General features: G+C 37.9%; 10 protein-coding genes across 22 annotated transcripts; 5 read left to right on the forward strand and 5 right to left on the reverse strand.

Annotated features, from left to right (window-relative positions):
- The first annotated feature begins 1691 nt into the window (after positions 1-1691).
- LOC116250122 (fanconi-associated nuclease 1 homolog) lies at positions 1692-34452 on the forward strand. 7 transcript variants are annotated; one of them, XR_007572711.1, is made up of 16 exons: positions 1693-1912; positions 3588-3765; positions 4487-4998; positions 5104-5196; positions 7312-7573; positions 7655-7717; positions 10775-10861; positions 10947-11068; positions 23624-23694; positions 23799-23886; positions 23995-24135; positions 24217-24443; positions 25701-25974; positions 27097-27327; positions 27552-27730; positions 33272-33411. XR_007572711.1 is itself a non-coding variant. In XM_050076544.1 (15 exons), the coding sequence occupies exons 1-15, from the start codon at positions 1802-1804 to the stop codon at positions 27884-27886; spliced, it is 2496 nt and encodes an 831-aa protein (XP_049932501.1). In that variant the 5' UTR covers positions 1692-1801; the 3' UTR covers positions 27887-33265. The 7 variants fall into 7 exon arrangements, 6 of the variants coding, with proteins under 6 accessions (XP_049932501.1, XP_031479400.1, XP_049932499.1 ...); XM_050076544.1 differs by lacking the exons at positions 27552-27730; positions 33272-33411 and adding an exon at positions 27851-33265 and having other exon boundaries at positions 1692-1912; XM_031623540.2 differs by lacking the exon at positions 27552-27730 and having other exon boundaries at positions 1715-1912; positions 33272-34452.
- A 1349-nt stretch (positions 34453-35801) lies between these two features.
- Positions 35802-40915, forward strand: LOC116249816 (uncharacterized). The gene is made up of 6 exons (XM_031623099.2): positions 35802-36168; positions 37410-37578; positions 38009-38082; positions 38171-38274; positions 38524-38592; positions 40291-40915. The coding sequence occupies exons 2-6, from the start codon at positions 37511-37513 to the stop codon at positions 40558-40560; spliced, it is 585 nt and encodes a 194-aa protein (XP_031478959.1). The 5' UTR covers positions 35802-36168; positions 37410-37510; the 3' UTR covers positions 40561-40915.
- A 4732-nt stretch (positions 40916-45647) lies between these two features.
- On the forward strand, positions 45648-50407 carry LOC116251406 (uncharacterized). 7 transcript variants are annotated; one of them, XM_050077141.1, is made up of 6 exons: positions 45652-45815; positions 45903-46002; positions 46097-46443; positions 46847-47403; positions 47495-47988; positions 48828-50407. In XM_050077141.1, exons 3-6 carry the CDS (start codon positions 46187-46189, stop codon positions 49836-49838), a joined length of 2319 nt encoding a protein of 772 aa, XP_049933098.1. In that variant the 5' UTR covers positions 45652-45815; positions 45903-46002; positions 46097-46186; the 3' UTR covers positions 49839-50407. The 7 variants fall into 7 exon arrangements, with proteins under 7 accessions (XP_031481523.1, XP_049933098.1, XP_031481520.1 ...); XM_031625660.2 differs by having other exon boundaries at positions 46123-46443; XM_050077142.1 differs by having other exon boundaries at positions 45653-46002; positions 46123-46246; positions 46321-46443.
- Positions 50408-51081: 674 nt separating this feature from the next.
- LOC116249737 (protein WHAT'S THIS FACTOR 1, chloroplastic) lies at positions 51082-52961 on the reverse strand. The gene has a single exon (XM_031622969.2). The coding sequence runs from the start codon at positions 52864-52866 to the stop codon at positions 51433-51435; it is 1434 nt and encodes a 477-aa protein (XP_031478829.1). The 5' UTR covers positions 52867-52961; the 3' UTR covers positions 51082-51432.
- Positions 52962-54255: 1294 nt separating this feature from the next.
- Positions 54256-59798, reverse strand: LOC116249688 (probable WRKY transcription factor 2). The gene is made up of 5 exons (XM_031622888.2): positions 58760-59798; positions 57798-57965; positions 55986-56866; positions 55748-55906; positions 54256-55193 (listed from the first exon to the last, which is right to left on the reverse strand). The coding sequence occupies exons 1-5, from the start codon at positions 59288-59290 to the stop codon at positions 54482-54484; spliced, it is 2451 nt and encodes an 816-aa protein (XP_031478748.1). The 5' UTR covers positions 59291-59798; the 3' UTR covers positions 54256-54481.
- Positions 59799-65997: 6199 nt separating this feature from the next.
- LOC116249540 (serine carboxypeptidase-like 18) lies at positions 65998-76024 on the forward strand. Its single transcript, XM_031622656.2, has 14 exons — positions 65998-66447; positions 67246-67391; positions 67854-67930; positions 68058-68180; positions 69214-69316; positions 69476-69513; positions 70127-70225; positions 71116-71196; positions 71294-71449; positions 71725-71796; positions 73074-73192; positions 73389-73502; positions 74441-74486; positions 75565-76024. Exons 1-14 carry the CDS (start codon positions 66158-66160, stop codon positions 75646-75648), a joined length of 1548 nt encoding a protein of 515 aa, XP_031478516.1. The 5' UTR covers positions 65998-66157; the 3' UTR covers positions 75649-76024.
- Positions 76025-77928: 1904 nt separating this feature from the next.
- Positions 77929-88281, reverse strand: LOC116250858 (chloroplast sensor kinase, chloroplastic). The gene is made up of 10 exons (XM_031624826.2): positions 88261-88281; positions 86963-87571; positions 86461-86631; positions 86062-86361; positions 84516-84581; positions 84364-84432; positions 82929-83021; positions 81921-82144; positions 79075-79348; positions 77929-78413 (listed from the first exon to the last, which is right to left on the reverse strand). The coding sequence occupies exons 1-10, from the start codon at positions 88279-88281 to the stop codon at positions 78153-78155; spliced, it is 2088 nt and encodes a 695-aa protein (XP_031480686.2). The 3' UTR covers positions 77929-78152.
- A 4660-nt stretch (positions 88282-92941) lies between these two features.
- LOC116251454 (probably inactive leucine-rich repeat receptor-like protein kinase At3g28040) lies at positions 92942-96349 on the reverse strand. Its single transcript, XM_031625742.2, has 2 exons — positions 94643-96349; positions 92942-94533 (listed from the first exon to the last, which is right to left on the reverse strand). The coding sequence occupies exons 1-2, from the start codon at positions 96187-96189 to the stop codon at positions 93060-93062; spliced, it is 3021 nt and encodes a 1006-aa protein (XP_031481602.1). The 5' UTR covers positions 96190-96349; the 3' UTR covers positions 92942-93059.
- Positions 96350-122345: 25996 nt separating this feature from the next.
- On the reverse strand, positions 122346-127308 carry LOC116251494 (40S ribosomal protein S7). Its single transcript, XM_031625803.2, has 6 exons — positions 127212-127308; positions 126374-126453; positions 126218-126291; positions 125954-126077; positions 122834-123016; positions 122346-122690 (listed from the first exon to the last, which is right to left on the reverse strand). The coding sequence occupies exons 2-6, from the start codon at positions 126446-126448 to the stop codon at positions 122568-122570; spliced, it is 579 nt and encodes a 192-aa protein (XP_031481663.1). The 5' UTR covers positions 126449-126453; positions 127212-127308; the 3' UTR covers positions 122346-122567.
- A 5725-nt stretch (positions 127309-133033) lies between these two features.
- On the forward strand, positions 133034-134335 carry LOC116250811 (uncharacterized). Its single transcript, XM_050076494.1, has 4 exons — positions 133034-133116; positions 133285-133329; positions 133597-133697; positions 134004-134335. Exons 2-4 carry the CDS (start codon positions 133324-133326, stop codon positions 134104-134106), a joined length of 210 nt encoding a protein of 69 aa, XP_049932451.1. The 5' UTR covers positions 133034-133116; positions 133285-133323; the 3' UTR covers positions 134107-134335.
- The last annotated feature ends 9844 nt before the right edge of the window (positions 134336-144179 follow it).

Here is a 144179-nt window from a genome sequence, read left to right on the forward strand (position 1 = left end):
GATTACACCAGAAATTATATATATATATATATATATATATATATATATATATTTTACTGTTTACGTAAGGGAAACCACGTTGGATGTAAAAACCCCAAGGTCATACCCTGTGCCTTTAAGGTTTTGACTTGCTTGGAAGTATTGATGAACCTATGATACATCCTTCAAATGGATACTGCGTTTGCTACTGCAGCCCAGAAGAGTAGCACACCGAAGAGAAGTAAAAGCTGCATTGAACTAGGACGTTTCCAAATCAGTTTTTAAGGCCTTTTACAAACATTTACAATTTACAGAAAAATCAGGTCTGCAGAGCGTTTAAAGTTATGCATGACGGCGAACGACGGACAAGTTACCTCCGACCATCCGGAAATCTTTCTTTGTCAACCTTTTCCTGAATATATCAGCCGCTTGATTCTATGTGGGAATGAGAAGTGGCTGAATTTCTTTATCTTCAACATTCTGCCCAATAAAGTTCTGATTTATTTCAATGTGCTCGGTAAGGATAAGCTGAATGATGTTAAAGAATATTTTGATGGACAAGCGTCTAACTGTAATCTCGGGTATTGCAACAACTATAAACGTATATTTTTTGTGTGTGCTAGATTCGGCCTCCACCTTTTATATTTTTCTGCTGCTCTAAGAAACTAGTTCAACTCTCTCTCAAAACTGAACCCTGGCTTTGGGAGACATCAAACCTAAACCGTCCATCTCTTTTGATGGACGGTAGGTAAATCTTTTTTAAAATTTTTTATTTCCATTGTGTGGAACGATGGGTGATGGAGAGGAAGTGGGGAGGAGGAGCCTCTCCCCTACTTCCTCCACCATTGTGAGGAAAGTGGGGCTAATGTCCCCTTCCCCTTTCCTGGGTAGAGGAGTGGGAAGCCACTGGCCAGACGACGCCCAGCATGAGGAGCCGCCCGGCGGCGCTGTTCTTCCAAGAGGAGACACAAAGAAAGAGAGAGAGAGAGAGAATGGAGGGGAGGGAGGGAGAAAGAGACTTGAAATTTGGCCGTTTGATTTAGATCGAATCCAAATTTGATGAAGTTGAGTGGTTTTGAGTCACTAACCTGCATGGCCTCATATAAACATAACAAAATCAAGCAACAATGATCATTAAATTTAACAACTATTACGCCTCACGCATATATGTAACAGATTTTGTTACAGGTTGAGCATGAATTTGTGTAAGAAAGACCTTCCTCTGTAAGAGAATTGTAAATGATCTGCAATTTTTTGGCAGCAACTCAAACCTTCATTGCAATCAAATTGTACTGTCTTCGTGGCTAGTACTAGCACAATAAAGTCATTAGTACTTGTGATTTATTGTTTAAATGACCCCCTTCATAAAATTTTACACATTTCATCTAAGTACGTACTCATTAAACAATTTTATTCTCTAGGGAGTGTTTGTTTGTTGTAGTTTGAATTTAGATTTACTTGTGCTAATCCCATTGGGAAGTTAACGTAATGGCTATTCTCCTGTTTGAAGCTATTGCTAGATAACATGAATTTTCTTAGATTTCGATTTAGCGTCAATTCATATTGACTTATATATATATATATATATATATATATATATATATATATATATATATATATATATAGAGAGAGAGAGAGAGAGAGAGAGAGAGAGAGAGAGAGAGAACCCATTGCCCACTCTAATCCCCGGTATCCGCCCCGCTTTTGTCGGGTCGACAAATCGACCCCGTTACGGCCCCGTGCCCGTCATTAATCAAAAGCGTTTTAGAGGGGGAAGAAAAATTGGCGGGCAAACGGCAAACGCCGCCTTGCCGAATCGCCGATGTTGAGAGGGAGGGCGAGCCTTGTCCGCCTCATCGGAAGACGGAGACGGCTCTCCGACTCATCGTTCAGTCCTCCCGCTGATGACGCCTCTGATCGCCGGAAAATTCAGGTGGGTAGACGACAGCTTCCTTCACCTTCCTGTTCTTTCACTCCATGTCTCTCCGTTTACATCACTAGTATTATATTTCTTTTCGTTTCCAATCATCGGTTTTATAGGCGTTTTTGCCTTTTCTCGTCCTATTCTTCGTCTGATAGGACGTGATGGCACAGCAGTAGTGAATTCCTAGTCCCTGTTCGTTTTAGTTGTCTATTGGAGGAGTCAATGACGAGGGGCGTAATGAGATTGTAGGTCGAAAGCGCGAAGATTTTGCTTGTTTACGTGGGAAGTGGGGAGCTCCAATGGTCTCGTTTGGTTTTTGAAATCGAGGATTTTGTTTCTTATCCCTCGATCTTTCTCTCACCCGGCTCTGGCACAAGCGGGTTCAGTCATCGCACCGAAAACTTGTTTCGGTATGGCAACTGGATGTCCGAAGTTTGAATGCAAGACTGGAAGGCATGAATTGAGGAGAAAAGACATCAGGATTTTAGTTGCATTTTTTGTTTTTTCGTAACCATGTGCGTAAAGGTTCCGCCATCACCTGATGGGTGGTTCCGCTTATCATCTTCAAGTAAAGGAGATCGAGAGTTCGAGATGGATGGTGGCATGATGAAACACGTATCTGCGTAACCGCAGCTTGCGTATAGATGCTTAATGAGGATGAAACCTGGAGGCATATGTTCTTAAGGTATAGTAGTAAGACATGTATTTTGAAGTCTGAAGATATAGTAAAGATATAGGTTTTTTGATGTAGCTCCTTGCCTTTGCTAGGAATTAAGAATGTCGAAACTTGTTCAACAGCTAGCACCTTGTAATTATGTAAGAAAATATAGCCTTTTATTTCCTGAGGTAACTGTGCAGTGTTACAGAAAGCCTCAAACCTGAGACTTCGACATTTTTAGGATGATAGAGATCAGAAGTAAACAGAACGAAATCAGGAATCTCTTGTTCTCTCTCAGGAACCTCCATAATTTCGCCTGCTCAAGTGATTGATGTCCGATAGAGTCATAGAGATGTTGCCCCTGGAAGTTCTATTCTTGTATTCATGTTTAAATCAACTGTAACCAGTTATCCGTAAAATAAATATCAGTCATAAATGCTACCCACTGTCTTCCTTGTTACTTTTGTTTTTCATTTTTTTGGAGTTTTGTCAGAGGTCATATCTAAACGAAAGCCTTTGACTTTGAAAGTGGAAAGCACAGGTTCCATTCTGCCTCTGCAAGGCCCACATGGACTTTGATTCTTATTATTCTTACCATGTACTATATATCCAAACCATATCTCAGGATTGTTTCCAGCCGTCTCACATGATATAAGTGCTCTTGAGTGGGTGGGCCATCATTCACCAGGTCTTGGAGTGCCCGTTGTACCACCTGGTTGGGGCAAGACTCGGCTTTTTGGATCTGGCACCTGCGTCCAGCCTGGTCTGTCAGCTCTTACTGGTTCTATGTCCGATTGTGCATGGTATGTTGGTGATTTATACAAGTGGAACAGATCGCTCCTATGACCTTGACGGGTGGATATTAATCATGCAGATGCAGTTTTTCTTTTTGAAGCTAATACAGGCTATCCTATTATTAGAAGTGCTCTTTTATATTTTTTGAACTTTAAGTGCCTTTTTTGCTCCATGCCATGTGCTTTAAACTTTAAAATAATTCTTGCATTATGAGATGTTTGTTTTCTTCAGACAAAGAGTAATGGTGAATCCTCCTCATTTGTTAACGAGCTGTCTTCAGCACATACGGTGGACCATTCCAAACTTGAGGATGATGAAAATGTTGACGAACAAGATTTGGATTGGGTTACTTGTCCAGTCTGTGGGAAGAGCATACGTTGCATTCATGATATTGTAAACTCTCATCTCGGTATGAAAGCTAGACTTCCTTGTTTGTACTTCAACTACATTGACGCTTCCGATCTAGACATATAGGTGATATGTGTGTGGGTTGGAACTTCAGGATAAAAATGTGAGAAGCAAGATGTTGTTTCATCATCAAAGAAAAGTGAGTCTGGCCTTTAACATTAAAGAACACACATTAAAATGTGTCCATCAAAAACTTTCCCTTTGATTCACAAATAGAAACATAAAGCTAAAAATGTAGACAAAAATATCCTGTTTTTGCTAAAGCAAAAGGTTTTGTTTTTGTGGGCGATGGTGGTGCACACACGAAGATTTGAAAACTGAGATCCTCTTTTAGAATCACAGGTTGATAACCAGGGTTTGCTGGAATATTTAAACCATAAAGGTATCATTATGATGGATTTACTGTGAAAAAACCAATGGCTTCCATCATATATACTGTTGACTAGATGCATGCATGTATGGATTGCTGCTTTAGATTTTTCTAGTGGTTGGTACTCGATTTGATAATGAGGAGTACATTAAATGAAGGGGGACTTCTTCTTTTCCTTTCTCTTTTTTTTTGGGGTGGGGGGGAGGGGAATGTTCTCATGTGTGTCGTGTCGATATGCATTCATGACTGAGTATTGTGCTTTGGTTTATTTCTATGCTAAGGACGGTTACATCTAATTCAGGTGATTCTTTCCTTTGTTATAACTTCTTATACAGTTCAGAATAAGTTGCAGATTCTTGTCTTACTAGAAGAACTCCAAGAAAGTTGTCTCAAAGCACCCTGTTTCAGTATAGCTTTAATCGTAAATCTGACAGGAAGCGTTGCTGCCAAGATTTTAGTCAGTCAGAGAATGATGACATGCTAAAAAAATCTTGCAAAAAAAACAAACCAACCAGAATTTATCCATCGCCAAGCTCTGTAGAAAGCAGCAATTTTGAGACTGCAGCGTACCTGGATATTTGCTTGTATAGAAGTTCTGACAGTTGTGGTGTCTCTTCAGCTGAAGATGTCGAGACAAAGTGTTCCGTTACTGATGATAATGTGGATAAATCGACTTCTTTGAATTACCAGGACATCTATATTTCCAAGCACAACCAAGTTAGTGAAGATGATGATGTACCGTTGGAAAGTTTAGAAACTTATATTGTTGGCCGCACATTTTATGATGATGTAGACCTGAAAGAAGGAGCAAATATTGTCTTTGTAAGAGACCCTGCAAATGTTAAGGATCAATTTGCCATCAAGGTTTGTAAAGTTCTAACTTTATCCCCTCTTTTGAGTTTTCTTCTGCCAGCTTCTTAGCATGTATAGTTTGAATGGATCTCATTATGGCTGCCTTGCTTACTACAGATTTTTCACTCCGATCACATGCTTGGCTTCCTTCCACGGGCACTGGCTCAATACTTGTCTCCTCTTATTGATAATTCTTACTTGAAACTTGAGGTTAGAAATTCAAATCTAATTCTACAAATTTATTTCCATTTTGAGAGGACTAACCAGATACTTGATAACTGTTTCTTAATGTTCTACCATAGGTTTTGACTTGAGAGAGGGTTTTATTTTTCTTGACATTATGATTACAAGTTTATCTAAAGATGTGAGTGATGATATGAAGGAATAAAAATGACTTGCTTGCTGTTAGATGCGATGAAGAGTACTTCTTTTACATAATATGCATGTAATATAGATTGCTGATGCTGTTTCAATTTCGGGGTAAGGTATCTTGACAATGGTGTTGTTGACCATTGTCTGAACAGTGATCATATCCTGGAGGGATTGCAGTAGATCCATCCACGTGCCCAGAGAGACCCTGACTTTTTTGGGGGAACATCCGTTTTTTTCGAGCAAGGAAATTTTAATTGATCATTTTTTCAGAAATGAGCTGACCCAGAAAGTTGGATGAGATAACAGATTGAGAATATGAATCCATAAGACAAAACAGGAGACTGAAAGGACTGAAGAAATGTGAAGCTGGAATAGGAATGGAAAATAAATGATGCCTATGTGAAAGGAATTAATAAATATCATAGTCACAAAAATGCGTTAAAAAAAAACGTTATAAATGCAAGAAATAAATCAGCCAAAAAAGCAAATAAATGCTATTTTTTTTGAAAAAAACCGTTTTTTGAAAAAAATGCTGTTTCTAAAAAAATGCGAATGCTTCATTTTTGTTCATTCTGGTGTATTTTTGATGTTTTTATTTATTGCCAAACTGCTTGTTTCCATTTTCTAATTTCTATTTGTTGCTTATTTACTTATTTTTTGATGTTGTCTTATTAGTTTCTCATTTATTTTATTTTCCCCTCATTTTTAAATTTTAAGGTTTTTTAAATTTTTTGAAAATTTACTGTATTTTCCGTTTTTTTAGGGTTCCTGTATTATATCCGAAAAAAACCTCACCTTTTAAAACAAACATGATATTTGTGACTAATTAAATATGTATATGTGAAGTAAAACAGAATCGAATGTTCAATCAATTCAGAGAAAAGCATAACGTTACCCTCTTGTGGGGGGAGAGGGTGAGGGGGGTGGGAAGGAGGTTTATTCCGAAATATGTCCGAGTGGGCAGGCAGTATTTTGTTTGCCTTTCACAATCAAAGTGCAACCTGAGTTTAATTCTGTGCAATCTAAATCCTTCTTAAGTCCATGACAATTAAGATTAGGGCAAAATATAATCTTACCCTAAACACATGGGCTGAACATAGAGAAGCAGGCCGATTGTATGAGAGAAAGGAAAGTATATGAAGTCTGAAGATGGATATAGATTAAACAGTCAGCTGAAAAGAAGAGTTAAATTTTTGTGAGCTTCAGGTGAGATAAGATTTAATGCAGTTGATGATCACAAAGACATCAAGGGGTTTAGACGTTTAAGACAGGTAATTGCCAGAATAACCAGGAAATAAAGGAAGAAAGGATAGGCTGCAGGAAGAAGAGGACAGTGAGGAACAAAACCAGATAAGGGACACAGAACAGATAGCGCATGACAAGAACATGTCAACATAATAAAGAAGATCTCTAGGGATATACCTTTTGGAAATTTCACTGTCGAAGGATCAAAGCTCTGATACCATATTAGGATTCTGTAAAACTGTTCAGCAGAAAGTAAGAGAAGAAGGGAACTCATCCACAACTGCACGTCCGATAATGGGGATGACAGCAAAAACTTGTATTAAATATTTGGTCTTTGCCCTGATTACAAAAATACCCCCATCCTTATTGGATATTGACCATAATGTATAAAATGTGTACAAACATCAGAAATATAAACAAACTGGATCTGAATCCAGTTGCAACCAGTGTACAAATTATCTATGACTCTTAACAGTGAATTGGGTGCATATCCATACTAGTATCAAAATGTAGTGGTACAGCTGCTTGCACCTGACGGACACAGACCGTGTCACATGTAGCGCCTGTGCCACACCCGCAACTGCGTATATGGACCACAATCAATAAATGTCCTTTGTCTACATTTGTTTTCTATCATCTTTCCAAGTTACTCTTTAAGAGATTACTCAATTGATCTTTGCAATAGTATCATTGAGTGTTCTTTTGCAGGGGTTTATTTCTTCTCTTCCAAAATATTCTACTGATGATGTTCCTATTAGAGTGCTCTGTCAGAAAGTTTCTCAATTCACTAGTGGAGCTTATTCTCACCAGTATTTTAAGTCCTTATGGACTAATGCTATTCGTGCTGCTGAATCAACAAGAACCTTCCACCCAGACATGAAAAGATATCAGATGAACTTCCATATTTTGATGCAAGAGGTTATGAACCACCATAGTTATCTATTCACTGATGAGGAAAGATCTTTTTTAGGTGCTAATTGCATCTTTTATGTCAATTCATATTAGTTTTTAATTGCAGCTTATTTACATTTATTTTTTTATGCATTGGCAGCACGTTTTGAGGCTTTATCTAGTGAAAGTCAAAGGCTCTTCATTCGACTTTATACACGTAAAGGTAGCTTCATATTTCATTTTTTTTTATTATTAGCTAATTGAAATGATTCCATCGATAGAGACGTCATGTTGCTTTCTTTGAAGAAATGAATGGAGATTCTCTAATAAGGTTCATGGTGCTTTACAAATTACAATTTACGTATGTAGCTCCTCAGTACCATCAATTACAAGGATTGTGACTTCTTGGTCTTTCTCTCTCCTTATTAAATATGTTCTAAAAGGGGGAGGTCAGGAGAGAGATAGACACAATAGCGTGTGTGTATGTATGTACGTAATATATATATATATAAATATATATATAATGAAAATGAAGTTAGTTACGTTGATACATGGTCTTGATGACCTCATTACTCTATCTGTTGGTTGCATTAAACTGCTTGTTATTTATTCTAGTAATTTAAGTAAATTACTACAAGCAGAGTCATTCTTTAGTGGGGAACTATCTAACAGCATTTACATGGAAGGCACGTCTTCCTGATTTAGTTTATTGTTGAGAAAATTTTTCCCTCTTGAACCAGCCACTATTTTGATAAACCAAGTCCTTTATCTGAAGTTGGAGATCCATCTAATGAATAGTTTTAATTTTGATTCTTATCTATCATATCGCCTTTCTGTAATGCTTACAATTGTGAAGGAGCATTGCTTTTCTTGTGTAGCTTGCATTGTTGGGTTTCTTGCAGGTCCTCATAGGTTGTGAGTCTGTAAGGATCACACTTTGATTGAAATTAAAAGAAAAAACATTTTCTTGGTGCTTAAGTGATTCTCCTTTCTATGATTGGTTTCTTGCACATAGTAAAATGATTGTCCAAATTTTTGGGCTGTTGAGCTTTTGGAATGGCAAGGGAGAGGCACAAAACTTGTCATAAAGGAAAGCAACGGAACAAAGTTTAATGGCCTGAATGTTCAGAAAGGAGATGGATGGTGAAATTTTAATACTCTTTTGATTCTTACTTTGTCAAAATGTCTTCAGCTAGTAAACTCTTCATATGGTCTATGTGGAAGGAGGCTATTTACACTTAATTCAATGTTGTAAAGTGGATATTGTAACTGTATTAGTTTTTCCAATATATATGCTGTATCATAATGTATCATAAAAATATCGTAAATTTATTTTTATTTTTAAATTTAAAAAAAGGAAAAAGGGAAAAATCAATAAAAATTTGTTCTCTATAAAAACATGTCACACATAAATATAGAGTTATGGCAAAGAACATTAATCAATTTAATAAAACATAATCATAACATCGTAAGGCATAACACATCAAGAAATAAGTTTAAAATTTTAAACTAAAGTGTTACATATCACAAGATAAAATTTTACATTCTCATTCTCATTTTCATTTTCATTTTTATCTTTTTCTCATTGTCATTTGCAATTACATCATCTTCTTCAAATACAATATCAATGTATACAAACTCTTCTTTGAGTTGTTTTTCTTGGGAAAGTTTCGAGAAAATCTTGACAAATTTTAAAAAATTTAAAAAGGAAAGATCCTAAGAATTTAAAAATATGAAAATAAAAATCTAGTACCTGAAAAATTATAAAAAGTGTGAAAAAGTAAAAAAACATAGAAAATGCATAAAACGGAAAAAAACACGTTTTATCGCTTATTTTCATTTCAGCGTTTTTATTTTTTTGGCTGACTTGTTTTTAATTTTTTTTTTGCATTTTTTTTGAAATAGCATGTTTTCTGCATAGAATATCTCCAGGTAAAATTTAGATATTAGGCTTTTGCATGAAGTAGTTGATGAAGTTTTCAGTCCACCTTTGAATCATGATGTTCTACATAGGTGTGTATAATCTCTTTTATCTTTCAAGTTCCCTTTGATGGCCTCTTATGCTTTATTTGGAGCTAAGTCATATGGGTACTGGTTCAAGTATGGGTACGGCAAAGCATATACATAAAAAATATGGATATGGGGCTATTACAAGGGTGTGTGTGTGTGTGTATGAATTTGAAATCAATTTTTTATTTTGTGTTGCTAAAAAGCGCTGCAAAAGGTGCATCCTGTTGCTAAAAACCGTGACTAAATATGTCGTCGATGCACCTTTTGCAATGGTTTTTAATGACACTAAAAAAATAACCATCCCTCAATTCCTCTCCCCCAAACCACCCTCTCTTTCTCTCTCTCTCTCTCTCTCTATATATATATATATATATATATATATATATATATATATATATATATATATATATATATATATATACATAGATATGTATTATATTCCACAATAGTTCAAAAGTAAGGCAAAATTCATACATAATAACTCATTTAATAGTCCATGCATGTAGGCCAATGAAAACCAAATTAAGAACATTGTTCGTCATTGAAGTGTGCAGCTGCAATTGTTGAACATTGAATGTGGTTATGTATTTTGAAATCTCTGTTTTCTATTTAGAAGTGAGGGAGAGGGGGCCTTTTCAAAGCGAAATAAAAAAGGGCATCAAGACCCTTTTCTGTCTGCCGACGACATATTGCAAGATGCGGAGTATGTATCACTTGGTACCTATGATATGGGTGCTGGACACACTAGATGTGGAGGCGTATTGTAACGTTTTTTAAAACGTTTACAGTATCTCAATACATACAAATACATCACTAACTTAATTTCTAGTTGGCAAGGTCACTGTTGGAAAAGCTGTTTGTTCAGGTCCAGCATTAGGATTAAATTCTCTATGCTGATTTTGTTACACCCCTAGACCACAAGTTTTTTCAAAGGATGCTTATCTTCACTAAGTGACTCTATATCCTTGTTTGTGAGGTCAAGCTGCCTATGAGTTTGGTCCTGCTTTTCTTCTTTTCGTCCTCTTCAGGATTCACATGCTTATTCTTCTATTGCGGGTAGATCCAATTTTTCGTTCAAGCTTGGGCAAATTGATTATCCTACAGGTGTTTATATATATTGCAAAGTTGATGTGGGCATCCTCTTCTAAACTTTAAATTCATTTTTAACTGCATCTGCTTTACAATTTGGGGCCTTAAGTATTTGTTATTATAACGCCAGTCTTTGAAGATTATGTTGTTGACTGGTATTTATGGGAACATGTCTTTTCAGGGCCATGGTTTCGGGTGTCCAATGTGTCATATCCTGAAGTTCTGAATGTGGAGCTAGCAGTTGAGGAATTATGTGGTATTTGTAAATGTTAGACTATTTGGAAATTTTTGTTTTAAAATTCCATATGAGAGTTTATTTATTGAGGAGTTTTAACCTTTTTTTTTCTTTCCAGTGAATGATTATATGTGTCGTTGGGATCCTCTGAAACCGACCTCGACATCCATGTTTAGAGAGGTGCTAAGTGTGCTCACTGTCCAGGAACTGCGGGAGTTTTCACGCATTGTGCATGTGAAGGTTTATGTTTTAATTCATTATCATATCATGCAATAAAATCTGTTTATACTATGGCTGCAAACCAATCAGACCTTCTCAGGTTTCCATTCAACTCTGTCAGTTGTTCTTGGATTCAAAATGTTAAATAAGAAATGACATACGTTTGGATTTCTTAATTTGGATTTGTGTTCAAACTAGGATCATGTTCAAATCAAATTGGTTCTGGAGCCCAATTCTGTGAAGTTTCTGCATGTTAAAGACATGGTTTTAACTAGAGTCACGGGAAGAATGCTTTTCAAGGAATATGCTTCAGAAGCAATGAATGCCAACCTTCCTATATGCCCCACGAAGAACAACTTGGAAAACAGAAGCTTGCCTCCCCTACAAAGGAAGCAAAATTCCTCAAATTGAGAAGCAAGCTTTCCATTGATTAGGATACAAGCTTCCTTATTCATGGATTGGGAATTTTCTTATTTTTGACAATTTTTTATAAAGTTGTTTTGCTTCAAATTCAGTTCTCCTTCACTTCGTAATTTGCTTTCTACTTTGATTTGTGATCCGTTTCTGGTTCAATTATTGGTTCCTTTTTAGTTTGTTTCTGTTCTTCCTTCATGTAACTTTCATGGATCTCCTTCTCGCTTTCACCTGTCACTTCTGGTTCTGCAATTGGCAGCTCTGGTTATGTCAGTGAATATGGGTGTAGACACCGGTTTGGAGTCCGTGTGTTGTGCATCTTTCTTTTTCTCTCTCATCTTTTCTACCCTAGGCTTGGTGGATCCTAAGGAGGGAAAGGGGAGATGAAAAACTGGTCCCAAAAAGAGACTGGTTTTATTCATTCCTCATATATATAGTATGTGTGTGTGTGTGTGTATTAAATTTTATGTGTTCATAAGTAAATAACATGAAGGCTTTCACAAGTAAAAGATTTTTTGAAGAAAAAAGAATAATATAATTGATCAAATATTTCTTTCTTAATATTTTAAAGTTAAGAAACAATATCCTACTCACATCAAAGTTAACCAAGTCCTGAACTGGGGAAAAATAGCATAGAGTGTTGACCCTATCTGGTGCAGCTTCAACCATGTCCAAGTTGTATCTTAATCTAGAGATGCATCCATGTCCTGAAGTTTGACAAAAATGTGACTGACTCTTATTTGTGTTCATACGACATAGATTTTGAGCAATTTCTTGTTGGATCCAACAATAGGTTTTGACCATTTCCTTGGATCCAACAATTAGGATTCCAGTAAAGGTTTTGGTCTAGAGTGTATTGTACATCGTTGGGCCTTGTCTGGCTCAGGGTTCAACCAGGTCTTGTTCATGTCTGATTGGACATTGTTGCTTTAGATTAAGATTTGGATTTTGCATTATAGAGGCTATATCCAATTCCATTCACCCGTAAAAAAGATAATTAAGGTAGTTCAGTGAGTTTCCAGTGATAGGGGGCAGAAGAACTATAATTTGCATGAAAAGTAACAAAATGCAGAACAGAAACATAAAAGTAGGGTGAGATTTGAAGTTCATGTGAGCTAGTGCTCATCTTAGAAGATGCATAGCTTTGAGAGTTACATATTTCAAGGAAACTTTTGTTTTCAGTCTCTCTTTTCTACAGGTGACTGGACATATTCTTTAGATGTGTCTAACCTTCTCAAATATCACATGGCCATAAATTTAATCTTTTAGACATGCTATGAGTAAATGGTTTTACAAACTGAACCACAAAGGTGGATCATGGATAATTGATTTGACTTTCCTTTTAGGACTTTATGAATCTGTTTTGAACACACTTGCCAGTTCATAATGTGGAATGTGCAATTTTTTGTGGACCTTAAATTTTTTTTTTTACTGGTTAGTTCTTGGAGGAGCAGGATATCAGTGAGTATAATTTTTTTTCCATCTTATCAGTGGATATCATTTAATATGCTTCAATAGTTCTGTTCTTCTCTAATTGCCACATTTCCTTGGAGCACCATGGATGACACTTCCTAAGTTTGGATTTGTCATAGTTGTGCTCCCATATTAATGCATTGACTTCTGATGACTGCACTGTACAAGTGATACTGTGTGGACAGATACGGGTCAGACATAATTAAACGAAGTATTCAATAACTATATGTCATGCAAGAAGTATATAATAAACAACTTGATAATTTTACAATAATTATGTAAAGTTCACATAACCTGTAACTGTTGTATTTCTTAGCAATTGTATAACATGTAAAAAAGAAAAAAAACTTCCAACATAAACGGGTAATATTTATGCCTCACTGTAAGTAATTAAGTTGAAGTCTGAACGAGATCATGATCCTCAGCAAAATTACCTATAGAAATCAAAGCTGCACATATATGTGAGTCCAATAAAAACTCTCTCTCTCTCTCTCTTTCTTCTGCATCCAAAAAACTCATATTTTATTTGTTTGTCGCAATCTTGAAGTTGTGTATCAAACCAAACATGCAATTACTTAATTATAAGAAAGGCAAAGAAAAGAACAGCAAACATGAAGAGCTGTGGCAGCATAAACTAGGTTTTCTAATAGTAAATTCTGCAGATATTATTCTTCCAAAATGAAGAATGTGAGCAATAGGCAAAGTGGTCCATATAGGCCATGGTTCAAAAAGTTTAATGTGTAAGAGTAAAAATTTCTCAAATGCTTGAAATAACAATTCAATATGTTACACAGGTTACCAATCCCAACAATTCACCACATTAAGGATAGAAGCTCGCCAAGGTTATGCTTTCAATAATTCTTAAAAGCCAAAAGCATAAGCTACGTAACACAGATGTGTCACTTCTGCACCTAGATCGCATTGGGTGTGGATGCAACACCGGTGCAGCACACGACATGGTCAGAACTTATCTGGTCCAGTCTGCGGCACCAGGCCACCTTCTTTCTAAATCCAATTTGCGTCCAACTCATGTCAGTTGTGTGGCATGTGCTGTTCTCTTTCTAGTTTATAAAAAGTTCGAAACTTCAAAAACAATTTGCTCATTTAAATCGAGCTCCTGTTCCCATTGCCGCCCTCCTCTTGAGCTCCTTTCTTTGGTGGTTGTCTCTCTCCAGCGGTTGGCAACGTCTAGTCTCTCAATTCAGCTACATCTCTCTCTCTCTCTCTCTCTTCCCCTTCTTCTTTTCTCTTGTTTCTCATCTTTAAACTTTAAAGGATTGACATCCTCAAACTCTCTCTCATTTTTCTTCTTCAAAGATCTTTAAAGGGGCCTCAGCCCTTAAGTGACACAACAGTTTAGACTAAAATTACCTGAACAAAAAAGTTTATTTACAGTAGCAATACATGGCTAAAGTCAAAAGAGAAGAAAGACTATGAAATAGCTGGGTAACAGACCATATAAATGGCATGGCTGAAAGTTATATATATCATGGTCACAAATATCGTTACCAGCGCCTTTTTTTTTGGGTATTTTTCGGCGAAGTTCTTTTTTTACTGAAACTTCTCAGAGTTTTTCTTTTCAAAAATGAAAAATCAAAATGTTAGGTAAAAATACAAGAAATGAAAATCTAATAGAAAGTCATAAAAAGCATCTAGTTGAAATGATAAAATTGATAAAGTAATAAGTATTGTATTGCATCTAGGAGGTCAGGTCAGGTTACATACCTAAAACAAGGAAAAATAAAACAAATGAAACAGAAGTTGCAAAAAATGAAAACGGAAAATGAAATAAGAAATAAATGAAAAATCATGATAAAATCGCGATAGATGCATTTTTAATGGTTTTCAAAACATCATGATATTTTCATTTTTTTGCTTTCTTCATATTTTTTGTTAATATCACAATATTTTTGAAAATATCGCGATATTTGTGGCTATGATGCACACACACACACATATGTATGTACGTGTGTGTCTATGTCACATAGGTACGGGTTCATGTTAAAATATAAATCCTTCACCAGCACGTTGAAGAGGAGTCTCTTAGGATTCCACCTCCTTGTAGAATGTGTTAAAATATTTAATGTCCTTGTAACATGTGAAGAGTCTCCTAGGATTCTATGTTGTAGTTAATATCCTTGTTATATGGGAAGTCTCCTAGGATTCTATGTTGTAGTTAATATCCTTGTAATATGTGAAGTCTCTTAGGTTTCTATGATGTAATTAATGTCCTTGGAGCTTGTAAAATCTCCTAGGATTCTACGATTGGAGACTCTTAGAATTCTGAAAATGAGATTATAAATAGAGGCCGTGCAAACCATTTTGGCTACGGCTTCTTCTCCTCAGTTTCTTTTTGTTTTCATTCTCTCTCTCCCTCTCTCTCTCTCTCTCTCTCTCTATCTCTATCTTCCTGCGTGAGTGCTGTTTTCGGGTTACAGATATTGGTGCTACATTTCTATCATGGTATCAGAGCGCCAGGTTACGTTATCTCTACCAAACGAAATGCCCAAACAGGTCTGATCTGGTTAGAACTCTTTTCTCATCTTGTCTCTATCCTGAATTTACTTTTCTCTTGCGCAATTCTTGTTCCTTTTTCTTCTTGCGTACCCAAGGACACATCTTGTTATATCCTGTCTTCTTTCCCTCTCATCTTCTACCTATATACCATTCCTTTCTGCTGTCATGGAAAACCTTTCGCATTCTGGCATGTCCTCAAGTTTTCTTCCTCACCTTATTACCGAAAAACTCAACCATGAGAATTATTTGATCTGGAAAAGGCAAATCATGCCTTTCATAAGAAGTCAAGGCCTCTTTGGACATCTCGATGGTTCAACAAAGGCTCCACCAATATCCGTCTTACAGGAAATAAAAAATGAGGCAGGAGAAGTTATTGCTGTTCATGAAGACAACAATCCTGAACATGCTATGTGGATGAGACGTGATCAAAGTCTGGTTGCGTATATTTTGTCCACTTTATCTCAACAAGTGTTACTTTCAGTTTCCGATGATTGTACTGCAGAAGAATTATGGGAAACCCTTGCTGATACCTTTTCCCAAATATCAGAAGCTCGAATTATGTACTTAAAGAAAGAATTTCAGAATTTGAGCAAAGGTTCAACGTTTATCATGGATTATTTGGGGCGTATTAAGGCCGTCGCAGACCAACTTGCTGCCTCAGGGAATAACATTTCTGATAAGGAAAAGGTGCAGCAAACCTTGAATGGACTTGGGCATGATTATCATGCTTTTATTACAGCTCTTGAGGTCCTTCCTGTTCTGCCTTTCTTCAACGAACTACAAGGTAAACTTCTCCAACATGAAATGAATATGAAAAGAGTCATTGAAAGGACTGATCAAGGGAACTCCTAAAATGTGTTGGCTATGAATGTAAAGTTTGGTAAGAGCCATGGGAACTCCAACCATGGTGGTCGTGGCATTCTACCAACACCACATAACCAAGGTATGTCTCCTTTGGATACTTCAAGAAAAATACCAATTTGTTTTCAGTGCAACAAGAAAGGACACATGAAGGCACAATGTTGGTTTAATCCTCAAAATAAAAACAAAGGGGTAAGACATGATTATAAACAAGGAGGACAAAGTTCTAAATCCACCGCTAAAGATATGCAACAGCTATTGATGGCCGCATTCTCAAAGATGACTATAAAGCAAAATGAGCAGGGAGAATGGTTCTTGGATTCAGGTGCAGCTACCCATGTGATAGGAAATGCAGGTAAATTGACTAACTTATCCCCTCATTACGATAGAAGTTGCATTATAACAGGTGATGAAAAATCTCATCCTATTACACATATTGGAAATGCACATATTCCATTGTCATCCTCGTCTCTATCACTGTCTAATGTTGTTCTTGCTCCCAATATCAAAAAGAACATCATATCCATTTCTAAACTCATTGATGATACAAGCTCTTCTGTTGAATTCACACCTTCTTCTGTCTATGTCAAGGACCTCCAAACGAAGAAAATGTTCGCTAGAGGGGAGCGTCAAGGGAATATGTACGTCCTCAAGGAATGTCTACCCAAGGATTCATCCACTTTTGATATAGGATTGAAGACATTTTCTCTTTCTCATAATGCGTCATCAGTGCCAAGTTCTTGCCATTTTCAATCAAAAGTAAGGGGCCCTAACCAATTTTTGGAGTCTGATTTGTGGCATAGTCGGCTAGGACACTGTGGTCGACATTTCATTGAAAAACTTGTCACAAATATTCTCATTCCAAGATCAAGTTTACCTCTTACTTCAAGTGTCAAAAAATGTTCAAGTTGTGGACTTTGTAAGAGTCATGTTTTACCTTTCCATAATATAAATCAAAGGGCTTCCAAACCTTTTGAAACTATTTTTTCTGATGTATGGGGGCCAGCTCCTATTGATTCCATGTCTGGGTCAAGATATTATGTCTTATTCATTGACTCTTACTCACGTTTCACCTGGATTTACTTCATGAAACACAAATCAGAAGTACCTCACATATTTCGAAACTTCTATGCCATGATTCAAACTAAATTTTCATCCAATGTGGTGCATTTTCAATGTGATGGAGGGGGAGAATATTCCTCGCTTGATTTTATTGAATTTCTACGTGAAAAAGGGATAACTAGACAAATTTCCTGCCCTTACACACCACAACAAAATGGTGTAGTTGAGCGGAAACATCGACATATAGTTGAAAGCGCCATGAGCATGATGCATGATACTAATGTGCCCATTTCCTTGTGGACTGAAGCCTTCCATACTGCTGTATACATAATAAATTGTTTGCCTATGACACTCTTGATGTCTAAATCGCCATATTTTACACTCTTAGGCAAACAACCTGATTACAAGAACTTGAAGGTTTTTGGTTGTGTATGCTATGTTCACGTTGATGCTGCCTTGAGGAACAAATTTGAAGACAAAGCTATTCAATGTAGATTCGTTGGATATGCTGATGAATATAAAGGTTTTCGATGCTATGATCCAACAACTAAACGTATCAAAACTTCAAGAAATGTCATTTTTGATGAAGATAGTTTTGATAATACAAATGAAATGTCTATGACCATTGAATCTTATGATCCCTGGACCACCAGTACACAGTTATACAATGCAGATCCTGTTATAGAAAATGATGTGCCTCAAAGTGAAGATTCAGAGAGAGCAATACAACCGTCGGATATGGCTCAAAGTGAAAATCAAGAAGATCCAACACAGTCATCAAGTCATCACGAAAACAATAATGAACAGAGCAACGATGCACATCGGTATTCGGGTCTTATCTACAGTCGACGACTAAGGGACAGAGATGCTCACAGTGAAGAAGACAACATGCCCCACCTTAGAAGATCCCAACGCATTCGTCATCCCATTCACAGGTGGGTTAACTATGATTCTTTATCACTTGATTTTCAGTTATTCATGGCAAAAGTTGGCAAGGAGGAAGAACCTACTTCATTTGATCAAGCATCAAAATCACATCATTGGAGAAAGGCTATGAAAGAAGAAATGGATGCCTTGCATGAATGTGGAACATGGGAGATCGTTCCGAGGCCACACGAAAAGAACGTAGTGGGCTCCAAATGGGTATACAAAATTAAATACAAACCTGACGACAGCATAGAAAGACACAAAGCAAGGTTAGTAGCAAAAGGGTTTACACAACAATATGGAGAAGATTATGATGAGACATTCAGCCCTGTGATCAAAATGAGAACAATTCGCGTGATTATATCATTGGCAGTTGAATATGGATGGAGACTACATCAAATGGACGTGAAGAATGCTTTTCTTCACCTCCAGGATACACGAAAGGAGACTCTCATGCATGGGTTTGCAAACTAAGAAAATCTATTTATGGACTTAAACAGGCCTCACGTTCGTGGTTTGACAGTTTCTCTTGCAAGATTCAAGAATGTGGTTTTCGGAGATGTCCTCTAGATCACTCTCTTTTCATTTATCGAAATGAAAACATATTTACTTTACTTCTTATATATGTTGATGATATTGTTATCACAGGCAATTCAGAAAAACACATAGAAGAAGCTAAAGTTTTGATGATGCAAAACTTCAAAATGAAAGAGCTTGGTGATTTACGATTCTTTCTTGGAGTGGAGATTGATAGGCACAATAATCGCCTCACATTGACACAACAGAAATACACGTTGGATCTGTTGAAAAAGTCAGGTATGTCTGATTGTAAGTCTGTTGGAACTCCTAGTGTTCTAAATCAAAGACTAAGTGCTCAAGATGGGGAGTTATATGAAGATCCTACGCAATATCGAAGTATTGTTGGGGCACTTCAATATCTTACATTTACTAGACCAGATGTGAATCAAGTATCCCAATTTATGCATGCACCTAGAGATACTCACATGGATGCTGTCAAAAGAATATTAAGATATCTTAAAGGGACAACAGGAGATGGCTTAGTTTATGGTAAGAGTGAAAATATAACTACTGGACATCAACTTATGACATTCACAGATGCAGATTGGGCTGGAGATCCCGATCAAAGAAAGTCCATTTCTGGTTTTTGTATTTTCATTAGACGTAATCTTGTGTCTTGGAGTTGTCGAAAGCAAAAGGCAGTAGCAAGATCCAGCACTGAAGCTGAATACAGATGCATGGCTGCAGGTACTGCTGAAGTTACATGGGTTAGACATTTGCTAGAAGACATTGGAGAAAAGATTAAAACATCAATGTTAATGTGCGATAATCAAAGCGCTATTAACATTGCCTTTAATCCCGTACAACATGGTCGAACAAAGCACATTGAGATTGATCAACACTTTGTTAGACAAAAGGTGGAAGACAAGGAGATTCAGCCTATTTATGTTCGTACAGATGAACAAGTTGCAGACTTATTTACAAAAGGATTAACAAAGGAACGATTCTGATTTCTAAAAGGCAAGTTGTATATGGTGCAAAACCATGCACAACTTGAGGGAGGGTGTTAAAATATAAATCCTTCACCAGCACGTTGAAGAGGAGTCTCTTAGGATTCCACCTCCTTGTAGAATGTGTTAAAATATTTAATGTCCTTGTAACATGTGAAGAGTCTCCTAAGATTCTATGTTGTAGTTAATATCCTTGTTATATGGGAAGTCTCCTAGGATTCTATGTTGTAGTTAATATCCTTGTAATATGTGAAGTCTCTTAGGTTTCTATGATGTAATTAATGTCCTTGGAGCTTGTGAAATCTCCTAGGATTCTACGATTGGAGACTTTTAGAATTCTGAAAATGAGATTATAAATAGAGGCCGTGCAAACCATTTTGGCTACGGCTTCTTCTCCTCAGTTTCTTCTTGTTTTCATTCTCTCTCTCCCTCTCTCTCTCTCTCTCTCTCTCTCTCTCTCTCTTCCTGCGTGAGTGTTGTTTTCGGGTTACAGATATTGGTGCTACATTTCTATCAGTTCAGACTATTTTAAAAAAACTTGGGTACGGGGTGCGGCAATATATATAACATACAATAAGAATTCAAACAAAATAACACATTCATGATTCAAAATTTATAGATTCTAAAGAAGAAACTATTGAGAAAAATATGAAAATGCAGCTCTGTCTGAGTGTAAATGGTGTAAAGAACAAAATTGAAATCCTAAATTTTGGATAGGAAAGGACTTGGTCAACTTTGACTGAGTCCTACATCAAACGAATATGGTTCCGGGTACGTTGACCGTATCCGGTACTGTTTGACCAGTACCCAAGATGTAGCCGGGACCAATATTGTAAAAATCGTATCGTAAGCCGTATCGGTCAGGCCAATAAATACGCCGTATCGTAAACTTATTTTTTAATTCAAAAAATAAAAAATAGAAAAAATAGAGAAAAATCAGATAAATCAAGGAAAATGAAATTTATGTTTTTTTTAATGAAAAAACATGTTATACATAATGGCACACTTATTATAGGTATGAAGTTACTTCACAAACATTAATAAGTGGTCGTAATATCATATAGCAACACAACATGAACTAAGACATCGAGAAACATAATTTATAAGATGATCTACATAATAACTCATAAGTAGTAAGATCCATAATACATCAAAAACCAAGTTTTACGTACACTAAACATCATATCACAAGACAAAATTGTTCAATGTTAATGCAAATAACAAATGAAAAACAACTTCATTCATAATCTGTAACATCTCATTCTCATTTTCATCTTTCATAGAAGATATAAACTCTCTTTATCTAATCAAGAATCAATCATCCATGCATAAAACTGCCCTCAAATTGACGATTTCATGGTGAAACTGATTATTCCTTTTGAAAATTGCCACAATCTCCCCCTTATGTTCAGGAATGAAGAGGGAGTCAAGTTTTAAAAATTAGTTTGAAAAAGAGTGGTTTTAACCCCATATTTTTCAAAATAGACATGTATCGTGCGATATGAGGTGTCAGGGCCTATTGTTTTTATACATCTTGCACCAAGAACTACATACCTGTCTTTAACAGCCTTGTAAATATATTGATGATGCAAGGAAATACATGGGATTGATGGCATTTCATATTGCTAAGTAAAGCATTATCTGATCTGCATTTGGGGAAATGTTGGTGGAAGGTGTGATGCTTTTCCTCCTTGCTTGGTTTATCAGGGAGGAGTTCAGCCCATTCCCCTCTTCATCTCCTCATGACTAGCCACAATGATGAGGTTTATCTTGTACTTTGGCCATTTTTTAACAAACGGCTGGTTGAACTAATTAGAGAAATCTTTCTTTTTGTTTTTGGTTATTTATTTATTAATATTCTGGGCTGTTTCCTTAGCAACCATTAGCTGGGAACAAGCTGCAGGTAGATTTTTGCCTGTACACCTATCGGAGGTCTGACGGATGTATTTTTTTTCTTGCCTTTTAAAATTCTTACCCATATTCTGGTAACCACAGGACAGTTGGGGTCATTGTTAGACTTGCCGAAAAATTGGCAAAATAATCTTTTCCCTGTTTTTAAAATTTTTCTGTAGTGGTTGATGGGTGGTTAGGACATGACCCTGGACTTTTCTTGTTTTTAATTCTTTTTTAACCATAAAACATGACAAAGCATGTTTTGGCATCCAAATGGTGAAACAGACTAGGCTTTTGCAAGTTTGCATTTCCGAACCTAGTTTTAGAGGAATCTAGTTTTTCCAAAAGGCAGAACAGGCCATTCACGTTGTGTGACCAAGCTTCTTAAATTCAACTAATCAATACAAGGATAATATTCATTTACAGGATGATCACCTTATCTTCTTTTTTCATCCCGTCAGTTCTCTTTATGCTTGATATGTTCTCCACATATTTATGTTTTTTTTTTTCTACCAAAGCTCTTCCATTCCAACTGGTTAATTCCATGTTTTATTCATCTACCATGATAAATTCTTTTCCTTCTGTTACCTACTATATAATCATACTTTAATCTAATGGTCACATTCTCTTTTTTTTTATATTAATAAACTTTTCAGCTATCTGAAAGACCATTTTTAGTGTCAAACTTCTTGATTACTACCTTGTGGACTTTAGGGGCCGTTTGCTGGATTGGAAATCTGGAATTAGAAAAATATTCCTGGAAATAAGTTTCTTGGAATAAAGGAATGAGAAAAATCTTACCGATTCTCATTTTGATGTGTGTGTGATGAATAGAAATCCACCAAAAGGCCACTAAAAGCCGAAATGGTCGAAACCCATTTGCAGAAGGAGAAAAACATGTTGGTCATATACAGATTTCTAGTCAGAAAACTAGAAAGAGGCAAGAGAAGAGCAAGCTAGGAGGTTAACCAGGGAAGGCGAGTGGTGGATACCTCAGAGAGAGGATGGATGGAAGCGGACTTTCGAGTGGATAGAGTGGCCAGAGCAGGAGAGTGAGAGGGTGAGATAGATGACGAGGATGATGTGGCAGTGGCAGGTTGAGGACGATGCGGCAGCAGGAAGAAGCTCACGACGAAAATGAGAAAAGAGAAGACGCGAGCGTGCCCTAACGGGCAAAAAAAAAACCGGAAACATATTTCCACCCCTCGTGGTGGAAATATGTTTCCGGAAAAAAATTTCCGGAATCGGTCTCAACGCTCATAAAATTTTTTCCACGTTTGCTGGGCATGAAAAATTTTAAAAATTTGAAATTTTTTTCCTGTTCAACTGTAGATTTCCAGCCCAGCAAACGGGCCCTTAGAGATATCAGTTTTTCTTTTCGTTATTGTGTTGATGCTCAATTTAATCTTTTGGGTTCATCTGGTTCGACATGGAATCCAATCAAAGATGATTTGGGAAATGTTGATTTTGCATTTCTTCAGAAAAGTGTTCTCCATGAATAGACTTTTGATATGCTTGCACCATGTCTAAGTGCGTCCTGTATTATTTGTGCTTTATTTCCATTTCAACTTGAATGAAGAAACTTGAAAGGATCTTTTGTTTTCATTTCAGTAGAAAAGTGTGAGTGTTATAGAGTCAATTTACCATGATAAATTGATATAAGGATGCTTGGTTATATTATGTGCAACTTTTTATGTTTTTCTAATTGATGGCTTGACAGATCGTCACCTCAGTGTTGGTGACAGATTTTCCTCTCCTATTCCTGATAACTCTGAAAAATAAAATGCTCACATTTCACTTGTTACTGCCATAATTTTTCTTTTTTCATTACTTTGCAGTTGTTATCAACATTTTACTGTTCTCTCTCTTATTCTTTTTTCCTTTTTCATGATTTATACAGAAAAACAGAAGTGGTTTAAGACGTGAACAAATTTGTGACAGCCTAATGGCATCATATGCAGACAGAACTTGGTATTGCATTTTCTACTTCCTCAGAACTTATTGTGGTGTATATGGTGGGAGCTTGCTTTGTGCTGATAGTTGTTCAATTTTTTCATTTATCTGTGGATTCTCAGTTTGCAACTGCCAAAATTGATTTTTGAAAAGATAGGATCGTGTATCTCTGTTTCTTATTTAGCAGATTCTCTCCTTTGGCTTATGCAGGTAACTATTCTGCTGTTTCTTTCCAATATGAAATGTTATAGTTGATCTGACCTGAGGCTAACTTTAGATAATGAAAGTTAATTTTTAATAATTTTTTTTTTCCTATAGAGATTGTTTTTCCTCAATGGTGAACATGACTTATCAGCCTTTCTCTTAGTAGATCTGGGGTTGGTCAGGTATCCACCATATGTCATCAGCATATCACAAAATCTTTTCCCCAGTCGAGATGATCTTCTTGCATATGAGGAGGTATTACTTTTGTCAGTTTATGAGCATGTGTGGCTTTTTGTGTATGCTATTTCTTGTTTTTTTCTGACTATGGTTCTGCAGGCTATAAAAGTGGCACAAATACTGGATGAATCCTTGGACAAAAACAATATGGAGATGGTCTTGCATTGTATAGAAGCATCTGATAGATATCTTTCCAGCCAACCGCAGGAGGTGTCACAGTTTTCTTGTCATCAACCTATAGGAGCATTTCTTTTTCATTTTTCAGCAGCATGGGTTTACTCGAAGGTGGTAACTTTAGGCATTTCTGTCCTTGAGCATGAACGCAGGTAACTGCATTCTTTTCATTTATAGTGGAAGGGATCAAATGCATGGCACTTTCTTCTATAAGCTGTTTCTTGAGCCTTTAATTCTCTCTCAAATTCATTGATCAACTAGTTGACAGTACGCATGCACATTTTCGTTAGTAATCACAGAAGGATCAAGCTAAAAGACTAAACACAGAAGGTATCGGCCTGCTCTTTCTAAGATGAAAATTGAGTCCACTGATAAAATCATAAAAGGAATATTTGATCGATTTATTTTTTACGGCTGCCTCTTTCTCTCCATAACACTTCTAAGAGCTCTGGGACGGATAGTTTTTGCTGGTTTTGGAGAGAAATTGCCAATTAAATCAACGATTTGAGGGAGAAATTGCTGGTTTGAAGGGAAATTTGCTCGTAGAAAACCCATTAGTGTTTAAAAAAAAGGCTTCTATGTTTCTTCTTTTATAAAAGGTATACAATGTCTCAATTTCAAGTTTTATGTATATTTGTATTGTTTTCTAAAGTTTACCATAGGTTTCTATTTATTTTATGAAGATATTTGTTTTATTTTCTTAATGTGCTGTTAACATATTATCTATGTCACATGAGTGCGAGGTGCGGGTGGCGGTGTGGGTGCCGGCGTGGCATATCCCAAAAAATTTGGGTGTGAGGGTGTACATATATAATATATTTATTATATATATATATATGTATGTATTCATAATATATATAGTTTTAGCTTGTTTCTTAGCTTAATCTGTTCTTTTTTTTTTTTACTTTTATTACTGTACATTAAGAAAGAAAGGAACGGAGAGAAGAAAAAAAATAGAAAATATTTTGAACATTCATAGGAAAGGATGCGGTTGGGATGCGTGTCGGAGCCACGCCTGTATCAGCACCAGCACTAGCGTCGTGTCGACACGGGTGCGGCCCCTTTTTTGAAGAGTCCGTGTGACATAGCATATTATGGCTTTGAAATGATGAATGATGAAAGTTCACTGTGTGATGAGTTTTTCTATCTAGAACACATTTTGGCATGTTTTTTTATAATTTTTCTTATTTTTATGAATAAGAAAAATAATTTCATGATAGGTTTACGATGCATTACAATACAGCATACAGGTTGGCTCGACTGATACGCGTCAGGAATGCCTTTTACAACATTGTGTGGCAGGCTTTTTCGTGTCAAATTTTTTTGGAAAGAAATGTATGCTGTGCTGGTTCAACATTTCATACCAATATTCTGGTGTTTGCTAGTTTCATCGGTCCCTTACATTTCAGGTATGAAGATGCAATAAAGCTTCTTAAACAGCTGCTAAATATTATTCTTTGTGATGGAAAACGGGGTTATTGGGCTCTTAGATTGTCTGTGGATTTAGAGCATCTGGGTCGTCTGGATGAGAGTCTTACTGTTGCAGAAGAGAGTTTAGCTGATCCATGGGTTCGTGCTGGATTACGGATTGCTCTACAAAGGCGTGTTTTACGTTTGGGGAAGCCACCAAGACGCTGGAAGGTGCCCGATTTTGCCAAATTATTGAAGCGCAAGATCAATGAAGTATGTGGTTCCTTTTTATCTATTACCAGTTGTAGGTGCTCTAGTTGCTTGTCTGAGCTCCCATGTTTGTAAAAATCCTAGCCTATGTTACACGGGTACTCCTCTTAAGGAGGAGTACCCGTATGGTACGGGTACGGGTACGGCCCTGGTGCGGTCAACGCAGTATCGGGTACGGTCAACGTACCCGGGATCATTTTTGTCCATTTTCGGACTCGGACAACTTTGACCAAGTCCAAAGTTGTCTAGTTTTTGAGTTGAAAATTAAAAATCCCCCTCTTTTCTTGTTTCCTTTTTCACTCTAAACCTTTCTTGTACATAGTTCCTCACAAGTTTTCATTTAAAATCTTCCATACAATGTTTCGAAAATCCATTCGTTGTCTATAACTTGACTCTTCGATAATAGTGTAAGCCATAACCATAGCGATGTCAATATATCTTAAAAGTGTGACCTGTTGCTCCTGCTAATCTTGATGATGCGATGGAGAATCAAGAAAGATGATAAATTTCTATGTTAATTACTTCCATACTGTGTTTTGTGAATATGTTATTCATTTTGAAATTTTTTGACACACACACACACACACACACACACACACACACACATATATATATATATATATATATATATATATATATATATATATATATATGTCCGCGTGTGTGTACAGCCGTACCCCCGCACCCAAATTTTTTGAAAATGGTCCGTACTCGCGCAGTTTATAAGCCAAATAGAAGGGCTACAGTCTCTCAACAGAAACACACAACAATCAACCATGAAGGCCTCTTACACAAGGTGCCAAGGGACACAAACAGAACAAGAAAAATAAGCTAGTTATTGTTACCAATGACTACCAAAATCATGAAAACACAAAAGGGAGAAATCCCCTCAATGGATATGCTCAAGAATGCAATGAGCTAGCTGTTGGTCTAATTTTGACAGCTAGAGAACTAGCTACTATATATATATATATTCTAGATTTACAAATATGGATCCCCGTACATATTCTATTTGCTTGCATGAGACAATTAATGCAAATTTCACAGCGCTTTTTTATAGTTTTTTCATGACATTTGTTTATTTAGGCAGCCTTTCTGTTAGTGATTGTGGCAATTCATTTTCAGGTCCATGTGCGAGGAATACCATTGGCCAGTAAAACAGGAATCAAGAGCAGGTTTTATGGTTATAATGGTGAGCAGTGTGGTGTGGAAGAATTGGCTCTACAACACTATGCAGGAGTACATGGTTGGCAGGGTCTCCATTCAGAAAGTGGCATTTGGATGACATTGTTTGCGCTTCTTATGTGGGATGTTATCTTTGCTGACATACCAGATGTCTTCAGGACTAGGTTTCAGGTATGGTGTTTTCAGTATGGTAGTAGTTTTTTTATTTGACTTTGTTGAGAATATTGTTGTGAGGGGTTTACTGAAAATTAGAAAAGTTCAAAGGGAGTTCTTTAGTTTTAAATTTTGGAGGACCATTTTTGTAATTTTCTTATTGGCCCTAATTACCATTTAAAGTTTGTTAATGTTAATCTAATGATAATCTTTCTTCTTCCTCCAATCTGTTTGTGACACAGTATGAGAGCCTTCTGTGCTTGGCAGTCTGATCCCATCTCTTCCCTCTTCTTCCTTCTCTTCTCTCTCCCTCTTTCTCTTTCTCTCTCTCTCTCAAACTGGTCGAACCCTGCTGATCGTCCATCTCGAGAAGTTGTGGTTGCAAAATCAGGGTCTCATCATGGCTGTTCATCGTGCAGCAGTAAGTAGTTTCCCTAGATCACATTGCTGATGTTGCTGTTCATGGATTGTGGTTGATGGAATCAATTTTTGCTGTTGCTTCGGTTTGTGTTTCAATCGGAAAATATTTATTTATCAACAGGAACGAGTTATTGGAAGTCATTCATATCAGTTCTGAAAGTTGTGCTCTAGTCGTATTCAGATCTGAGTCGTGTTGATGTGGTAGGCATTAGTTCTGAAATATAAGTTGTAGTCGATGGAATCAGATCTGTGAGTTGGTGGTGCTGTTGAGATCAGATCTGATTATTGCTGTTATGCTTATCAGATCTGCTATATTAGATCTGATGTTGGTGAAATATTTGTTTCAGATATGAAGTCTTATTTTGTTAGGAGCAGATTGCTTATTTTTATTTGCTATTCACCATATTTATGCTGCTCATCAGTTGGTAACTGTCAAAGTTGACTCATTGGCTCAAGTGAAATCCAATGACAGTGAACAAAAATTTGAAGTGTCTGCAGACTACAAGGCTTTTGCTAATCCCTTCTCTTATGGGTTGTCTATAAAGCTGGATGGCAAGCTATGAAAGGTGATCGATGACGTTTATGATGACTGTGTTTTGACATTGTCAAAAACATATTCTGTTAGAAAAGGCGCTACTGGAGAAAAGTGGAAAATATGTAATGTGGCAAGAAGATAATGATGTTATATTGTTTTGGATTACGGACAATGTTCAGCTGCATATGTAGCTGATGGTCTGATTTACTATACTACTACAAAGGAGATGCAGGATTCTGTACATGACACATATATCAGGACAAGAATGTTAGTAGAATTTTACAAGCTTGACAAAAGACATTTCAGTCACAGCTTCTCGACACTTGTGGGGGATTCATGTAGTTTCTAGACCATGCATCATTCTCCTTTCTCTCGTCCTATTAAATTGGCTGATGGAAGACTGTCCCAAATTGTGGTGCAAGGTGAAATGCATCTTACCCCTACTTTATACATTCAACATGTTTTACATGCTCCACAGTTCTCTAAAAACTTGCTATATGTGATCAAGCTTACTACGGAGATAAAACTATCAAGTTATATTTGACCTTGGTTTTTGAACATTTCAGGAGTAATTGATAGGAAAAAAAAAATGGTGGAGGCTATGATAAAGGTGGCTTTTACTATTCTGTACAACCAGTTGGAGTAGCAACCGCTTGTATGCAATTAAGCTCTAATTTTTTATAGTGGCATCTCAGACTGGGTCATCCTTGTATTTCCAAACTTAGAGTCATCCGATAGATCTATCCTACAACATCCTTTCAGTTTGAAGCATGTCATGCATGTGCTCACATGCAAATAAAAAGAGGATGACCGTTTGAGCAAACCCCTGAGCAAGAATAAGCTGTACAAATACCTTAAAGCCTACTAAACTGTGCCTCAATATAAATAAATCACTCTCTAGTCCAAGTGTGTGGGTGCTTCTGCTTGCAAGGGTTTGTACTTCTAGACGTGGCCAAACCAAGTGAGGGAAGAGGAAGATAAATATTGAGGAATACACAAAGGGCTCTCGGCTAGGTTGAGAATTGTCACAACCAATTAGAGGAAGTTGGCTTGGTGGCTGCATCCCACAATTGAGAGGCGGTGCTTAGGGAGGTTAATCCCTTAACTACCTCTCAATCATCTAGGCAGTGGGGCTGTTAGGGCGCTGTCCCTGTAGGGCTTGCTACTACTAGGCTAGCCAGGATGGTTTTCATGGGCCAACTTGCCAGTGTGGCTGAGCGTCTGCCTACAAGTCTTGGCCAAATAGCACCAGAGGGCTAGGGGCAATATGCCGCTGGGTTGAGGGAGCCCTACATAGCCACTCTTATGCTACCGAAGTTGAGGGGGAGGCAAAGATTGACAAGGGGGTTAGGTGAAGCCGGGTCAGCAATGAGTTCCTGACCAAGTTCGAGGGATAACCACTATTGGTTGAGGTGGCCTGGTGCACCACACATGACTGCAAGCTTGCAACCAAGACAGGGGGCAGGTGGTCGAGCACGACCGACATTGACTGGCAGGCTTGTTGAGGCCGTGCCTATGTGATAGGGCTGTCAAGAGCCTATGGTCAATGCTCGACCATGCAACGCTTTGTTGAAGGCCGGGTCATGGGTGCACAAGGACCCATCGATGATGCTCACATGAGGCTTTAGGGCCTAGGCAGCGATAGTGTTGCTGTCGATCAAGCCAGAGGGTCTTGCACTAGCTAAGTAGGGCTTGTATTGGCACCAAGAGGCTTGCATATCGAGTGATGACAAAGGGCTGTAATGTGCATGAAGAGTTGAGTTGGATCGAGAGGCAAGGGTCTCCACTTAAGCATGGCCAGACCTCAAGAAGGAGACAAGATCATTCACCATAGTGGGGGACTAGAGCACCGATGACTGATGTAGAGGGTCTATGGGTGCTGCTGACCACACCTCCTCCCCTTTTACAAATAAGAAAAAAAAGAAAAAATCTCTCTCATTCTTTTCTTTAGTTCTTCTTTTTGCTTCCAATCTCCTTCTCTTTTGTTTGTCCACTCTTTCTTTCTCTCTCTCATATTTCACTGTCACCTTGTTGTCCTTTTAAAAAGGATGACATGTCTCTTATTCTGGATAGCATGTCTCTTTTTTAAGAAAGACTTGATCTCTTTTAAAGTTAAAGGACAACAAGTCCTTCTTAAAAGAGACTTGACCTGTTGTCCTTTTTTAAAAGTACAACCTACATATGTGTCATCCTTTTAAAAAAGACAAGGGTAAAAAATGACACCTTCTAATTTTTTTAAGATTTTATTCAGCATAAATTTTTACACTAAAATAGTTTTTTCAGTATAAAATTCATTTATAATGATAATATTGGCCAAAAATTTAAAAGAAATATACAAATGAAATTACAAAATAATTGATTATTATATATATATATATATATATACACACACACACATAGATATCTCACTGCACCCACACCCAAAAGTTTTTGAAATTGCTGCACCTGCACCTACACCTGTGTGACTTAGTCGTTAGGCACAAAGCATGAATGTGGCCTCATCATTCTTCTTCTTCTTCGCCAGATTCTACATCATCCTTAACATATGGGCGTTTCATCATTGTCTTCTTATGCTCCTTCGATGTTGACCTATTCTAATCTTCCTCTTGAGATGTATCAACAAGTTCTTCATTTATGCATCCGTGACATTTCAGCTTACAGGATCAGCTTGCTCTTTATGCTTTCTTGTTGTCCTCTCTAGTTTCCTGCTCCTTATGCTTTCTTATAAATGTTTTCTAGTTACCTAAACAAGTGTAAAATATTAACACATATCATAAAACAAATATATGTTAATGTATTAACTAATAAAGCAAGTGTACATTAGTTTATTGCCTTCTGTTAAACCTGGGCTATATTGAACACAAACAGGGGCAGTCAACCTTTTATTTTTTAATATCTTCCTTTTGGTGTGAATTTTGTTAAATGACACTCCAATTCCTTTCATGACTATTTCTACTGCATGTCTAACTGAGCATTTTTGTTTAAAACATTCTAATATTTGGGAAATCACTTTGATTGCATCTACCATAGCTTGAAAGTTGAAAATAGAATGAATTTCCCACATTAAAAGAAATACGTAGTTCATAAAGGCATCTTCAATTGCATTAGTTGCATGCTCTATCAATTTTTGGGGCTCATAGCAGTCTTAATATGTGCCTGGGAATTTTGGTGCAGTATGGAGTGGGGAAAAGTTCCTAATAGTTATAGAAGCACTGGACGTGCCACTAGGTGCATTGTTAGAAAACTTGCCGCTGCCACCCTTTGTTTTCTACTGGAACTGCTTCCTTCAAGATATGAGTTTGATGTGTCTGGATCTGGATCCAGATCGAGGCACATCTGATCCAAGAGGTGTATTCTTTATTTTAATATGTGCCAATATCCTTCATTAATGGATCGTTGTATTTTATTTATATACTGAAAGGCATACTTGTCCACACCTCGAACCTTCATGGCTCCTATCCCTTTGCTGTATAACTAGCTAGTTTTGATCCTATGCTAGGATCAAAAGTGAAAAGTTCATCATCCCTAAATTTTCAAAAGCACACCATACCCATTTCTGCATCTTTCACTTTTTTCTTATTTCAAATTCTAAATAATTTTTTGGCACTGGATTTTGCAGTCTCTGTCACGTCGCTGAAGGTGCATGTGGCGACAGTTTTTTGTGCATCTCAGGTAGATGTTGCAATCTAGAGATCCACGTTATTTTTTAAAGGAAAGTTTACACATGATTTTTTTAAAAAAAGTTTACACGTGATTTTTTCAAAAGAAAGTTTACACATGATTTTCAAACAATTGTCATCTCGAAAAGGGGCGAGGTTGGAAGCCTTGTCTCTTTAAAATATTAGAAGCCTGTGGTTAAAAAACATGATTACATACCTTTCATGGGGAATGGAAAATTATCTCACATACAAAATAAGTAGAACCCCCTTTCTAAATGCTAGAATGAACTCCCAGCCATGAATAAGGCCTCGTTGAAGTTTTTCCCCCTCAAAATGGAAACAGTTCCCCTCCATGTTTACTCATGAAAGAGCATATGCTACTTGGCGCTGAATTTGGGTACGAGTCTTCTTTATGTTCCACTGGGGCTGTACTATGTATTATGTAATATAGACTATATTTCACTGTGTCGCAGGCCACTTTCCTTTTTTTCCAAAAATCCATCATGGCTGAGCTGTGGAATCCAGTTCCCAAGGTTTGATGAGGGAGGCGGTTGACTTCTTTGATGAGATTTGTTCCAATGCAACACCTTATCGGTTGATATTTTGTGATACAGACACATTATGTTTCTTAACTAGTGAAAGGATTGTACCCCTAACATACTCATTGTTACATCACACATGGCAACATATCATATAATACAGTGTGATACATGTAACACTAGTTTGATTGCCTCATCTTGGCTGGGTCTCAAGATCTCTGATTTTGAGAGCCATGGGTTTAAGGTTGGATCTCTGTGCTTAGGCCAATTGACAATGTAAATGTTAAAGTTTGCATCTCTGGTTTTACTTAGATTCTTAGTTTGATAAATCGTGGATTTTGGTCAAAGTTCCTTTTATTGCCACATCCATGTATGTATTCAAGGTCCATGGCATTCAAACAGACCCTAGTATGAGGTTATGTCTCCTGAAGTGTTGAGTTGACGTTATGCAGCTGGAACTTTGAAAGTTTGAAATGTCAATATGAGGGCATCCTTGTTTCTCTGAGCTCTTTATTGGAAGTTTCACTCCAAAATTGAGTTTGGTAGGAAGTATATGTCGAGCTGATATCATTTGTCATTTTGTTTTCCATGGAGCAGAACACTTGGATGATTTCAGCCTGTCCAAATTGACCTCCTTTTATGTTTAGTACTAAAGAGTAACTTCTCTTGATCTTGTGAGAATATCACACATCTTTAAGATTGCTTCCCTGTCCGTTGCAAGTTATTGTTTTCCCAACTTCTGGATGCAAGTGTGGCTTGGATGCAGAGCCCGACCTATTGCATTTCATTAACCAATTTTTTGGATGCAGACATCTCCACTAGACTTGGAGTGTGATAGTTTTTATCCGGCAAGGGAGAGCCTCATCGAATCCCAGCTACAAAAAATTGAGGAAGGAGTGGCTGGTTCAATCCTCACGGCCTCATGGAATGCTCATGTGGGAACTTGTTGCAAGGGTGTGAGATGGGATCAACTACCCTTGAGTGACCTCCAGTTGGTCGTTTCCTGTATTAAAGGTCCAACCTTGGCTTCACTCTGCCGCATGCTGGCTCAGGATTACAGGAGCTGGTCAAGTGGCATGCCTGACCTGCTTCTTTGGCGCCTTTGTGATGATAAGGACCCTTCTGATGGGTGCAGTTCTGGAAGCTTCTGCAATTCAGCAAAAGTGAAACTTGTGGAAGTTAAAGGGCCAAACGATCGTCTGTCAGAGCAGCAGCATGCATGGCTATTGGCTTTAATGGACTGTGGCTTTGAGGTGGAGGTCTGCAAAATCAGGCCAATGGCGATAGATGAGTGACCTTTGGTTTTCTCTTTGTTTTGAATTCTATGGTCCCTTGACTTGACCATGCTGCAGTTGAAGCAATACGGCACTTGAAGTTACTTGGCTTGAGGAGAAGCGCAGGAAACATGAGTTGCAGACCACGGTACAGAACGGCCTTGCTGCCAAGGCTGAAGGCAGTTTTTCTTATCTAAAGCTTTGTGACCTGATTGTTCGTTCACTTGTTATAAGAAAAACCTTTCTAGAAGGCTCCGGCTTCCTGGCTTAAGACTGACCATGGTTTCATCTGGAGTTCTCGATCAGGATTAGGACCCATGGAAGCATCTCTTGTACAAGATTGAAGCTGAGGAATACGCTCTTGTGGTGGAGAATTGAAGAGGTTTATTCCTACAGGAGGCCTGCAATTTATAGCTATTATGGAGGTTTCCTTATCTGGAAAAGAATGCAAGAGATTTTTTTTAGTAATGATTTCTTATTGAATTCTTGAATGTATTTATTATTTTTTAAATTTATTATTATGCTGGTTATTTTTTGTTGTATTTTTTTTTAGCTGCTGACAAGGTGAGATGAGGTAGATCCTTGCCACATTATTTTCCTCGATAATGGAGGAACCACTCGTGCGGATGAGAGTCACCCATTGTGGGCTTGTTTGCGACATTACAATTGCCTGTAAAAGTTTTTGAAGTGAAAGGCCTCTGTGTTAACAATCTCAACCCGTACAAGCCCAACACTGAGAGACTAGAATAGGAATTGAAGACATGGGACTTGCTGTTCGCGCTATTGAGTTCTTAATTTTTAACTCAACCAGCAATTGGTGCGCCTCGGTTTTACCTGTCATTGCCCCATGCGCAGAGGCAAGCATTTGGTTCATGTCTGGTTGATGACTGATCTAACCTCTGTGTGTGTGTGTGTGAGAGAGAGAGAGAGAGAGAGAGAGAGAGAGAGATGCATGGGTTAAGTTTTTGAATTGAAGATCTTTTTGGAACTCTACCGTAACTAGTCTTACAAGATTCGTTCGGTGCTGTGAAGTTTCATCTGCTTGTGTGATGTGCTTAACAGCATTTGCTTATATACTTAAAAAGTTTCTTCGCTTTTGTAGAGGGAAAACAAATGTTTCTTTCAGTTCAACGAAGTAAAAGTCAAAGTTCTGATAAATTAACTAATTTAACTTTGTATCCAGATTTTACATGGATCCTACTACCGTTCATGATTGGAAAACGTTGATTGAATTTAGGCCGTTTTTCTCTTTTCTAATGTAAGACTGCAAAGGTAAGCATATATTCGAGGGCTGACCAACGAACTGGAGGGACCGACAAGGCGTGTAATTTTCTGTTGACTGCGTAATTTGTTGTTTAAAATGATGCGCCTACTGGCTAAACCTGTTCCTCCGAACATCAAGGAAAACCCACCACTAGAATAGCAGGGTTGAGACTTGATCTTAAGTTTTCAATTTCATTGGATAAATCTTTGGATGAGGCATGCAGTTTTGCTAGTGACGAACAACTCAAAGTTTCCTTGAAGTTGTTTTTCTTAAATTTTAAGAAATTTTTTTAAGCACGTCAAGGAGTTGGCAATAATAAAAAAGCACCTAAGATTTCCGTGCTATTAAAAGTAACACTTAAGTTTTGCACCATTGATGAAAAATGATTATTTGCCTATTAACCTTAGTTATTTACCAACTTAAGCTCAAGTTGATATGATAACAATATTAAAGTACTTCTAAAACAGACAATTTGTAACTTCATTAGTTATATTATTTTTTTAACTATATCCAATAATATTAATGCATGATTAATTATATTTAAGTAACTTATTTTTCTATTATTTTTTGATATTCTTTATTGGTATTGGGAAGTTCTTTAAAGAAAACCTAATTGTATTAACCAGTCAGCCCATACATTTAGAGGGTAAATTTCAACAACTAAGTAAAATAGTGTTGAAGATTTTTTATGGACCATAAAAGAACTTCTGGGTGAGCGAGAGGGTTATCTCGAGTAGAGCCGAAGCCTCTCGCTTCCTTTTGTCCTCAGCTGTGGTCCATTTTGAAAAGGATCTTAGGTTCAAATCTTATGATCATTGTCACGTCTCAGAATAGACACAGTCGAGAGTCGGCCCTTCGGACAGTGGAGAGGACCTTCAAACCCACCAGATCCACCCGTTTGAGCAATGTCCGTCAGGGCGAACTATATGAGAACTTGAACGCGACGGACGTGGCAAGGGTGATTGCTTCTGGAACCAAAATTCAAAACCCCACACCGAGGGGTGGAATTTTGATCCCCAAATCGCGGTTCCTCTTTCAAGGGCTCTCCTGCCAACACCTCATCTCCTTCCTCTCTTGCACGAATAGCCAGGCACGCCCGCTGCGCTCCCTTCACCGCTTCTGCAGTGTGCGTGAGGTGAGGTCATTCCTGCTGCGTGGTGCCACTCAGGTATACACACACTCTCTCTTTCTCGTGCATTCATCTTCTATTGGCCCAACGTTGCTTATGTTCATCATTTTCCTGGTTTCATGCGTTTAAGTTGTTGGGACTTTTGATTTAATGAAATGAGGAGCCATGGAGGGACCTCGCGTTGGGTCAACTTAAAATTTTGTTGATGCAAGAAATAGGAGTTGATATCAGGCGGTATACAACAAATTTACTGTGTTTGACTTGAAGAGGGACGGTTTTGAGCTGCCATGTACAGGCAAAGCGCAATATGTTCACATGGTTGCCAGATATTTTACATGGAGCCAGGGCAGTTCCTGAATAGGAGAAAAATTTCTTCAGATGAAGTCCCATTGTCCCAAGTGTGAAAAGCGAACAACAGCGAAACTAATAGCTCTTTTCTTCTATGAACTCTTTTTGCTCTGATTTTTTGCTAGAATTTTAAGAAAAAAAAGCGAAATGGTTCACACACAAATCAAGAGTTCGTGCGTGCTGAAATTCTTGTTCAGAAAGGTGTTTGAGAAAAATCCTTGTGCAGAAAAATTCTTGCCAATCGTGCCTATGGAGAACGGTTGTATAGAACAATTTTTGCGCAACAAGTGTCTGAGGAATTGTCTCAACCAACTATAGCATTTGATTCATCTTTTAAATGCGATCCTTTCTTTATTATTTTCTAATGTAAGTTCATAAGCTTGCTCGCTGTTGCTGAAGAACAAATCACCAAACTCGTTCAGTTAAAAGTACTTGAAACAATATTTATTTAGGAAAAGAACTAAATTTCTAGGTCACAAGCCTATGTTTGATTCTATGGTAGATTATGAGAGTGAACCAACTAGGAAGTGAATCGTGAGCAGCTAATACACTGGTCACTTTGTCTGTCATTTACCTACCTAAAGGCGTGGTCTTTGAACTCTTAAAGAATTTCATCGTATTTTTTATTGAAGTTAGAGGGTTTTGAGCATTGATTTTCAGCTTAAATTTGTATTGTCAAGACGGCTACCAAAAAAAAAATCCAGAATTTTAGTGCCTATTTCATCAAACAGCACAATTTTAGTTCCGGAATGAAAATTCCAGGCCATCAACGCACCAGGAAATGGAACCTGGAATTTTTATTCCATTCCAGTTTCAGCTGGAATTATGATTCTAGAATGAAAAGAGGCAAATGTTCAAAATTTTCATTAAGCAAACCCCTAAACAACTATCTGGTCGATTTTCTTAATTGGAGTTGTTTCTCTATCTACCAGTCAAGCAGTGGTGGAGTCGAAGCTTCAAACTCAGAGACAGAGAACAAGAGAGCTCGGGCTCTTGGATTGCTTTTTTTGGTTTCCAGTGCTTGGAACGAAAAATGGTAGCGGCTTCAGGAACCAATCCTTTCAACAAAGAGATGGCCATCCGAAAGAGAATTGCCAATATGTATCTATCTATCTCTCTCTCTCTCTCCCTCTCTCTCTTGCTGTGCATGTGTGTATGTATGTGTGGGTCTCTTTGTCTAGTTTGTGAAGGTTTTCTGATCATTGCTTGATAAATGGAGTTATCTTAAGCGGGCAGTTATCACAATATACTGCTCCTGTTTCTCTGGTGTGATACTTTTGGAAGTTGGAACTCTCTTTGGTTGAGATAACTCTCGCAATGATGGTCAGTTTTAGTAAGCATGTGGTGCTCGAGATGAAATTTATTATTTGTTTTCTTTTGTCAAAATAAGGATGGGCTTGCCTACATGCTTCGCCATTGGTTTGTTCCAGTAATTATCTATGTCATTAGTTCTCAGTAACTTTGATGACGTTGTGACGTGGATGGTTGAGCTTCATCGTGTTTTTCTTTATGTGTTTCATGCATATTTCAGATTCAATAAGAGAGAAGAGGACTTTCCATCATTGAAAGAGTATAATGATTACTTGGAAGAAGTGGAAGATATGAGTAAGTCTCAGTGGCCTGCAGTCAAACATTGATATATCGTGCAGGTTATGCTGATCAATTCTAACTGAAAATGGTTCCTTGCCTACAGTTTTTGATCTGATAGAAGGAAACAACATCCCTGCCATCGAAGCAAAAATTGCAAGATATCAAGAAGAAAACAAGGATCAGATAATTAATGCCCAAGCTCGAAAGGTATTTCCTATTTGTCATAATTCATTTTATCAAATTGTTGGTACTGAGGTACTTTTTGTGGCGATGTCTATATCCCATGCTTCATCCTTTTTGGCTTAACTCTTTCCTGTGTTGCATCAAATTTTGCATGATATATTCTGTTTGGAAAACATCAGTTTGTAGGTAGGACTATAGAAGTCTATAGTTTTGAGTTGTGCATGAAGTATATTCAATAAAAGATGCTCAAAATGACGAGTTTTTGCTGAATAGGCTGAAGAGCTTGCGGCAGCCATGAAAGCAAGCAAAGGACCTCCTGTGCAGAACGATCCAAGTGATATGGTGAGTTGATCAATGGTGCCATATTTGAGCACGTACATGTGCTTCTTTTTTGCTCATTGATTATGTATCCATTGACTTGTAATTTTGAATTGGTCGAGTCCATCGCTTCTACTATTAAGATGTCTCTATGCTTGAAAACTTTCTTAATATTTGTAAAAGAAGCCTTCCAAAAACTGCTCTGAACGAATTAACATGAGTTTAGATACACCGCAAGTTCATTTATATATTGCCCAATTTTAATGCTTGAAAATATGTGTCTGTATATCTGTGCACTACTGTGCCTTTAAAATTGAAATTATTTTATGTTTGCTTGTAGCTAGATTTTTGTTGAGTTAATTTCTCTCTTCTTGTTAAGTTTGTTGGTAAGTTTATTGTACTTTCTATATCTGCATCATTAAATGCTGGAAATGGTAGTGCAGCATGGACTATAGTTTAAAGCATGGACATGAGTTCTGTTTTTAGGATACGTTCTTCCTATTACATTATAATAAATGCATGTTTTTCCATGACAAAGAACATACCCCTGTACAGGCTCCACTAGATGATTCGTAGACTTCATTACGTCAATTTCTGCTCCCCGCCAACCTTTCCTTTCATGTTGCTTCTTAGTTCTGATGTTTTTAGCATTTTCGTTTGTTTGTGTCTTTGTAGGGGCTGCTTTCTGTAGTCTGTTGGTTTATCTGCTTGATGCTTTAGGAATCTTAGCAATTCTAATACGTGCACTTCATATATATCAATAAAGATCTGGGATGCTTGTTTTAAAAGTTAAAACTGAATTTCATGCATGCATCTCATCTCAGTGCTAATACACTAAGCTATAAACTGTTTGGCTTTGCCTACTCATGAGACCAGAACACACTGAGGGTACCATATTATACCCGTCAATTCAACATGTATTGTGGGGTTCATTCTTGATTTGTGGATCCCATTAACAGCCTTTTTCCGGTTGGTGGTCATCAAGTGTCCAGTGTTCTCCCTAACCTTGTCCACTTTCATAGTTGATTTTGTTGGGATCACCATTCATCTTGGTCCCACTGGTTATGAGAAAGAAACTGTGCTGGCAGCTGGATTCAAGCTGATAAAGAGTAACCAAAATAATTGCCTACAAGAGTCCTTAACTTGCAGGAATTCACTTTAGTCACATAATGAGTGCACCTCTTGGTGCAAGCTTGAGGCTGGGTTACTTCCTTTTAGACGCATTGACCTGAAATCCTTATCCTACTGGAGTCTTGCTAATGTAAAGTGTAAACCAGGCAATTTCTTCAGACTGGCCAAAAGATAAACGAAATGATGAAGTTTGGTTCTACATCTCAGCTTCCAAAATTGTTCAACTGAGCTGCCAAATTTGTCACGTTGAAGTTTTGAACTACAGAAGGGATTTCTTAATCTAAGTAACCATGATCCTGTTATGTTGGTTAATGCTATATAATGCCTTGCATCAGTGATCATTCTGGTAGTCAGATCAGGTTCTAAACTGTTTCTTAGTGTTGGCCGAATGAAGATGTTATACCATTTGTGTGGCTCACTAGTCCGCTCATTAGATGTGTTATCTGCTATTAGATATTCTCCTGCTGTTAATCATGTAATGTGGAATGCAATTCCTGAAGCACAAGCTTTGCTTTGCTCTTTAAATTAGCCTTTTATCCTAGAAAGAATTTTGAATGTTTCTCAAAACGTTTGATTTATGTTTTGGTGCAGGCTTTAGGACAAAATGCACAAGTAGGAATAAGTGGGGTTGCGCAGGGACAATATGCTCCTGCTGTGCCAGGAGCTGCATTTGGACAACCAAGACCTACAGGTGTAGTACCTCAGCCGGTATCGTTAGGTGGTCTCGATGGTACCATGGGCATTGAAGATGAAGCGACAATGAAACTTCGAGCAGAAAGAAGTGCTAGAGCGGGAGGGTGGACTGTGGAAATAAGCAAGAAAAGGGCAATGGAAGAAGCCTTCAGTAGTCTGTGGGTTTGAATTGCCGAAATGAACATAAGCCATGTTCTCGTTAAGTGTAAATAGCACAAGTGCCGAAACAATGTTATTCCAATCCATTCTTACGTTGCCAAGTTTCCTGTCTGAAAGAGCACCGTTGCTGTCGCCATATTATCGGAGAGAACAATGCCCGTACACAAGAATTATTAAATCGATCATGCATGGGATTGCAGGTTTTGGTGCTTCATTGATGGTTTTGTAGCAATATTTCTGGTCTTCAAACAAAAAATCACATTGAGAAGAGGCCCCTGATTTGTGGTAAAGAAACAGTTAGTAGATTGATGTGTCCTTTTACAGCAGGATAAATTGAAAACAGATTGGTAGGATTTCTCTTGTCCATGGTTTGCATCTTGCACAGGCTTGCAGGTCTTATCACCCCATCGCGCCCATGAAGAAAATATCTCCATTTCTTTTTGGTTCTTTATTCAATACAGATCCATAGGTGTTTTGATAGTTCCTTGCACTAAAAAACATGCGTTAAGATAAAATGGTATTGCATGCTTAAGTGCTGTAGGGATGTCACAGGGCCGCAGCCCCTGCTGAATTGCAGCTTTCCAAACACTTACCTGATTCGAAGCTGCCAGTACCTAGGTTGTTACTGAATCTTTTGTAAGCAAATATTGTGCATATCCAGCAGAATAGTGCCTGTTTATGACATTCCGATGCAAAGTACCCGTTTATGGCATTAAAATTGCAGATGTTAATGAGAAGTAGGGGCTGATCAGGTTTAAAGTACGAAACCTCCCAAACCATACTCCATCTCTCTACTAAACTACGACCACAATATCGATCTGAATGCTTCATCATACATCTTTTTCCAAACCAAACTCAGAACTCTTGACTGCCCCTAAAATTTGTGCTCTTTAGAGGAATGAAAAGTCTTCAAACTGATGGTATGTGGATACATGCAGTAGAAGATCTGATGGACAGTGGACACTTTCAAGGATGCAATATGGTATGTGGATACAGGGTGGTTGTGGAGTCTTCTTGGAAGCGAAGGTAGAGATTTCTAGATCTATTGAGTACCAAAGTCTTCAAACTGAAGTCTAAAACACAAAAATGTATGTTCCTTAGAATGAGACATTTTTTTTTTCGAATCTTAGAATGTCTTAAAACATGTCTAAGAACATTCCGACAAGAAAATGCTATATATGAGACAATGAGTTTAACTAGGAAACGAGACTGGCTTTTGCGCCTTTTCTTTCTTTCTTTCCTTTCTTTTTTCTCACACTGTTGCTTTTCCTACCTTATAAATGGTACATTCCAAGAGGGGCAAGAAACATAAAAAAAACAATCAACTTCAAAATGGGATTTGCTTTGCTCACTTTTTCTTTTTCTTTCTTTCTTTTTTCTTTTTCCCCTTTGTGCGTGTGTGTATTTAAATATATTATATATATACAAAGAAATTGGTAAAAACCATACACTTAGGTTAGGGATAAAAACCAAACCTTTTAATTTTTTGCTAAAAAGTTATTTTACATAAAAAATAAGCATCCCAATATTTTTATAAAGAACTATTTTGATATAAAACATGCTTTGAATCAAGTTGTTTTTATGAAAAACTTTGAATTTTCTATTATCAAAATGTCGATATAAAAAAAACTGATCTTAAACCATGCAGCCAACTTCTTTGGGCACAATGTGGCATAAGGGTATGTAGAAGAGTCCAAGTTTTCATAAGATTAAGAGGCACTTGTCAATAAGATTGAAGAACACAGAGCCGTCTTATAATTATTATTAAAATGCTAGCACTTTCAGGTGTGCATAAGGTTAACAATCCACTAAAACATTATTTTATTATATACATTATTGAAAAAGGCCAACCCTCAAGGGAAACTTTAAAGTGGCCCTTGAATGAGTGGCGCAGAAATTAACGCACAGAGTGAGTGCTATTGGTTTCTTATTTATTTAACTAATAAAATAGCGAAGGGAAAGAAAAAAGGGATGGAAAGTGGGTTTTACACCCAATGCGTCGGTTACTCAACATTTCCCATTTTCTGGGGGGATTGAAAACCGGTTTGGAAGTCGGATCGGATCAGAGTCTTGGAAGACCGAACCCAGGTCAAAGGGCCGGGTCGGTCTGACTCGGAAATGAATTGGGACGAAGGTTGGTTGCTTGGTGAGAACTGAGAGGGAAGGAAGGAGTCGGAGGGTTAGACAGCGACGGCGTTGTCTGTGAGACCGGCGAGGCCTGTTTGCCGGCCGGCGGGGAGTCCTTGACCATGACCATTGCCATCCAGAGGGCCGAAACGATCACTTTTAGATCTCCTCTACAAGGTCGAACGAGAAGGATGGTGGTCGATATATTGTTGGTCCACAACGACAAGTCCAGCCAGCTCAAACTCGCTTGTCTAAACTCTATTTAAGTTTGAAATATTAAATGAGTTGAGTTCGAGTTATAAGTAAACTTGCATGAATGTTGAATTATACTAAGATAGGACTAAGCAAATTAAAATGAACGAGACATGTTTAACATAAACTATTAAACATCTCAAGTCTGAGCTACCATTGTACAGTCGAGCCAAGCTTGAGTTTGTAAACGAGTCGAATTTGAGTTTTCTTGACTCGTCTCACATGCAACCCTACCATAAACTTAGGAAAAGTGCTGGCTAATCCCAAGGGCTTCCACTCAACAATATATGTATAAAAACTTGTCCATTAAGTCTTGCATTATCTTAATTGGAGTGCATATCAACGGATAGCCTGATAGATTCAGAAGTGTTTGAGCACAAAAGGAAAAAAAAAGAAAGAAAAAGTGGTTGTTCACGCATAGTAGGTCAGGCTCAGCTTGTTGAGGTCAGGGGGCAACGGTCTGTTATCCTTCCACTGCCAAGAGAGAGAGGTACTCGCTGCTCTGTGAAACCAGCCTCACGCGTTGCCCTCCACTCTAAGGCAACAGCCCTCTCGGACCTTCGATCGAGAGAGATGAGCCAACTCCTGGCTTGGAGCAGGGCAGTCCGTCAAATGCACCCCGAACCTCGCCGAGACTGACCAGCATGCGGTCCGACCACCTTGTATGCCCTCACTCGAGTAACAACCGCGCGTGACCACGGTCGGCGGGTTTGATAAGCTTGCCGCAAACCTATATGTAGATTGAATTTTGAAGAAACTTTCGATACAGGACTAAATAACCTCTCTCTCTCTCTCCCCTTCCTGCTCTCTCTCTAGCGACGTATCTCCCATCAAGGATTTTCCTGGTACGTTGTAAACTACCCACCGATCAAATACAGGCGCCGGTGCTTCCTCATCATCTTTTCAACTTGTCCAGGAGTGAGGCGAACGATGGGCTTCAGCATGGTCGATCGATTCCAAAAGGGAGACATAAGAGAAACTGTTCAGATTGTATCAGATTTTTCATTTCTGAAGAGAAAGTGGGTCCTCGAACCATCCGCGTAGAAGTATCAAGTTAGATTGGCATGGATCATGGTATGATACAGAAGATTAAGATCAAGCGTTGAATGACACGAGTCTCTCCTCAAATTCACTCCCGGTATGATGCCAATGCTTAATTTCGTTCTCTTTTTTTGGTTTGATTGCATGGTGAACCTGTTTTTTAGGTTGAAGTAATGGAATCCATCGACAAAACATAACTTGTTCTTGGCCGTTGGTGCCATCGACATCGCTCTGCTCCATGTGCTGTAATTGTCGCCCCCTAGATGATGAGTGAGTAATAAATCTCCGGGATTATCACCATGGTGGAGGCAAAATGGATTGATGAACTCAGCTGCAACCTTTCCAGTGTTTTCAAAACCAGATGAAGGAATGGAACCAACATTGGGAATTGGACCATCATTAGGAGGATCAACAGTTGCCATCTCTATTAATTTGGCTTCGATACCATGCAGACTTGAGAGCTGAATGAAGTAAAACTGGTGTGCAGGTAGTAACAGAGCAGAAGAGTGTGTATAACAGAGGAAAGAATGAGAAGTCTCTGTCATTGATGTTTGGCCAAATGATACAATGGTCTGTTTAGATGTTATATACCAAAAAATTTCTTTACAATCAAGAAAACTACACGCAGAATCACGTTTTGTAAGCCTCGTTTCTCAAAGCATGCAATTGACTGGAACGTTTATCAAAACATGCAATTAGACTCAGCTGTAGATTTCCATGTCCGAATCTGATCAGTGAACGTAAGAAAGCTTCAACTCCGGGAGGCATGGGGGACATGTAAAAGTGTAAAACGTTCAGAGGTCTACTCTTTTATTGAAATGGACTTAATCCGATCCTATGTAATCAGATTTAGATTTCAACTTGAATTTAAGTCTCATTTCTCAAAACTGAACTTGAATCTGGCCAGAGTAATATCTAAGAACTAATAATTGTATGTAATTGACTGGAACGCCGCTTATCAATCTCAGTGGAATATTGGACTCAGATTTAGATTTCCATATCCTAATCTGATTAGTGAATGGATCTGGTTTTCCTTAGCAAATCTGACTAAATGGTTTTTGCATTGGAAAAAAAAACCAAATGTATCAAAGAACGGGCCCATGTAAGTTTTGAACATCCAGCAAGCAGCTTAAGAACAACTAGTACAGCAGCCAGAATCACCTGTTTGATTCCTGTATGTGCTATTTTTTTAGACTCTTAAGAAGTGGGATTACAACATCCTAAATTAAGGTGTCCAGAGCAGTGCAAAACTTTGGAGGCAGAAAGAATGAGAGGATCTTCGGGTAGTGGGTTGTTATCATCCTACTCACCCATGGTGAAAAAAGGCATGTGAGACGAATGCATTCAAGTCAAACGGAAACAGAAGAAAAACACGTTATATTTTTCTCCAACGCCAATTCACAGTTCAACACGGACTCAAGCGGGTAGGATACGCCGTTGACTGCACGCTCATTCAGTTTCTATAGGTGTCATTTCATGTGCGAGTCAGCTTTATACTTATACGACTTGAGGGGCAAGCTGTTGAGGAACTGAACTTGAGCTCTGGCAGACTATGGAAGCCGCTTGAATTTGAATCGTCCGAGTTGAATCGGACTTTTGACAGCAGCAGAAACGACACACACACACACACTCTCTCTCTCTCCCTTATAGACACTGTAGCGTAGCGAGGCTTTGAGTGCTGGTCGTCATAAAAAGGAGGAGAAAAATGACCCGTTCATTTTTGTTTACCACCCCGAAAGCTTGGTGGAAGGTCTGCCCATGGCCGCCTCCTGCCTCCCTGAGTCTATTGATGGACTCTCGTTTCCTCTGTCCCCCTTCCTTTGATGGGCAGTCGATTCTCCACAGTACACTCTCTACCTCTGTTGTCCTCTATTCTTCGAATATGTCTGCATGCGTCATTTGCTGTCTCGTCTTACATTTCATCCCTGTAGAGAGCCAGAGCCCACGCTTCAACGAAACCGGATCTTTCTACCATCTTGACGTTCTTCAATCTGCTCTTCACTTTAGAAGGCGTTGAGACGATAAATCGCCGTTAGGTTTCTTTCCTTTACTTGTGATTAACTGGCTTTCACCCAAAACCCAGTTGGTTTTTTGATAAAAAAGAATGGGTTTTTGAGGGTTTCAGGGTCGGATTTTTTTTGGGTGTTCCAGTTGTTGGTGGGAGAGGAAATTGGCTGAAGAATCGTCGTGATTTTATGGGTTCATTTTGTTGCACATGTGTGGGCGCCTGTCATTCTTCCCTTCATTGCTAGCTCTTGGCTCCATCGATATTCCGGTGAGCTTTCATTTGTTATCTTCCCGGTGGTTTCTGTGGATTCTAGAAGGTTTTGATGCGGTGTTCTGCTCTAGGATGTCGTCTTCGCAGGATGCTCATGATCGGCCGAGATCTTCTCAGATTCAGAGGGATCCTGTAATGTGGGAGCTTGACGATGTTGATACAGAGGTTCCTTCCTGCAAGCCGTTCTCAATCAGGTATACAGATTTGCCATTTCTCATTAACGTGCGTTGTGCATGTGGCCATTGGAACATCTACACGTGCCAGGAGCTTGGGGGTCCTTCAGCGGGAGGATGGTCCACGTGCAAGAATGCCATTGCCCTCTCGACGAGATCCTATGATGATTTTTCAAGCTGTTAGAGATGGAGAAGTTTGTTTATGGGAAGTCGGGTTTCTTTGAAAGTCTTCTGTTTTCACTTTGAACATGTACTTGATTTTGATGTTATCAGAGACTTCAGTCCATACCCTCTTTTCTACTCCTTTATTAGAGAAGCAGATACCCAGTAGGCTAATGTATGATGAACAGTGATTGGCTGGTAGCGTAGGCACTGAAACATTTTTCTTGCATATGATAATGGTGCATTTCTCTTTGGGTTGCAGAGAATACGTTTTCTCAGCTCGTGGCAAGCACTTAAGCAAGAATTGGCCGTTTCATCAGAGGTATATCCAAGTATGCAGGAAACATGGGGTTAAGGACATTCTGCCACCCTTTGAGTCGCCTGCATTGGTGAGAGAGAGAGAGGATAAGTACTTGGGGCCTCATGATGCAGTAAATGTTCGCGTCTGTTCACGTGATGCAGTTGATGACCAACATGAATTGTTGATGGAAGATATGGATCGGGTAGTTGCAGGAATATCTTGGAAGCTTGGCTTGTTATCTCTCACTTGCAGGGATGAAGTTAATGATGATAAAGTCATGGAGGAACATGTGTTGAGGGTAGACAAAATGGCAGGTGACTACAAACTTGAAGCAATAGCGTCATCCAGGTATTCGGCAGCGGCGGAACTTTGGTTCCCTTCACTTGATTTTGCGTCAGAGGATCGAAGGCATCTGCTAGCCGAGGAGGGCGATTTGTTGTTTGGTGCAAGTGATATGGTTGGCAATGTTAGGATTTCTGTCACAGAAAATCTCATCTTAGAAAATGTTCCCAAGTCAGGTGAAGCAAGAAAATAGTTATAGCATTCCTGTGTTGTGCTTATTTCTCATCATCCCTGTTTGTAAAGATTTTCTCATGATCTCAAATGCAGGAGTGGGTTCTGACGTAGGTTGCGCTGCCGAAGAATCAAAAAGGTTGACACAGAAGCGGCACAAGTCTCAGAGATGTAAGTTGAAGAGCAGGAAGAAGAGATGCATGGTGGATATCTGCGCTAAGGCACTGCCTTGCACATTAGAAGACTTGGACAAGAAGAACGGGACCAACTGGGCCTTGGACCCAAGCGTAATGCCATATAGCATTCCTGATTCCGACAAAGTCAAGAAGTACCTAGTGAAGCGAGATGGAAGAAATAAACCTTCCAACCTGCCAGGAACCAAGCTATTGAATAATCCTGAATCCACAAATTGCAAAGATAATTCTTTGCCCGAAGGCGATGTCTCGCAGACGAAGCAAGTAGGGAGCAATAATACTAACCGGACTTGTGATGCATCAAGTGAAAAGCAGTGCCTTCAGATGTCTGTGTTGAGAGATTGCAGTCAGAGGTCCGCCGTAAAGTTGAGCTGCCAGCGAACTAAACAAGATAAGGTACGTTTCTGCTTGTTACACAGGATTAACATTGCATGTGCGCTACCAAATTTCAACTTGAATTCCCTTCGTAAAATTTTTTCTTGTTAGTTTTCTTCCTATACCAACTTACTGTCTTTCATAAGCATAGACTATCGCTGCTTGTGTTCCCGCTACTGGTTGACTGCATAGCTTGATAAATTTGAGGTAATAAAGATAATGAACTTGGGTATTCCTGCCAGATACATTTTGATCTTTTCCAGATTTTTTGGTCAGAAGACTTAAAACTCCTTTTTAACCTTTTTCTTCCATGAAATTAGATGGATTTTCACAAATCCAGTAATATGTTCCTGCCAAGTGTTGGAAATATGTCAACTTTAAGAGCTCCACTATGTATAGGTTGAACTGAATCAGCTGGTTAATTGTTCACGTGGGTAAGATGACAGACCTCACTCCTTGGTAACCAAAATAAAAGCAGTATCAGACGTTAAAGTTCAGGAAAACTACATCTGCTTATCTGAGTAACGTCGTTTAGGAAGAACAGTGGAAAAGATAGGTCTTGGTTTCTATTGAGAAAAAGATTGTTAGGAGCATCGAAGAGTTGTTGATGGTAAAGAATCTGAATGATCATCTCTTGTGAAAAATGCATTGGCAGTTGTCATGTAATGAATCAATTAGAATCTTCGAAGAATTAGATATGTTACAGCTTCAAATAAAAAGGCTATTGTAACTGCCTAAGATTAAAATGTTTTCTGTTTATGTTATTATTTGAATTAACTTTTCTCACCAGCTAGAGAGTTTGTTTGTTCGCCATGCTGTTGTCAAGTCATTGACCATTTTTATGCATTTGCCATCATCAGATTATTGGTGCTTCAGCATGTGGACATCAAAATGAACTTGTGAGACTGAAGGTCGAAGAGTTAACTGGAGGACAAAGTCAAGATCGTGGAGTCTGTGCATCAGAAATGCTAAGACCAAATAAACGTTGGTTACAGAAAGGATGCGCCACTGATCAGCATATGCCTTCTAGTTGTGTTGAAAGTAGACAGAAGTCTCCAATAGTGCGTACTGTTAAAGCAAGGCCGCTCACAAATACAACCAATACAGGTTCTCCTCTGGAGAATTTTGCAAGAAGTGTTGCACAATACAAAAGAAAGCCTCGCACTGTAAAAAGGATGAGGAAGGTGGATTCTATAACATCCTGCGTAGCGGTAGTCAAGCAGACTCAGGATAGATCAGAATCAGAACTGTTTCAAAGTGAGGTAACTGACCTCTGTCACTGTTCTCCTCGTGCCAGCGTACACTCTTCAAACTCCTATACCCAAGAAGGCATTGATTCTGTAAATTTGAAAGAAAAGAAAAATCTGTTTCCATCCATTTCTATATTTGAAAACGGGGGCAACTTATCGATTGAACCAAGCATAGATGTGCTGGCTATGACTTGTTCACCAAATAATACATTTTATGACCCTTTTCAGCCTTATTTGCGCTCTGAAATGCATCATGCATCAGACTATCACTGTACACATGAGATTCATGGTGGAGGGGGCAAATCTTATGGGCTAGAAGGAGCATTTTTTGATGAAATCTCTACGAACAGAATGACAGGCAGCCAGTTGGTAGTGGAAGACAAGGCAAAAGATTGCCAAGGCATAGTACAAGAAGATCAATGTGAGCTGAAGCCTAAAGATTCAGTTTCTTCAGTTGTCACAACTAGCTCAAGCAACTCCTTAAACGGTTCTGTAAGATCAGATAATCAGCCTGCACGATCGTTGTCCTTGAAGTGGCTAGAAATGGATGGTAAATGCTGCACATGCTGTTCTGATGAGGACTATTTGTTGAAAATTCCATCGCACCACATCAATTTATGAGCCAGAAATGGAAATATGCATCGCATATTGAAGTGGTGAGATGGGTTCGAAAAGTGGTAGGATCCTGTCCAGTAATGGTTCTATATCTTGCAAGTTTTAACTTTATTTTTCTGCATGTCGTTTATCACATGTTCAAGTCTTCTGGTTGTCACCAAATCAGTGGTCAATCAAAGTGTGAACAAGCAAAGCCTCGGCCGTCGACTTCCCTGGTCATCTTGACAGCTTAACGAGAAGCTATTGCAATGGGGCTACAAAATTATGGGCGATTCCGATTCAGTTTTGGGAAGCTCTTGACAGAACATATGAGAAAGGTTTCTGGAGAAGGAAAATCTTCGCAACAAATTATTAAATGGTGCCAAGGGCCTAAGGCAAGCCTTTAAGTTGAATGTAAGGATTACCCGAAGGTTCCCTTGTCAGTTGGTAGGCAGGAAACGATAGCAAAATCCTGATTTTCGTAATGCGAGAAGCCTGCAGTGACCACGCAAGAGTACAAATGTATGTCAATTTCTGTTGTAAATAGTGACATGCTAATTCGCTTTCATCGCAGTACCAATTTTACTTCATCTGCATTTAAGTTGTCCTTATTTTCTTTTTCTTCCCAAACCAAAGGAAAACACGCACTAGAATACTTGTCACCAAAGGGTATCTCGTGCCACCTCGTTGCACAAGCCAAAGGTTGGTATACCTTTTGTGGTCGAGGAGGTAGTTTGTCCTGAGGGACTTCAGGATTGGCTTTCCCTTCGACAGCATCCAAGAAAAAGTATCACCTGAACCCCGTAGAGAGTGGCGGTAGTATTCTTTGGCCATACTACTCGGAACCAGGCAGATACATACATCTCATTGCTTTTCCAAAAAGAGAAGCCTAAGTGGTTCAGTGCTTTTCCAAAAAGAGAAGCCTAAGTGGTTCATGAGTGCTCAGAACAGCCATAAAGCACTCTACAGAGCTGGCATTCTATAATTTATCGTTCTTAGATATCATCGCCAACGATCACAAATTTTCTTGCTGGATTACATGAGTGACTGATGGGTGGGTCTGACCTTGTATGAATTTATGGGAAAGGTTCAAGTGAAACTCTAGCAACAGTAGGAGATGTAATCAGTGCTGTCTGTGATCAACTATTTTGAATACAAACCAACTGGAAACCGTCAGCCTCTTCTTCAAGACGATCTCACGTAATCGTCTCTGTGAATAACAACAGTAATCATCAAATGCTCTCCTTGTTCAAAAGAAAACCAAATTTGATACTCCCCCAAATATCCACATTCGTCCAAGCAGGCAAGATAGATATGTATAAGATTGTTATCGTTAGAATATCCATAATGGTCTGCCGAGACATATGATGACTGTCGTTATAATTTTTTGAAATGGTGCTGCATCTTTAAGGGCCCGTTGGGCATTGAAATGTGTAAATAGAATAGATAATCATCCCTTGTAGATATAGCAACGTTAAAGAACTTAATTTTGCCCAAGTAAACTATGCACAGAAGATTTTGCTTACAATGGAGAGGAAGAAAACCATACAACTGAATTTGTTTGCCTCAACAAGCCCATTCTCAAGGCTTGAGAACATGTATGAAAGAGGATGAAGATCGGTCACCACGATTCCATCAAACCACCATCCCCATTATCTACTGCTCTCACACTCCAAAACTCTCCCACCTCCCCATCACCCATCTCTTCTTCCTCATCATCATCTTTACTGACCTCTTCCCAATCTGGTCCTATCACCCCAATTCTCACCAATTCTTCCAAACCATCATCATCATCAACAATAACTTCATCTTCACTATCATCACTATTGTCATCGTCGTCATCTTCATGCACGCAACTATCCAGACCTTGTCTTCTCAACTTCCTCATCCTCTTCCCTTCTCTAACCAGCTCCACGAGCCTCTCCTTAGCAACCAGTAGTTCATCCTTCTCTACCAAGTTCCCATCATCATAGCCCTCTACAAGGAAAACAGAGTCCCTAACCCCCTTGAGGGAGACATAGAACAGCTCAGGGTGCCTCACCAGCATTCCTCTCACCTTGTTCGACAGCCCAAAATCTCGCCGAAAGTGCGTCAGGTGATCCACCAACGTCCGCTTCTCCACCATCATGGCCAGCACCTCCCTCACCACCGCGCAAGCCCTCTTTTCTTCTCGCATCCCCAACTTGTTGAATTCACCGGCGTCCGAATACGGCGAAACTGCCGGAAGCTCCTCCAACTTCAGCAGGTAATCCCGGTGCTTCCGCTTCAAATTCACTCCCTTGGGCAATCGAAGCCGTTTGAATCTCGGTGGCCGGTTGAAGATGAGCTTCGTATCCTTTGGCGCCGGAGGCGGGAAGGGGACCGCCAGGTCCGGGTCCCATGCGACGAGCTCGAGAGCGCGGCCGTAGCTGGTGTCGACAATGCGGAAGCGGGAGGGATGTTCGTTGCAGAGGCGGGAACGGAAATTCGGGGGGAGGCCGAGGTCGGGGGCCAGGTGGACGAGCTTGTCGAGGAGGAGGCGGCGGTGCTTGGACAGCATGAGGAGCTTCTGGAGCTTGATGGCGAGCCGGTCGCTGATGTGGGAGCGGAGAGCGGACTCCTCAGCAGCGAGGGCGAGGGCGGCGGGGGTGAGACGGACGGAAGGGAGGTCGTTGGTAGGATGGCGATAGAGCTCAAAGATGGATGGGTAGCGGGCAATCATGGAAGGGAGGGGACGAGAGGGAGGGAAACACAGGTACGAGCGGCACTTGGAAAGGATGGAGATGGGGAGGTGGTGGTGAGGCTTGGAGAGGAGAAGAGTCTTGAGCTTGGTGACAAAGCGGAGACGGTTATGCTTCTCCACCACCTTGTCTAGAGGGCGGTTCCTGATTATCTTCACGGCGGCCGTGACGGTGAACTTTAGTCTCCTTCTGACACTGAGTTGGCGCTGGCAAGAAGAACAAGACGACGAAGAAGAAGAAGAAGAAAGCTGGGGCGGAACGAAGGAGGAGGAGAGGGACGCAGGAGAGGTGAGCTTTTGATGGAAGAGGAGCGATGGATTCTGGAGTGCCACCATCTCCTTTTCTCTCTCTCTCTCTCTCTGCAAAGGGAATGGAATATCTAATCTGGTTTAGCACAGGGAAGCGAGTCATACTGTAATATGAGACAGTATCCTTTTGAGTGTTGAAAACTTCAACGCCGACTTTTGAAGGGCTTGGTGAACTTACGACTTATTAGGGAAGGGTTGGGAACTTAGTTGAAGGAAGAGTCTTGTCGACAACTCTTTCATTTGAATGGGGGTTAAAATCAGAGTGAGGTGAAATGAAATTATGAAATAGTGAAATTTCTCTGGTACGCTTTCAAGAGATTATTGTTTTTTAAAGAAGATAAAAAATTTTAACCTTGCATTTTTAAGAAACCTTTTTTTTTTTTTTTTTTTTTTACAAAAGTTGTTTTTGACAGCCTCAGATTTAAATGATGTGCTTTAAAAAGAACTTCAATTATTCAATAACATAGATTTAAGATCTATATTCCATATAAAAAACTATAAGTTTAAAATCAGATGAGAGGAGAGGAAGACCGACCTCTTTTTTTCTTTTTTTCTTAAAAATAACAAGCAATCTAAGGGTTAGGCACCAAATATGTAATGCAACAGGGACGTAAAAAATAACAACTCTTTAATTTCCTGGACTTGAAGACCGTATTTGTAACTCCTTAGATAAATGAGGGTCTGTTTGTTAGCAAGGTTATTTTTCTTTGTGAACAAACTGATTGTGCTTTCCATTTGATTCCAAAATATAGAAAGGCAGACAAAAAAAAAAAAATCAGGTTTGTTCTGAGTTCAAGGTTCAAGAGAAGAAGCTGGCCATATACGTTAGTTCTCTTGCTATATTACACCTTCTTTAGGGGTCTTGGTTTAGCTAACACGAACTGTTCTCTTCACCTGACACAACTTGGTCGGCTTGGGTTGTTGAATGACTCAACAGATGTGAGCAAAGGAACCCTACAGTCTGCTATTGCTTTTTTATAAACAGGGGTGCACACACACACGCAGAGAAAGCAGTTTTTGCAATTGTTTGCCTCTTGGTCTCTAACATCTCCAGTCATCTTTATAAGATCCAGAACTAGCCCTTATGAATGGTTAGTCAAAAAAATCAGCATAATTGTTCAAGAAATCTTCCAAGTCTCATCTTTTCTGCCACTGAGATCAGCAGCTCTGGTTAGCAGCATTATTCACATTGCCCCAAAGGGCCAACTTGGTGTAAAAAATCCACAAGAAAATTTAAAGGACCAAACCATTTAAAAGAGCTGTTGCTTCAGAAGAAAACACAGACAAGGACCGTGATTCCTTGTGAGGATAATGCCGTGGAAAAGCGTGATCATGTAAATGTAACGTTGGCACAAGTAAACAATTAGTTATACTAGAAGGCAATCAAACATAAGACTTCACAAGTCCAGGTCTGAGAAAAAACCATAACGGTATAATAAATAAAGTAAAATGTAACAAATTAAACTGTTTGACTCACATTACATAGGGATTGATGAAAGCTTTCCTGTAAAAACTGACGCAAAATGCAAACAGTAATTGAAAATATGTATGTGAAGCAGCTCTGTCAAAATAAGCTGAAACTGTGTATGATGATAGAGATGACATGCTGGAGACGATGATCTCTCCAGTAGAGTAGTAGTATCTACAACGGAAACCTTCCCATTATCTGATTATATACCGATGGTGGATTCGGTGGATGACTCGTGTCAAATCTATTGTCATAAAACGTTTCGTCCTTCTGCTCTTCCTTTGGCCTAAGGAGCCTCAGATCACCCTCTCTACTCTGCTGCTGCCCAAGGTATGGCTGGATTGGACCCATGACCTTAGCAGGGTTGAAACCCAAGGCATTAGGTAGTGATAAGCTAGCAGACCTCTGCATCCCCATTTGAAGTGGCCCTGGGAAGTTTGATGCCGCCTGAGCCAAGGGAACAAGTGGGTGCAACTGAATGTTACCAGCATTCAATCCAAATGAAGTGCAAGGCATGGATTGAAGGGAAGGCAGCTTCATGTCAAAGCTGGGCGAAACTCCCAGCTTAATATCCCCAGTAAGGTTCCTGAGGTAGCTTGCTGCTTTCAGGTACTCATTGGGCTCAAATTGAGGGGCAAAGCCATCCATTCTTGGTTCAGGCTTGGTGAGACCAGAAACCATAGGTAATGCCAGTGACTGGTGAGCAGCAACACCAGAAGCACCCATACTTGCAGATCCAGAGCTTCCACTGCTGCTGCTTCGAGCAGCAGGAACCTCGTGGTTGTGTTTGCCTTCATATGTGGTAATTACAGATTTGATGTCATGTGATGCCCTCTCTACATGCTTCCGAACAGAGCATCCAGGATTTGTGCACTTGTAGTAGCTCCTGCATTGACATCAATATGGACAGAGTTAAAACAGTTTTCTTTAATCCATGTATCCTGCTTCCCACCTTTTCCTATCTAAACAATTGATCAATCAACCTGGATCACTTCTCAAAGATGCAGCTTAGTGTCAAGTCAGAAAGCTTATTTTTCCAAGTTTATCCACTCATGACAGTATGAACCCCCCAATGTACAATCCTAGAGATCACAATAACATGTCAATACACATGTTATTTTTATACCTAAATTTTGGGTTCTTTTTTTCTCTAAAGCTCCTCCATGATGTTTCATGTTGTGTTGAATCAGCTCCAGTTTCAATTTTCACTCTTCCAACTACGGGTTGCTATATGTCAAGTTGTAATATGATACATTGGTTCTCTGACATAAGAAGCAACTAACCAAAATAAATATAATAAAAGCAGGATACCGTGAGGTAGAAAACCAGATTTTATAGCAATGTATTTGCTTTTGACAGCAAAAACTAACAAACTCAAATTCTGCAAAAATGGTGACATGGAGAAACAAAACAGGGAAATCTCACATAAAAGGTTAATACCGTGGATTAGGGTTTCCCTTGACCACTTTCTGGCCATACTTCCTCCAACGATATCCATCATCTAGAATGTCAATATCACTGGTTGTTTGAACAACCACTCTCGGCTCGCGAACTGCTCTAGATGTCAAGTTTGCTTCAATAATTGGACCCTCCTTCTTCCTGAGGATCATGAACATCAAACGTTGTAGTACAATAACATGGAAACAGCAATTAGATACAATTCATAAAAAGAAAATACCTCCGTTTTGACTCGGATTCTTCATTATCGTCATCATCTCCAAGTGATATGCTCCCTTGTGTAGCCCTATCTTCTTCATCCTCATCTTCATTATCACTAGCCAGTGTAGATGAAAGCTCTGGAGCGTCAGACAACTCAAGTTGATTCAACTGTTTACCTTGGGCAGTTGAAGATGGATCTGAAATATCAGTAACCCCAGATGTAGAAGAGGTTCTTTCAATACCATCACACCTCCAGTCTCCATCAAATACATCCTTAAGAGTTCCTTGCTGCTGAAGACCTCTCCACATTGAGCACCCTTCAACTTTGACAAGTGGGACAGCACTTTCTGGCCTCTCTGTCATATCATTAAGTGCAAAGGCAGATCCAATTGCAGAACGACGACTAGGCTGAGGCTTTGGATGGTTGTGAGTGCCCTTGTAAATAATTTCTGTAATTTGACCGTCATGAGAGCGCTCAACCTTCTTCTTTACTTGACAATTTGGATGGGTACACTTGTAATAGCTGCGAGGATACTCACTCCCTTTTACCTGCTTTTGCCCATATTTACGCCAATTGTATCCATCTTCTGACAGCCTTCCCAACCCTGCGGGGGGAAATGATCCTTTTAGATCCGCATCTGGAAGTGATTGGGGACCTGAATCCTCCAGATGGACCTGCTCTTCGTGTTGAGAAGCTTCTTCATGTCCACTTTTTACAGGCAGACTTTGGAAAGAAATGGAACTATTTTTCTCAATACCAGTGGAAGAAGTTTCCATGCTTGCTAGAGAATCATTGGTGCGTTCCTTCTCTGCACATGCAGCTTGACTGTCAACTTCAAGTTGAGGTTGCATCTGCACCTGAGCTTCAGACTGGACATCTAAAATGATCTCCATATTTTGCTGAATTCCAGTAAAAATTGCATGAGAAAAGGAAACAGAGCAAACTAGTCAATTTACAAAAGCAAAAGCCAAAAGAAAGACCAAGATAATAGTTCATTTACATGGGACAGACTTAGCAGGAGTAGTCTTCAGCTTACTGAAAGCAATATGGAACAATAAAGCATGAAAATTTAAAACAGTAAACGTTCTTTAAGATGTTGCTAATAACAACAGAATTCTGCACAAGGATCCTATAAAACTAGCTTGTATAGTCTTAGGCGATAAAATCCATAAACCGAAAAAAGGCACTTGCATGAGTAATTACATTTATATTGGTGCAGACGAACATATCGCCTAGCAAATAACAGAAAGGCCCTCATCCAGAACTTTGAGGTACTGAAATCTGTGGTGAAAGAAATATGAAAGCAATCACACACTAGTTATGTGCCTGCCATAACAAGGGAAAAAAGTAGCATCAACCTAGTCATAGTAGGTCACAATGTGGTAGGCTACAAAACTCAAATATTTCAGTCAGTTGAACTGTAAAATTAGTTTAAAAAGTCCAAGAGGCTAAAGCAATGATCAAGTGATCTGCAGATGTATTCATTTCTAGTACATAAGGCAACTTAAAGCTTGAACCATCGTCTGCACACCATCCAACAGGCACACCTTTCATAGCATGTAATGGAACTGGTAATTTGAATTTTGTTAGGAATTAAAAAATAGATCTCGTGAACTAGATAGTCCATTAATTCCTAGAGACAGAAGCATTTATAAAGGGCAGCAAAACGTAGCCCCTAAAAATCAAAATGTGAAAGCTGCAAAGAACTTCAAAATACAGCATATCTGGTAAGGGAACAAAATATTCCTGTAGCACAAAAAAGAATCATGATAATTATGAAACGGAGATTTTATTCCTTCTGCACATCAAAATGACTAAAACCCAATGTACCTGATTCCCAAAGCTACTGGGGCATGAATTACTCAGCTTGAAAGCAAATGATGATAGCTCAATATCATCAAGTTGTTCATCTTTACTTGCATCAGAAGCCAGAACTGAAATGGGACTCTGATCGATTGATGCACCGGGAAACGTTCCAGTTGTTGGTGACAGTTGTGCCTGAAACACGGAACCAAGAGTCCCATTATAAACCACATGTACAATGAAGACAAACAAAATCAGTTCAGGAAAAACATAATGCATGATTCAGTTGGTGTCAACATTGTATGTTCGGAATATCCTCTATCAGTTATTGCAAGCATCAAAAGACACATTTAAAACACGCTGCAGGCCATGCAAAATACAATGTTTGCTGATGGAATACAATGTTTGCTGAAGTCCATCTTTTATCTTCTTAAGATTAGAAAGTTAGCTAAGAATCAGAAACACTTACGCCGAAATACACAGGCAGATACTGGAGTTATTTTATTATGGGTTTGAGCTGTTTGCCATTTTTGACAGTAAAAGAAAAGAGGAACTCGATTAGACCAACCTAAACTGCGATGTTCTCAACTATCTTAACGAGTCCAAAGCCTACGGTAGTAAAGACCCGACCAGCTCTCACATCACCAAATCATATGATCAAGTGCCACATACGAATTTAAACCCAAAAAACTCACCTACACTTAGCTACCAAATTAGAAGGAATTACAAACTTGTCACAGGCAATCGGTTATTAGAGAGGAGCGAAAAAACACCACCCTGAAATGGGAAAAGAAATGGGGGGAGGGGGAGAGAGAGGGAGAGGGGGTGGGTGGAGAATGGGGGAGAGAGAGGGAGGGAGAGTGCAAGAAGATTCGATAAACAGATAGCATCTACAGGTAACATCGGACGCTGTTATGAACGAAACTGCAACAAACGTATGAAGCCAACGGGCATGAAGGAAGATGAGAGAGTTCGGAGGAGGAAACTACGTGAGAATTGGGAAGCATAACAGGGGAGTCGAGCAATGTGGTCGGGCTAAGTCCCGGCGGGATCGTGAGGTAAGGCGAACGAATAGCTGGCGACGACAGGGGGCTTGCCGTCCGGAACCTCGCCGTGTTCAGCCGGGCCGCGTTGAATCCGCTCCTCGCGGCTCTCCTCTCCGCTATGCTCCCAGCGCTCCTCCCCGCTACAGGCGCCTTCCACTCAGAAAATCCACCGCCAACGACCATTTCATCAATACCACTTAGGCCACCTTTCTCTTGACGGCAACCACTCTCCTCTCCGCCAACCGCCGGCTCTCCTGCGGCCTGCCCGTCCGCGACAGAGCTCAACGGGTGTGACAAGGACAGCGGCTCGATCTCGCCGGACGCGGATGGCGAAAAGAAATTGCAGGGGCTCGTTGAAGAGGGGGAGAAGACGATGGGAGGTGGCATTGGCGATGATCGTCCCCAGTCCCCGAGTCCTCCGAGGCCGTCGCTTCCTCCTCCTTCGGCCATGATTTCTGAAGACGTTTCCGGCATACCCAAATCATCAATTCACCCCCCCACTGTCTCCCATTTCGTTGTCACCACCTCCCATGCACACCTTTACTTCCCAACGTTCAAATTTCATTTCTGTGCATTAACTCTACATTATGTCTTTCTTATCCATCATGCACTGTGTGTGTGTGAAAGAGAGAGAGAGAAGAAGACGAAGAAGAAGAAGAAGGTTCGGAGAGGTATAGAGAAACACAATCAGTCAGTTTTTGAACTCTGCAGCCCTGAACGAATGGGTTCGCGTCAAGTTTGTTGTTCAACCATGGCTGTGAGAGAGAAGGGGAGCTTTCTTTTATCTTCTTTTTGGCATGGTGTCAGAGTGGGAAGTTTGACGGATAGGTTCGTTTGACCGGTCTTTCTCAAAAAATGGAGAGGCAGAGCGATCTCCGAACAATGCACAGCCAAAACAAAAACAACGTCTAATAATTAAAGGAAGAAATCAGCCATCGGGATGAGTAGAAACCGAGGAGAGTAGGCAAGGGAAACAAAAGAAAGCAAAAGGCAAAAAAATTAAAGGGAACGGCTCTGTTTATAGAGAGAGAGAGAGAGAGAGAGAGACAAAAAAAAGAAAAAAAGAAAAATCTAACTGAGGAAAAACAGCCAGAGGGAGAAAGAAAAGAAAAAAAAAACATGAACAAAAGCGAAAAAGAAAGAAACGGTTCAGTTCCAGAGATGGAGAAAAGAGCTCCTCTAAAAAAGAAGGTGTGTTAAGTCGGTTAGAAAAGAGCGGGCGCCGAGGGAGGGGTGGATCGGCGGTTATTGCAGTCATAGGCAGCCCAGCGAATCCCAAACAAACACCCTCTCTATAAATGACGTGTTTGAAAGCCGGGGACATACTTTCACCACCATCTTTAGAGCTGCGCAATCACCAGAATTAGTTCCAACTCGACTCAAACTCATTTGACATCAAGTTCAAATGTATGCTCAAAATGTTAAATGAGTCCAGTTTAAATGAGTCGAGTTTAAGCTCGACTACATAATGAATGCTCAATTATAATGAAAAAATAGTTAAATGAATAGTCACTCAACGAGTTAAGTTAAAGAAAATAAGACATGCTTAACATAAACAAGTTAAACAAGTTGAACTCATGCTCGATGTTGACTCAAATTCGAGTTTAAGTTTTTTGAGTAGAGTCGAAAGGAAATCGACTCGGCTCATGTGCGCCTTAGATATGCATGTAGTTTAGGGATAATAGTAAAAAAGGATGCAAACACTAACATCTAAGCATAAAATTTAGTGTGCTTTCATCGAGTTCACTCACCATTGTAAGTTGAAAGTGCTCATTCTAGCAAATAAATTAGATTTTATTTGGTGCAGGACAACTTAGAACGTACATGACATTTTTTTTCCAAGCATAGAAGTTCAGATATTGAACTTTGTTGTGTATCATGTAAGAGCTTAATTTTTTTTATTAAATTTTATTATTGGAACAATGCATCAAAACACTCAATGGTTTAAGGTTGGGATCACATAACTGCCTTCACACTCCTCTGTGTTACTTCTCTGGACTTCAAACTGGTCTCTCTGGACTTCAAACGTGGCAAGTGTAATACCTGAGTTGAATGATGCATTATATGCACGGTTCAAATAAAGATTCATGTCTAAATGAGGTGTCACTATAATATAATATTTGGTGGTTCCGCTCAGCAACCACCGCTAAGCCCAGATGTGTGTAGCACAGCCAGCTAGGTCGGTGGCAGTAGACAGTTGTTTTCTTGTTCGAGAGGCATGGATGTTCTTCTCTTGTATTATGAGTGGAGAAGAAAAGATGCACTAGTTAAAGACACCAACGTAGTCGAGGACCTTAGTGATAAGGGGAAGGGAAAGGACCTTGGCTTTGAATCGAGCGGTGGGATTACCCTCTTGCTCATTGACAATCAACCACCGAATAAAAATTAGTAAAGCACAGAGCAAATTTCATGTCGAATGCCATCAGAGGGGGGGCGTAAGTTTCGTTGAGGCTACCAGAAACCTGTATCCGCATTCAAGTGGAAGAAAGCAAAACTAGCATTTGGCTATATGATGAATCGAAAACTTCGACCCGAGTTCATGCATGTTAATGAACCCCTTGTATTTAGAGAAAGGAATGTAAGAACGAGCCGATTAACAGGGGAGCAGGGTTAACAATCCACTACACAAAAGAAATCGAAAACCCGAAGACCTTCCACTTCCTCTTTGCATCCAGGGTCTTGAGTTGCATTGAGACTTGGATGAAGATTTAATTCAACACAGTACCCGTTCTTTTTTATGGTTTAGAAAAGTAACATCCATGAAAATCGAAACCGGGATACATGATTTGATTCATATTTTGCTAAATTAATCCAAGCAGTAGAGTAAGTGAACCACCAATTTTTTTTTCAAAAAAAGAAATATTTAAGAAAAAATCCTGCATGTGCCCTGACATTAAACCGATAAAGTAAATTTTAATCTCTATATTTTGTTAAAAAAAAATTAGTTTTATATTATGCACAACGGCATATTTCTGGGCTAGCTTCTCTCCTTTTTGTTCTTATTTAAAGTTTTGCAACGGCATGTGAGGGACGCATTAAAGATTAAAACGGGAGCTCCTACACGAAACGGTCGCTAATAACTGCACCAGCTTTTCTCTTTCTTTTTATAGAAGCTTGCATTGTATGGAAAACTTCAATTCTTTACGCGGTCATTTGCAAATATTTTATGCTCATGTGGGCTGCGGTCAAATATAGTAAATTGACAACGGTACATAAACCCATGAATCAAAGTGAGCCCCTACACCAATTTAATCCCAGTTGACTAATGGTTAGTTTATATTTATACGGAGCATTTATGAGAGTATTATTCTGTTGGGCACGTGCATGATGCCATCCATAATCATTTTATTTTATTTTATTTTATTTAGTAAATGAGGTCATGCAAGGTGATACGGACGGGCAATTAAATTATTAAATGTGGTCATGACTTAACGGCTGTTTGAGATATTTCTGCATTTGCATTTTTTTATTTTTGAAATTAGAATTTTTTCTCCGTTCATGGTGGGTCGGAAATGAACGGAATATCGATGCCCCGTTGGCCAATCAAAACCTTATGATCAGCATTTTTAGAGTAAAATATACCTGTTACGTTTAAATATTATGATTGTTTTAAGATGCTTTTAAAGTTAAACCCCGTTAAAATTTCAAGTTAGGAAAAGCCTTAGATACTTGTTTTTAGAGGCATAGCGATCGAGTTAACGGTGTGTAAAGAGGCACATCTCTATTTCGATTCCTACTTGGTAACCACCTGCGACACGTGTTGATGCCGTGTCAGGTTGGTTATTGGGCCGAGCCAGAGGTCTGACTTGAGTCGACCAAATTAGTCAGACTTTATTTTTTTTATTTAAATAAATAATTATATATATATATTGTTGTAATAAATTAATATTTATATTAAATTATATTAAAAAACATATGTTTTATTCTAATCGAGCTAAGCCAAGAGACTAAGTTGTGGGCAGTTGGGTCACATCTGGGCAGCGGTCATGGGCTGCAGCTGGCCCGAGCCTGACTTCTTATCTAAAATTGATCCTCATCCCTTCCTTCTTAATCAAAAATAAAGAATACACACAAATCAATCAAACAAACAGGCGACGAGGAGAAACACTGAGATCTAGACTATAGATTAGAACTCAGGAACAGAATCTCAAGGAATAGAAAATTGTAACAATTTGACATTATTTACATCAGGATTGCGCCTTAAATGTTTAAAAATCTGAAAACTTCGATGGTGGTGACTGTAATGCCAAAACCATCATGCAGGGACTTTCTTGGTCGATTCCTCCGCTTAGAGAGGAATTCCTTCGCATCTATTCCTTCAACCAGGCTCAGGTAATAAACGCCAGAGAATCTGCAACAATGATCTGCTGAACAGACACTAACTGATAGCTTCTGCCTTCCTGCAGTCACCACATTCATTGTCTCCACAACCACCAAAAAACTCATGGAAGGATGGCCTGGGATGAGGTCTAACCCCAGCAATCATCCACATAGAAATCTCTTCTCTTACATTCCTTCCCCATGCAGAATTACAGATCAAATTTTTCATGTCATCCCATAATCTGCTACAAATACCTGCTGCACCCATCCCTTTACCATTATGATGTTCCTCATTAGTCATTACTATTCTTCCATAAAACCCAAATAGCCATAGGACAAGACATTTTCCAGCAGCTTCTTCTCAACCATTAGTTTTTATCTCCCTCTTCCACCACCAATTCCACATGTCTGCAACTGAATTTCCCATCATAATTTCACAATCAAACCTTGCAGTTAAAGAATTCAAGGCAGTCTTTGCAGTTCTGCACTGTAAGGAAATATCTGTACTGGACTCAGCTTCTTGCTTACAGACTGTGCACCTACTAGCAAGTGAGACCATATTTTATGGAGTCTGTCAAGGGTGAGTGGCTTCCTCCCACTGCTACAATCTCTATTTGGCTCGCGGGTTGCTGTCATTCAACCAGATGTTTCTATAATCTTGATTAACCACACTGCATCCACGCAAACGACGACAAATGTCAGGCCTTTTCATTCCTGAAAAACTGATGTTTCCCCACCACAGAGGATCCTGACCAGCATTATGCTCCGTACTGAAACCAGGACATGTCTGATCCTTGGAGAGGATGAAACTGATTCAGCAGATTGATGAAACTTGATCACCATTTGTTTCACTGATAGCCCAAACAATACCTCTGCATCTATCATAATCTTCTGCAGGAAGAAGATAAGAAACAATGTCCCAACCCCAAATTTCAGTGCAAAATCTTACTTTTTCACTGTTACCCAATCTCCAGTGACAAGATGACTAACTTCTTTCCAGCCCCAGAAGATTCCTTTCCAAGACCAGGAAGATTCAGGCTTCACCTTGTGATACCAGACTACTTTTACTAAGATATTTATTTCTAGTAAAAGTGGCCCAAACTGAATCTGATAGTCTCACCTGAAATGCTAAATATATAAGGTGGGGTCTATTGAAATCATTCAAGTTGATGAGGCCCTCACCACTTGCATTAGTAGGGCTACACAACAATTGCCAGTGAATTAAGTGATTTTTCCTGCAATTATCATCTTCTTCCCATGCAAAATTGCCATAATCTCTTGGTAATCTTCTAATCACATTACTTGGCAATTTCATTGACATCATCCAGTAGCCAATCACATGACTCACTACATATGAACAGTTGCCTTCAGTCAACATCTAGCTCATCAGGTATATTCTTGATACACCTTACTGAATTTAATTCAGCCTAACAAATCACTAACATGTCATCAGCATAAAAGAACCAAAGAAGCCATACAGGAAGTCATTAGCTTGGTGGGTTTTTTTTTTTTCAATGTTCTACTACCTCATGAGCAAAAATTTCTGAAATTCCCCTTCCATTTTTGTTTTCATGAGGGGTGTATATTTGTTGCGTGCACGCAACTCGATTTGTCTTGAAATAATGTCTGTGTTGGAATCGATTTTGGCCTGTGTAAGCAAGCCTTTTCCTAAACTTTCAATATTTTTGAACTGAAAAGCCGTTTGTTTTCCTAATAATTTGATGTTTCCATGTAGATCCGGATACACTGTTGTCTTTGTATCTGTTCTCACTTTATTTTTGTTTAAATTTTGGATTTTGATTGCGAATCTGCTGATGTTGTATTCTGAGCTTTCATGTCATGCAACTCAAGAAGATATTATAGATTATATATCCTCGGGTTGGTTCCCCCTTTGTGTTCTAGAACCCACACTTGGGTAATTCTTCAATCATGTAGATTAATTCGTTACGATCCGTTTCAGTTGGGATTAATGTCCATATCGCTTAATTGTGAATGTCCATTGCAATACTGAGCTTGCAGTCAGATTTTTAGTTTTCACATGTTCCAAAACGATGGTGGCCTCAAATGAGGTTCCTATTAGAAAATCATTGCAAAAACTGGGCAACTCCTAGTAGGAAATTGCAAAATACAAACTGCTCATCATTAGAATTACAAGCAAAATAGCTGCGCTAGATGGGAAATTTTCAAGATATCGCGTTTTACATGTGGCATTTTAAGAAGATGTATTGAAGAAGTGTATTTGAATTGCTGGTTGAGATGGGTTTGAATGTTTCAACTGCAAGCGTTAGGTGAAGCTATACCGGTTGATGGGTATTAGTGATGAAATTTTAAAATTTTAAAGGGTGCCAAATTGTTAATGAAAACATTTTTCTCAAATATCAACATGAACATAGCAAACTTTGTTTTGGACTGTGTGGGCAATTGTCCACACATGCTTTCGCCCCTGTCGGAAATTGCAATGCTTTATATAAAAAAAGCATGCATGAGGTCCCTCCCAAAGAATTTTGGAGAAAATGAGGATATGCAGAGCAAAGGCAAGGGGATCTGGCAGGCTTCGGCCATCCTTTGGATTTAAAAAATATAAAAAAAAATTATATGTACATTTAAAAATTTTAATTTAACGAATACGAAACATTTGAAAATTTCTATTTTGGTCCATGTTAAAATTAGATAATCATGGAAGAATAATAAGAAAATATGAAAAAATGATTCTAAAAACTAAAATAATGGTAACTACCTGAATCTACTGGTCAATTCGATCCTTTTAGTCCGACGCGAACGAATTTTCCTACACTTCGAAACACGTAGATCGTAGAGGGAACGGGTCAGGCAACAAAATTAAGCTGGAGAGGTGGAATTGAAGGGGAAGAAGAGGAAGAAAGGTAGCTGCAGCCTGCAGGAAATGAAGGGCGGAGGAACTGGTAAGAAAGTTGGGTGGCGTTTGCAGGAGAGAGGAGTAGATGCCTACCCAAACCTTTGCGAGGCGGAAGACGAGGATGGGAAGAAGGGACAGTAAAGTGCATGTATATATGCTTGGTGGGGAGGACAAAGAGCTCCACTGTCGCAGAAGAAATTAGCCAACGCCTTTACAGACAGAATGAGATCTATGTAATCTCCTGTTTCTCAGATCTCTCTCTCTCTCTCTCTCTGATCTCTCTCTTGAAGCCATTAATGGCGGCAGTAGTGGGTCTGGTTCTTCTGGTGGGTTCTCTCTTGTGGCTTCATGGCTGCAGTCAGTATGCCTTGGGAGAGCAGAGAGTGACGACCTTGCCTGGCTACGACGGCGAACTTCCCTTCGAATTATACACAGGGTAAGAATCGCAATACTCTACATTTCTGCTTTAGATCACCACAGTGTCTATTAAGTCATCTTTTCTTCTCTTCGTGTGAGAACACCATCTTTTAATCAAGCTTTAACTCCAAACACGCACTGTCTCTTAATGCAGGTGTAGGCACTGTGTGGGCAATTGCCCACACAGGTTTAAAGAAAAATGTTTTTTTGCGATATAAAGATATTTCAGGGTATTTCTTTAAAATTTTATAGCTAAGTACCCCTTAGCTACAATTTTCTGATTCTGCCCGGGACTGGTAGGTGCACCTTACCAAACTTATTTATGAAAAAAGAAGTAACATATCACATAATATGTCCAATATTTCGACGACTAAAGGGAAAGAAAGGCGGTTGGCAGGGACCATAGCCTTTCCTCAGGTTTTAAAATATTCAAAATGTTATATGAATTTTGAAAATTTTAGTGTAGTTTATACAAAAAAAATTTGAAAATTAGATTTCTACCTTTATTAAAATTTTGAAACTATATTTCGAACCCTCCAATAAAAAAAATTCAACAAAAAAAATTCTTAGCTTCGCGACGTAGTGGCATATACAAGGGGGGGGGGGGGGGGGCGCCATGGCCCCACCCCAGCCAATGAATTTTTTTTTACATTGAAAAAAATAATATTTTTTAATTACATAATGTATTTTTTGTATTAGAATTTAGTTTGGCCCTACTACTCGAATCCAGAGGTCAAACTGTTGGCCCCTCTTGAAGAAAATCCTGACTCTGCCCTGGCCATATACAATATATAAACTTGTTTATGATGATATATAGGTACATAACAGTGAACGAGACAACTTCCAACAACTTGTTTTATTACTTCATCAAGTCTGAAAGGAACGCAACGGAGGATCCACTAATTTTCTGGCTAACCGGAGGACCTGGCTGCTCTGGCCTCAGTGCCATAGCCTTTGAGATAGGTCAGTGCCCTCTCTCTCTCTCTCTCTCTAAAATTGCACTGAATATGTTAATGACATAAAGTGTGCCCCTGGGCATGTGGGACATGGTATATCTGGGACTACTTAGCTCAGACATAAAAACTAGACAACTTCAATTCTTGTTAAAATATATCTTAAATAAAATATGAATATCCTAGAATGTCTACAAAAACTAATTTAACATAAAATAAGCCTTAATTTAAGTTATCTTTATTAAAAAGATTACGCTTTCTACCAGTAATATTTTGATGTCATAATACCTGTTCGTTTTTCCATTATTGTAAAAACATTATTTGACTCAAAAAAAGGTTTAATGAACTTAACATATGTGTCCTACCAAAAGCATTCTCAAGATTATATCTGTATGTTTGAATTGTCCAAAAAAATTGTCTACGACAATACTCTTTAACTAATTTATTAAATATTCACTTGGTTTTCTTAAAGGTCCCATGCGGTTTAAATGGGAAGAATACACTGGAGGCGTGCCGTCTTTGATGTACCATCCCTATGGATATACAAGGGTATGCGAGCCCCTCTTGTTGCATTTGTTAATATTACAAAGTATATACATATATATATATATATATATATATATATAGAATTTGATTTCTGTCCTCTAATTATGCCAACCAACTTTCAAAAATGCAGATTGCCAATGTTATTTTCGTGGACTCGCCGACGTTCACCGGCTATTCATATTCAAATTCCAGTTCTGATTATGAGACCAGCAATTCCGCAAACGTAGAAGAAGATTATGTGTTCCTAAAGAAGGTTTGTTGCACAAGACCTAGTAGCTAGAACCAACAATCCATTGTGCATCTAGAAATTTTCACAGCAACCAGTCAAAAAATTTCCATGAGTTGTTGCTTGACTGGATGGTGTTGATGAGGCCGAAGCCCCTCTCTCCTTTTTCTTGTTCTTTGGGTTCAAGGCTGTTTCGGGACTTGTGTAAACTTATGCTTACTCATTTCAACTTGAGAGAAACTTCTATCATAAAAAGTGCATGTGAATTTTATGAAAATAAATTATCTTGGTAGCAAACCTTATATTTTATATATATATTTTTTCTCTTAGGGGGCGTTTGATATACCCAGAGTAATGGAATTTCAGAATCAAAATGCTCTCTTTTGGAGAAAGTAGAATTATTTAATAAGCATGATCTTTTGTTTCCTGAATTCGGAAAATAAAACATGCATTCCAATTTGAAGATGGATTATGATTCTGAAATTTTCACTCTTGAATTAAAATTCTAAGCCATCAAAAGCCCCTTTAATGAAGAAAAAATTTACTATTTTCTTGCCAAACAATGGGAAACGTTTTTCTATGCAATGGAACTTTGGTGCCAAAAAACAATAGAACGAAGGGAGAATACAAGACTGACATTAGCTGAGAATTTCTCCTTCATTACTGTCAGGTTCCCACCCGACGTGTTTGTTTCCTGCCTGCTTGCTACATTCCCAGGTTTTTGGTTGGTTACTTCTATTTAGTGGATTTTCTTTAGAACAAAGAATTTCATTTCCATTAGCGGGGACATAATCAAGATGTTACCACTAATTAAATAATATCTACGAACTAAATGAAAGAGTAGTTCTAACTGCATGTCTTTGCATAATATTCTTGTTGAGATCTGCCTAAAACCCCCGCTTTGACAATTAAACAGAAAAGTAAAATCACAAAAAAAAGGAAGAAAAACATACATTAAGCAAAGTTTTTCCTAAGTTATAATTAGATATTTCCAAACTAAACATCAGGGAGATATGCCGTTTGAAGACTCATATTCTCTGTTGGGCTTTATTGGATGCAGTGGCTTGAAATGCACCCAGAGTTCCAATCCAACCCATTGTACATTGCTGGGGACTCCTACTCTGGCATGATCATTCCGGCTGTTACTTATAAAGTTGTGCAAGGTCTCTCTCTCTCTCTCTCTCTCTCTATCTTTCTCTTTGCATGTATGTGTATATATAAATAAATTACATATATAGATATATATATGTGTGTGTGTGAAGAAGAGCATGGGCAAAAAGGAGACAGCTCCGTTGATATGTCTTTGCTATTTGTTGTCGCAGATATTGAAAACGGGACAGGTGACATTTTTAATCTAAAGGTTTGTGCGCCCTTTTGCCTCGACTTCCAGTGCATGCCTAAGTGTATTAATATTGGTCCCTTCTCGTATTGGAAATCATGAAATTTTTGGTGACATGCATCCCTCGTATCTGCTATAAAAGGTTGCATAAAAACATTTAACTTAACTTTTAGTTATTGTTTATTAGTATATTGATTGGCCGGTAAGAAACTATATGGCCGGATTTGAGCCAATCTCAGCCTCATGCATTTAGATTTTTTTTTTTTTTTAATAGGGAGTCGAGTTGGACATCATCTAGCATAAGGAACCTACTAATTCAATGACTTTTGGCATATACTTGCAGATATAACTTAGACGCTGTTTGCAACAACAATATAATGTTTCTATCGTTTTATGAATCTGCCTCAAAAATTGAGCTAGATTCATATAACACTTTAACAAGTGTTGCTTGAATCTTTTATTTTTTTGCAGCAGTCTGTATATTTTTTGGAGCATATTCATGAGACAGGATCTGTTGCCAAACAACCTCTTATATATGTACATGAGCACTTGCGCGTGAAAACACATACGTACGCATGCAGACAAAGTAGTTGTTTTTCCTGACAATTGCATCTGTCGTTAAATTGATGTTTAGGGCTATTTTGGTGGCAACCCAACTACAGACGACTACTTTGATGCATGCCAAGTACCACAGGCTCGCGGAATGGCCCTCATTCCAGAAGACTTATATAAGGTACCAAAATACTCACTCCCTCATTAGTTTTTTTTTTATGATCTTGAACATAGATTATAGAAGTTGTGTTTTGACATCCTTTTCGGCATTACGAAGACTGCATACAATCTGCTCTAAAAATTGAGGTAGGTTCATGGAAGCTCGAAAAATTACGGTAGATTCATGGTTAAAGTGTTTCACGACTTCGCCCCAATCTTTGGAACAAATTCGTAGGATGCTTATACAGTTTTCGTAATGCTAAGCAGCCTATATTAAGAGAGAAACGTAGATTTTAAGGTCCACGGTTTTCACTCATGCAGAGGTCCATTGATTGTCCAAAACAGTGGATCTCATAGAAAGTGTGTTTCAGATCAGAGGGGATTTCAGATCCACTTGCAAACAAATGCCATGTAAACTGATCAGGGTCACATATATTGACGTAAATATATTCGGTTTGGATGGGATGTCGAATTTGGATTTAAAAAATGACATGCGATCACATTCGGTACTTAAATATCTGATTGGATTTAGATAGGGATTGAATTTAGCTTTAAGTGAATATCCTATATCCAATGCTTTTATATTTTGAAATCGGACAGATTCGGCTCCAAATTTGGATTTGGGTATGAGTTTGAAAGTTGGATTTGAGTGATGAAATCAGATTCAAGATTCAAATACAGACATTATTTTTGTTTGTTCATGTTTGAATCCGAGTTTGAATTTAGATACATGAATATTTGAAAAGTGGATATAGTTAAGTCGAATCCGATCCATTGACATGCCTAAGCACATTTAATCAATGTTTACTGAACTCTACTTAGTTGGGTTGGAATTGGATGAAAGTTCTTAGTACCAATTACGGATCCAACTTTGCCCAACGTCTTAGTTAATTTTCTTTTGGATGCTTGAAGCTAACCAAGGAGAGCTGCAACGGGGAATACTACACTCCACCAAACGAGAACTGCACTAAGAATCTTGAGCTTGTAGATGAGGTGAGTTTGGTTTTCAGATGGCCTTTGTTCTTGCTTCCTTTGCTCACTATGAACATTTATTTGTTGAATGTTGAACTTTTTTCTTCTGGGGTTTTAGTTAATTGTGCAGATTAACGAACAAAACATACTGGAGGTGTATTGTGGCTTCTATTGGTCGCCCAAACGGAGGCCGAGAGTCGTGTCCAGGCGTGCACAATACGAGTTTGAATCTGTTCATGACTTCTCATCCTTGATTCCTCCCTTAAATTGCAGGGTTCTCTCTCTCATTCTCTCTTAACTCTCTCTCTCTCTCTCTCTCTCTATATATATATATATATATATATATATATATATATATATATATATATATATATATATATATATATATATATATATATATATATATATATATATATATATATATATATATATATATATATAAGTTTTTTCTTGGTCGTTAATTAATTTGTAATTTTCGCTTTGTTTTTGCTCGTATTTAGCTCAACGGCTATACATTGATTCCGTATATATGAGTGCAATGTGTTGCAGGAGTACACGTACTATCTAAGCTATGTTTGGGCGAACAATGAGACCGTCCAAGAGGCACTTCACGTCCGAAATGTATGTTTCTTTTTCCTCCCATCAAGCCCTTTCCTCATGTCATTCTCTTTGCTCGACTCATTTTATGTAACCACATAGAGATGTCAATGCAAATTCAAATCAAATGGATCAAACTGATCATATTTTCTTGTTGAATCCAACGGACACGTCTGATTTCTATGGGTTTTTTTTGGCAAAGGGAATACTTTGTGAATGTAACCTGTTTAAGATTAGAGCAGATTCATGGATGCTGGCCTCAATGTTTTATGAATATGCTTCAATTTTTTAGTATATTTATGAAACACTCACAAAATGTTCTCACTGTTAAATGACCACATAGTTTTTCTGTTCATGATTTTGAGTTTGGTTTCACACTGGCTTCTGCGGATCTGATTCGATGAAGTCAGACCACCTGGTCGGTTGGATGCAGCAGGTGCGATCAACTTTAGTTTGATCCCTACGACAATCCATGTGGTTAAGATTTGGGTCCATCCTTGATTATTACCTGCATGTTTCTATTAGTCCAAGCTGCATGGATAAGTGGTTTTAGGTGTGGACTGGTTTTACAAGTGGTTTTGGCGTTTGATCGCCTCGGATCTTAAGAGTTTCAAGATTTAAGATTTAAGGTCTGTGGATTTAAAATTAGATCCTTCCTCCTTTGATCTTGGGATCAAACAATCTCAATCTAAAAGGTAAAATAAAGATTTCAAGTCCAGAGCTTAAATCTGGTTAAAATTCTTAGTTTGACAAAACATAAAATTTGCAATGGATCTTTTGCCGAATCAATAAAAGCATTCCCACATCAGATCCATATTAAATCAGGGATGTCAAATCAGGAGTAATCAATGTCCCAAGTGTGTGTGTCTGACCAGGCCTTGGAGGAACCTCCTTTTAAGAAAGGCGGCAAGCACAATCGATCCCCCAACTATATCTACTAGTCGTGTGCAACACAGGTCTGGTAGCTTCAAGGGTGGGCATGGTATAGCTGGTACGCAAAGATGGCATATCCTTGCTTCCATTGTCACGGGTGCTGCTTACTTGGTTGGTATAGAAAGGTGGGTTGCAGCGTGGAGCTGAAGGCCACCTAGACCCTGATGCTGTTTAGGACCCTGCAGGGGAATGGAGGGACCTTTGAGCCTCGTTTGAAGATTAGTTGAAATCTTTTGCCTGTACCAACTCTGCTCGAATCTGATTTCCTGTATGCTTACCTGATCATAATATGGCCCATTCTTGAGCCTCTAACTCGACGGAGCGCCTTGTTGGTTGCTAAATCTTTGTGGCCATTATGTGTATAACAGGGAACAGTGAGCGAGTGGCAGAGATGCAGCACAACCATCACCTACAACAAAGAGTGGGCGAGTGTCATCGAGTACCACCGTGCTCTCCTCACTAAAGGATATCCTGCTCTTTTCTACAGGTCTCTCTCTCTCTCTCTCTCTCTTATGTATTGTACATAATGTGATTTTAAATAGAAACTTAAGAGGGATCCTAATATGATTTTGGGGTTTTGGTGTTCCCGGCTGTATTGGATACTCTATCTGTATCGCATTCCTTTTATACATAGTCCTGCATCCGAGATAATGCTCATTACTCTGCATTGTTTTTTGTTTTAGTGGTGATCACGATATGGTGGTGCCCTACATTGGGACAGAGGGTTGGATCAGTTACCTCAACTTAACCATATCTGAAGAATGGCACCCTTGGCTTGTCGAAAACCAAGTTGGAGGGTATGTTTCCTTTCCCTTTCCCTTTTCCCTTTTCTACTGTAACTTACGTTGGCATTTGGTCCTCTTCTTACTTTTCCAAACTTAAAATGCTATTAGCGTTTCATTGTAAGAGAGATTTAAATTTTTGGTGTGCCATGCCTTTGAAGCAAAGTTTAGGGAACAGGGTGTTATTGGCAATGAGAGCTTTCGAGGTAGCTTCCTCCCTGTCAATCGGTGTTTGGTGGGAGCACCAATTTTCCACAAAAACAGTGTTGCAGATGCAGTTGTTTTTTGTCCTCAAAAGCCATATTTCTATTTGAGATAAGCCCAGCATGGTGCCGCTGTTAAAATTAGGAATGCCATGGTTCAGATGTAATCAGATCAGGTGTTTGAACCAAATAGGAATTCAAGTAGTTTGTTAAAAAGAATTTACATCCAGTTTAGTAATTTGACGTGGATATGGCATAAGATTTTTCTTATCAAGTCTGGTCGACATCAGTTTTTTCGCAGAAATCTGTATCCAGTTACATCTAAAAATTAATAGAGTTTTATATGTTTTGCATTCAAATCTGAATCTAATTCGAGTCAAATAAAGTAGTATGTGAATAGTAAATCAGTAAGAGGCATGAGGCCTCGACCTTGCCTTTAGTTTCCTGGGCTGCAGCTGCATCAATGATGGCAGCAGCGCACCTTTCGACTTAGGTACTTAGAAGCATAACACATGTAGGGGTCAAACTATAAATTTATTTTTACATGTTCCTACCTCGACCAGCTACACTATACCCTTTGAGGCCAGTATATGAATGGCATATAGCTGTATCTATCCTTGGCACCTGTAATTAAAGAGAATCAGGCAAGTCCCTATACTCATAGAAAAACAACTCTGCGATTCTGCTATTGTCATTTCAATCTTTATTAGCTTCTCTAACTGACTTTGTAAAAAATTTCTCTTCTCTCAGGTACACAAAGAAATACTTACCCAATGTTACCTATGCCACGGTGAAGGTGAGCCGTTCCTCAATCTTTCAACAGTTTTCTTCCCAAATAAAAACAAGTACTGTACCTCGTTGATGCTATACTAAAGCTTAATTTGAATGTTTCTTCTTCATATGATAAAGATCCCATGGGCAACGGTTTTTCACTAGCCTTATCAGGGGACACCTGATGGGCAAGGTGAAACAGCTAGAAACAAGCACACATTTGTTAATGCTAGGGGATCCCTTTTGGTCGGAGGGATCCACCCCCTCAAAGCTTTAGATATTGCTTCTTTGTACAATGAAAAGACCTTGAGGGCATTTGGGCTACAAGAATGTCACATTCTTTGAAACACAATGTTCCATGAACGTGTCCACTTTTTGAAAGTCGTTCATGGAATAGTTCTGTGCTCCAAAGAATTACCATTTTCGTGTTACCAAACACCCTCTGATTAGGGACAGGACTCAACTAACCGGTTCAGATCTTGTTGAATGATGTGAAACACCACGAGTGACTACATGCCTACAATGCTGACCTTTCCAATGTAATGTTGATTAAAGGCCAACCAGGAAGTGTTGTTGTCCTGGTGGTGTCTCTCTCAACAAAATCACTTGTGAATGGCTTGATATGCATTTGGTTTAATATACTTATAATGAATCAGCAAATAGCAAAAGTTGATCAAGCCATCTTGTGCCTTCTTTCCACAACAACAACATGGGGAAAATTTGATGTGGACAAGGGAACCAAATTTCCATTACTGGTCATGGGGTTTATTTTTTTTCAACTTATTACATGGGTCTCAAGCCTGGAGAGACTTAGTTGCTTGCCCAGGGTCCTAAAACCCTGTGGCAGAACTCAAAATTTCTGTCTAAGGGACAGTTTAAATTTCAAATTTTAATGGGCACTCACATGATGTGGGCAATTGCCAACAACAGCCACAATGTGGTTCAGCTACTTCTAAAACCCCGTGGCTCATGCCACCGCACCTGGTTAGAGAATTGAAGTTCATAGCCTTTTTTGCTCGTGATTGCACAAAGCACTGCCACCTTAGCCCAATCTTATCTATCTCCTACTTATTTAAAATTTTTGTGGAAAATGCATATTGCAGGGTGCGGGACACACAGCTCCAGAATACAAACCTAAGGAGGTTTACAACATGTATGAGAGGTGGCTAACACAGAAGCCTCTCTGACCACTTCTCTCTTAAGCGGAAGCCTCTTTAATCACCTCTCGCTCTCTCTCTCTGGTGATTATTGTCTTTTTTGCAAGGCAAATTTTCGCCTATGCAATAATATTTTTATGTGCATTTTTCTGCACGAGTTCGCTATTATTTATTAGACAGAACGCTGCTGGAGATGCTCTGATGTAATGCATGAAACATTGCAGCATTTTTGTGGTTTTCAGAATTCTCTTTCCGGATTTTTGCATTCAGTCATGGTCAGCATGCCTGAACATAGAATCCAGACTTTTCATTTCTCTGCACCTTTCACCAGTATTTGATGGTGAATTTGTTAATGAAGTTCGATTAATTTCAAGGTAAAACAAATTCAAAGGGAAAAGTTCTATAAGTTTGTTATTTGATTGTTCTATATATCACTAATCCAACGTTCCTTCTATGAGTGAAGCTATTGTCCAGTACAAATGGATGTGAATCTGTTGGGCCTCTTTAAAAAAAAAAAAGAATGATAGTGTTTTTCCACGTTTCTTCCCTAGTCTAATATTAAATTCTATAGACCACCACATTTCAGCAAATCAAATGAGAAAGGAAAAAAGAAAATGACATATTTCTGTTGTCGAGAAGGACAAATAAAAAACCAAATGTCCTAAATTAAAGAGATTTGAATGACGCATGAGGCATTGTCGACATCATGAATGAAGAAAACAATAATGCATCATCAACATTGGATATTGACAAATTGGTAAATGTGCTTTAATCAAAGCTCTTGGATACCCTTCAACGTTTTCTAAAAGGAGGAAATACTCCAACAATGGGAGCTATGGTGGCATCCACCTCATCAAGCAAGTAGTTTTGAATTCTAGATCCGAGGGCATCTTCATATGACCCCTATTGGCTCCATACTTATGGAATGCACCAAAGAAAAGTCTTGTCATATTGTTCAAGTCTCCTATGGAACTCTACTTTCAAGTGAGTTTGTGGGAAACATTGACAAGAAATTTGATTCAAAAGTTTTTAAAGTTTCAAAAGTAAAATATATTCCAAAACTCAACTTAAACCTTTTATCTATATCTCAAATATTTGATCATGGTTGTGATACAATTTTCTCACAATTATTTGGATCTTCCCAAGCCATCTTGTAATTTTGTCAAGAAAAGTGGTGTTAGCCTATGGGTCAAAAGATTGACACTCAAATTTTGGAAGGATGTTATGTATCCCCCTTTTTTGGAAAACATATGCATTGAAATCATGTGATAATTGTGTGAAGGCAAAAATGAAATTCTTACTGTTTGATAACAGAATTATTGTCTTGCAAACTCCATTTGAATTGGTGCATTCGGAGATATAGGGACATGCTCCCGTCTTGTCTAAAGTTAGTTTTACTTACTATGTGATTTGCATTGATGACTATTCTAAATATACTTGGATTTGTTTTTCGAACACAAGTCTGAAGTTTCATTTTACTTCAAAAGCCTCTACAGTATGATCTAGACCCAATTTAACCTCAATGTTAGAATCCTCACGAGTGATTTGTGGGGAGAATATCTTTCAAATGATTTTAAAGACTTTCTAAATGACAAGTGGCTCACAATTCCAAATTAAGTAGACACCAGTTTAACCTGCAAATAAGGCACTCTAACCACTAGCTGTTGTTAGTCCAAATGAATCTTCGATTTCCATCATCAACTACTTAAGCCTACAATTGGAGAGAAAGCTGGTGAAAGCCGAACATGAAGCAAAGATTTTGAGCTTCTCCCAGATTTTGAGCTTCTCAAAGATTTCAATAATGGCTTGGATGGAGGCTTGCAACAACCTTGGGAAGACCTAGTGGTGCATTTCAATAAAATTCAAAACTTGTTAACAGGTAGAACCTGATTCGAGATTTTTCATAATCATAACCAACAATTCTCTTTTTCAAAATTTCAACAGGAACTTGAAAACGTAGACAGTTGTACCCTTACTGGTGGTATGAAGCCCCTTTTGTGGTGGTACCCAGGCTCTCATGAACTATACTGATACGCTCCTGAAAGCTAATTAATCTCCATCAATTAGCCTGCTAATTACCGTAGGTAGTGCCCTTATTATTCTAAATTGAGATCATCGGCACCCGACATAATTGCAGGTGCAATACAACCATCTATTCCGCCTGTCAATTTTGGCTTGCCAAACCGACAAACATGCTCCTACTCATGCATTATCAACTCATCACAAAAACTCCCCGTTTCTGTTTCACATAGGGTGCTGGAGATACGATAATTAGGGAAATGAGACCGCAGGTAGCAGTTGAACCAATGATGAAGTTGGAACAAATTATTATGCCTCAGTTATTACATTCATATCCAAATAATAAGCTGTACAAGAAAAAAATTTAATATACAACCTGCGATTAGGCATTCTCAAGAGCGACACAAAAACAACATTTCCTTCAACATTCACCTCAGTGATAGAAAGCTAGAGTCGACATCAACTACACCAAATCAACAGAAAAATAGCCAGCACAGAAATTATACGTGCTACTACTATTGCTTCTGATTTTCTGACGGAGAAGAATCAATCACCTCTGAACGAAGAGCAGGCAGCCAAAGTTCCACTCTTGTGCCACCTGCTCCAAGCGATGTATTGTGGAGATGAGGAGAAATAATCCGAACTACACATCCATAGCTCTCCAATATTTCACGAGCAACTGTCAATCCAGCAACAAAGTTCCATGTCATGCTGTCCTCTACCATCCCTTGTGATGAGAGCTCCGCTCCAAATGGCGCCAAAGAGTACATTTGTGTCTGTGATAATAATTAGGAAAGAAAAAGGCAACCCAGCATGACAAGTAAGAAAATTGTTAACACAGTAGAATAAAGGAACAAAATTCAACTAATTTTGTGCAATCTTCCAAGAATTAACACTGAACAAGGCAAGCATGTCAATACAGTAGTTTAAAGGAACATGATTCATCTAATTCTGTGCAATCTTTCTTGAATGACAGTAACATGCTCAGGACCTTATTTCCTTTCTTTTTTTTTTCACTCTTCTTGAAGCTTTTCCAAAGTTCAACAGCGAAGCATGGCACGTATTATACCCAAAAGAAGAATACAATGACGAAGAAGGAAACAGCAAGGGGAGCAGAAGGAAAAGCCCTCCACATGAAACCATCAGAATGTGCTCTACCACTACTGCAACTTTCACACTTCTCGAAACTTGAATAAAATGACTTTTTAGAAACATGTACAAGTTTTGGTGGTATAAGAAAAATGTGTTAATTTAGGATTCTTTCATTAACCACCTGTTTCAGTGTTTTGCATGTAATTTAGGTGGTTAAATGAAAGAAATTTGAACTTCAATGTGCTTTAACCAAACCTCAACATGTTTTCGAAAAAATTTCTCAAATAAACACTGTAAAGCATTCTGACATGGATAGAGTCCATGTTTCATGGGAGAATAATTTACCATGTACTGCATATCAGGCCCGTCATCATCAACTACTATAAGAGCCCCGCCTCCAGGTGCCTCAACAGAAAAAATTTCCACCTTGCCACCAACATGTGTTCGTAAAAGTGCACCATCTATCAAGTTGCTCAGTGCCTGTCTCAAAGCAGCTTCTTCGACTGCAGCCTCCAGTGGAGCATTGAATTGTTTTACTTTAAGCGATCGCTGCTGCTTGTGGGCTAAAGGTTGTGCAACTCCCACTAACTCCGACAGGACATTTGACACATTGCACGGTCTTCCTGACATGAAAATTGGGTATTTGTAATCATTTATGGAAATTAACAATGCAGAAACAGCACATTTTTCTCAACATCGCAGAAATTATCTCACAACAATAATCAACACATTATTAGTCTATCATTAGTGACAATCTAAACGAGCCCAAAGCAACAACGTGAGAAGACATTCATATGGTATAGATGGTCAACCAATCTCACACTGGACAACAAAGAACTTACTAGTGCTTGATAATAAAACTTCTGCCTATATTAACTATGAGCTATCTTGATTGATTTTGTGTTTTAGCTTTTTATACTTTAGAACCTAGATATTGTAGTTGATTTTCTGAACTTAGGTAAGCAATTAGATGATCCACTACAACTTGAGCAGTATATTCACATCAATGTAATCAATATGATGCAACAGATTTGAGTAGAAATCTCCTAGCCCATGATTTATTTTTAGATTCTTATAACTCCCATTCTACATTGAAAAATACATGACCTCTTTGCCCATTTAATAATTAATACATTCATTTACACATGAAAATCATGCCTGTGAGGTTAGTTTCATGCGTAAAAGCATCTGCAAGTATGAATTTCGGCTAGAGAAGATAGTAGTGGTGCATTGGTATATACACCCACGTTGGCCCAAAAAAGGTAGATAGTGCATAGAATGCAAGGCTGATGCCAAGACAGACCAGTTCCAAACTCACATGGAATGTGCCGTTTTGGGAGCTTCACCCATGTGTACGGCTACAGTTGTGGATGCTTCTTGGTTGTGGCAGTCCTCAACCAAAAGAATAGTAATAATAATAATAATGGGAGGAGGAGGACATGTCTAAGTTGCAGCAGAAGAAGATGCAGACACACGGCAGTTAGGGTTTCAATAAAATCCTTTTCGTTTCAACTTTCAACCATTTCTTTTACATCATTTTCAAAAAGAGACACATTTTACAATGTTTCCTTAACTTTTTACTTATGTCACATAGGTACGGGTATGGGTGCCTGTACAGGTACGAGTACAGACCATTTTCAAAAAACTTGAGTGTGGGGTTACCACCGTGCGTGTATATATATATATATATATAATAAAAAAGAAACTTACTAAGAAATGATAAACAAGTAAACATCTATGACAAGTAAACAACATAGAACATATATATCAACATAAACAAGTAAACAACATAGAAAACATATATTAACATAAACAAGTAAACAACATAGAAGATATATACCAACGGTTCTTGCAGCAGTGTATTTAGGAAACCCATAAAAAACTTTAAGCATATGGACAAAATACATATCAAACTCAAAGTCATCTGCTGCACACATTGCCAAGTCGCAATGGGATGAGGAAAATCATCTACCAAAAAACTGAGCTGCCCCTTAGACAGTCAAATATGAACAGACTCAGCATTGTGGAACTGGAATCTAAGTGCTAAATGCTGAAATGGAATGAGTCAGTTACATAAAATAACATAGGAGCATGCATAGACGCAAGGTTATCTGAAAAAAAAAATGCTTGCATATAAATGTAAAAGAGAAAAGACAGACAATATGATTTTTGAAGAAAAAAAAGAAGAATAGATGATGCAGGTCATAGAAGAAGGACAGATGATTCTAAACCTGCCGCCGAAAGTAAACGGATAGACTGCTGGACGATGGGAGACTGCCAGAAAAAAAAAAAAAAAAAGAAAGAAGCTTTGATATGAAGCTTCAACAAAAATGCCCAAATCAGTCAATGGAGAAGTCGTTGAACAACAGCAGTTGCGTCGCCCTTTCCTGGAGACATTGCCTCTTGCCGAAAACTGCTGGAAACCAGTCGACGGAGCAGCTAACGTCATCGGAGAACTCCACATGTGTAGTTGTTGTGGGTAATATTTAAAGCCCTTGACAGAATTCAAGGGTTCTGGTTTTGTTTAAAAGTTTTTTTTTAAAAAAAGCCCTCATTTAAAGATGGTTTTGGACGTAGTCAACTTTGACCGTATCAGATCCATAACCAAGTACATTGACCATACCCGTTATGGTCAACCACATACCCGAGCCACACCCAAATGCATACTCGTACCCGTACCAGTATCGTACCGGTACGGTATGACCGTATGGGCCATGTGACAGAACTTTTACCTTCTTGTTTTTGCAGTTATTTTCTATCACAGCAAGGGGCTTATTTTACAAATACAAGCACATCATATTGCTGCACCATGTCGCACCTGGACTTGCAACCTGCAGTGATGTGACAGCCCAGTTCATTGTCCATCTCAAGAAATAACAGTAGCTTTTTCATCACTCAGCCTTCTGTCTGTTTCCCACTTGAAAAAGACAATTAGTGAGAGTGAGAAATTCTCCTACAATTGCTTCATTTGAGTTCCCTTCTTATTTCTTATATACTCTAATTTCCTTTCTCTAACACTAAACTGCCGTATAAATATGAATTAGATAATGACAAATTCAGTGCATATTTTGGCAATAAATATGAAAGTGGTCTCAGTTAGTGACAATAACAAGATGATCTGTAATCATTAAGCTTCTCTGTTGCACATAATGGGCAACCACATAGGTGATAATTGAACACATATTTCAAACCTGATAATATGCTGTGCTACAAGAGCAATAGGTGGCATAGGAATCTCCAAATCTTTTGCTTCTAAATCATGTGAGCTGAGATCTATGTATGTGTCACTCCTGTGGATATTTCCCGTAGTTGTATCTCCTGGAAGGATTTCTGTATGCATAAGATTTCCGTAGCTTGACTGGAGTCTTTTTTGCATTTTCTTCAAATTATCCTCATTGTGTCTCACTATATTTGCCTGATCATACAAGTTAGTTTAACAGGTCAGAGATTTAGCGTTAAAAAGCATGAAAATTCGACTAATTTTACCAGCTATACACTTGAATGAAAGACGTGTGTAACCAAATCTCTGTATTTCGTCCAATGTAGCCTTTTTCTCATATAAATTAAAAAAGTGTTCCAGTAGCCCAACAAAAACTTGTGCTTGTTAGTGTCTTTTATCTCATTTTACTTTTGACATTTTATATGCAATTCTTTCTCTGTTTAAAGTTGTTCTCCTTTTTGTTTGAACTTTAAAGTTATTTGCCGAATTCAAACTTATTTATGGAAACCCACCATAGTCACAAATAGCGTTTCGGAGTTTTAAACAGTGAAGTTTTTCTTGGGTATAATACCGCGAGATTGAAAAAAATGGGAAAAAAAGAAAATTAAAAAAAAAAACAAAAAATGGGAAAAATAGAATAAGTGAGAAACTAATAACATAAACATCAAAAGATAAGCAAATTTGCAACAAATCAAAAATAGAAAATGAAAAAAAACTTTTTGGCATTAAAAATGTAAAAAATGAAAAAAGTAAAAAAAACACATTTTTTCGTTTTAAACGTTTTTTTTTTAAATAGCTTTCCTTTTAGTTTTAAACGGAATTTTAATTTAAGTTACACAAATGGCAACAGCAATCAAATGGAACATATTGTAGTACCAGGCCAAAGACTGTACCAAGATGGAACGAAATGACCTTTGTTATACGTAGAAATATACAGTTACATAGCATGACCGCAGACACATGCAAGTTGTAGACGTACCTTTGTAAGATAGACAGCATTCTGAAGCTCATGCAAATTATTTTTCATTTGATCACCTTGCACAAGTATATCTTCAGCAATATCATATGAAATCTGAGAAAAGCAACTGAAGCGGCTAAGTTACTAGGAAACCGATGCTGAGAAGAAATCAAACATTTGTTCTTTGTTTAAAGATGCATGGGATGCTACATCACATGGAGGCAAGTTGTGCATGCGACATTTTCAAAAAGAACATTGGGTGCAAGTACAGGAAAAGTGAATGTGAGTATAAGTTTCTGTCAACTGTAAAAGACACATTTCTTTAAGATGCAAAACATGTTTACATAACTTGTAATCTTTATAGATCATCAAAAAAGATAAAGTTCTATAAGTTGTAAAGCTCTTTTCTGTAAATTATTAAAAAGAAGGTCTAAAAGTAAACAGGGTCCCTCTCCCCGTACGTGCTATACCACCGCTGGGTAAGTTACCTTCCCTCCTCCTCCTCCTCATTTTCGCTGTTGCCACACCCAAAGGAGCACCTGTCCCACATGCTGATGTGGGTGCAGCAGGGTAGATGACGGACATATGCAACATAGATGGGTCTTCAAACTTCAAACACATGGATGGACTACCAGAAAATAATGTTCTAAATCATGTTCAAGAATCTTTAGCTTGGACATATGTCTTACTCCTAGCCAAAAATTTGAGTATGGAGATTAGTGTCTCCATCCTTGCATACATCAGCACTTATTGTTTATGGTCAAAATAACCATGTATATATTCAGGTTCTTGACCAGAAAACATCCCCGATCATCTCAGGTTGAAATGTTGGCTGAATTAATGGAGAAAATCAAATAAGTACAGGAAATTGAGGTCAGAACATAAAATTGCATAATGCATATTCTAGATATTGATTTTTTTTTTCTTTAAGAATCACAATTTTCTTTAAGTTCTTTGCACATATTTCCATATTAACAATAGGATAACTAAGAAACAGAGGAAGACCTGACAGGTTGGATCTTATGAACAAAAGGCATAATTTGAAGCAATATACCATACTGCCAGCATATAGGCGTAGCCTGTGACATCACATTATGAACAGGAGGGTTCAATCTCAAGCTACATTTGGATTCGAAACAGAATGTCACACAGATATGCAACCAGACAATACGAAGCACATCTCAGACCTAAACCAACATAGCTGGGCTGAGATCATGTGACAAATCATTCACGACTGGCCATTTCTTCTTCTGTAGGCCACGCTTGACTGGGACCCACTAATGCAAGACCAACTATGAACATGGTCAGCAGGCTTTAAGCTAAGTTTGTTGTGGTTAGATATTTACGTTGTCTGTGATGTCCACTGCTAGTGAATAACAAAGCTGCTTAATCATATACAGCAAATGACACAAGAATTATATCTGCAAAGGTGATCTATGATAAAAGGTTAACAAACCTCATCTTTCTTTAAGTGAATGGACAGCATCTTAGAAAGAGCTCTGACGCTTGAAAGGGAACTACGTATCTGTCAATCAAAAAGATCAGTTGGATTACTGAACACTTGACCAACCAGGAGAAGGTGAATTCACACAGGCAAGCACATCTTACTTGCTCAACTAGGTTACTGATGCGAATGTTGTTTTGCCAAGATGAATGTTGAAGTAATAAAGTTTTCTGCCAGAGCACAATTCATAGACAAATTGTGTTACACCAACAGAAAAAGAGATGTGCCAGGAGGAACCAATTAATTTGTATAATAGTGACTAATTTATAACAGAAAATTAATTTTCTGTTAGCAGCTAGTATCTGAAAACTTCAAGCAACAAATTTTATCACAGCTTTGCAGAAATTATTATATTAACTAAACCAAAACCATGAGGACAAATCTACAATGCAAGCAGAAAATTCAGAAACATATGACAAAACTTCATGTTTCCTTTTCTAAACTAAAAGAGCAAGCAATAGCATAACCAGACCTAAACAAGGTTCTGGAATATGTTATGATAGAATAGATGTGTTGGGCATCTTTATAGAATTATCGTGTCTCTTGGGTTACCATGCTGCCCAGTCTTGCAACTTGCATGCCAAGAGGGAGAGCAGCTGTAGAGCACATCAACGGCCTTCACATTAAACGAGGGGGGTCTTCTCATTTAACGTGAGGACCATAGCTCATGGCCGCACCCCAAGAGTCCATAAACATGTTGCACACATCTGCACACACACACACACACATGTTCCATGCCAGTGTCAGAGATTTTGTGCAATTTTCAAAAATCTCATGATATTTATGAGAAAATCAACTAAAACAAAAAAGGGAAAAAGTTATGAAAATTAGAAATTTTGAAAATCTTACTAAAATAAAAATCTCAAGATTTTATTGTAATTTGTTTTAGATATTTTAATATTTTTTTACTTTTTAGAATTTTTAAGCTTTTCTATTTTTATTAATTTTTCATTTTTTAAAAAATTGTCAAGATGTTCCCCAGATTTTCCCGAGAAGAACTTTGTCGAAAAATACCGGAAAAAACCTCACCAATATTTGTCCGAGAACGACATTTGTGACAATTACTCCATGTAAGTGTAACATGTCAATACAAACACTTCTACATACATTTCATAGATAGTCCATGCACATGCTTGCACAAATATGCACATGCACACACCTAAAAAGGTACACGTTCATGTACAGAGAGAGAGAGAGATTATGTTAGCAATGGAATGATCAAAACATCCTCAAGACTAGTGAGGATAGTCCATTACATACATCATGTGGATTCTCCACATATGACAGCCACATGGTAAACTCCGTAAGTGTTGCTATGTCCTCACATCCCATGTGCCATAGATCAAAACATGAAATAATTTTTTTAATTTGAAATTACATTCAATCAAATTAAGATTGATTAAACATTGTCAGTTGTCAAAGAAAGTCCTATGTACCAGTAGCTATAATCAAAGTTGTCACTATTTCTTAGGGTGTGCAAACAGAAAGTGCTTGAAGTTTTGTTCACACTTACATTTGTTAGCTTAAAGGTTTTTATTTTGCATAGACATTATGTACATGAGTGGTGCATATACGATGCAAAAGGTTAAAAGATAAAATTTCAATTCTTTTACAAATTGTATCGATTCAAAATATTGTACCTTAGGTTACCTGATCCATGACATATGCTACAGCCAGTGACCGTGATATATTGACTGCTCCAGATTTTTGTTCACTAGTTATTGAGAAGTAATTCCTTCTCAATTTCTTTAAAGGATGGAATTCCAACTTATCAAGACAATTATCAGATTTATTTTCAGCTGCCTCAACGTGGACAATTGGGTCATTTGATCTCTGTTCCATGTACTGCCCTGCATCCAATGATGGGAGCTCGGCAACTAGAAAGCCCACAAGAAAAGGATCTTTCACCATGGGCAACACCAGAGCTCTACATTCAGGAACGTCCTCTATCTGTCATTCATGTTCAAATTCACCCAATTCATGTGCTGAAAAGAAGACAACAGTTACACAAAACCAATCTAGGTCTTTGAATGAGCATTGAGCACATACGAGTTGTACAGCCATTGCAGCCTCAACCGAGCGCAGTCCTGCAGGAAGGCAAAATTTGCCAATCAATACCACAACGTCAGACTCTTCTGACATCTTCATCCTTGTATGCAATGTAACTCGCCAGAGCTCTAGACGATCCATCACATAACTGCCAGCAGGACGCACGTATACCTGCAATAAACAGGACGAGATAGAATATTTTACCAATTCTTAGCAATGTAAGACCAAATACACTTCTGATTCTTCACGGGTACATAAAAAAGTCTGTTTAAGAGTTTCAAATTTAAGCTGCCAATGATGTATATAAAGATGATATTAGTACATCAACGAACGGTTATTTGAAGCATGTTCCCAATAGAACAAACTGCATTCTGTATATCAACGAACGCTTATTTGATGCTCGCACACACACGTAGGAACATGTGGAAACCTAGCTCCAAAGATTACCCCATGAGATAAATGGCTAGAAAAGAAGGGAGAAAAAAGAATACGGAAAACGAACCGATAGAATGGCGTCTTCATGAACGAGCCTTCTGAAGAGATCCAACTGCTCGTGGCAGAGCCTCTGGAACTCCGGGCTCGGGAAAGCTACCCTCTTGTCCCGCGCCTTCTCGATCCTCTGCACGAACTCGACAGGCGACGGCGAGGCCCTCAGGATGACGGACGCCGCTGCGGTGGCCGACGAGATCAAGCCGGGCTCTCCTGGTGGCACTGGCGACGGCTCTCCGGGGCCGGAGAGGCAGGGCGTGAGGCGAGTAGCTGGGCCCTTGGCAGGGCCGCCTGAACCAGCCCTTAGAGAGCAGGCGGCCGTGCGAACAGGAACACCGCCCTTAGAGAGAAAGGCTTCCGGAGCGCCCTTGGAGGGGCGGAGGGCGGAGGAAGGCAGCACGGTGAGGATGGCCATGCGGCTGCCGCTGAAGTGGCCGAAAAGAGCCTCCTGGCCTCCCTCCCACCAATTCCTGTTGCAGTAAAATAACAGCAGGAAGCAAGAAGGAGAGCCAGAGGCGTCGAAGGCAGGCAAGAGTCCACGGCGGGAGCCGGGAAAGGAAATTGTGCGCTTCACCCGACCACGCAGGGAGAGTGGTGTCCGTGGCAGGTCGGTGGGTGTTGTCTGCCAGTGGATAAGCGCATATCATAAAATATATATAAATATAATCTTAAAAATTAAGGAAAATAAAATAAAACTACTAAGACAACATTAAAAAATAAGTAGATAAATAACAAATGAAAATTAGAAAATTGAAACAAACATTTCGTCATTAATTTAATTTGGTATTGACATGAGCAAGATAGTTTAAGATTTTATATTGTTTAGTCCTTATTTAGTTAATTTTGGCGTCTTTGACATTTGCGTGAGTGCTCTATCAAGCAAACTTGACGGTCGAGACTATCATTGTTTGAACACTTTGTTATTCAATTGCTAAAATTTACATGAAATTAATTTTTTTAAACACCATTCCTAAGTGTATTGAACAATACATTATATTGAATAGAAGATGTGAGGAGACATGCCATTGCATGTTGAGCTTAAAATAAAACCTTGTGTTCATATTTGGGCACTTTGTTAACAAACCAAATCCAACATAATAAATCTTTGGTGAGTTGGACAGATTGCAATAGCTACTCCGAATTAATTACCATAAGTTCTCATACACTTTAGTATAATTAAACCATTATTGACACTTTACTGTGTAGCAAGAGGGAGATTTCTCATCTTCCTTTTCTCAAAGAGCTTGACAACAAAATATGGGTGGTGTTGGTTTTAGATATTGATTATCTCAATCTAAAGTTGCAACATACCACTTCACTGTTATGAGCCATTTTCATAAAAAAAATGGTTGAATTTAATCATATTTTCTATATTGTAACTATTGTTAAACACATTAAATATCATTTAATGCGAGTTATTGGGAAGGTAATTGTTGGATTTATGGAGAATTATCTCTAGCATTTTATAGGAAAGGCTTAGTATTTGGAAAATGAGTTTTATAAATATATGGGCATAAGTGGGTTGTGTAACTTATAGATGAAAGAAGAGATTTGTTCTCTACAAATACGTTGCGTATTGACGTGTCATTCATGGAGAGAAATTAAATGGTTTATCATTTTGTGGTTATTAGTTTTTACATTTCATACATAGCTGATTCTCTCATTTCAAGAATTCCTTTTCAAATTAGTGTACCAACAAAATTGTATGAGAGGACATGTTGAGGAATGATTTGGTGAAGCAGAAGTGTTAAAATGTGGAGTCTAAGTTGAACAATGAACAAATGATTAGTAAACTATGAATGTAAGATCCAGTATGACTTCTACAAACTTTGGTGCCTGTTTTCAATGGTAAAAATTATGAATTTTAGAGCATCAAATCAAGCATGGACTATTCTAAAATATGATTTTCTTGGAGATAAGAAGGTAACCATTGTCAAGTTACAAAATCCTAGGTTGGGGTTTTGAAACATTTTTTTGTGAAAAGTGGTGAATCTGTGGAAGTTTTTTTTTTTTTTTCTTTGGATAGTTTTAGTTATGATAAACCAAATAAGGTCTTTTGGAGATATGATTTTTTATCAAGAGATTACGAAAAATGTCTTGAGAAGTCTTCCTCCTAATTTGAACATATCACAATTACACTTGAAGAATCCTATAATTTGTCATCAAACAACTTTAATGCATTGACAGGTTTTTTTTTATTAACACATGAAAGTTATAATGATAGAGCTAAGAAAAAACTTTTGAGCAAGCTTTCAAGTTGAAAGTTCGAACAAGAAAGAAAAAAGACCAATGGGCCCAAGAATAATTAAAAGAAAAGTATTTTAAGGTCACAATAGAGGAGGATATAAAGGCAGCTTTCAAGGTAGATGAAGAAGACGTAGTAGGTATGGTGCATAGTTTTCTAAGGTAATATATATATAGACCAAGCTATAAAGCAAAACAATGTTTTCATTGCAAGAAGTTTGGGCATTTGGAATCAATTGGTTCAAGAAAAAATAAGCAGCAAGCAAATGTCATACACAAAGATTACTAACTTTTTTCTTAGAAGTACTGACAATTGCAAAAAGGATTTTTTTTTTTTTTTTTTTTTTGGATGGTGGTTGCGAAAATTACATTGCAATGTAGAGAGTTTTTTTAAAGAGCTTGATGAATTAGTAAAGTCGGAGATCTAGTTGGGTGATAACAACAAGGTAAAACTTGAAGGAAAAGGTACTGTTATAGTGAACTTCAAATCATGTAAAGAAAAAGCTTATTCAAGATCTCTATTTTATATGTTATTTGTGTCATAACCTACTTAAGTGTGGGCCAATTGATTATTTGGATTATTTTCATCATGAAGTTCGTGAGACAAAAAATGAAATAATTGCAAAAATTTACATGCTTCAAAATAAGTTGTTCTCACTCGAGGTTACATCTGGGGATACATGTTTACTGATGACTAGGGTTGAAGATAAGTTATAATTATAGCATATGCAATACCAACATTTGCACTATAGTGGTAAAAAATTATTAAGCCAAAAGAAGATGATGCATGATTTATTATATATTTTTATTACTGACAAATTGTATCAAGGTTGTGTTTTTAGAAACAACATCAAACCTCATTTTCAGAAAAAAAAATGGTGGGCTAAGGGCCACTTGAACTTATTCATGCAGATTTTTAGAGTTCAATGAACACATTGTCCTTAAGTAAGAGTAAATCTTTTTTATTATTCATTGATGATTATACATGTATAAGCCGAAGTCCATTCTCTAGCATAAAAATCAGATGCTTTTGACAAATTCAAGGAATTTAAAGTGCTAAATTAAAGGAAATTATCTTCCTACAAAAACATTTTGTAGGGCAGAAAAGTGAATTTATTTTTTATGAATTTGAATATTTTGTAAAGAAAATAAAATACACAATGAATATTATGTGGGGAAAATGCCACAAAAAAAAAAGAAGTTGTAGAAAGGAAAAATAGAATTGTGGCGGAAATGACACAACATGCTTGTTAAGAAAGGCTTGCTATATGACTTATTGGCAGGAGTTGCAGCAACATTTTTGTATCTTTTGAAAATATATCTCATTAATCGTAATTCAAAACAAGGAGCCATATAATCAAGAAGAGTCACACTGCAAGTCTAGTGTCACTTACGCATATTTGGATGTATTACTTATGTTTTGGTTTTAAACGTTTCGGATTACAATAGCAAACAATGTGTATTTGTTGGTTAAAACCTCGAAGCCAAATGATATGGACTTTATAAACTAGTAACTAAGAAACTAGTTATTATGAAAGATGCGATCTTTGATAAAGAAAGATATTCCAAATGAAAAAATAATTTTCAAGTCCAACATGTATCATTTGATGAATTAGAAGAATAAACAATGTGTAATCTATAAGCAGTCCATCACCAAAAACCTTTGAAAGTACTCTTGATTCAGACTTGTCTCCAAGAAAGGTAAAATCTCTACAGAACGTATATGAAAAGTGTTCATTTGCCTTTCTCAATAGGGGTTCAAAGTTAAGCATGATACTAATCGTAAGATTAAAAAATGTCAATCAAAACTTGTAGTAAAAGTCTGTTCAAAAACATGGTAAGTATTTACTTGAGACTTTTGCTCTTGTTGTTAGAATGAGACTACATATATGGTTCTTGCAATTTTAGTTCAAATGAAGTGGAAAGTTTTTTAGTTTGATGGGAAATCTACATTTCTTAATTTTATGTAAATAATGAAATTTATACATGGTAGCCACAAGGATTTGTTATTGCAAAAAAAATAAGATGATGGTATAGTTAGTTGGACTCGCACTTGCTAAAAGTGGGACTACATTGTACATAAACAATATCAGTATTATGCTTGTAAGTGTATTAGTTAGTGACATTATCTCCATTATATGGACAAACACTTTATTAATGTTCTATAATGAATTCAAAATGTGCATTATGAATGAATTTGAAACAATGGATTTAGGCTTCCTACATTTATTTTTGAAATTACAAATTTATCAGTTAGATGAAGACATTTTTGTTTTCACAAGAGAGGTATGCTTTATCATTGCTAACGAAGTTCAACATGGATAAGATATGTCATATACTTAAGAATACAACTCAGAGCTGAGTACATATGATGCAAATATTATAAAAGCATGATTGGTAAATTGATGCATTTAAGTCATATTCGACTAGATATTTTATTTCTTGTGAGCATAGTCTTAAGATTTATGAATTGTCCACCGGTTCATCACTTGGGGGCAACTAAAAACATTATATGATATGTTCATGCAACAATTGATTTTAAATATGGTACAAACCCTCCAATAATTTCACTTTATATTTCCTTACAATGATTCGGCATGCTTGGCTGATGATTGAAAGAGCATGAGTGAATATGTTTTCGCATTTGGTTTCAATGGCTTTATCATCAATAGAAGCTAAACATATAGTTGTTTCTGTAGTAGAATGTCAAGCCATTTGGATGATAACTTTGAACGATATTAAGTTGAGTTAGAAGAAACCTGCAAAGTTTTTGTGTGACAACAATTTAACAATTTCTATGACAAAAAATCATGTTTTTCATGTAAGAACAATGTGTATGGAGATCATATATTATTTCATCAAACATGTCAAGAAAACTTTCTGCAGTAAAGGAATGTGCATCTAAAGAACACAACGATAACGGTTTCACAAAGTCATTGTGATTGTTAAGCTTAAAGAAAGTTTAGAAGCATTTGGGGTTGTTACATCAAGAGGGGATATGTTGTTAGTACTCAAATTTTAATATGATTTAACCTGAATAATGGACGTGTGAGTTAGTAGGAAGGTTATTGCTGGATTTACGGAGAGTTGATTCAGTTGTTTTAGAGGAAAAACTTACAAAATTATGAATAGCTATTCGAAAAAGAGTTTCATGACTAATGGACACAAATGGGTTGTGTAATTTATAGATAGAAAAAGAATCTTTATGGTCTATAAATATGTTATGCACTGAAATTTGAGATATTGGTTACACAGAGAAATCAAATGGTTTATGGTGTTACATGAGTTTTAGCATGATACTGGAACTGGTTCTCTCCATTCGAGGATTTTTTTTCAACTCGACATACCAACAGTAACTTGCCGGAAAGTAAAATGAACCGCTAAACTAAAGATTTTCATCTTTAGAACATAACAAACTGAAGGCCACCCATTGCCATCGGTGATTACACCCACTTTTGGGGATTGACAAGGTAATATATTCACAAGAATCTCAGGTTGTGAATCACAGGAAAGACCAAAATATAGCTAAGGAGACTTCAAAAGAGATAACAAGCATTAAATTTCATGATCAGCAATTGCAGCTATTTTGCTGGTTCGGAGAAACAATCAACCAAACGATCTCCTTAACGTAATTAAAACTTTTCACAAAGAAAAGAATTCACTCCTAAGGTAGAGAATGTTAGGGAAATGAACAGAAAAGAGGCACCAAATATCGGAAACCAGAAAGAGAAGAAAAGAAACGTAAGGATTAGGAGATTAAGGAAATCTCTCATTGATATTGAAGGTTGATGAAATTAAGATGGCTAGGAGGGGGACAAAAAAAGAAAACAAAGATTACAGTGGTGTGGATGGTGATGGCCCTTTTCTCAGAAAATCTCCATCCTCTCCGGAACCGGGGTCTTAATAACTTGCAGTATCTGCGCCACTTCTGCCATGGAAGGCCTACTCGAAGGTATTTGAGATGTACAGACCAGGCCTAGCTTCAGTACTGGCAAGACTTCCTCCTCCGGGCACTCCTTCATGGTTTGATCTACACACTGCATTGCCTTCCCCTGCTCAATCAAAGACCTCACATGATCACACAAGATCACAACATCGTCCTCCCCATATTCGATCGGCCTTCGCCCCGTCACAAGCTCGAGTATGAGTACTCCATATCCATAAATGTCGCATTTCTCGTTGATTCTTAAACTCTGGCATGCTAATTCAGGTGCAGCATATCCAAGGGACCTCTGAAACCTGTTGCTGAGAATGTGCGGGTCGAGCTTGGGAAGGAGCCTTGCTAAACCGAAGTCGGAAATTTTAGGATTGAGGTTCTCATCAAGCAGAATGTTGGTTGGTTTGACATTGTAGTGAATAATTGGCGGGCGGTATGATTGGTGAAGATGAGCCAGACCTTTAGCAGTTCCCAGAGCAATCTTAAAGCGTTGCGGCCATGAAAGTGGAGGCACCCCAGGCGCTGAGTTTTCATGGAGTCTGTCATGCAAGCTTCCATTGGCATAGAACTCTGAGATCAACAGCTGAAGCTGCGGGGTCCAATAGTACCCTTTGAGACTCACCAAATTTGGGTGCCTCACTTTTCCTAGAATCTGAACCTCCCTGTCAAAATCATCCTGAGACTGTACTATATTAGATGATATGAGCTTCTTTATGGCTATTACTCTCCCCTCTGTGACTGAAGCTCTGTAAACTGTTCCAAAGACGCCTTTGCCTATCTCAGAGGCCTTGTTCAACAAGGACTGAGCATTGTTTACCCAATCTTCTGACCTCGAGTCGGAGGCAGAACTGAACAAAACTAGCTTACCCATGGCAGGGCAAGACTTTCCGGTAGTGGAAGAGAGACTTTCTGATGAAGGCTGCATTAACTCCACAGTTTTCTGAGCTTTGAGGTTCAGCAGAGTCACCATCACAACCCCCATAGCTATAACCACAGCAGCACAGATTGCAATAATGGCTGAAACAGTGAGGAACTTTCTGTGTTTGAATCTCTGAGAGGCAGTTTCTGAGCCCACGTTGCCGTCTCCGTTTCTGAACCCCCCTGGGTCTAGAGCCAGCGGCTTCGGGACATTCAATTGACACTTCTGTCCCAATTTTGGCGAGCAGAGGCCATCATTTCCTTCTAAAGCACTCTGATCCAAGTCGTCAAAGATCCTCCCCCTTGGGAGTTTCCCCGAGAGCTTGTTAAATGAAAGATTCACTACCAACAGATTGTCCAAGCTTCCTAGTTGTTCTGGAATTTCACCACTCAGCTTATTGAAGGCTAGGTTCAGTATCATGAGCTTTCTCAACTTTGACAACTCCATAGGAATGCTACCAATCAGGTTGTTGTGAGACAAACTCCTGTAAGAGACAAGAACTTACTGTTAGACAAACTCCTGTAAGAGATGAGCAGAGTCTCCCATTTTCTACCTCGCAGTAAACTAAAATGCAAAATGTAGGACGGACTTACAGATAAGTTAGGGATGAAAGGTTTCCAATCTCTTTTGGAATCGGACCGGTTAAAGAATTCCCGTCCAGCTGAAGAACTGTGAGAGTAGAAGCATTGAATAACTCACTTGGAATCGAGCCTTGTAATCCGGTGTACCTCAGATCCAACTGAGAAAGGGACTTCAGTTCTCCAAACTCCGGCGGCAACCACGACTGCAAATTGTTCCATGACAGATTCAGGTAGTTCATGTTGGTGCACAAACTCATCTCAGCAGGAATTTTGCTTGTCAGGTTGTTGTTCGACAGGTCAAGTACACGAAGGGAGTCGAACAGCCGAGTCGAGAGAGGTGGTATCAAACCCGAGAAATCATTAGAAGATAGGTCGATCGTCTCCAGCCCAAGCTCAAACAGGCCTGGAGGAATGTTCCCGCTCAAGTCATTGTCCCTCAAGCTCAATTCCGTGAGCCTGGTGCACTCGACGATGGTCTTCGGTATCTCGCCGGAGAATCTGTTCTCAGAAAGATAGAGATGCCCCAACAATTTCAGGTCGCCCAAGGAAGACGGCAGGTTTCCGTTCATAAAGTTTCCTGAAAAATCTAAGTACTCAAGGCTGCTAAGGCTTCCTATCCATGTTGGTACCTCGCCATTTAGCTTGTTCTTCGACAAATTGATGTAAGACAGAGAACTGAGTCGTTGAAACGAGTTAGGTATCCTGCCTGTGAACAGATTGCCGCTCAAATCCATACGATTCAAGTGAATACACAACCCAGCATCAAATGGCAGTAGCCCAGAGAACTGATTGTTCTGCAAGTAAAGCTCTTTGAGGTTATGCAGACCCCATAATCCGACCGGAATCCGACCACTGAACCCATTGCTAGAAAGGTCAAGCATCCTCAGCCTCTTCAGCATCCACAGCCCACCAGCAAACTCAGGAGAACCTGAAAGGCGGTTCCCCGAGACGTTCAGGCTTCCCAACACCACGCATTTCTGCAGCGTCGCCGGCAAACTCCCTGTGAAGAGATTGCCACCCGCCGAGACTGACCTGATTGTCGTGCAATTCTCAAACAGGTGGTCGGGGAGGGGCCCGGAGAGTAGATTCTCCGAAAAATCCAGCGTCCTGATCGACCTCATTGCGCCGTAACCGGCCGGAATAGAGCCGGTAAAGCGATTGTAGCTCAAATTCAAGCTCCTGAGCCTACCTAATCGAGACAGCTCAGGGCCGAGCTTGCCGGAGAAATTGTTCCGAGCAATGGACAAGACCCGCAGGTTCTCCAGTTTCTCAAGGCCCCTGCCGATCTTCCCCGACAGGCCGAGCCCCTCGAGCGATAGCTCGGAGACAAGCCCGTTCTTGGGGTCGCATTTCACGAACCTCCAAGAACACGGCGTGTCGTCGTCCTCGTTCCAGGAACTCAGAGAGGAGTTTGGGTCGTGGAGCTCGGACTTGAAGACGATAAGGCCCAGGACATCGTCGTTGAGTTGCAGAACCGAGTCAGTTGCAATGCAGGAGGAGATGTGAAGGACAAGGACCAGCAGAAGACAAGAGAAGATGCTCCTTGGGAAGCTCTTCATCTTCTTTTCTTGCCCTTTACGACCTCTTTCTGTCCACCATTAAGAGCTCTTCCTGTCCACCATTAGAAACCAGAAAGAAGATGAAAGGAGAGATTCACAGAGGCGCCACAGGCGACGGTTGTAGGCTTGTAGCCTTCAGACGTTCTTTTCCTTTTTTTCCCCTCGCCGCCAAATAGTAAAAAAGAAAATAGAAAAATCCAAAGACATCACCCCGTGACTTGCTTAATTTACATTGTTGCCCACGAATAGAAAATTTACAATTTTATCCTTAGTCGTATTATTTTACATTACTTGCTCTTTGGACTTGTCAACCAAATTTTGATCACTTCGGATTTGAAATCCGTGGTTTTCAAATTCGATCCTTTTCATCTGATTTCCAATCTACATTTTTTACATTTGAAATCTACAGTTTAATATAACTGTAGATTTCAGCTAGCTATGATAGATTTGAGATTCCCTCGAATCTAAGATTTATGAGGAATCAAACGCACCCTAAGCTAAAATAAGCCTTTATAACCAATTTGAAGGAACAAAATTGTTCAAGATCCAAATGCTTGGCTGCCAAAGTCATGCCATTATGCTAAATGCGATCTCAGCCGAACAATGATTATCAATACTATTGAGGCTAAAATTTTTTTACAAAAATTTACTTCACTTTTTTCAAAAGTAAAGCTATATATATGTTTCCAATGCAACTTTAATTGAATCTTGATATTTCTGGAGAGGTTGATGTAATAGGTGGAGTGAATGTTGATAGGCGACTAGTTTTTATTTCGAATTTTCAAGACATCAATTCTATGTGCTATAAAATGAAGCTATTAATGTGAAGTTGGATCGTAGTGGAGGCGACATGCGAGAGATGGAAAACAAGAATTGGCTGCTTCGGCCTTCAACCAAGAGATGGGCATTCCAAATCTTGATGCGATAATCATGGTTACTAATCTATTCAACTAAAAAGTTTTTTTAGCTGCGCTAAAGCTCCCAATTGGTTTCGATATGAGAATTTGGAGAGTTCAATACAGACTTCACCAGATAGAGTGGCCTAGATAGAGGTCGGCAAGTGGACCGAGCCAGGCCCTGCAACATGAGGGTCGAGACGTAGTTCTCATATATAACTAATAAATGGCTGGGCCCGGTCAGACTAGGTTTTGTTTGGTGCACCTATCATCGCTGTATGATTGAACGACGGAGCAAAATTGGAGTCCCCGAGAAACACGGGTAAGGTTTTGGGCTTCTGTCTGCTCATTATGATGCACAGTTAAATTTAGCGGCAGCCATAACTTGGGAATAAAGAGCCTTCACACCTGCCTAACTATTTCAAAGTAAAAAATTCATGATTTACTTTCGTATGAATTCTTTCATATATATATATATATATATATATATATATATATATATATATATATATATAGAGAGAGAGAGAGAGGGAGAGAGAGATTGTAATACTACTACACAAATAGTTGTAGACCGATTAAAATTTAAAAAATTATCATTAAAAGACCATAAATCATCGTTAAAACTATCGTAAACCATTATAATATTAACTATCTAGCAATATCTGAATATATATATATATATATTCAATCAAAAGAAAAAGAGAGAAACTAAAATCCTTTGGCTGCATGTACGGTACGTTGGAGCATCTAGACGACAAGAGAAATCTTGTGTTCTATAAACATACACATTCAAATATACACAAAAAGATAAGAGGGTTATATGATTGTAGCTGCTATTATGAAATGAAAAAAAAAATTGAATTTGAATTAAACACTTTTTAACATAGAATCAAAATTTAGAAACATGAACATTTCACCTTCACCCACATTCTTTTTGGGTACTCATTACCAAATGAAAAAAAAAAAAATTGTATTAAACACTTTTAACTTTAGAATCAAATTTAGAAATCCCGTAGATTAGATGTGATGTGCTAAACTTTGAGAACATATCATTTTTTTTTTTTTCACAGCCGTGTGCGTTTCTTCAGTTAATTTAGGCAATCAAAGAAGCCCTCAAGAGCGTTTTTTTATTTACAAGGAGGAGTACTCCGGTTTTTACTCAAAGAAGGGCACTATCGTCATTTTATGTTAATTGAGGCAGAGGAACGGGGAGCCGGCAATCAGAACTCCGGAATCTACGGCGACGATGTCCCGTTGGGCGCCGCGAGTACCAGACCGGCGTGAGGACGGACAGAGGCATTTTAGTCATTTCACTTCGGCACCTCTTCCTTCTCCAATTCCTTTCTCCGGTGAACGACGGGACGACAGTCAATGGTCTGCGGCTTACTTTAATGACAAAGTTACCCTCGTCCTCCATCTCCTCATCTGATGCAGTGGTTGTGGTGGCCGCGGCGGCGGCAGTGGTGAAGTAGCAGTAGTTCAACACTTAGACTTAAAACTTGCTCCCTAGCTCTCTCTTTCTTATTAAAATTGGTATTACTTGATGCATCACTTGGCATCTTGTACTGTAAGCACCCTTGTGTCATTGGCAGTTATTGCTTGTTTGTTTTAAGGAATGGAGGTGGTGGAGGTGGAGGTGGCGGCGGCGGCAGCAGTGTTGAAGTAGCAGTAGTTCAACACTTAGACCTAAAATTTTAACTCTCTAGCTCTCTCTCTTTTATCACTTGGCATCTTGTACTATAATAACCTTTATGCCAATGAAGAACATCATAGCATAGCTGGTCGAATTAGTTGAAAATGTGTTAAGCATTGGAACGTCACCACTTGTTTCCTGACTTTGTCGTGGTAGTAAATGATGGTACCCTAAAATATCAACGATTGGAGGATTGGTATTGAAGTAGTGAATCTTATTAGTTTCTACTGATGACATGTCACTGTTAAAAATACGATGAAAATATTGTGCTAGCTGACATATATTAGACTTATCTCAAACACGGCACAACCTACGACTCGAAAGCAAGAGAAATAGAGAATGGCTTCGAGCTCTTTTAAGAGCAAATGAATCAATGTAACCATGTAATTCACTCCGAATGAAAGTTATTTGCACTACATTGATAATGGTGTGACCGGAGTTTGCTAGCTCCTCCGGTAGCCTTCAAAAGTTACGGTGTTCTAATGCCTAACAAACACGCTGCTGACCATTTTTATCTCTATAAATGTGCATCGGGACAAATAGAGAAGAAACTAAACCAGATATGGTGTCCGACGGCTGCAACTATGAGATCTTGAATTCAGATTCTTGGATTGTGAAAAAAGGTAAAAGCTAATGGTACATGTTTTGGATTGGATTCACTTCATTTCTTGGTCCAATTTGTCTTCGTTTCACCCTCCCTTTCCCGTCCGTTTGCATGAAAGTTACATTTACTTTTACTGCTAGGATCGAAACAAAGAAGCTTGAATGCGTTTGGACCCTTGTGATCATGAACACTGAAATACCTGCCTTGTACTGTGGATTGACGTCCATGTGAGTTCAAGACTTTCCTTCGTTTTGAAATGAAGTTTGGCTGGCCAAGGGTGAAGCAAAGAATTTTTTTTATGTAAGGCACTAAATATATAGTTAACAACCAAGTCTACATAGGTTCATGAAATCGAGCAAAGAATTTTGTTTATATGAGGCACTAAATATATAGTTAACAACCAAGTCTACATAGGTTCATGGAATCAGCGGGTAGTGACTCTGGTCTATTGGACTTAGCTTTTGAAGTCCATGTGACCTAGCCAGGTGAACGGAGCACTTGTTGGCATGTTGTTTTGCCGTACCGTGTTAACTCTAAAGCAGTGAACTTCAGCTGTGCATGTTTCCTCTCCGGAACTTCCAAATTTTGTAATAGAGCTTTTCATAGATTAAGTCGATCTTAGAATGTCGCGTTTGGGTTGATCTTTGTGTACTGCCACAGTCAAATGTCTAAAGGGCAACGTGGTTCAAGCTACGGGCAGAATGTAACAACTCGACCCACTCTTGAGTTCGGGCTCCTAGTTCGGCAAATCCCAACCTGCCTCCTTAGTAGTTTCGGCTCCACCCCAAAAAAAACTATGAGCCATAGCTATCATCTATTTTATAATCCATTGAAGATCCCTCATAATCTTCAATACGAGACTAATTTTTTTAGTACAATTCACCTCCTTTAAGGCACAAGCATCCGTGCGTATTGAACATCAGATCTAAGTGTTGAACCAGCTCTGTCGTAACATTTCAAGAAACTTTCATTTTACTCCAATTTGAAAAATTTATAGTGGCACTTTTACCATAAAAGAACTCCGCCCTTCATCCAAGTCAACCACTCAGTTCACAAATTCCTTTCAGTAGAACGAATTAAATTATTTTAATTAATACCATTTTTTATTCACTACCTAAGATTAATTACCATGATTAAACTAAAGTTAATTTAGCGAGATCTGATCATAAAAACTCTATCGCTATCAAATAGCAGCTTGATATTTTCTTTTTCTCTTATATAAGAAATGCGATTGGACCTAAGTCGGTACCGTGTTTGATTTACTTGGCGCATAAACAGTTTATTCTCTCGGACTTCACTATTGCAGGATGGAAGCCTAAGTAAATCATCTTGTCACAGGATTCCAAATTTCGACCTGGCTATATTTGAGCAATTTATTTTCCAGTACTGCTTGTAACATCTTACAAATTTTCGGAAACTCACTTTGCAAGTATGAGCACGACACTTTACCATGAGAAAGAGTATCCCTAGCATGTTCAAGCTCCACAACTTAATAGAGAAGATGGGTTATATAAAATGCATGCACAGGCAGCGGTGCGTGTCAATGGTTTGAATATTTTTTGACATACTACCCATTTGAGCTCTTATCAATTCCCATAAGAAAATTCACTTCAATCATCATCAATCAAATTCAAATTTCCTATATTACATTTCTTATCGAAACTGGTAATTAAATATCCGATTAAGGTGGATGTCAGAATAACATTACAGTTCATTCTGTACATTTGACTCCAAATCCAACTCTTAGACTGAAAAAGTCTGCTAACATCTCTGTGTTATATATATATATATATATATATATAGAGAGAGAGAGAGAGAGAGAGAATTGGATGGTGACACCACATTTAGTGGACATAAAGAGACATCAAACATGAGACATAAAGTGACATCAAATGTGAGTTTGTCTGATATCCTCTCTATGTCTCAATATCTCTATTCCTCTTTCTTTTTCTCTCCCCCCATGGCCGGCGATGGCAGGAAGGAGCTGCAGCAGCTCTCCCTTTCCTCCACCCATCGTCGAATAAAAGGTTTCCAGCTATTGGAGAGGGTGTGTCGAACCAAACCAATCAGGACTCTCTATCTACTTTCAAATGGACGGTCCTCGTTTAATGGTTGGTGATTTTAGAGAGAGAGAGAAATGTATATATATATATATAGATAACATTTATTGCACGAAAGTTAGCCTGTCCTGATTAAAGGAGAATAATATATATGTTGCATGAAAGTTAGGCGGTCCCGATTAAAGGATTACATGGAAGTTAGCCGGTCCTGATTAAAGGAGAGGTGGTAGGTGTAGGTTTAATAATGAAGCATTTTGGAGGTTGCACGGAAAAGGTAACGTGGCCAAGGTGTCACGGATTGTTGCGACTCACATCATCCAGGTTGCCTTCACGAGGAGCTTCTCCCTCTCTCTCTCTCTCTCTTTCTGTGTGTGTCTGAAGTTTGGTGTTCTGCAACTATTCATCTTCTACAGTGCTGAAAGAGCGTGGTCCCGCTCCTGCTGTAATGGTCTCACAGCAAGTTGGCTTCCATCTTTCTTGTCCATTTCTCTCTGCAATTAGACCCATAATGGAGTCAGTCGGTCGTCTGCAAGACCCATAATTTATTTTTCAAAAGTTTTTGTCTGAACCCTGCGGGCAAGATTCATGTCTTGTCACTTTAGTGACATGTTGGCAAGATTTCTGCAACTGGGGTCACATGAATCAGTTTCAGCACTTCGAGGACTGTACAAAATTAAATTAAGACATTTAAAGAACGAAAAGCAGATTTACAGAGAGAAAGATTCTTAGATGGCCGGAAACATCCAAAAGTTGGCTAATAAGAACTGAGAGCAGTGTGGCGATGAGATTGCGAGCCGAAGAGCATCTGGGGTCTTGTTAAGTCTAAGCAGTTAGTACAGGATAAGAAACAGAGCAGGGGCTGCAGTTCATTGACTTCCAACTGGTGAATGGAAGAAAGCACCTGCGCAAGCAGACACTATAGACAGAGATGAGTGTGCTCACTGCGCAGCTTGGGAAACTGAGAGCTCCGATGCATGGAGAGACCGACATCACCTGCACCAACACATGCATGTTACTGATATAGAGGGAGCCTTACTGTTTTTGAGTGAGTAGGAGGCTAAAGCTCTCTCTTCTTCCTCCAGTCCTCCAGTCTAGTCCTCCAGTCTAGGGCTGCTTGGGGACCTATCAATCCGACCATAATCCCTTCAACTCGAGTATAAAACATACTACCATTAACAGTTTGAAGGAGTACCACCTACGAAAATCAAGCAAAAGACTCATCCACAAAGTGCCCTTTGGGCTTTGACAGTAGCGAAACCAGAAAACTTAGTTGAAGAGGCACTTGTTTGAAAACATTTATATTTGAATGAACAATTATATATATATATATATAAATAAATATTAAATTTGCCAATGTAAAAATAAAAGAAGTTTAAAGAGCTGGTGTGGGCGACTGCCCACACTAACCCACATGTGGCTACGCCACGCCGCTGAGAGAGCTTTACCATTCAAGGGGCCTTTGGCTGGTTTGGACAACATCAAAATGGAGTTTATGTATGGTTTAATATCATCGATTTAGTGTAAATTGGCTATTCATTTACACGATGTCCAATCCTCATATAATGCTTTGCTCTGGTTCTTATAAGGATTGTTTTGCCGTCATAACAATTTGTTATTGTTTCACGAACCTATCCAAAATTTCGGGTAGATTCATCTACCAATCTAACACTGTGTTCTTTTTGGGTATGGTAGATTCATCTACCAATCTAACACAGTGTTCTTTTTGAGTAGGTTCATGAGACAATAATAACGAGCTCTTAGAGTGCATGTCTTTGAGAGCAAGTATCATATGTATATGCACGGATTCCATATGGTATGGTTTTTGCTATATATTATCAATAATAATCCATAGTTCAACAAATTAAGGATCTTAAATCAAACCTCACGTAATTGGATCTAAACTTGAGAAACTCATTCGGCTGTTTGATATAAGGTCATATAGGAGAGGGTCTTATCGATTTTCATAATTTTGTCTGTGATCCAAAAATTAGATGAACAAACTCCGACGAAATCAAATTGTCAAGCACACCTTTCCATCGAAGGTCTACCAAATTCGATTCAGGTAGATTCAAATCTCACGCTATTCTTCTTAACAAGGCACGTCTAGCAAATTATTCGATATTTACATGTTAAATCAACATGCTAGGCGCTCGTCACATCCCAAAAAAGGCTTTTCCATGAAACATAAAAAAAAAAATATACATCATCTTCTCTAAGAGATTTGAAAATTTTGACCGTGGAATATAAGAGCTTGTACTGTAACAGTAGGATTTAATAAGATAAATGGTTTTCTGCTGGAGTCTGGCATGTCCGAGTCACACGGCGAACATAAACATGTTGCTTGAAGACTTTAAAACCATGTCAGACAAGGCAGAGATATAAATGTGTCTGATTCGCACATGACATGGAAATAATTAATATAAGCATTATTGCATGCAAAGTCGTGACATGTATAAAATCTATGCCCAAAAATTCTGGCTACATGTTTTCTCTCTTGCTCATTAGGTCTTTGCCAGAGACCGATATTGATGATCTATTCATGCCAACTCAATGAATCACGTTTTGCTTGGAAATTCTTGTAGCATGAATTTCAACTTTGGGAATGATAATATGATCTCAAATTTCAGAACAATATTACAATTCTCATAGAGATGGTCCTTTTTTTTTGTCTTTTTCTTATTCGAATATTAATTAATATGAAGAAATATTTCAGCATGCATGACCCCATGGTAACATTTATGGGTTAATAATTTCAGTAGATAGACAAGAAGAATGGAAAATGCACGCACTCTTTTGCCCAACAATTACACAAGTATAAGAATATCAGAATGGAGGGCTTTCTTTTCGGCCTCTTTTTGGAGTTGTGATTGGAGTTGTGAGTTGTTAACCTCTTGCATATATAAAAGTACAAAATAGATGCAATGGTTATGCATGTACTACATTGTCAACAAGAAATAATATTCGCATTCGTACGGTTTTCCAAACTATGAATCGTTTAAATTGAGACAAAGCCAAAATTTCTCATTGCCAGCCACCTAACTTATCCTGCCCATTTCAATCACATAACATATAATTAATTTGCATGTAACAGAGTTTAATTATTTTTCTCACATATTGAACCTTTATCTACTCTGCACTTTATTGAATGCTCGAAAGATGATGGAGTTCGAATCAATAGGGGGTTACGCTCCTTTACAGGAGCAGAGCCAAAATCTTTTTATGAGGGGAGCTCAATTAAAGTTTTTAAATTTTATGAGGGGAGCTAAATTAAAGTTTTTAAATTTTGACTAGGGCCGAAATATTATTTTTCAAAATTTTGACTAGGGCTGAAATAGACTAATGACCAAGCCCATGCATGCCTATCTTGACTCTGCCCCTGCTCCTTTACTGTAAGTAGCGTGAGCCCTGCATGCAAGTTGAAGAATGTTGAGATCTCACCACCTGATACCGAATGTTGGGATCTGTTGAGATCTCCCAGCTCTTGATGACTCTTCGTGAAAAGAAAAGAAGGAGGACTTCAGCTTTCACCATGCAGTGGAATAATCTTCTCACTCACCCGAAAAAGATGATAGAGTTCGATGCCGATTTTCCATATGGTAGGTTGTTAATTTCTCGCTCACCGAAAGATCCGACATTACTAGATCGGATGAAATGGATTTAAGATCGGATAGCTATTGAAGTAGACCAGATCTGCTTCGGTCCCGTTTTTAAGTGCATAAGGCCAAGGCCAGAGAAGCTGAAGATAGATTGGAATTTTGTACCAGCCAGATCGAGGCGATCTAGTGCCATGTGATGTCGGGGGCCCACGGAATGTCGACATGTGAATGCTCACGGGTAAATGAGTGAAAAGGTTAGGACGGGGTGCCCTATATATAAGGGTTGCATTATTTTTTGCATATTTCAAATTCTCATTGCATTTTACAGTACCTATGCTTGTCTTGTCATTAGTCTATTTCGTTTGATCGTATCTGCATTCATGTGGGGGCTCTCAGAGAATTAAGCAAAAAAAAAAAAAAAAAAGTTATTTTTTTTAATTTCTAATAATAAAAAAATATATATGCACAAGGGCCAATGCCTATGGAAGCCTATAATATATTATACGATTGTAAGGGATGCAGCCCCATAGCTTAACACTTGCATCCTTTATCGTGGTGTAGATTCACATGTTGGGATGAGGTTTTTTTGAGAGGCACGCTAAACAGTTCAACTTTTGGATTCGAGTGGGTTTAAACTGAACCCGAGTTCAAATAATACATGGTGCAATTAAAAATTTTTAATTTTTTTTAATGTTTTTTTTTAATGTCTTTTTTTTTTAATTCCTTGGGTGGGGCCATAGCCTCCCCTCCTTTCACCCCTGAGTAGGAGGGAATTTCATTGATTGAGGGGCCGAAGCTCACCTCATTCTCCTAGTTTGTCGAGTTCAGAATTGCATTATGACCTAGGTGAACTTATGTTACTCAATTTTTATTCATATAGACAAGTGTCAATATTAAGAAAGTGAAAGCATTTGGTAACAATAACAATACTTATGTGCATGCCAATGTGCATGCCAAGAAAAGGATCGAAAACATGAAGGACATTGTCCTCCATATCTAAGTGTTAACTTCCAGTTTTGAGGATTCAAGTATGTTAACTTGTTCATAGCAGCGGCCTCAACCTTTAAGTAAAATAAAATTTTGAACAACTTTTACCCAAAAAAAAAAAAAAAGCTTATTAGCTCTTTTCTAAAATTTGGATAAGGATAATGGCCATGCCTTGAAAATTTTAATTTTCTGACTCTGCTTTTACTAAGGAGAAATTCAAGAATTAGAAGCAAGATCACCAGATTGTATTTCTCTAATGTGAATGTTAATATTTCTTTTGTGAACAATGTTTGAGAAGGGGGAAAAAAAATTAAATGTACCCAGACTTCTTTGTCTACATCCTCAACTCATGGGTAGGGATGTTTCATCTCACCCATCCCCCTCTCATCCCCATTGGTTGTGGAGACAAGCTGCGAAGGATAATTTTTACCCTATCCGATAGATTGTGGGGACAATCTACAAAGGATAAGTTTTACCCTATCTAATAGAGGGGTGACAGATACTGCAAGAAGGCAGACTCCTCCAGTATACAATTTCAACACACATACGGTCCACATATGTTGCCGTACTGTAACACATCTAAATTATTGTGCAAGACAAAAAAATCATTGGAAATGGATGTACGTATCAACCAAAAAAAGAAAAACTTATTTTCATATATTTTCAAAATGAGAGCTCTCATTCACCGTAAGGTCTGACTGTTTTTTTCCGTTCATAAAACTTGGAGAAAGAAGTCGAATCTGTACAAACATATCTGGCATCAACACAGCACCTTACGTGATTTTATATATATATATATATATATATGTGTGTGTAAAAATACTGGGGCCATTTTGAGTTTTGTCAAAATTATGATTGTCGGATGCATTGCATTGAGCGAGATTAAACATACTATATAAAATGCAATGTATCAGGGAGAGCATCAAACGTTGAACATGTATATGATCCTCAGCAAAAGATGGTATTCTTAGTAAATATGTTCTGAGAACAACACATGTTCCAATAACATAATGTCTTCCTATCGTGCATTTTTTTTTGCTAATTTTTTCGCTAATCCCTAGCAAAATACACAATCGAAGATGCTTTAATTCTCATAGTTTTACTTTATTAGGTTCTGTTAATGCCTTTTAGATAATTAGCATGCATAAGTACTTGATCTTTTTTCTAACTCTTTTTGTAAGAAATATGAGATTTGATTTACTCTTCATGTACATTGGAGGCGATCCTATGCAGTGGCGGAACCAAAAATTTCTAATTGAATAGCACTATTAATGCATAAGAAACTTTTAAGGGGCAGTCTATATGTAAATTAATAATGAAATACAGGAGGTATACGTGGCTCATGTGTGCCTCCATCACTAGTACTACATGCTATGTTTATATAACGTAAGTAGTGAAACAAATATATGTTCTAGCAAGCGATCAAAACAAATCTACCAATTTATGTCTAAATTAATTCTAAACACACTTGTGGTGAAGATGCATACTTATAATGGTTTTTAAACTTGTCTCCTGTAATTTGTTAGTCACAAACATCGATATCGTTAACATTTGAAATGAAGAAGCATGTAGAACCCTTTTGTTTACCGCAGTTAAAAGATGATTTATTGAGAAATTAGATTACCATTTTGTTCTTCCTTCTATTAATTTACATGATTTCTTTCAAGCCATGCATTCGTCCAGTGTCGCTTGCTCATCCATCCCTGCTACTTTACATATTTAATTAAATATTGAAAACATTATGAGCTATAGTTAACTAATAAGGATCATGTTATAAGCTATAAGCCTCACGTCCATGCTAAGGATAAAAGCTCATTAGAGAAATTGAAGTAGAATGCCTCGCTAATATATCTTGATGCACTTGGATTTATCTGTTCAGTGTTACCCAGAGGGGCGGAGGGAGGGGGGGGTGCCTAGGCCGTGGCCCGAACAACTAATTGAAAAAATATATATATTACAAAAATTGAAACTTTTTTATTGTATAATGTATTTTTTAGATTCGAGTTTAGTTTAATTCTACTCAAATAAGTTTGTTTGACCGTTTGGTCTGCCCTTAAAAAAAATACTGGCTCTGCACCTACTTACCCAATTCTCTTAGGAATTTAAACAACATATTTCTCCAAAGGCATAGGAGAATTCTTCATTAGGAGGTTTCAACTATAGTTTCAAAATTCTGATAGGGGCCTAAATATTGAAAAAAAAATGAAATTATATATATAGTCTTTTTTTTTTCTTAAAATGAAGGTGGGCCATGGCCCCTGCCAGCTCCTCCCCTGTCTCCGGCGCTGTATTTCTGTATTTACTAACGTATGGAGAAACTTGACAGAAAGAGCTTAATTAACTTTTCCACCTCGCTAGAAATTCAAGTTAATTAAGAAGATGAAAAGTTAAATAACCAATTAGGAGTATATCCCCTAGATAATCAGGTAAAATCAGCATAAATGTGGGTTATTTCTTAAAAGAACACTTCCTCCTCGCCACTAATATTCTTTACTAAAAAATAAATAAATCTTGGTGACGGTCACGAGAGAACCACACATTCCCTCTGTTCTTAGGATTGGGACTTAGTTAAATTTATGATTATTCCATTTTACTCAATATTAATGCCACCACCTTTTGCTTCAAGTAAATAAATATACTATCAATGCTTTGAAAAGTTATAAAATTAGAAAAGTTGTCGTCCTTTTCGTCAGCTTTAATTTCCACCTTGTAAAAGTTCAGCTAGCTAACTCAGATGTACCAATATTCTTATTCCATTAATGATCAGAGACACATAATTGTATCCATCTGTGCATGCATGCACGTGCATGTGTGTGTAAGGGCAGTGATCCTTTGTATCATTTGTTTTGTTGGTTCATGCTGTCAACTCATCAACCAACAACATCTTTGAGTGGACAATTAGTTTGTCGAAAATATTAGCCAAAATAAGAAGAACATAATATAAATGCATAGTTCAGCGATTTGACAATTAAATGTTTGCCAAGTTAGGCTAAAAATAAATAAATTATCTTTTCATTTTTTTTTTTTGTCAATAATCATGTGAAGGCCACTTGGGAATCGGTGCAAGTACCTCAGGATGCTGTTGCCGAGGCATTTTGTATGGCTGCTTTGGAATTATAAGCTCGCTAGCGGTTGAAATTACCTACTTGAAATTTGCACCCTTTGGTTCTTTCACTTTAAGCCAAACCAATGTTATAAACATCTGGATATGTTTGCTGACATTTTTCTTATTTTTTAATGTTTAAATTTAAAAAAAAAAACTAAAAATTTACTTTAAATTGATTTGTAAAATATAATTTAGCCAAGTATCGTATTTGACTTGTATCGAGGGGCCGATATGATACATATCAACCCATGCATTCCATGCAATTGAAGCAATATCGGAAAGGTTTTGGCTTTCACTTTAGACTGAGACAACAATCTCTGGCCTAGTGAAATTTCTGTGGCATATGCATACATAGATTTATTGTCAGCTACAATATAAGATTCGGAATTTTATGTGCCACTTGGGGTTCATTTCATAACAATAATAGTTGGTTAATGTTTCAAAAATTTTCTTAAAAGATTGAGGCATATTCATAATATACTATAATATAGTATTACATGAACCTGCCCTAATCTTTAACTCAAATTTATCTAACAATAATAAGTTGTTTTCATTGTCAAACGGCCCAATGTAAGATATGATTCAAAATTTTATCTACCACTTGGAGGTAATTGGTAATAGTAATAGGTTGTTACTGTTTCACACATTTATCTCAAAGATTATGATATATTCATGGTACAATATAACATAGTGTTTCATGAACATTCTCTAATGTGTAGGGCAAGTTTACAAGACACTAATAACTTGTTCTCATTGTCAAACAATTAGGTGTCACAAATTGGTCGAACATAGTATACATGTCTTGCCATTTTTGATGATATATAACCAATCCAACACCGTAAACACATTTTTGTGAAGATTGAGTTATTTTTCTCAAAAATAATTGGAGATATCACATTTGTTAACACCATATCGTCTAAGTTTTTTAAGTACCTCTCTCTCTCTCTCTCTCTTTTCCCCGTCCATGTTTGTGGTACTTGTAGCCATATTTTCAAAGGGGCCATAACACATTGTTATTGTGATAAATATGTCGGAAAAAAAGGTTGATTCATATAACATTGTATATTTTTTTGAACATATTCATGAATCTATAATAGTATGTTACTATTGTCAAACGACCCCAAAAAAGGATATCTTAGTTTTATGAGAATATTGAGAACTGTCAATTGAAAAAGTTGGACCATACTTGCACACGCACTCCGGCGAGCCCACTATTAGGGTTCGTAGGGGCCCTCCTTCTTATGCCATAAGATATAACCTGCTCCATTGTTTGAGACATGACTATCCTACATCGGCTTGCTTGGCTATATATTGAACTAGAATCTGGTAGGGCAGCGGAAAATCATTCATCTAGAGTTATCGAATTTGTGAACAATAATATTATTATTTTTTATATATGAATAATGAAGATGATCCGACTACAAATTTTGGCTTATAAGCCGTGCAAATTACATTCACGTGGTTAAGAGCAGATAAGAAAAAATATTCAAGAAATATGGATGTGCAGGGACCAACATCATAAATGTGGAAGAGTCGGTACTGGCCATGGTGGAGATAGATGGGACTCCATGGTCCACTCTCTAAAACATTAATTCAGTGTTGGATTTGAGTGAATCTCGCTCCAGTTATATGGGTAAGCTCTACTAGACTTGAGTCACTGTCTCATGACCAATTAAAAATTTGTTAACTACATATATTTAATGCTTCATTTAAAAAAAATTTAACTCCACCCTTAATATTGGTCTGTTTCCATATTTAAACAAGTGAGATATATATATATATATATATATATATATGTTCATTGAAAAATAAAGAAAATTTAAGAGACTGATACAGGCAACTGCCCACACCAGTCACCATGCGGCTTCGCTACTGAGCATGGTACCAAGTATCACGATTCCAATGTTCCAATTTTTTTTCCATGATGCTGCCTAACGTTGGATGCAAATTAGTAGGATTGTAATCGACGTTCTCCAAACACCCAGCCATGTTGGACTATTGATTCCAGGATTGAAATCATGGGGTTTTTCTGGTGCTGTCAAACACTACCATAGTGTTTTATAAATCTATTTCAATTTTTTAAATGGAAACATCAATCACTCAATTTTTAATGCAAATTTATGAAACAAAACTATTGTTTTATGAACGTGCAGTAGATTCATGAGACATTCATGAAGTGTGCCTTCTACCACTATTACACACTCATAAATGAGCTCCAAAAAAAAATGAGATTGTTGGCTTATTTTTTAAGGATACATTCATGGAATAATAACATTTACTACTGTTGTCAAATGGTCCCTTAGATGTTTACCTGTTTGTTTGGGCATGTGGTCCATTGACACATACAATTTGCGACAGGTACATGCATTTCCCATAAGGAAAGTGTCCAGCATTGACTGCACAGCACTTACCATTTACTTGGGAGCATACTATTTTGTGTATGAAGAACTAAGAAAAAAAGGGAACTTGGTTCATCTTTTGAGTTTGAAACTATCTTAGTAAGAAGAACAGCCCACACTGATAAGGAAATGGACATATTTTATGGTGGATATATAAAGTCCCATCATCATGTCTGGATTGATAGATACCAGACAATACCATACCATTGATAAGTAGACCGAGTTGTGTACGCCACTTCACGTACACAACGAGTGTACACGACGATAGACCCTACTATTAATATGCATACTTGGTATTTGGATTCTGCAATAGCAAAAAGACAAGGTAAGGTTGCTAATTCTCAAGTAGTCTGTCTTCTCAGGTGTTGGTGTTCCAAAGAATCCACTGGAGAAGAGCGTCGACATGATACCTTACAAGAGAAACTGCATTGGTAGCCGTTCTTTCACAAGCACATGAACAAGAAAAAACAAAGAAAGGAAACAAACAATTGCATAATCTTGATCGGAGAACAAACAACAGTTAAGTCACCGAAGCATAACCTGCATTATCTTCAATAGCTTCTGCTCGCTCTTTTGTCTCATCTTATTTCTAAATCCCTCTAACCAAAAGCTGTCGGTGATTGTTCTTGGACTTCAAAAACATGTTCTCTGAAAACTTAACACTATAAAACTAAATGAACACAGTCATCATGGATAGTTAAGCGTGTTTTGTTGGAGAGTGGAGTCTTATACCAACTTAATAGGCTTCCTTATTATGGGGATCAGCATCTCTTGTATTTTTGCGATGAGATAACGAAAAAAAACAACCATGCGCCATTATAGACATAAGAACACTGTAGTTTTTAAACCTTTGTATTCTTTCTGATGATCCGTGAGTGATAGACGGCCTCGTTCATAACACTCTTGATGAGGAGAGTGGGCTCACGCCACCCATAAATACAGATGGGCACATGGTCGCCAGAGAAGCATACAGTTATGCGTGAGATCAATTTATTTGAGACCAACAAAAGGACATCAGCTTTTTACGTAGTTTATAGATGTTGGTCTTTAACCTACAGCGCCTTCAACGTGATTGCGTTGCATTCTATGTCCACAAGCTAATGGCATCGAATACAAGAAAAGAAAAACAAGAAAAAAAAGGGGGATGAGCCAGACCACTTCATCTGCAAGTGCTTTGCAAGATCAGAGAATAATGTTAATCATCTGCTGGAAAGTCTAGAGATTCAATTGAATCAGAGGACGCAGAGAAAGGGCACTTTGATCTGATCAGCTCTACAGTTAACTATCCGGATCACAAGCTATATATCCACACAGTTCTTAGCGTTATTCTCAGTGGCGGAAAGTGTGAATGGCACTGACAACGTTTTCCGGCAGTGACAACGCTTTCCGGCCGCCGGTAGTATGCTTATTTTTTGTGGTTAACCCAACTCTGTCTCCATATCGGCGCTACAAGCAGAAAGTTAACTCCGTCCTAAAAAGCACTGAAGCAGCGCCAATACTTTTTTTGGGGCATATCGTGTGCCGCAATTTCTGCGCATAGTGTCTCTTAGTTAATGCCAGTCAGGGGTCGAGGAACCTTGATCCCCACTCCAAAAAAAAAATGAAAATAATATATGTAAATTTTTAAAATGTTTATGCGTCCTATATAAAAATTGTGATAATTTATATTTTAAAATTATTAAAATAAAATTCTTGGCCGTGCCCCTGATATCGCTCATGTTTTTCTTCATAGCGTTAGAAATTTTTTTTTGAATTTTTTAACAATATTATACATATTTTTATATAATACAAAGCCCATTATTTATTGCAAACAATATAAATAAACCCGCTAAAATTTCAAAGAATATTCTTTTACATGTTTTCAAATCATTTTGCATTGTCCATTCGAAAGGTTAAGTACATGCAACAAAAATGAAACAGCATATGAATGCTCAACCCTATTGCCCTTCATTTCTTCGTTTGCACCGTCCAACCCCTGTTGTCCAACTCTGCACCTGCACAAACAAAAGTTGAAAAAAATATATCAACGGAGATATACTTATAGGATAGTTTGCCAGCAAAGATATTACATACAGGATAGTCTGGCAGCAAAGATATTTTGTGAGTATGCCGCAAATTTGTTATTAAGATTAGAGCAAGTTCATCAAACAGTAGTTCTAGTATCTGATAAACTTATTTCAATCTTTGAATCAGATTTATGAAACACTTACAAAATGTTTCTGCTGTCAGACTGCCCAAAAAAGACAATTGACTATTGAATGAAAGCCGTTCAATCTGTTTACTTAAGTCAAAAGAAAGGTCGTAAATTTGTTTGATTAAATTTGTTCAACTTAATATATTACTCAGTTAACAGGTCCTTAGCAAACACTAACCATGAATTTAACTTGGTCCAAGTTAGGAAAAAACGGAGGAACACGAAAATATTGAAACAAGAGAGATGAGCCTGAACAATGGGCAATGGAGTGTGGAACATGCTGGCGCTAAATGCTGCAAACGTGACTGGTAAGGAGTGTAGAAAATTGTCTAACTTGACTTACCATTTAACCACTCCTGCTGCGTTGGAGGACTCGCAAATTTACATGAATCTCTGAAATGGACTGTCTAGATTGTAAATTTGTTCTTCAAACTGGTGGCTCAATCTCTAATTATTAAAAGGCGGTATTCGACAATTTTGCCAAGGATATTTGCACTTTTAATTAATACTTTTGTTACTCAGAACAAGTTGAGCAGGTTCAAACTTTCGCTACTTTAAGATATACACATATACTGATAGCATTGAAAGATGTTGCTATTGGGTTGATCTCTCTCTCTCCCCCTCTCTCAGCTACTATATATATATATATATATATATATCAACCCATGCATCGAGGGGACTATATGATACATATCAACCAATGCATTCCATGCAATTGGAGTAATATGGGAAAGACTTTGGCTTTCACTTAAACTGTGACAACAACCTCTGGCTTACTGAAATTTCAGTGGCATATGCATTCGTAGAGTTATTGTCAACTACAATATAGGATTCGGAATTTTATGTGCCACTTGGGGTTCATTTCATAACAATAATAGTTGCTTAGTGTTTCAAAAAAAATTTTTTATTAGGATATATTCATAGTACACTATAATATAGTATTATTATAGTATTACATGAACCTGCCTTAATCTTTAACTCAAATTTATCTAACAATAATAAGTGGTTTCCATTGTCAAACGGCCTAGTGTAAGACATTATTCAAAATTTTATCTACCACTTGGAGGTAATTGGTAACAGTAATAGACATGATTCAAAATTTTATCTACCACTTGGAGGTAATTGGTAACAGTAATAGGTTGTTACTGTTTCACAATTTTATATCAAAGATTGTGATATATTCGTGGTACAATATGACATAGTGTTTCATGAACATTCATTCCCCCAATGTGTATGGCAACTTTACAAGACACTAACAACTTGTTCTCATTGCCAAACAATCCGGTGTCACAAATTGGTCGGACATAGGATACATGTGTTGCCAATTTTGGCGATATGTAACCAACCCAACACCGTAAACACATTTTTGTGAAGATTGAGTTATTTTTCTCAAAAATAATTGGAGATATCGCATTTGTTAACAGCATATCGTCTAAGTTTTTTTAACTACCTCTCTCTCTCTCTCTCTCTTTTCCCCGTCCATGTTTGTGGTACTTGTAGCCATATTGCAAAGGAGCCATTTGCAAACTAAAACACATTGTCATAAATATGTCAAAAAAAGAAGTTGATTCATATCATTTTTAGAACATATTCCTATAGTAGCAGTGGTGGAGCCAAGATTTTTTATCAGTTGGGCACTTGTGTAGGTGACACAACTTTGATGTGGACACTGCATATAAATTTAAAGTCATAACAATTTGAAGTTAACACATTATAATGAAATTTTTTATGGGCTGGCGTGGGCAATGGCCCACCCAAGCCAACAAGTAGATCCACTAAGGTATAATAAATAGTATTTTACTGTTATCAAACGACCCCAAAAAAGATATCTTAGTTTTATGAGAATATTGAGAACTGTCAATTGAAACGGCACACAAATGAAGTTGGACCATACTTGCTGGGGGCCCTCCTTCTTATGGCATAAGATATAACCTGCTCCATTGTTTGAGACATGACTATCCCACATCGGCTTGCTTGGTATATATTAAACTAGAATCTGGTAGGGCGATGGATTACGACTGATGGATTTCGGTCCACCCGAGAGGCGTGTGGCTGCTTCACATGGCCGCTGCACAGGCCAACCTCCCTTTGTCGCCGTCTTTGCTGCGCAAGCCAACCTCCCTTGTCGCCTCCCTCATCGCCCTTTTTGCTGCACATGCCAACCTCCCTTGTCGTCGTGTTTGCCAGGCCAACCTCCCTCATCACCATTTTTGCTGCACAGGCTCCCTCATTACCCTCGTCACAGCCACCATGGGTGGTCAGTGGCAGAACCACAAAAATTGACTAAAGTGGAACTTGTTCAAAAAATACTCGTATCTGGTGACACACTTTTATATATATACACATACATATATAAGTGTCCCACAAGATATGAGTATTTTTGAGCAAGTGCCACTTTAGTGTGTGTGTATATATATATATATGTCCATTTAAAAATAAAGAAAATTTAAGAGATTGGTATGAGCTACTGCTCACACCAGTCACCATGCATGTGGCTTTGCTACTAAGCATGGTACCAGGTAATCCATCTTGAACTCTGGTTTTGTTTGACCAAAAGATCTGTGGAACTTTTCTTGCTTTTTTGTGCGTATGTGCGGAGCAGATGTTGTTAGGTTTTACCAGGTAATCCTGCTTTTTGGGCATATGGTTTAAACCCTTTCATTATGTTTGGCTGTACGCTTTGTTTCCTCTCCCTGGTTTGCTTGTTCAGTTTTTCTTATGGCAGTTTTTCTTATGGCGTGCTTTGAGATTCTAAAATATGTGGATGGATCTGTCCATGGGTGAAAAGATTGGGAGCATAATGTCTGTTGGTGGGTCATGGAGAACTTGAGGGTTGTAGTTTCTCTTTAGCTGTTGAAGCATGATGATATTGGTAGAAGAAAGATCATATTTTTTTATTTTGTAAAGCAGTTGAATGTATTTAGATTTGAAGCTGGGTTATTATGCTTCATTTGATAAATGAGATCCATGTATTCAGATTTGAAGCAGCTTGTTATGTTCTTGATATCCATATGTTTGAAGCAGAGTTATTAGAACAATGTATTACGATTCCAATGTTCCAATTTTTTTCCATGATGCTGCTAAACGTTGGATGGAAATTAGTAGGATTGTAATAGACTTTCTCCAAACACATACCCATTTTGGACTACTGATTTCGGGATTGAAATCATGGAATTTTCTTAGTGCTGCCAAACACTACCAAAGTGTTTTATAAATCTATTTCAATTTTTTAAATGGAAGCATCAATCACAGTGTCTAACAGCCCCTGTAAGGGGTTGTTTGTCTACAGAAACATTTCATCTGCCTCTATTTTTAATGCATATTTATGAAACAAAACTATTGTTGTCTTAATTTTTGAGGTAGATTCATGAAACATTCATAGAGTGTGCCTTCTACCACTATTACACACTCATAAATGTGCTCCACAAAATGGAATTGTTGCCTTATTTTCTAAGGATACATTCATGGAATAATAACATGTGCTACTATTGTCAAATGGTCCCTTTGATGTTTACTTGTTTGTGACAGGTACATGCATTGTCCATAAGGATAGTGACCAGCATTGACGGAACTGGGAGCATACTATTTTGTGTATGGAGAACTAAGAAGGAAAGGGAACTTAGTTCATCTTTTGAGTTTGAAACTATCTTTGTGGGAAGAACAACCCACATTGATAAGGAAATTGACATATTTTATGGTGGATATATAAAGTCCCGTCATCATGTCTGGATTGATAAATACCAGACAGATACCATACCATTGATAAGAAGACCAAGTTTTGTACGCCACTCCATGTACACAAGGAGTGTACGCCCACGATAGACCCTACTATTAATATACATACTTTGGTATTTTGATTCTGCAGTAGCAAAAAGACAAGGCAGGGTTGCTAATTTTGAAGCAGTCAGACTTCTCAGGTGTTGGTGTTCCAGAGAATCCAGCGTCCACATGATACCTTACAAGAGAAACTACATTGGTAGCCGTTCTTTCAGAAGCACATGATCAAGAAAAAACAAAGAAAAGAAACAAACAATTGCATAATCTACAAAAGTTAAGTCATCGAAGCATAATCTGCATTATCTTTAATAGCTTCTGCTCGCTCTTTTGTCTCATCTTATTGTCTAAATTCCTATCACCAAAAGCTGTCGCTGATTGTTCTTGGACTTCAAAAACATGATCTCTGAAAATTTAACACTATAAAACTAAATGAACACAGTCATCATCTCATGGATAGTTAAGCGTGTTTTGTTGGAGAGTGGAGTCTGATCCCAACTCAATAGGCTTCCTTATTATGGGGATCAGCTTCTCTTGTATTTTTGCATTGAGATAACGAAAAAACAGCCATGTGCCATTATAGACATAAGAACACTTTAGTCTTCGAAGCAGTAAATCTTTGTGTTCTTTCCGATCCCGTGAGTGAGAGACGGCCTCGTTCATGACACTCTTGATAAGAAGAGTGGGCTCACGCCACCCATAAATACAGATGGGCACATGGTCGCCAGAGAAGCATACAGTTATGCGTGAGACGAAGCTGCTTGAGACCAACAAAAGGACGTCAGCTTTTTATGTAGTTTATAGATGTTGGTCTTTAATGTACAGCGCTTTTAACGTGACTGCGTTGCATTCTATGTCCACATGTTAATGGCATCGAATACAAGAAAAGAAAAACAAGAAAAAAAGAAGATGAACCAGAGAATAATGTTAATTATCTGCTGGAAAGTCTAGAGATTAAATTGAATCAGAGGACGCAGACAGAGGGCACTCTGATCTGATCAGCTCCACAGTTAGCTATCCGGATCGCATGCTATATGTCCACACAGTTCTTAGCATTATTCTCAATGGCGGAAAGTGTGAATGGCAGTGACAACGCTTTCCGGCCGCCGGTAATATGTTTATTTTTTGTGGTTAACCCAAATTCCGTCTCCATATCAGCGCTACAAGCAGAAAGTTAACTACGTCCTAAAAAGCACTGAAGAAGCGCCAATATTTTTTTTTTATTTCTGCGCATGGTGTCTTAAGTTAATGCCAGTCTGGGGCCGAGCAGGAGCCTTGATCCACACTCAAAAATTTTATATTTAAATTTTTAAAAATTTATATTTTAAAATTTTGAAAATATAATTTAACCCTCCTTAAGAAAAATTCTGGCGGTGCCCCTGATATCGTACATGCTTTTCTTCATAGCGCTAGAATTTCTTTTTGAATTTTTTAACAATATTATACATATTTTCTATATAATACAAAATCCACTATTTATGGCAAACAATATAAATAGACCCGCTAAAATTTCAAACAATATTCTTTTACATGTTTTCAAATCATTTTGCATTGTTCATTCGAAAAGTTCAAAATAAGTACATGCAACAAAAATGAAACAGCATATGAATGCTGAAACCCTATTGTCCTTCGTTTCTTCGTCTGCTCCGTCCAAACCCTGTTGTCCCACTCTGCGCCCGCACAAACAAACGTTGAAAAAATATATATCAATGGAGATATCACAATCTAAGGTACAATATAACAAAATCCAATGCAGCCACACTATTTTATAGACAGCTATAGCGTGTCAAAGAGAAAATTAAATACTAAAACTGTGATCTCTCCTCTAACTCTGGTATGATAGTTTGGCAGCAAAGATATTTTGTGAGTATGTCACGAATTTGTTATCAGATTGGAACATGTTCATAGAACAGTAATAGTTCTAGTGTTGATAAATTTACTCTAATCTATGAAGCAAATTCATGAAATACTTACATAATGTTTCTGCTGTCAAACTACCCACAAAAGACAATTGATTATTGAATAAAAGCAGTTCAAATTGTTTACTTAAGTCAAAAGAAATGTCGTAAATTTGTTTGATTAAATTTGTTCAATTTAACGGGTCATAAACAAACATTAACCATGGATTTAATTTGGTCCAACTTAGGAAAAATTGGAGGAACACGAAAATGTACATAATTAATCTCTGAAATGGACGGTCGAGATCGTAAATTTATTCTTCAAACTGGTGGCCCATCTATAGTTACTAAACAGGCTATATTCGACAATTTTGCCAAGGATATTTACACTTTTAATTAATACTTTTGTTACTCAGAACAAGTTGAGCAGGTCCAAACTTTCGTTATTTTAACCAAGGTTAGCATCTAAGATATACTGATAGCATTGAAAGATGTTGCTATTGGGTTGATAGGTATTTCTCTCTCTCTCTCACAGGTACTTAGGCCATAGTGAATCGATTTGGAATGCTAATATATATATATATATATATATATATATATATATATATATATATATATAGCATGTAACCTACACGCAAGTGTAGAGGAAAAGAATTAAAAATTTTGCAAAAGCATGCTTAATTTAGGTTGATTTCAGATAACTGCCTAATCAACCTAGGAAAAGGGGCGGTTAAATGAGAAAATTTCAAGCTTGGGCATGTTTTCATAAAAAGTCATTCAACTTTGCTCGAACATCCAAATACATGGCCTCCCATACCAAAAAACTAACCAGCAGAGTCCATTGCTGACCAAAGAAGAAAAGGAACAAATCACAAAATTGAGTGGAGGAAGCCATGGAGATGCTAGTGGCAAAAATTCATCGAACCAGCAGAATCCACTCGCGCCAACCAGTCTGACAACGCATTCACTTTGTTGGACTGAAGAACTTCTGCACATTGTCCTCGAGAAGGAAAGCTGGTAGGCAAATAGTCTGAGTGCCAAGAACATCAGCTTACTTACTGTGCTGCAAATGGAGTCATTGATTGAAGTTGAAGAACATAGGAGCGACACTTGGAGACACTAAAACCTTGTAACCTAGAGCAACAAAGGGTTGGATTTCTCCCATCCCAAATTCCCATCCCAAATTTCTGCACTTTTTTTTCAATGTAAAGGTGCAGTGCTTTTCTTACGCTTGGGCAGGCCGATAAGAGCCGGGTTCGGGCCGGCTCGATGTTCGAAATGTGAGCCATGTGAGCTCATGCTCGATGCCTGAAACCCAAGCCAGGCCCAGGCCTAACCCGGTTGCAATAAAAAAAATGCTTTTAAAATTTTATAATAAAATATAAATTAACAGTAAAATAAAATAATATTTAAAATTTATCGAGTCTAATCGAATCCCCAGGCCGGCCCGAATCAGGTTTTTTCGAGCTTGGGCCGACCGAGTATGGGTACACGAATATACCCGGTCGGATGCCCACCTCTAGTTCTAGCATATCCGGTAAGAAAAGAACACCATGAATGGTACTCGGTTTGTTTCTTGTCACATCAACTTTGTACATCACATTTTCACTGCCAAATATATTAAAGCAGAATAAAACACTTATCGTCCAAAAACTTGTTAAAATAGAATAAAGAGTTGGTATGATAGGGATAATGCATATGCGTATACATCAGGCTTGTAGCATATCCCATCTCACGGAATGGTGTGCCGAGCATCTTTAAAAGTAAGAACAAACTTTTGTCCCAAACAAGACTTTATTTTTACTTTCCAGAAATATTTAAGCTTATCAAAACCTGAATGAAATGTTCATCTTAAACATTACTGTATCTCTTTCTCCAATCAGCTTCAAAAACCCTCTTCCCGAAGATGAGAATGGACGGAAGCTATCCAACTGAAATTTAATCTCCCATACCTTTCACCTGCAATCGCACGCTATCAAGGCAGTTGGATCACTTTGTTCAGTTAAGTGAAGGAATCAGCCTCTACAGAATCAGACTTACCATTAGACTATAGTCCGTGCAAAGTTAGCTAAAACAAAACTTGGATGGTTGAAGAGGTGAAGAATTAAATTAGTTTGGGGAATCTCGTCAGCCATGTTCAAGTTGGCAAGATCAAGGTCCCTTTAACTCTCCAATCCAATAAACCAAAATTAAGGGAAAATGAAATAAAAAAGGAAAGACAGGTTAACACAGCAGATATTTTTAAGGATGATATTTGGTGGACACATGATGAGCTCAATAGCCGAAAACATTCATTATTCCACCCATTGAGTGGAAAAATGGACAAGGATATATAAATGGGAAGGACAAGTGCTGGGAAACAAGCAGAGTACAGGCGCTAGGTTCTGCAAAAGTCGGTTCAAATCATGTCTTAGGCTGAAACAAGCCAAAAACTCATGTAAAGCTTCCGTGGACAAGCCACCAAACGAGCTCATGCTGCAATTGAAGAAAAGAATCTGGCCAGGAATTGTCCATAGGCATAGCCCGCCTAGCCGAGCATTTACGCTAGACGACACTGAACTCGTACGGCAGTATCCATTATATATCTACCGTAACATATCAATGTCGTCGGATCCGGCATCTCTCTCATGGACGCACGCCACACAAGAGAGAGAGAGAGAGAGAGAGAGAGAGAGTCAATAGGAAATTCAACCCCAAATTTTCCATCAAAATAAACACTTCCAAGTTAAGGAAAAAAGAGTTGCTCATTGCATTCTCACACCTTACCAGGGTTGGAGATTCAAGAAACAATGCAAAGAACAGAAGGAATGTTAAGTAAATTAGTGGGGAGACATGCTCCCGTATGTCAAAGTACTTCCAATTTATTTATCTTGTACATAAAGCATCGCATATATGCACAATTTGAGCGCCAATTCATCCGCAGACAGGAGATGCATCAAAACCAAGATAGAACATTAAAACAATGCTCTAGGAAATGGATAGTACATTAGCAAAATGGTGTAGTTTGGAGGTATCCACTCAACATAAAACCTATGCAAAAGATTCAAACAAGAACGATCCTCATTTGTTTGTTGGGGACAAAATTTTAAAACAAAAATAACAATGAATACTAGCCTACCTAAAAAAAGCCAGAAACAGATGACAGATGACGCGTTCTGCCAACTGAATTCTTCAAGCTGTTTCTGTCATTGGATACTCGAACACCACATCCTTTCCTGAGAGTTTTCTATAAACTCCAGAGAAAGTTTCCAGTTTGTATTCCGTGTTGTTTCGCTCCTTGGGATCCAGGTAAACCTGGCACAAAGTCAGACTCAAGGTTAGGTCTGCAAAACATAAATCAAGAACTTAACAGTTTGACTTTTTATTTTCCAATCCAACAGCCAAAGCAGAATAATTATAATATTCAGTTCAGGCCTGGATGAATGGAAAGCACAAACCTTCATAATTTTGGATCCATCAAGACGGTATCTAATGCGCTTGCCAACAATTTCTGCTGGATAAACAACATCCTCCAATATGGCCTCATGAACAGCAGTAAGTGTGCGACTTCGAGGTCTGACAACAGCAGAACCCTTCTTGGGAGGTCGTAAAATTCGCCTTGAGGCAATCAAAATGACATCCTATTGCAAACAGGAAAGAGACATGACAAAGGAATTGCAAATGGATCAGCAACTATCGGCATTCATTACTTAAACCGGGGAACTACGGTGGAACATGTAATTATACTCCACATTTACACTAAGAAACAAAGAGATGAAAAGAAAGGTTGCTTAAACAACTTGGAAAAACTAGAAAAACCAATAGAAAAGAAGGGGAGTGGGAACAAGGCGAGTGCTTTGGAATTTTTCTCCTAATCATAAAACAATAAAATTGAGAACTAGAAACTGCAAAAAACATACTGCTGAAAGCAACATATCAAATGCACATAGATGATAAGGAAAGGCAATCATACTATATGGAATTATGGTTTAATGGTTATTGAAACTCATAAACTTAAGTCAGAAGTAGCAATACAACAAAAATTGGGAAAAGTAGCCAACCGTGAGAGAACATTCAAGCACCTAAATGCATATTCACATATACTTAGTATGCAATCTGGCAGTTCTCTACAGAGTTTGAGCATGGAGAAAGTAAAAAAAAACAAAGCATTCAAGAGATAAAGGTTAACTATGTGCCAAAAAATGCACCCAGGTGCCCGCCTAGGCAGCTATGCCCTGGGCAGCCGCCTTTCTTACTAGGCCTGCCTAGCCCTTTGCACCAATGTTATAAAAGGCGTAGCGTATCGCGTATCGGTCAGCCCAACCTATACGCCGTATCGTAAACGTAGTGTATCGTACCGTAAAATTAATTTTTAAATTTTAAAAAATATTTAAAAATCAGAAAAAAATAGAGAAAATTTATTAAAAATCTGAAAAAATGAACAAAAAATCAGAAATCAAGAAAAATGTATTCAAATATAAAAAAGATCATCATACATAAGGAACATTCATGTGTATCAACAACACATTCAAAAATAAGAAATTAGATATTCAAAATAACATAATAAGCATTCATTACAATTTTAAACTTGAAGATTTTATAGAATCTTAAGACTTAGAGTCTTAGGACTTGGAGTTTTAGGACTTAGATTACATCACAATTTTTTATAAGTTCAAAACATATAGCTATCATCTTTCATGATTTAACGATAATATCTCCCAAATCGATGAATCATTAGTTACTTTTTATAAAAATGTGCAAAATCTCTTTGGTTATTTTTTATAAAAATGTGCAAAATCTCTCCCTCATATGTCTCTCGAAGTCTTTAAATACAAGAAGAGAGAGAGGAAGGAGTATTTAAACTTTAAACTTTAAAAAATAAAAAAAAAATGTGTTTTAACCCGTATCGTGCGATACGGGGGTGTATCACCCCGTATCGTGCGATACAGTGCTCGTATCGCACGATACGTGCGATACGCGTACGATACGCACGTGTATCGCATATCGAATATGTATCGTATAGGTTTCTTTGACCTATACAATACATATTGTACGATACGCGCCTGTATCGTACGATACGGATAACATTGCTTTGCACTATATAGAAGGATAACCATACAAAAGCCTTATATCCTGCCATAGCCATAAACACATGCCCATCCTAGAACAAGATAACTGGAAGCTACTAGGTGCCAAAAAAGAAGCAACTTCTGCGAGAATGCTATTAATGCATCAACTAAGACGTCATTCATCATATGTTAGCTTGTGTTGAATATTGGAAAGTGAATCATTGGGATCTGATATCAAAACCAGGTCAATCTTTTCTCTATGAAATATGAAACTAGTATGATGCATTATGGAGAGTCATCCAATAGGATAAATACCTTATTTTGAGGTGCATTTGGATTCAAAAGTTATCCCTTCCCTCTCAACAAGTAAACCAAATACCTCCTCTCAAGTCTAAGTTCTTTCAGAATATGGCTGGCTCCTGCTCTAATTCCCTCTTGGGAGCTGATATAGTAATATGCAATTCCTTGAGAATAAGCATGAGATATTGGCCATTACTTCCATCGATAGCTTAAGTAACCAATCGGAACACAATACACATATTATTTGATGATTCCTTCACCACTACATCTCATGAACATGAACTCTATGTTTAAATCTCTTATATTAAGCTTCCCTTTCCTGTCCATCACGTGATACTTGTATCCCATCCCTAAGAAAAGAAAATTACATGCAGATCTGATTATATTTACTTTTTAATAAAACAAAAATGATGGTGAAGTTACTCTGATAGTTTGATTAACTCAAGGATCACATTTATAAGCGACTGCTCCTTTTAACAGCAGACAAAGTACTCATCATCAGGAACTGCCAGCCAGATTCAAGGCTAAACTATAAGAAACTAAAGAACGTACGTTTATCTCATGAAAATTAATAAAGCCTCTACTTTTGACACTAACGTAAACGATGCTTTTGAACTAAACTTTCATCTCTATCACCAAGATCACTGTTCTCAAATCCTAGTCTTCAAAAATCCCATTGAAACAACAGGGGCCAGGGCACATAAACTGAACTTACTCAACTCACCTCGGTGAGTGCAGTGTTTTATGTTCTGAACTGAATTTATGGATCTCAGGTCCTCAAGGTATCACATACATATACTTCTAAAAGGATCCATTTCTTAGGCTTTGTTCCTTCTTTCATACGTTCATGGTCTGATTTCATGTTCTGAAGCAAATATTCAACACTTAAATCATGAATGCTTCAGCTGGAAGGCATTTATTCTTAGTGTGCAAATTCAATCAAATCTCTCTTTGGCTTCTGATAGAAATGACAAATTCAAATATCTAGTAAGAAAAGGTGAAACAATGGTGAACCACATCTTATTCGAGAAAATGCACCCTATTGCCAGTTGTATATAACATATAAACGAAGAGCTGTGTCAAGGGGATGCTACATTTGATTACTGCTCTGCACTCCATTTTATAAAAATAATATTTGAAACTTGATGAAAATAGTTTTGCCCCATGTCCACAGCAAAGAAAGAGACAAGAATTCCGACAGAAAGCTACCTTCCCACTGAACTTCTTTTCAAGCTCCCGGACAAGCCTCACATGAATCTTACGAAAAGCCTTACGCAATCTGTAAGGAACATGGATCACCACTGCCTTCCGGTTCCCAGAGATGTCAATATGGCTTCAATGCGCAGAATGAGAGGAAAAACATCAATGCGCATAAGAGTGCTATCAAGAACATAGACACTGAAGCAACAGTAGTTCCCTTTTGTAAAAAAGGTGTAGTCAAGGATATAAAGCAGAGACAAATGAAGTCCTTACACAGCTGAGTTGATGAAGAGATCCTTCAGATCACTTTTCAGTTCCTGGTTGGTGTTCTCCAGGTCAAAAAAGGCCTGCAAGGTGAGAAATAGTTACAGCTGACGAATAGAATGGTTCAAGTTATGCCTTAAACTAGCCACAGTTCACATAATTAACCTGTGCAACTGTCTCCTCAAACTCAGAAGGATCAGCGCCCTTGTCTTTCTGAATTTTCCTCCTTGCGGTATACATTCTGACTGCATTTAACCATTCAATTCAGAACATTGGGAATGTGGGCTGAACTTAAAAACATAAGATAAATGCCCTGAAAAGCCAAGTTTCAAAACAAAAGTCCCTTCAAATTCAGATAATCCATATTCTTCAGCATTCTATTCAAATATTGACAACTCCTTAAAAATCTTCGTATAAATAGTAATAACCAGATAGTTGTCAAGCTGTTATCAGTACGTGATGATTCTGATTGGAAAAGGGTCAGCCACGGTGCTCAAAATACTAAACAAAAACTTCCAATAAAATGGAATGTTCTACATCTTGAGAGAAATTGAAGCTTCAAAAGAAAGCAGTAATACAAGATAAATCAATTTTCATGGTCACATGTTCAGCGCCTTTTTCTTTGTTTGTGGACAGATTAAACCGAACATACATAAAAAATATTCCACAAGCAGTACATACAGAAAGGAAAAGGAATCCTACTCTTCTGAGGTCAAAAATCGTATAATGCACATAATTTCTTCGGTCAAAACCTATTAAAAACCGAGCCATCTAGTTTTATAAAAATGTCTCAAAACAATACGCGAATCCAATTCTCACAGCCTTCTCCGAATCGATCTTCAACAACGGATATTTTGAGAAAATCATACTCTACAGGTGACCAAAACTCGCTGCCGAATCGAGCGCCAGACCAGCCACAAAGAAAAAAAAGAAAAGAAAAACCAAAAAAAACAACGAAACAGAATTGTTTTCTCCATGAAAGCACTCTGCGGGGAGGTGAAACCTGATCCGGCGAACTTCAGGAAGGGTTCGCTGCAGACGAGATGACGAAAGTACTCTGAATCCTACTCCGCACTCCGGCTCGCGTTCTAGGGTTTCTCTTCCCTCTCTTTTATAGGCGGACATATTAAATGACTAACTTACCCTTGAAATAGTATGATTTAGCGTGGGGATGTTGGTCATAATGGTCCGCTCAAACACCCGGCTACGGTTCCTCAAGGTATCGGATCCAAATCCGATCCTACCGCTCTTCAACCCGAATGGAGAGGAGGGAGAACAACATCTCAAGCAAGCCGAGAACGAGTCGAGCCCGGGCTCGGCTTGGGCCCGACCCTTTTAAATTTAAAAATACATTTTTAAATATAAAATAATATATAAATATAATTCATTGTAATAAAATAATATAAATATATATAAATTAACAAAAATTTAAAAAAACAATTATCGTCGAACTTATAGGGCCCACCCGAGTCCCTTTTTCCTGGGCCGGACCCGAGACGAGTTGGGTACCGGGTACCTAGTGGTAGCCGGCCCGATGCGCATCCTTACTCCGTTCTTCACCAACTTCTCAAGTAGGGCTGAACACGAGTCGAGTCGAGCTCGAGCTCGGTCAGCTCGAACTCGGCTCGACTAAGTAAGACACGAGCTCGAATATAGCTCAACTATCCTGACTCGAACTCGACTCGATAGTCACTTGTCGAGCTCGACTCGATTAAGCTCGATAAGCTCGTTTACAGTCATCCATACTTGTTGAGCTAGAGCTCGACTAAGGCTCGAATACGTGAGCTTGACTAAGGTTCGAATACGTGAGCTCGATTAAGGCTCGACTAAGGCTCAAACCGGTTTTTTTAAAACCGATATTTTAATGACGAGCTGAGTTGAGCTTTAACGAGTCCACTTGAGTGAACTCAAACTCGACTTGATTAGTTAAACGAGTCGGCTCGTGAACTCGAGCTCGACTCGTTTAACTAATGAAGCAACTCGAGCTCGCTTATGAGTCGAGCGTAAACGAGTCGAGCTCGAGTAGCTGGACTCGTTGTGCACCCCTATCCTCAAGCGGATTTAGGTGAACTTATTATTATTTTATTCATCTCAAACAATTTACCGTTACTCCCTTTTAACTTAAGGATAGAAAAAGTTTACCATTTAATGACACCCAAAAAATTAAACCATTTATTAGATTTTTGCTAACTCACCAAGCTCAAGTACTTTATGCCTCTTAGAGCGATCTCAAATGAGGGTGATGAAAGTTTAAAATGGGAGAAAATGTTAAGACTTGTCCTAATGTAGTTTATGCCTTTTTTCACTTCTATCAGGAAAACATTTGGCATATTTGTAATTTGTGCATCAACAATTACATTTTCACTAATAAAAATTATATTAAAATAAAGGTTTTAAGTACTTCATAACTAAAAGTGGAAATAGTGTTTAATACATATGTCTCAAAGATGGATCGAGATAATTCATGAAACACTACAACATACTCTTTCATAAACTTGTCCCAATCTTTGAAACAATGTCATAAAACATTGTGTCACTGAATATTCCTCTTGTTAGGAAATATCTGTATCTTTCTTCAATCAAGTCATTGGGTCCACAAATTTCACGTCAAATCTATCATTTCAATGCAAAATGCATGCAAGAGATAATCCTAACACTTTGAGATTTTTTTTTCATAAATTCCAATTTCATGTTGAAAGTTAGATGAAGAAATGCATGATGGCTTGAGATATATTGGCAATTTAAGTACCTACAATTGCTTTGAACTCTATATTCAATACAACAAGAAGATTGGTTAATGATTACGAAGTTCAAACACTCCTCAAACTTTTGAAATACTAATTTCCATATAGTCAGATTCATGAGGAAGACCGTGATTTATATGAAAGGCAAGATGTTCAATGTCACATTGATCATTTAGATTGTTTTTCATAACGTATTAATATACTAAATGATAGTGTTTCTTTCAAATGCTGGAGTTTGCATCTCTCTCAGCAGCAGAACTTGAATTGTCCTTTGAAGTTTCACAGATATTGTACTTAAAATTTGGTAATCTTGTCGACGATGACTCTGTAATCGGCGACTCATTCTATTATAGATTTTAAACGAAGCTTTATAGTTTTATCTGGAAGCAATTTTGTAACATTGTTAGAGACTTTGAAATTTTACCTTGTTACAACTTTGTATATGATATTGAACTTTAGTATTTATTTTATTTAAAGTAGGTGATCTTTTAGTTTCTATGGTTGCATATTGTGTGAGGGCTTAACAACCGATCACTAGGGCTATGGGCTGTAACGATGCACCCTTTAACTTAGGTACCACAACTAGTCAATTAAGAAATAAAGTCGACACCCACCGGAATCGAACTAGAAACCTGCCTCTTTACTGCCCCTAACCTAACTAGCTATGCAATGCAATGGACTTGACCAATGCTCGATAAATTCTAAGCCCAACAACAACCCAGCTGGACCTGACATGCCTTCCAACCTAGCTTGGTGCTAGCTCTACTTACAATAAAGCCATTATCTTGTGTCTTTATTTAAGTGACCATTTAAATCTTTTTGCCATTGATACTTGCTCTTAAGGTAACTATTTAAATCATTTAATGAATTTCTTTAGCTAGTTTGTTTAAAAACACATGGTTGTTTTGTTTTTACTCTTTATTGATGCTAGATGCATATAAATACAATAAGACAACATCATTAACATATGAACAAAATGAAGAAATATTTACTTGGTTTTCATGTAAAAACTTATTTGATATGATGTTTGACTAAGTTATGATAGAATAGCGGATATATGTTTTTCCTACTTTAATATTTTATCGTGAGGCATAATTGATATAGAGCCACTGTTTTCACAATACTATGGAACGATCATTCATCTTTAATTGACTTCAAAGTCACGATTTGTTTCTTATAATTTTATTCCTTATAATTAGTAAATTTTATCTCAACATCATTGAAATACTTTGAACAAATTGTTAAACATTCTTCTGCAAAAACTTCTCTTGTGCACATAGGACATAAGCACAGAGAGATATTTGTTTATTACCTAATAGTGCTTGTATTATATATAATTGTACATCACAACATAATGATTTATATGTGTCATCAACGATTATTACATTCAATAAAATGCATCCATTAGTGTACTAGTCCTTCTGAAATTGCCTTTTCAACCAAGTATATGAACAAATACATTATAATATAAAAGAGAAAAGGTGAGAAAAAAAATATAATTTTGTGACGTATGTGACTGATATCTTTGTATAAAGGTATTTTTTAGCATAACCACTTGAAAATTATATATGAATTAATAAATATCATTCTACATCCTTCATTAATGATTTTTGTGGTGCCAGCCAAAAAAGTAGTGCATTAAAATGACGATCTTACTCTTGAGTCATGTAACTCTATATTCTTTTAATTGAATACATCTTAAAATGTTCACAAGAAAAACATTACATAGATTTGATGCCCTGCTTGCTTGGGCTATCAAATCTTAGATTCACTTACTATTTTGCTTAACCTCTTTTTTTATATTTTTTATTGAATTATATATGTTTTTATAATTAATTATATTTATATATTAAATTATATTAAAAATAGAGCAGTCGGGTAGCCAATGTTGTTAAATGCGATGAAGCGAAGCGAAACGTTGAACATATGAAATGAGGTGAAGGGACATGAAGCAACGCGAAGCATAAGCTTTGATCAAAATTGTAAAATCTATAATATGAAAGAGCATATTTAACTCGTGTTGATCATTGTTCATAGTTTATAAACAGTTCATAAACGCTTACCTAACACATTATACAACAAAAAAATCACATGAATTTAACCAAGTGAACATATAGACAATCAAAAGAAAAACAATAAAAGAAAATTAGAGGGATAAAGATTTTTTTTTTTTATAGCTGACTATTTAGACACACAATGACATCCAATGATGAAAACTAGAATCTCACAACCAGAGAAAAAGTAAGCTACATAAAAATAGAGAATGCCAAGAAAAGAAAAACTAATCTATTTAACTATATGTTAAAAAAATAAAAAGAAAATAAAAAAAAAGAGGCGAGAGTTGCTAGCCAATGAGCTAAAATAAGTGGATCTCAAATCAGCCTTCGACAGGGTTTAGACTTCTTGTTTTCTTTTTTTTTTTTGGTTGTTCCTTGAGTTTAATTCATATTTTCGTTTGATAATTTCAATTCATATGTAAGGCTAGGCATCGGGCTGAGCTATCGGCAGGTGCTCGGTACCCAGTTAGACTTGAGGGTAGGCCCACACCTAGAAACAAGGACACCGGGCCGTCTCATTAATTTATCAGACCAGCTTTGTTCGGCTCGATATGCCCAGGTGAGCTTGATATTTTTTAATGTTTATTTTATTGATTTTTATTTATTTTAAATTTAATCGGGTGGGGCTCGAACTCGAGCTTGGGTTTGAATGGTCGGACCGGCTCCTTATCAAGCCAGCCAGGCCAGTTCGGCCGGATGCCCAAGCTTATTCATATGGCATTTATAAAAAAAAAAAAAAGTTGCAATAGCAGTTCCAATTTCATTCAACCCTGTTTCATTTCACCATAGATCCAGGTCTATGGTGATCGAAGATCCCTAAGATCTCAAATCTATGCATTTAAAGTCGGATCTCCCCTCAACTCGACCTTAAATCTATGGTTTTTAATGTGTAGTTTGTATTTAATAACCACGTTATAGTTTAAACTAAAGATCTTTCAAAACACATTTTAGGTTGTATTTGTTTCACCGTGGATCTTACATCTCTAAAATCTTAAATCCATGGATTTAATGTCGGACCTCACCCCCATCTGACCTTAAATCCATAGTTTTTAACATGTAGCATTAATTTAAGATGTCTGCTATTGAGATCCTCAATTTGTTTAAACTATGAATCTCCTACAACTAGAGATTTGTAGTCCCTCCTCCTCTCCTTTGGAACTGCAAATCTACTATAAATCCACAATTTGCTTCAACTATAGATTTCACCTAAACGATATCAACATGGGTCTTAGATCTTAGATCTAAGTCTGGCAAATATAACTTTACGGGGGCGTTTGGTTAGTCCAGATTTCAAATTCATGGATCTGATGTTGATGTAAAGTGACATGCTTCTATGATATGGCAAAAGATTTGTAGTAATGTTCATAATTTATGAAACTGAAAATCTTAAGTCACACCTACGACACATATTTTACCTTGTTACATTATAAAGAATATCTGATTTAAAATTGAAAAAGGAGGGAAGATATTTGATAGTTGGTGGTGAAATATTTTAGATTAAAAGCAATGTAACACACTTGAGGTTTTTACTAGTGGTGGAGTCGTTTGTGACACCTTAAACATTTAGTTTTTTATAAAAGATTCCGAGAAATTTTAAAAGACTTATAAAAATAATTATTAAATAGTCCGTTGTTTTGGTTAGAAGCATACATTGGAACTCACACTCAAATTAACTTTATTTAAATATAAAAATTCCATTGATTTTTAAATAAATTGTTAGATATACATGCTAATTTAAGCTTAGAGTGTTCTTTAATTAGAAATTTGTACATCACCTAATTTTAGTTTTATAATTTAAGTGATAATTTAAAATATTTTCATGTGATTTAAAAATTAAATAAAGTGGCGCTACGTATGCGCACAAAAAAAACACTCGGACCGGAGAAAGAGTTTGTCCTCCCTTTATTAAAAATATGAAAACAAAAAAAAACAATTCGTAAACTCTAGAAGGTCCCGTCATGGCCAATCGCCGCAATTATTAGGGGTGATTCAGTAATTTCAGGAGACCGGCACCGCCTTAATATATTCCACCTCATCCCCTCCCTCATTCGTCCGTCGTCAATCACGCGTGCCGTCGTAAGCGGGCCGTCGAGTTTCTTCCTTCCAGGTCTCTCCCTCTCTCTCGCTCTTTTGTTTCCTGAGGAGGGAAAAGAAATCATTTGCTCGATCGTAGGAGGAAGATCATCATTGGCATACTTTCTGATCCGTTGGTGTGATGATCTTTGGAACCCTTTTGTTTTACTTTGGTCACGATCTTTTGGTTTGTTGCTGACAGGCGGAGTCGTCGTTTCTTCCTCCCGGCGACGATACCAGAATGACTCATATCCTTCATAAACTGAGAATGTTTTAAATGCCTTCTCCTTTTTAGTGTCTATTTGCCCGATGGTATTTTGTGTCGGAGTTTCCTTCGGCGATCTTTTATTCAAAACTCCAATAATCCATGTTTTTCGTGTCTTTTTTGTGTGAATCTAATGCCGTTTTTGTGTCTCAAAACATGCCTTTGTTGATATTTTATCCCCTCTTTTTCTTCACTGTTGTTTATTGGTTTTGTGAATTGAGATGCGCTTTACCTTGACGAGATGGCCCACGGGGAAACCAGAGAGAGCGAGATCGGGAGAGGGCTCAGGCGAGGAACCCCAAGGGAAAGGGCAGGGATGATGGGTTGACTCCGGAACAGAGAAGGGAAAGGTAATCTTTTCCTTTCTCCTTTATCCCATTGTTGCTCTTGATCTCATCTGTTAATGGCTTTCTTCAATTGCTCATGTTTGCGGGAGCTGGTCCTGTGAACTGAGTTGTGCTTTTGAATCTTTGATTGGCCTCGTTCTTGTTATGTCTCTGCTTTGGGTTTTTAGGTTTTTGGAGTGAGTTGGTTTTTCGTTTTTTTCTGAGATGGTGATAATGGTTGGGGTGTGTTCGTTTTCTCTATTATTGATATACTTTATTTCGTTTGATTGATGCTTCTTTTTTGGTTGGTTCTGGCGTCCTGTCCTCCAGGGATGCCAAGGCGCTTCAGGAGAAGGCAGCGAAGAAAGCTGGGGGGGGAGAAGCAGCAGCATCCGGGAATGCGGGAGGCGGTAAGGGCACTAACAAGAAGTAGCATTCGTCACGAGGTTCGATTCGGTTATCAGGGTTCCTTGATCCTTTCTTTGTGACGTCGCCTCCTGTCAATTGTATGTTCGTCCAGTTGGATCTATCATGATGTAAAACCATTATACAAGTGCCGATAAAGAGAGAACGACTGTTTATTTGCGTCTGTACTTTGTTGTTCCCTGACCTGTTTATGAATTCCAGGTTCTCCTTTCAATCGATGCAGTGTCCCTTTTCAATTTGGTTTTATGGTTCTTCTTGTCTTTGTTTGTTATGCGTGCTTAATTATATTTTCTTGGTCGAAAATTCCTTCTAAAGGTTTTTGGATTTTTTTTTTTTTGGGGTCTTACGATGGAGCAGCAGAGATATTCGTGTATCATTGTTTCATTGACGTTGGATGTGGTAAGTTGCCGTTAGGACACAAGAAAATTACAGTGTCGCGGTATACTAACATAGATATGGTAACAAGACGTCGGAAAATGCTGTTCTGCATCTTCTCTTTCTTTTGTTTCTTTTTCTTTTTTACTGGTTGATCTGTGGCATTTCTCTTTTGTTTCATATGTTCCTTTTTTCAATTTGAGGTGCCGTGGTTGGTCTATTGTGGAACTTATCATGATGCTTAACTACTCTGCCTACTGATAGCTAGATGCAAATGAGCATCAAGGATTGTACTCTAAATCTGAGTTGTGTTGGTGATCGCTCATGTGAAATTTATTCTTGTTATGCATTAGTATGAGCAGTGATGCATTCAGTTTCCCAGCTCGTTCGCTTGTAAGGATTTTTCTTTTTCTTCCCTTTTTAAATTTTCAAAAAGCTAGGGGGTATCAATGTTCTAGATGTCTTCCGCTCTTGGCCTAGTATCTTTTATCTCAAGAGAAACCTATTTTTCGTTGGACTCAAGATCTTGCAGTCTAACTTCCATCTAGATGTCTTCCGCTCTTGGCGTGGTATCTTTTGTCTCAAGAGAAATCTATTTTTTGTTGGACTCAAGATCTTGCAGTTGAACTTCCAAATCTTAAACTCGAAGGTAATATACTGTCAGTTTAAATCAGTTTGGTTGAATTAGCCTCTCTCTCTCTCTCTCTCTCTCTCTCTCTCTCTCTCTCTCTCTCCATATATATATATATATATATATATATATATATATATATATATATATCTGCTTTTTCCTGGTCTACTTTCTTGTATTCCGCGTCGCCCACTGTCATTCTGCATTCATTGTGGGTGGGAGGGACTATTGAAGCACTGTTCATACCTTGTTTGCTTTGCTTCTCTCCAGCTGTTGTTCTTATAATCTAGCAACATTAATGGTTACCCGTCTCACTAATATGAGTCATGTTGCTGGCTGGGATGGCACTAATATGAGTCGTGTTGCTGCTTAGAATGGAATCATGTTCTCTAACCTTGTCTCTCCAAGTAACCTTGTTCATGTGCGATTATTCTTAAGGCCTGGTGCAACTTTATGACGTGCAACTTACAGGCGTTCTCCTGCCACATTAGGTCAAAAAGCACCAATAGACACTTATCTCACTAATATCAACTGCAGAATGATTGCCAATCTACATTAAACAGCCACCCGCTCAAACTTACACATCATGGAGAACATCTCATCTTGACGGAAACTGTTCGTGCAGTAATTATGCATGACTGATGTTCTTGTAGACTGTTCAGCGAATGATATCCTATTTCATTCGTTTATTTTCTCATTTTATTCTGTTTTGTATTGGTCAAATTACAGATTGCGTTTCTGGGAGTTTGAGGGGCCGATTCTCCTGTTCCATCCAAAGAAATGATCGCATGTTCATTGATTGTTATTTTCCAATGCCCTCCTCTTAGGATTTACCCGGAAGAAACCTTTTCTTAACCTGGCTTGTACCGCACATGTTTTTTCTGAGGTAAACGGAACATGCCTTTATTGTCATGATATGAGAACTTTGACTTTCTCTAAGGTAACAGCTAGAAAGGTAGGTAGATATACGAATAAAGTGTCACTCAGTGTTCAATTGCACTTTTCTTGAAGAGTGGAATAGTGAGAGAGAGGGAGGCAATATACGAACAAAGGAATGGTTAGTATTCGAATGCCCTTTCTGTGAAGAACGGAATAAAGGAAAGGTGAAGGGAAAATGCTAAAAACAATGCGATGCGCTCTACGATAGAATCTCGATTGCTGCTTCTTTAACAGTAAACCTTGGTGAGTTACATCTGCATAACTAGATTGGTTGACACAGGTTGCCCACGTGCTTTCCTCGTGAATTCGGTTGAAAGTTTCAGCTACATTCTCTGTTTCCTTGATCTGTAATTAGGCAATTCAGGTGACACTACACCGGCGAATTTTCAACATGATACTGAAGGAAAAAAACGATATCGACCTTGACGCAGTTTTTAAGTCTGTTTTCTCTAGACGAACTTATATGTATATAGTACAAATTAAAGCGGCAGTTTTTGGCTATTGTTTCTTGATGCTAGGAACTAATTTTCTACGTCATTAACCTCTGATCATGTGGCCTCATTGAGTGACTGGTTATTTCCGCTCTTTATTTTCATTCAGACCTCACAAGGCAATTTCGTTGCATTTGTTGCATATTCGATTTCTGTTCTGCAAAGGTTTGGAATTTCCATGGCGACTATATGCCTAATGTGTAAATATGAGATCGATTCATGCAATCACTTATTTGTGCAGTGTGTATCATAGCGTTAGCAGCAACAAGATTTGTTGCTAAACAATAAAATGTTAAAGAGCTCTGTCCCTTGAAGATATTGTTCAAATGGTGGTGGAAGAATTTTGAGTATACAGTAGGGAAGAAGAGGAATAGGCTTAGTAGGGGCTCTAACCAACAATGTCAGTATTTATGAGCGCTATGTTTCCACCAACTAAACTCTAAGCCCTCCTGACATGGAGGCCTAAATTACAAAAATCGAGGGGAGGGAACTCACTGCTCGAGTGAGTGGCTTCAGCCCCCTTCTTCCCCGCTTCTCTTGGGGCCCAGAGGTGAAAACACCGTGTTGCAGAGCAGTTCAGATGCCAAGTGGGAAGACGGCATTTCACTGACATGCAGCGTAGGGTTGCCCAGCTGATCCAGAATGAAGAAGGCCAGCCTGCTGCTAGCATTAAGCAATGCAACAGCATTCTTGAGCAATCCAGGGTTACTGCAGAAGACCACCTTAACTAATTTCTAAAAGCATTTTATCAGCAACCATTTCACTGCCGTGTTCCTGCCATTGTTATGATCTGCAGCCTTCTGGGACCAACTTGAAACATCATAGATATATGACCACCAGCAGCAGATGTAACTAATGCAGCGGAACCAACATAACCAGATTTCCTGCAGCTGACGAATAGAATATAGATTTCATCACTGTCTGTCCAATGCCCAATGAATTTCTAACTCTCTCCAAACCTGCACCGCCTTCTTTTCTTCATTCTTCCGCTACAGTGACAGCAAACGCGCTTCATAATATGTCCAACAAAATACTTGCAGGGCTTCCCTGTTCAAGAATACAACTATTGCCCAACCACCAAATAAACGGAAACTGTAATATGATAACAATTCTTTCTGCATTTACCATATGCATAAATATGGATGACACTTTGGGACAATGTTTCCCTCAATGCATCTAGCAAAAAATCTCAGGGGGGAAAAGGGTCGGATTCTCATCTTTGGAAGAAACCACTCCCCTTTCCGACCATTGATGAACACCACGAAAGACACCGAGGTGTGACCAAAGTCATGACCTTGTTGATCCACCATTGGCGAAATCCAAGGTGAGAAAGAATAGCATAAAGAAGACCAAACTGTTGAATATACACCAGCAGGGGCCTGCAGGGTCTTCTGCTCATTCGCATTACATGTCGCATTGAAGTAATGCATCTAATGTTAGGCAGAGTGGACGAAGGAAGTTGAACTTGAGAACTCAGCAGATTCAAACAATATCAACCAGTGTAGGCCAAGGAAGACAGAGATACAATCTTTAAGCTTCATACCAAGCTTGCGAAGATTCTGCTGTGTTAGCATAATATAGGAAACAACTGCAATGTAGCATCATAATAAGGTCTGGTTGAGCAAAAGCAAGACCGCTAGCGAGACCTCTAGCATTCTAACTTAGTATCTTCATGAGCATTTAGATCATCCCCCTTCCCTAAACAGACAATTGCCCATTGTCGCAAATACCGTTTTCGAGTTTTTGATGGCAAAATTTGTCTCGGGTATTTTTGCTAAAGCTGTTTTTTAGAGAAAATCTTGGAAAAAACTCGACAAACTTAAAAAAAAAAAAAACTTTAATATCATGATGTTTTTAGGGCGCTAGAATACAAATACAAAAGGAGAATAATCAAACTCCACGCTCTACATCTAATAAAATGAACATATAATCGCCTATACATTTAAATTATTTATAATCATGAATCAAAATCTTAAAATCACGAGTCAAAGATTAAAATGCATAACCAAGGTATATTATAAGAAAAATGAGAATTATTCGTTATTCTTATACTTATAATATAAGAGCATGATATGCCTACACCACACCAAGAAATAAGAAATATAATATAAATAAGTAAGTGGGTAAATAAGTAAGTGGGCTTCTGTTAGATAAATCTTGAAACAAGACATGACCCACGTAAAACAAACTATGTGGTTCGATCACAATCCATTCTTGTTTCAAATGCAACTCTAGAAAACGGATTCGGAACACATTGATTGTGAAATCATATTTTGGGTTTGGATTTAGATATACCTTTTCTCATTTGCATTTGAACCCAAATATGTGAACATCCGGGAAAATGGATATGTTTAAGGACATTATCTGATTTAAAACCATGATTGACCATTCTAATATTTGATAACACAATTCTCATTCTTTAAGAATGAGGATTAAAATTCTAAAATTTCATTGATTCCAAGCGAATCAAACGCCCCCTGAGAGAATCTCTTATTTTACCTGAAAGAAGAACTAGTCAGCATCTCATGTTCAACGCGTCCACTTGTCAGCAAGACATGGGCCAAGATTGAGGCATCTAGCTTTACCTGGATCAAGAGATCAACTTTTCCGAGAAAATGGGATTAGATTGGAATAGTCCTTCACAGCATTGACCGGAAAGTAAGAGCAACGTGCACATCACGTTTATAAAGTGTTCGCCACTCATTTTTTATACAAGTTTATAAAGAATGTTATCTTAACACCAAGAGTCACACTTTTTTTTTACGAAAGGAAAAGAAATATATATCAATCAATCTCTTTAAATAAAAAATTCATGGACTTAATGAAAGAGTTTAGTTCAATATTGTGCTCAATAAAAAATAGAAAAGTAATTGATGGGCTTGCAATTAAAAGTTTGAGGCATTAACCTTGGCTAATATTATCAAAATCTTAACAAAAAAATAATGACATCACAAGAAGAAATCAACCATTTAATTGTATCTTTGAACATCAGTCCGAGTCGAGCTCGAGCTCCACTCGGGTCGAGCTCGAAAATAGATTGACGGAAGCAACTTGAGCTCGACTCGGCAGTTATGTGTTGAGCTCGAGCTCGCATCGATTAAGGCTCGACAAACTCGTTTGAATAGAAATAATATTCATCTTTACGTGTTGAGCTCGAACTCGACAAACTCATTTGATTAGAATTGATATTCATCGTTACATGTTGAGCTCGAACTTGACTCGATTAAGGCTCGACAAACTCGTTTGAATGGAATTGATATTTATCGTTACGTGTTGAGTTCGAGTTTGACTCGATTAAGGCTCGACAGACTCGTTTGAATGAAATTGATATTCATCGTTATGTGTTGAGCTCGAGTTTGACTCGATTAAGGCTGGACAAACTCATAAGCTTGTTTGAATATATCAACTTCATTAAGGCCTGACAAACTCGATTAAGGCTCGAGCTCGACTCGGCAGTTACGTGTTGAGCTCAAACTCAACTCGATTATTTGAACGAGTTGACCCATAAACTCGTTCACAAGCCAAGCTTTAACGAATCGAGCTTTTTGTTCACCCCTCAAAATCACTCAATGGATAAATGTTAGGAACGAGGCTCTCTATCAGCTTCACTAGTGACAACAAGACAAGAAAATGAAGAAAAGAAAGATGAAAAAGACACAAAGATTTTTACGTGGTTTGGAGACAAAGTTCTCCTATGTCACGGCCATACAAAGTTTTAGAAAAAAACAAGAAACCGTCTCGCTCTTAAAAATTGTGATTAGGGGGCAAAATTATATAAATGCGCTTATATAAATTAAGAAAGTCAGGAAATCTCGTTAAGAATACATCAGCATCCACACAATAGGGACTTAAAATCTTATCTATAAAACAAAGCAGCAGATGACAAAATTTGGGTACCAAAAATATTGATCAACAAGAACAAGAAGGTTCAAATTTCCTAAAAATAATTAAAGTATGACGCCAATTTAGAGAAGTCATTAGGAGGATCTTCATCTTGTTGTGACTTGGGTTACTTGTGCTTTATATTTTATGCTATTTTATATTATTATAGGCTATAAAAAAACAGTTTTCAGCTTCTACCAACCCTAGGCCAAGCTATCTCTATAGGTTAGAACCAAACGGATAATATAATAATAATGCAAAGCGTTTGTCTACATTCAAACTACCACTAAAGCATCTCCAAACTTTTAGTGCAAGACTAAGTAAAAAAAACACATATCCACCATAAGTTGGTCCCAATTGCAACCACTGAATTCACAATGCTTAAAAAATTAAATGTCTCTTTTACTACGCAACCATTATAATTCTCAGGGGGTGCAACAAACAGGGCAGGGGCTGGTAGGTAGCAGCGGAGCCAGAAATTTTTTATAAGGGGGGCCAAATTAAAGTTTTTAAATTTTGACACAGACCAAAATATCATTTTTTAAATTTGTATACAGGACAAGTAAAATTTTCTAAAATTTACATGTAATTAAAAAAAATTGAGGTGGGGTCAGAGCCCATGCAGCCCTCCTCCTGGCTCCGCCCCTATGGTAGGCAACCAGTCTCTCCTTCAAAATCTTGTGGCATCAATTCTCTGTGCTGCAAAAAAAAATGATCACTAACATACAAGGTGAAGCATAGCAAGGGCGTTTTCCTGATGCACCGAAAGCAGCCCTGGGGTGTGGGGATGGACAAAGGGAGGGAAGTTTCGGCCTTTACTTGGATGTTAGGATTTCCTCCTAAAAACCTTAATAGGTGTCATTAGTTGTTATTACTTTAAACATTCATTATCTATAGATTTTAATTCATCTGAACATATTTTCAGTTTACTACAAAGTGAGTCTGATAATCTCATTGTCAAGGTACGATTTTAGTAAGAATCTACACAATACTTCGTGGAGAAAATCAGTTTAGCTTTCTTGCTAAAGAGATCTTCATTATTCTAGGAATCATTAATGATGGTATCCTTACATGCCATCATTTTCCCCAAAGTACGCAGCACCACTTAACATTAATTTGAAGCATCCACCACCAAATCAAGTACATTAAAGCCATAATAGAAAAATGTATGCTGTTAGAGAAAAGTGGTACTCCGAGAACATAAAGAAGAGACTTCATATTCTTGATTAAATTTCATAATATTTTGCTGCGTGGTTACAAACATCTTTTAAGTGATACCAAATTAAGGGTAGTGAGAGAAACTAGCTTTCATAGGAATACCTGGTTTTAGGGTTTCCATTTGGGTCCTCATCCGATCACTCAATTGATGACACATCATGAGTTTGAGATGGAAAGCTAGCATATTCTTTCATTTTGTCAAAGTACAAGAAGTTGCCATGCATATATAAGCAGTACTTTCATAAAAAGTTGACATGATAGTACATGTTATCGATAACATGTATTAGGAGTAGCAATACCTACAGCCATGATCACAAAAAACGTTTTTTTTTAAAAAAATGTATTAAAATTATGAAAAATAAATCAGCTAAACTGTTTTTTTTTTAGGAAATGTGAAAATGAAAAGAAAACGTAAAAAAAAAAATTGTCGAACTGCTTATTTCCATTTTCTAACTTTATGTGTTGCTTGTATACTTTTTTTATGTTATCTTGTTATTTTCTTATTTTCCCTAATTTTTAAGAATTTTTAAAATTTTTAAAAAATGTATGATACTTTTCTCCTTTTTTATTTTTTCAAACTTGTAGCATTATACCAGAGAAAAACGTCGCAGTTTAAGGCGCAAAAGGATACCAATTTGTGACTACATTTCTAACAAGAGATGCAGGCACATCGAATATTGGTCCACAAGAGATTTGATTCCATGGTTTGTTTAAAATAATTTTTTCAAAAAAGTTCAAGTATTCTTTGCTTATTTTTGTCTCTGACCTAAACAGGGTCTCATGGATTATTTATATATGACAATTCCATCACGCTTGTGGGAGCTCAAGATAAGGAAGCAAATATTATATGTAGCTATAAAAAAAAGAAAGAACATAGCCAATCGAGATGATCCAAATGGTTAAGGCCAATTTGCTGGTCACATGCTTCCTTCAGCTTCATACACTAACCCCACCTAACCACTCCCAAAAGTGTCCTTCATTCATCTAATCTATTTTCTAATTCAATAACCAATTAGATGGATTCCCATTGTTCTTCAACCAAACTTGCTTTGGTAGTTTTTTTTTTTTTTAATGTTTACTTAGGGAAAACGCCCAGAACTCTTCAAAATGTCATACACTTATGCCTTCAAGTAAGGGCGAACTACGAGTTCGGCTCGTGAATGAGCTGGAGCCGAGTCATTTGCTTAACGAGTCGAAGTGAACCTCATGAGTCGACTCGTTCAGATAATTGAGTTGAGTTCGAGCTCAACACGTAACTGCTGAGTTGAGCTCGAGTCTTATTCAAGTTTGTCGAGCCTTAATCAAGTCGATATATTCAAACGAGATTACGAGTTTGTCGAGCCTTAATTGAGACGAGTTCGAGTTCAACACGTAACGATGAATATCAATTCTATTCAAATGAGTTTGTCGAGCATTAATCGAGTCGAGCTCGAGGTTTTATTAGTCGAGCTGAGTTCGAGCTGACTGAACTCAGACTCGACTCAACTCGTATTCAGCTCTACCTTCAAGGTTCTCGCTTAATTAGGGGCTCACTTTGGGGTATCCGCACGGTGCATCATCGAACTCAGCTGTCGTGCTTTCTTTCGTTTTGAGCAGCACACTAAAACATGACTCGAACTGTCTAAATTGCACTATGCCCTTTAAGGCACTTTTATGGCATTTTAATGGGGATATGATAATGAATGTTTTATGACAATAATCATCAAGCCTTTTCTTCAGTTGTCTGTCAAGCACTTCGACATTGTCCGTGCCCGCAGATATTAAAAAAAAAACTTTGAAGGTGGATGTCATGATTATTAATATGGTAAGGTAATCTTTTATGACATATTATAGTATTATTATTCTGATTATTATTAACAAGGGTTCTTTTAAATAATTTCATTATTTCGCTCAGTTGGCGAAGAACTACGTAGGTGAGTGAAAACCTTTGTGCAATTTCAGGTTTTGAACTTGTAACCTCAAATTGATGAGTTAAACATTTAACTATGAAACAGGAGTTGAACTTGTAACGTCAAATTGATGAGTGAAACACTTATTTACGAACGAGGAGTAACACACTCAATGTACAAAAAAATAACATTAGTACTCGTTTGGAATCTGCCAGCCGTTAGATGGTGCTGGATGGCAAAAATTTAAACTTTCTTACAAAAAATTAATCATAAACTATTATTAAAAATACAATACTGCATAACAAACCAACGCAATGTAAAAACTTTTGGCAGTGGAATTTAATTATTTACTCATCCGGCAGCTGGCCGATTGAAAGGGTCGAGCCTAAAGATCAGATGGTAAATCCATTAATATTGTCTTTCAATCTAGTGGAGGCATCACCTCAAGGTACTAAAAGTAGGATTGCTACACTGATGAATGGAAGAAAGGGTAGGCGGCTTTGGCTCGGTATGCAAAAGTGTGAAGAGGTGTACATATGTACATTCACATTTATCTTACCAAATACATGACACAGGTATGAAGTTTGACATGTAAGAAGCAATGAACACACAAGACAAGACTCTGTCTCTCTCTCTCTGTGTGTGTGCGTGTGTG

The sequence above is a fragment of the Nymphaea colorata genome, chromosome 3, assembly GCF_008831285.2.
Source record: "Nymphaea colorata isolate Beijing-Zhang1983 chromosome 3, ASM883128v2, whole genome shotgun sequence".
Classification (NCBI taxonomy): domain Eukaryota; kingdom Viridiplantae; phylum Streptophyta; class Magnoliopsida; order Nymphaeales; family Nymphaeaceae; genus Nymphaea; species Nymphaea colorata.

Coding starts and splice junctions, on each gene's coding strand:
- LOC116249816 (XM_031623099.2), top strand. CDS start 37,511: ATGGTAGCGGCTTCAGGAACCAATCCTTTCAACAAAGAGATGGCCATC. Junction 37,579..38,008: donor CGAAAGAGAATTGCCAATAT/GTATCTATCTAT, acceptor TGCATATTTCAG/ATTCAATAAGAGAGAAGAGG. Junction 38,275..38,523: donor TTAATGCCCAAGCTCGAAAG/GTATTTCCTATT, acceptor TTTGCTGAATAG/GCTGAAGAGCTTGCGGCAGC.
- LOC116250811 (XM_050076494.1), top strand. Junction 133,698..134,003: donor CCGGAACAGAGAAGGGAAAG/GTAATCTTTTCC, acceptor CCTGTCCTCCAG/GGATGCCAAGGCGCTTCAGG.
- LOC116251406 (XM_031625659.2), top strand. CDS start 46,187: ATGTGTGGGCGCCTGTCATTCTTCCCTTCATTGCTAGCTCTTGGCTCC. Junction 46,444..46,846: donor TGCAAGCCGTTCTCAATCAG/GTATACAGATTT, acceptor TTTGGGTTGCAG/AGAATACGTTTTCTCAGCTC. Junction 47,989..48,827: donor AGCGAACTAAACAAGATAAG/GTACGTTTCTGC, acceptor TGCCATCATCAG/ATTATTGGTGCTTCAGCATG.
- LOC116249688 (XM_031622888.2), bottom strand. CDS start 59,290: ATGCCGGAAACGTCTTCAGAAATCATGGCCGAAGGAGGAGGAAGCGAC. Junction 56,867..57,797: donor CCAGTAGCTTTGGGAATCAG/GTACATTGGGTT, acceptor ACTGGAATTCAG/CAAAATATGGAGATCATTTT. Junction 55,194..55,747: donor AAGGGAAACCCTAATCCACG/GTATTAACCTTT, acceptor ATGTCAATGCAG/GAGCTACTACAAGTGCACAA.
- LOC116250122 (XM_031623540.2), top strand. CDS start 1,802: ATGTTGAGAGGGAGGGCGAGCCTTGTCCGCCTCATCGGAAGACGGAGA. Junction 10,862..10,946: donor ATTATGTGGTATTTGTAAAT/GTTAGACTATTT, acceptor TTTTCTTTCCAG/TGAATGATTATATGTGTCGT. Junction 25,975..27,096: donor TGAAGCGCAAGATCAATGAA/GTATGTGGTTCC, acceptor ATTCATTTTCAG/GTCCATGTGCGAGGAATACC.
- LOC116249737 (XM_031622969.2), bottom strand. CDS start 52,866: ATGGTGGCACTCCAGAATCCATCGCTCCTCTTCCATCAAAAGCTCACC.
- LOC116249540 (XM_031622656.2), top strand. CDS start 66,158: ATGTATATATGCTTGGTGGGGAGGACAAAGAGCTCCACTGTCGCAGAA. Junction 71,450..71,724: donor TTCCTCCCTTAAATTGCAGG/GTTCTCTCTCTC, acceptor AATGTGTTGCAG/GAGTACACGTACTATCTAAG. Junction 71,797..73,073: donor AGGCACTTCACGTCCGAAAT/GTATGTTTCTTT, acceptor TGTGTATAACAG/GGAACAGTGAGCGAGTGGCA.
- LOC116251494 (XM_031625803.2), bottom strand. CDS start 126,448: ATGTATACCGCAAGGAGGAAAATTCAGAAAGACAAGGGCGCTGATCCT. Junction 126,292..126,373: donor TTGAGGAGACAGTTGCACAG/GTTAATTATGTG, acceptor CTCACCTTGCAG/GCCTTTTTTGACCTGGAGAA. Junction 122,691..122,833: donor ATGGATCCAAAATTATGAAG/GTTTGTGCTTTC, acceptor ACTTTGTGCCAG/GTTTACCTGGATCCCAAGGA.
- LOC116251454 (XM_031625742.2), bottom strand. CDS start 96,189: ATGAAGAGCTTCCCAAGGAGCATCTTCTCTTGTCTTCTGCTGGTCCTT. Junction 94,534..94,642: donor CTTTCATCCCTAACTTATCT/GTAAGTCCGTCC, acceptor TGTCTCTTACAG/GAGTTTGTCTCACAACAACC.
- LOC116250858 (XM_031624826.2), bottom strand. CDS start 88,281: ATGGCTCATAACAGTGAAGTG. Junction 86,362..86,460: donor CTGCAATGGCTGTACAACTC/GTATGTGCTCAA, acceptor CATGAATGACAG/ATAGAGGACGTTCCTGAATG. Junction 83,022..84,363: donor TTCACTTAAAGAAAGATGAG/GTTTGTTAACCT, acceptor TGCTTTTCTCAG/ATTTCATATGATATTGCTGA.